Source organism: Podarcis erhardii (assembly GCF_964252035.2).
Source record: "Podarcis erhardii genome assembly, chromosome: 9".
In the NCBI taxonomy this organism is placed as follows: domain Eukaryota; kingdom Metazoa; phylum Chordata; class Lepidosauria; order Squamata; family Lacertidae; genus Podarcis; species Podarcis erhardii.
The window spans coordinates 39,898,517-40,042,695 of NC_138512.1; the positions used below are offsets into that span (position 1 = coordinate 39,898,517).

Below are 144,179 nucleotides of genomic sequence, written 5' to 3' on the forward strand. Positions count from 1 at the left end.
AGAATGGATCACACTTATTTTCAATTGTTCATGAAAATATGACAAGAGTTATGCAACACACAGCATGACTCACAATATTGACAATGGATTTTCACTACAGATGTTTGCATTTTAAATCTCTGCTGTACCAGGAACACTTTTCAATGACCACTTACCCCCTTGCCACCCAAACTTAAGCACATTCACTCAGCAGCAAGTCCTGCCCATGTTAACTGAATTTACTTCCCAGAAATGTGCAAAGGGCAGCAACTTTGACCTCAGTTTCCCATCTCTAAAATGGGACTACAACCTATACTAGCAAGGCTGAATGAACTAATTACTGTAATGAAGCCTCATTCACGCACTTAAGGACTACAGGGCTTGCAATGGCAGTCTAATATTACAGAACGCATAATTTTGCAATGGTGTGTTTGTACAAGTCAAGCAGAACCCTTCCCTAAAAAACCCCCTCTCCTTTTAAAGTATTGTAATTTCCCAGCTGGGGAACATATATTCTCTTTATGTGGTTTGGACTATTATTCGGTTAACTATACTGTTATATCACACTTACCTCAGTGTGCCGTTTCCGATGCTCAGCAGGAGTTTCTCTTTCTGGGGTTTTCATAAATAAACCATGCCAATACGGGCCACATTAATCACTTGAAGGAAGAGATCTTAACTATGGGAGGGAGCTGCAGTTTGAGTCTGCTAATGGCTCTGTACAATGATTTAATAAAATTTGTAAAGTGCTTTGGCTTCGATGTGGTTGAGAGGTTATATTAAAAATGCAAGATTCTTATCGTTATGGACATGCTTAGTCTGGAGGATTAGAAATCACAGACCAACTACATCTCAATGAAATTGAGGTACCGGGGGGGGGGGACGGGGGGGACGGACAGGACAGGACTCAGAGACGGTTAGAAACCTTCACATAACTAACATTGTGTGGCTTTTTCTCCAGCAGAATTAAGAGATGTGGGCTTAAAGCACAAATAGCCCAAACATTTAACCTACATCTTGGTTTGTTTGTTTTTTATGAACTGATATTTAAAGCCCTAAATGGCCTCGGTCCAGTATATCTGAAGGAGCGTCTCCACCTCCATCGTTCTACTTGGACACTGAGGTCCAGCGCCGATGGCCTTCTGGCGGTTCCCTCACTGCGAGAAGCCAAATTACAGGGAACCAGGCAGAGGGCCTTCTTGGTAGTGGCGCCCGCCCTGTGGAACACCCTCCCACCAGATGTCAAAGAGAACAACTACTACCAAACTTTTAGAAGACATCTGAAGGCAGCCCTGTTTAGGGAAGCTTTTAATGTTTGATGTATCACAGTATTTTAATATTTGGTTGGAAGCTGCCCAGAGTGGCTGGGGAAGCCCAGCCAGATGGGCCAGGTATAAATAAATTATTATTATTATTAGACATAATGGAAGTCTCTGGTTCAAATGTCGCCTCTGGCATTAACTCACTAGGTGGCCCTAGGTGAGCCACTCTGTGAGCCTCAGTCTCCACATCCACAATATGGGGAATAATACTGTAGGAAGCTGCTTTACACCATCAGATCACAGGGCCCTCTAATGCAGGATGGTCTACAATGACTGGCTGCAGTTATTCAGGGTTTCAGGCAGGAATATCCCCAACCCTACCTGGGGATGCTAGAGATTGAACTTGAAACCTTCTGCATGCAAAATAGATGCTCTACCACTAAGCAGTGATACAACTCCCAAGATGTAATAGGACTTTTCACATTCTTCACCAGCAAAAGCAGCTGAGAATAGTTCATTAATAGAAGCTGCTCAGAGCCAGTTTCTTACCTGGGGCATCACAATATTTCTTCCCACCACTGAATGGCATATTTTGAAAATCCCTTTTCTATGAATCCCATATATTCTCCCCAAGTCAACACTGCCATCTTGGCAACAGCTCATCCAGGTTTCAGGTCAGGTTGTCTTCTAGCCTTACCTGGAGGTGCCAGGGATTGGTCAACCTGGGGACCTTCTGCATAGAAGATGTTCTGTTGCTCCACAGCAGCCCATCCCAAGTATTAAATCTTATAAGAATGTAAGAAGAGCCTGCTGGATCAGGCCAATGGCCCACCTACTCCAGCATCCTGGCCTGCTCTCACAGTGGCCAACCAGATGCCTGTGGGAAGCGTGCAAGCAGGATCCAAGCACAAGAGCTCTCTTCCCTCTTTGTGGTTGCCAGCAGCTGGAATCCAGAATTGCAACTGTGGAGGCAAAGCATAGTCATCATGGCTAGTAGCCATTTATAGCCGAGACTTCTGGGTTAGCGCCTCCGGTAATGGCTGAATTCCTCTGATCAGGAGGAATTTGCCTCGTGGAAATCTGGGTCTGGCCACCATGGCGAAGGCGGAGACCCACTAGAAATCACAGGCGGCTGAAGCCTGTGAACGTGGGATTCGGCTGGCACCTTTTGCGTAGTCATCATGGCTAGTAGCCATTTATAGCCGAGACTTCTGGGTTAGCGCCTCCGGTAATGGCTGAATTCCTCTGATCAGGAGGAATTTGCCTCGTGGAAATCTGGGTCTGGCCACCATGGCGAAGGCGGAGACCCACTAGAAATCACAGGCGGCTGAAGCCTGTGAACGTGGGATTCGGCTGGCACCTTTTGCGCCTCCCCTACTCGCGGGGAGACCCAGTTTCGGGGATCCGGAGCGACGTGGGGTGAGCGGCATGGTGCTTCGAATTGACTGCTTCTTCCATGGAGTGAAGCCGCATAGCTGTTGCCGGAGAGCGCTGACTTTTTCCTGTGGACAATTTGATCTTAAAGCAACTACCCGTGAGTAGAGCTGAGAATTGAATTTTTAAACATCTTAATTTGGTCCCGAAATGGGGAGGTCTAAAACAGGAAGTCCACCTTCCCCTTTTGTAAATAGATTGAAGCAATGAGGTTGCAAGCTGAAGTCTCGGAAAGCCTATTGTAAAGGACTAAATTTCCATCAGTAAAAAATACTAAACCCCCCTTGGTGGCAGGAGAAGAGCGGGGAAAGTTTTGGACTGAGTATACCTGCAGGAGAGAGCGAACAGAGTTAATATACCACCGCTCCAATCCTGGAAACGGGCTGCCAACAGGACTGACCGTGATTAGAACGTTCACTGACAGTTAGTTAAATAAGAGGAATACATTGTTTCCATGGTCTCCGTCTGCGTTTAAAAAGGAGTAAAAGTAACAGAAAATTTAAACTAACTTTATTGTTTGAATTGAGTTTAAAAGGACTAATACAAATAGAAACTGTTTCCCTCTAGAGGAACTGTTTCCCTCTAGAGGAAGCTTTTGAAACTGTCACAAGAGTTGAGCTGGGGGAATTTCCAGCTGCAAGATAAAAACCTGTGAGATTCTGGGGACCTTGAATCGGTTAAGAATGTTGACAGAAGAGGCCTTAGTGGTTGTGTTATGTAATATAAGTGACTCACTGGAACAGCTTCACAAAAAGGTGGATGTGGTAACCACTAAAATTGACAATTTGGGACAAAAAGTGAACACCAATATAGAAAGTATTCAGAAACTGACACAGGAATCTACTTTGACATGGCAAACTGCGGAGAAGGCTAGGGAGAAAGTTATTGCCGTTGAACCTAAAGTAACACAATTGGAGAGAGAGAGAGTCCCAGCCTTACAGATGCAATTTGATGATCAAAAGTTGATGCCTGCTATGATTGAATTTAAAGAAAATCAGATTTCGAGGATCAGAGCCCTACCTGAACTGGAGAAGGAAAGTTTGATAGATTTCCTTACACAGGAATTTGATGACTTTTGGGACCGGGACTTGGGTCAAGAAGAGGTTAAAACTGTGAGGGCTCTCGGACTTGGAAGAGGAGGGAAAAAAGAGAAGAACAAAATAAGAGACTGTTGGAAATACCAGAGGAACTTAGAAGAACAACAGTCAAGAGTGGAAATTTTGAAAGACGTCCTGAAATACCTTTTGGATTTTAGATTTAACTATGGAGATTTGGTTGCCCTGTCGAGAAGGAATAAAATCATCTTTAGGTGGGAGTTTTCCCGAGATCTACTCTTTAGCCTCAAAGGAAGGAAAATGAAAATAAGATCAGTGGAAGACAAAGTAAAGTTCATGTATAAATATGAAGAAGACTCACAGAAGGGACTTGGAAAAGAGTTAAGAGCATCGGACAGAAGATCACCAGGTTGATGGACTATAGGGAATTGGCGGATATGACTGGCAGAATCCGGGACCAGGGAGAAGAGTCGGTGGAAGAAGATTGGAAAAAGTTTAAAGACTATTTATAAAAATATTGTAAAATTAATGAGTGTTAGAAAAATGTTGGAAAGGAGCTATATGGCTTTAGTAGAAATGTTACAAGGAATTAAGTACAAATAGATTATTAGAGTATTAAAGGGAAAATAAAGTTAAAATATGTTAAGACAATTATATATTAAAGGGAAAAATAAGGTTAGAATATGTTAAGATAAATTACAGGACAGAAAACAGAGGAAGATGGAAAGGAATTGCTGAAACAGTTAATTAAAGTGGAATACAAAAAGGGAGGTGTGAGGAGGTCGTTGAAACAAGTAAATGAAAGTTAAGATACTGAACTTATAAGATGTGTTTTAAATTGTGTTTGTTTGCTTTTGTTGATTTAATGTTTGGGGGTTGGTGTTGTGTGGTGTTTTTGTTTTTGTTTTTGCATTGTATTGTTTTGTTTTGTTTAATTCTTTGTCTTTCTTTTACAGTCTTTAAAATGTTAATAAATATTTTATTTTTTTTAAAAAAGTAGCCATTTATAGGCCTCTCCCCTCCTCTAAATGGGCTTACAGGGCTATTGTTAAGGCTAGTAACTAGCCAAGGCATCTAAAATGCTTTGAATCCTTGAAAGTGCTTTACAAATGTTAATAATGATGATTCAATAAACTGGTTGTGCACAGGAAATTCATGGAGTGTGTGTACAGTGTGTGCAGAGAGGGTACATTTCTCCAGCCAGTGCGATGTACCTTCACATGCCATCATTTCCTACCTAATCCATAAGTTCCTAATGGGCTCAGGAATGACTACAGACCTACCGCTGCTTTGTTAGTATTCCACACCATTGCTTCGCAGAGAGATCTTTCCAGGGGGGATCCGGCTCGCGTTTGCGTTGCTGTTATTATGAGCTGGGGTTTGCCTGCTCACCGGCTGGGCGCCTGCCCGCCCCCCCCCCCCCGGCGCGTCACGGTGCTCCCGGCTGGGTAATTAGGGACAGCCCCCTGCTGCAAAGTGGCTGTCGCCGTTTCTCCCAGGCGCGGAGTTTGCCCTTGCCTGCTGTCACATGGGGAGGGGGTGTGTTAGCAGCTCAGAGACGCGGAGAGGAGCAGCCGGAGCAAGGCTGCAGCAGCAGCAGCTAGCAGAAGCCAGCAGCAGCAGCAGCAGCAGCAGCAGCCGCCTGAGCAAAAAGGCAGGGAGCTGTCCTCTCTCCTGGCTGCCTCCGGCACTTGTTATTCCCAGCCTGAACTTTTATGGGTGTGCTGGAAAGGAGGGTGAGGAAGGAGGTTTCTTTCTAGAGGAGCAGAAGGGCTGCAGAGCACCTGATTGCAAACGATGAGGCCGGTCGAAGCTGCGCGAGGCATTATCAAAGCGGCCAGGGAGCAAAGGAGCGCCCGGCACCGGCTGTGGTCACTGTGACTTGGCTCAGCCACAGGCGCGCCTGCCTGCTGGGAAGAAGAGACTCTGCGCCCAAGAAGAAGCCGCCCCCCGGGACCCTGGCTGGGTTTGCTGGTGAGACGGGCGGCGTGAGAGGAGCATGGAGCCCCGGCCACCTGCCCCCGGGGGCAGAAGGGGGTGCCGGAGGAGGGCGCGGGAGTGGCTGATCCCCCTCTGGCTCTGCGTGTGCGCTGCGGGGAGCTGCAGGGGGCAGGTGTATAAGCTCAGCCTGGCGGTGGACGAAGGGCTGCCCGCGGACACGCTGGTGGGGGACATCAGCGCAGGGCTGCCCCCCGGCGAAGGGCACCCCGGCGGCTTCTTCCTCTCGGAAGGCAGCGGCGAGTCGGCCGTGTTGGCGGATTTCCACGTGCACACGGACACGGGCATCATCCGCACGGCGCGGCTGCTGGATCGAGAGCGCCGGGCGCGCTACAGCTTCGTGGCGGCCACGCTGCGGGGGGAGATGGTGCAGGTGGAGATCACCGTCAGCGACGTGAACGACCACGCGCCGCGCTTCCCGCGGGACTGGGTGCGCCTCAACATCTCCGAGCTCAGCCCGCCCGGCAGCGCCTTCCGCTTGCCCGCTGCGCGCGATCCCGACGCCGACAGCTTCGGCACGCAGGGCTACTCGCTGCTGCCGCTGGATCAGGACCCCGATCGGGAGAAAGGTCCGCTTTTCCAGCTGCGCTACGGGACCCCGCCGGATACCCTGGATCTGGTGCTGCTGCGCCGCCTGGACCGGGAGCGGGCGGAGACGCACCGCCTGCTGGTCGAGGCTTGGGACGGCGGAAGCCCCCGTCGGAGCGGCCGCCTGCGCGTGGAGATCCAGGTGGTGGACGAGAACGACAACGCGCCCGCCTTCGGGCAGAGCGAGTACCGCGCGCGCGTGCGGGAGGACGCGCCCGTGGGCAGCTCCGTGTGCCGCGTCTGGGCCAGCGACCCGGACCTGGGCGCCAACGGCGAGGTGCGCTACAGCCTGGCGCGCCGCCAGGGCGACCCCTCGGCCGCCTCCTTCTTCGAGGTGGACGAGCGCAGCGGGCTGCTGCGCCTGCTGCGCCCTCTGGACCGCGAGGCCCGCGCCCTCCACCGCCTGGCCGTGGAAGCCCGCGACGGCGGCGCCCAGCCCGAGCTGGCCACGGCCCTGGTGGCCGTCGAGGTCCTCGACGTGAACGACAACGCGCCCACCATCCAGCTGCTCTTCCTCACCGAGGGCGGCGCCAGCGTGTCCGAGGGCGCGCAGCCGGGGGACTACGTGGCCCGCGTGTCCGTCTCGGACCCCGACGGGGCGGGCGGCGTGGCGCTGAGCCTGCAGGGCGGCAGCGGCGCCTTCTCGCTGCGGCCTTCGGGTGGCGGCAGCGGCGGCGGCGGCGGCGGCGTCTACTTTCTGTGCGTCGAGGGGCCCCTGGACCGCGAGAGGCGCGACGCCTACGAGCTCCGCCTGGTGGCCGTCGACTCGGGCGCGCCGCCCCTCTCCTCGCAGCGGGCGCTGCTCCTCCGCGTGGCCGACCTCAACGACCAGGCGCCCGCCTTCGCGCAGCCGCGCTACCGGGCCGCCGTCTCCGAGGCCGCCTCGCCGGGCACCGTGCTGCTGCGCCTCAGCGCCGCCGACGCCGACCAGCCCGGCTCGCCCAACGCCCAGCTGCGCTACGCGCTGGGCCCCGACCAGGCGCCCGCCGGCGCGCTCTTCCAGCTCGACCCGCTCAGCGGCGCCCTCAGCGTCCGCGCGCCTCTGGACCACGAGCGCCAAGCGGCGCTGGAGCTGCTGGTGCTGGCCCGGGACCTGGGCGAGCCGCCGCTCTCCGCCTCGTGCGTCGTCAGCGTGGCCGTGGAGGATGCCAACGACAACGAGCCCGTCTTCCAGCACCAGGTCTACAACGCCAGCCTGGCCGAGCACGCCCCGGCCGGCCACTGCCTCCTGCAGGTAACGGGGAGAAAGGAAGGGCGGCCTTGGCTTCTGGGTTGTTTGGAGGGGCATGGGGGGGGGGGGTTGCAAGGCCCTGAAGCCTGACAAGGTGCACCTGCTGAAATTCCTTCCTCTGCAAAGGAAGAGGACCTGCTGGTATAGGGCGGTATGCAAATTTAATAAATGAATGAAATACTTAACGGCCCTAAGAGGCTGCTCAGATGATGTGGAGAGCCAAGGGATAGAAGCCCTTCTCTCCATTGCATCTGAGAGGCCTTTGCAGGATTGAACCCCACAAAGGAAATGGAGTTATTTGACAGCTTGGGAAGAAAATTCCTCAGGGGCCCTGGCAATACAAAAAAACACAATAAACAAATACAGTGGTACCTTGGGTTACATACACTTTAGGTTACATACGCTTCAGGTTACAGACTCTGCTAACCCAGAAATATTACCTCAGGTTAAGAACTTTGCTTCAGGATGAGAACAGAAATTCTGCTTCGGTGGCGTGGCGGCAGCAGGAGGCCCCATTAGCTAAAATCGTGCTTCAGGTTAAGAACAGTTTCAGGTTAAGAACGGACCTTCGGAACAAATTAAGTACTTAACCTGAGGTACCACTGTAACTGTTTCTGGCCCTTTCATTACACTCCAAATCAGCCTCCTGAGGTGACGTTCTGCCTCAATCTCCCACTTGGCAGGGCTGGCCCGCCCTCGCCATGTGCAGCAGCCATTGCAGAGCAGATTGCCCCTTTTGCATAGCAGCCCGAACTTACTTTGTCTGTGCAGGGATATGTGCAAAGTGTGATCCCGTGTGTAGCAGCAGAGAAGTACAGCTGACTGGCATTTGTGTTGTGGGCCTGTGCCCCTGAGGTACCTAGCAACACTCCTGGATGAATGGTTGCAGACAGTGATCGCAACAGTTTCAGCTGGATTCAAACAAAGAGGAGAAAAGGGTGACATCTCCAAGGGATGATTTGGTTTGGCATGATGACAGCCTCTTTGACACTGTATGTTTAAGTAAGTGAGATAGCAGTGACAATTTCCTGGAAAAAAGATTTTTCTCTCTAGGTAGTGATGATCTTGCTGTTGGACCATGGTCTGGCCAAATAGCTCTGCCTTTTAAGTCACACAGTGATTCCTTCACTACATCCTAGTTATTTGCGTAATTTAATATTGAGTCTTCAAATAAAAAGAACATTGCTAAGGAAGAATAGTTTCCTCCGGTTATAGCTTCTGTGCTGTTCCTTTCCTTTGTGATTCCTGAATACCCTTCTCTCTTGATAAACTGTCTGACTAAGCTTGGTTATGGAGTGAGAATTGGCATTCCTCCATTATCCAAAGAGCAGGTGACTTCATATTTGGGTAGGGTGGTAGCCACTTGCAGCTGATTTTATGTTATCAAAGTATCATGACTCCTTTTCCATCTTCAAACTTTTGTAAGCTCCTCAAGTGTTTCCATGCGCTGCTCTGGTTTGCCAGAAGCGGCTTAGTCATGCTGGCCACATGACCCAGAAGCTGTACACTGGCTCCCTCGGCCAATAAAGTGAGATGAGCGCTGCAACCCCAGAGTCGTCCACGACTGGACCTAATGGTCAGGGGTCCCTTTACCTTTACAAGCTGTGAGACCATCTTATTCTATTGACAAAACCAAAGTTTCAGGGCTAAATTCTCGCCTTGCTTGTAATGTGTGTTGTAGTGGACTTTTAAGTGTACAAAATGCTGAAACTGACTTAATTGTATATGAATAGCTCAGTCCCAGGGACTTGGACTGAATGAGTGAAGTTCAGTACTGTACTGGCGTTTACATTTCCCACCCCCTACAAGCTCAGGCAAACAATTTGCAAGAGATGCATGCAAGTGTTAATTGTTCACTTATGTGCTCTCAGACCATTCACTGAATCCTTAGTGCATCCCTGGGGAGTCCTGCGGCTGTCAAAATGGCCCAGTTTGTTCTGCTCATATGATGATTATGATGGTGACCTACTGTTGCCTCTCTTCATTCTCCTGTTATGCACTACAGTATCAGCACTTGTGGAAATGTCTGTTTATAAACGAAAAGTGTAGCCATCAGTTCAAACTCAGCCTAAACTCAAATTAGGCTTTAAATGCAGTTTACAAGCTGCATTTAAAAGCTCAGTGTTTAGTTCAGTGTTAAAATCTAGGGTGTGAACTTGAATAAGAGTGCATTGAGTCAGATCCTTGCAGTCGCAGAGATGCTCTGTGTAATTGCCATTCATTGTCCTCTGCTTTGATAAAAATCACTATCCCCACAGGACTCAGCTGACCTAAAGCCACCTTTAAATTTCCACTCACGGGTGTCAGCAGCTCAGTAGATCACACTCTTATTTTTAAATGAGGTCCTCTTAATCTAACTGGTGGTAAGCAGAGGTTGTGGGGAGGTATCCAGGGCTATAAAAGTAAGGCAAGCTTATGAGAGACCCTAGTTCACTGTGCTTAAGGGAAGCCGCAGCTGACAAAGTGTCAAGGCAAACAGTTTAGCAAATGGACAAGTTAAGGCCCTTTCCAAGAAGAGGTAACCCACCTTACAGACCCCAACTTTACACGTGAACAAGCCTAATAAACAAACAGTTGTGAAGGTAGAAAGCAAGCACTGGGCACGAAGGCTATCCAGTGTACCTGTCTGGTGGACAGAAATTACAGGTGAGGGCTTGGTACAATGAGCTCCTGGTTCTTGGGGGACAAATTTGTTCCCTTAGATGGCCAGGTTGTTGGCCTGGAAAAAGTTTGTGGTGTCAATCTGAGGATGAGGAGAATTATATCCCAGAAGGGGCCCATTCACTGAGGGACGTACTGTTACCCTGCTGCACAAAGGAGATGCCATTGGTTATCAGTGGCCACTAGGCATGTTATCTGAATGCTGTTTCCAGAATCAGAGGTAGCATGCCTCGGAATGTCAGTTGCTGGGGATCAAGAGAGGGCAATTGCCCCTTTGTCTTGCTTACGGGTTTCTCAGAAGCATCTCATTGACCACCGTGGGGAATAGGATGCTGAATTAAATAGGCTCTGTCACAATGCCAGCAGCAGTGTGATCCTAGCAGGTAAGGAACTTATTGGACAAGATCCATATTGCAGATGTGCATCGGCCAAGAATGTGACTTATGCTATCGATTTCATTTAAAATATTTTGTTGAAGTTTTAAATACAGAGAAACAACTTGGGGTTTGAAGAAGCTAAACACTTGTACAGGTGGTGTTGCGGAACTTATTCCCATTTGTTCTGCTATCAGTCTTCACTGCTTTGATGGTAATGATGCTGTTTGGTTGTGGAGGTCTTCCACAGGCATTCCTATTATTGGTCGTCCCTTTGCATTGTATGCAGGTCCTATTGACTTACTCCTTGGTAAGCATGTATAGGGTTGCTGACTTGGTCTCCCTTAATGTATGGCTGTCAGATTCTTCTTCGGAATTGCCCTTAAGCTTGTGGTTGGCAAGAGGTGTGCAGGGCACTGGATCAATAGAATGGAGTAGAAACTACATCAGTAACAGCATGAATGGAGCAGATATATGTGACTGGACAGGCTCCAAACCGAGTGGAGTTATTACCACAGCAGAAAGCCAGGCCAACAATGCACTCTAAAGGAAATATTTCATCAGTAGAAGAACACATTACTTGCACAGGGAAAGTTTGAGTAATTTCTATAAGCACAGCCACATGCTAGTTGTTCTTACGCATTTTGAAAGGGCCAGATATTTTCCTTGTCTGTAATTAATGAGCACCATTTGGCAGAAAGGTGGGGTGCAAACTTAACAAATAACTGATATAAACAAATACAGATGTAGTAATTGAATAATTAAGCTCTGGTGTGCTGTGAATTATGAAATAGTGTTCTCCTAATGTGTTAAGTTTGATAAGGTGGAGCACTGCTCTGAAGCAATCCAGACAAATGTGATAAGATTTTCAGATTTTGAAAGGTTTGTTGGGAGCCGCTGAATGTCGTTTGAGCCTCATTTCCATATCTTTTCAGGTGAACTGTATTGTTTGTTAGTGTGGATGTGGTGTCCTCCATGTATGGATTCACCTACCTTAATGTAGGTCTGACGATCTTTTTAGCCTTTCCCTGAAAATCTACATATTTAGTTGCTATTGTCAGGAACTTTCTTGACATTCAACCCATATCTACCTGGCTGTTAACTTCATTCTTGCTTCTTGTGCCATCAGTGAATCCAGCAATCAGTTGTTCTGTCTTGAACCTGAGGCCTGGAGGCCAAATGTGGCTTTGCAGGCATCTCTTGGGACTCTCTCTAGGCCAGTCCTGCTCCATGCCTTCCTTGAAAACTTTTGCCTGATTGTAATGTGCTTTTGAGCTGTAGTGATGCATCTTCCTTGCTTGGGTGGAGAGGTGTGTATGTATAAACCTCAGATTCATATTGTACAAAGGTAAGCGTTACATCCATCACTCCACCTACTTCTGCCTCTGGCTTCACCAACCAATGGCGTACGGTCCCTGGAAGGTTCCCCACAAAGGAATGTTGCCCTTGGATTGAAAGAACTTCCCTGCTGCTGCCATAAGCTGTTAGCAAATTGTTAAATATTTTCTGTGCTTAACCCCAGGCAGATCCCTCAGCTTTTTGCTTTCAGAATCGCTTTGTAGATCTTTCATGACCCATAAAACTCTCTCTATGATTTAATGTACCAAGCACTTTATCCTGCTTTGTGTGAGCTGATAGAATATTTTCTAAGTTCTGCAATGGATCCAGTGTGTTCTGTTGATGATATGTAGATAATCTTATGTTTGATTTTATGAAGTGTGTTGCCATATAGATTAATAGCGCAGTGGTGGGGAGCCCTTTTCAGCCTGAGGGCATCCTTCTATGATGGGCAACTTTCAAGGGGCTGCATGCCAGCTGTTGGAGCAGGGGGACAGCGGTAAAAGTGGATGAGGCCAGAGGCGAAAGATGGGAGGGGCAACAACTGTGAGTTTTTTTATACAAGCCGCATTCCAGCTGGACAAAAGCCAGAGGTCTCTCTACCCCCCCCCCATCTATCTGTGCTGTTGCACAAGGCACATTGTCACAGGTTGACACATTTCCAACCAGGCAAAAGCACTTGACGAAGATCTAAAACTGGACCAGTGAGGGGTTTAGCTTGAGGAGAGTCCTGAGGGCTAAAGGGAGGGAGGCCCAGAAACTGAGGTTCCTCTCCCCTGCTTATAGGGAAACTTAATTTACACCATCCCCAGGTCTCTAAATGCTGGATTTAGATCTACGTGTGGAAACAAAAGAATTGATGTAGATTCCAGAGATCAATATCAGTGTTGTAGATCTGAGGAGTATTGAAGCCAGTTGCTAATTTATGGTATAAGCCAGAGTTTCGGTGACTTCAGATGCTGCTGCCCACATTCATTGTCCAAAGCCGAAGTGTTGTATTTCCATGGGGAGATGTGTGTGCTACAGATGTGGAAATGCTATAAGCACAGTCCTTTATGGGGGGAGACGGTCTCAGCTTGGGATAGCCTTAATAAGCGTGCAGAAAGGACAGTTCGCTCCTGCTCACTTTCTCTTGTTTAGAACATCTGAAGCCACTCAGGCCAGCATTTCTTGTAAGCAGACCTTGGAATCTTGTTAAGATTCAGCTCTATAACTCTAGGAAAGGAGAAGCTGCTCTGACATCCACCCTTGTTCCTCCTATAAGAATAGAACATTTGCAGTCTACTGAAAAAGAAGGCATGTCTTTCAGCATGAAGATAGTGTGGGGTTTTTACCAATAGGCAGCGCTCAAAGCTTCCAGCAGCACCAATGGAAATAATTTTAAAAATAAAATAAAATAAAATAAAAACATGCAAATTATGCATAGTGCTTGCTGTTGGCGAAACCTCTGATCAGAAAAGATTCCATCTGCATGCAATTTTGATATAATCTATTTTCATTTGGGTTCCATGGTGTAAGAGATTTAAAGTACTTTTTTTTTTCTTTAAAAGCAACGGGACAAACTTTTATTGTTGAAAGGCTGCAAATGTTCCAGACGAGAAGGCAGGCAATTGTAGGTGGCTTTGCACTAAAGGTATTCCTAGTCTGTCAAAACCATTATGCCCAGGCACAGCAGTAAATGTATTTCATCACCCCTACTCCTAGTGATTGGACAACTGTCCAGAGCATCTTTGTGAGATGCATAAGAACCTGTTGAACCTCTATGACAGACAGCATAGATACTTGTGTTTATTGCTCCTGTCATTATGCATGTGTATGTATTGGAAAGGTTTCTGAATCTGGGAGACTCATGGAATATGAAATAGAGCCCTGGGTAATGGTTTTGTAGCCTCTTTGTGCCATGTCTTTGTGCAATAAGGTTTTAATTATACCTCTTGAACATTGCCATAGGCTTAAGTAGGGGTTTCTTTTTGTTTGCAGATTTTCATAATTAAAAATTGAGCATTTTCGCTTTTGTAGTTTTTATACTTTAAAAAAACCAGTCCTTTTGGATGAATGGCAAATTTATTAATTTCCCCCTGAGCATCTCAGAATTCCATTGAACTTGCTCCATGCTATTACTATTACATTAATAATGTTAATCGGATTAATAATGAAATATCTGGGTGGTGTTTTTTTGTTTTTTTTGCCAAACTAATGCAAATATTTAAACAGGGAGAAATCATTGATTCCAATGGGTGTGGGGCAATGCTCTGCTCATTGCTCATTCTATGCTGTGTCACTTGGTACCCTAATTTACATTTTACTGAATTCCCTGGTCCATGACTTGAATTAAGGTTCAATCAATTGGCTGCGGCAATATGACCTTCCCAAGGTCATTCTCTTTTCTGCTTACAAGCCAATCTTTTCTTGTCACCGTAGTCTTGATAAACACACATTTTGAAGTGGAATTAAAAGACAGCCAAATATATCTCATTAGCATTTTCCCCCTTGAAGTTAATGTGCCTTTTCAGATTTAAATAAATCTTCCACGTCTACATTAAATCTTTCTTGTGGTGCTTTTATACGGGTACAGTGACATTTGACCCATTGTTTCAGCCTGTTATTAGCGACCATGTACTGAGGAAAAAGTGCTGAAGCTAATTCATTTTGTTTCAGGCAGTGTTCTTTTAAAAAATACAAGAAATTTAATGGGAGTAGTTGTGGTATGATTTCAGGTTCATTGTTACAACTTCCAGAGGGGTAGTTTGTTGCAGTAAAAACAATAAAGTCTGGTTGTACTTTAAATATTAATTACATTGCCCAGGACCCAATTTCCTGTTGAGCTACCTGTTGATTGAAATCCTGCTACCTAAGTAGCAAGGAACCTTTCTCACTTTCAGAATGGCCTTCACACGAAGGCCCACCAAGCTCCCTCATTACTATCATTTAGATGCCAGGAGAACACATTTCTGTTTCCCCAGCTTTTTAAGTTTGGTTAATGTTTGCATTTTTAACTGAGAGCAGAATTGATCTTTTACTATCAGTTTGAATGGACTGTTGCTATATAGTGTGTTGTGTTAGTATGCATTATTTATTTAATTATTTGCTGTTTTTATGTTACGTCTGTTATATCTTACTACTTTGTTAGCTGTGCTGGAAACTTATGTTTATATATTCAAGATTACTGTATTATTATTATTATTTTGCACTATAGCTCTGCTTCATCAGATGTAACCATACCATGTTATGGTTAGTTTAGAGCAGGGCTTCGTGGTCTGCAAGCCTCAAGCTGGTGGTCTGTGGAGTGAAGAACGGGGGGAGCAGCAGCAGCCCCACCATTCTAAGGTTTTGCACTGTATGTTGTTGCAGGATAGAACTAGGTTTTCATCCTCCCCACTGCAGTTGGCAGGACGGCCTGCATGCCCCTTGTCTCATGCTGCTTTTTCTTTCTGAGTCTACTTCATTTTGGAGGCAGGGAAGATTTACTGGATGTGGAAAGTCCCTGAGAGGAGTGAAAATGGTAGCAGTGTCCTTTGCCATCTAACCCTAGAAGGCAGGTAGCTGGCCTTCAAGAAGGTTGTACTTACATGTTCTCTCCATGATTGGCATCTGTTCTGGTGGTTCTGGTGGCTCTTCCCACTCTCCCTTTCACTGTTGGTGCACGTGTTCCAGGAGCCTGTCAGTCAGTCATTCAGACAAGCAAGGGCTTGACAAACTGTGCTGTTAATTTCCAATTGCAACTGTGCTCGCTCCAATCTCCAAAGTGTCCTCCCTTTGTTTTGTAGCTTTAAGCTATTGTGGTTCTTGCCCTGCACTTCAAAGTGGAAATCTCCTTTCTTCCTCAAGAGTCTGGATGTTCTCAATGTGAATGATATTGTCTGCATCAAGGGACTAAGATAACAAGGGATAAAACTAATGAGAGGTTTCAGAGCTCCAAACCATGATGCTTGCAAGTAAGCACTATAGAACAACTATTAGGCTTCCTTTTGAGGAAAGGTGCATGGGATCAAGCTTCTAAGGCTGCAGTCCTATACACACCTACAACTGATCTTGGTGGAGCCTATTTCCAAGTAAATACTCATGGCATCAGTGTAACAGAATTCAGATTCTAATCCAACAAAATGCAATAGAAATAAAAGAAGCAATAAAAATTCAATTACACAGCATTCAGCACAGTGCATTGCAATTGCTACAATAGACAGAAAATTCATCAAGTGGTCTGCCAACAATTTTCAAGTGGTCCATGGGCGGTGAAGGAAATCACTGGTTTAGAGATATTACATCCTCGTCTCTAGTTTGGATTGGGGGGTAGTGAGGTCTGAGAGGCTTTAGGTTGGATTCTTGGCTGCTACAGCTGGGTGTTGGCAAAAGGTATGACAGTTTCATTTCTTGGGATGCTGTTTAAAGCAGTATTTTTTGGCAATTACTGACAACACAAGTTAGTCCAAATCTGCTTGTTTCCTGAAACTTCAGCTTTACACTTTGTAAGCTTTGCCATTATTGTCACTCCTACCGTGGCAACAAATTCACGTTAAACATTCTCTATTTCTAAGAGCAGTGATTTAAAAAATGCAGCTTAGGGGAATGGGAAAGCTGAATAGGATTCAGGATTGATCTTCAGTTTAGTTGATACTATTTTTTTACCTCTCTCTCTCTCTGTTTTTCATGGGCAGTAATTGCTACATGGATTTGCAACAGTATTATGCTATGCTTCTGTTGATAAGCTATACAGGGCAGGCATGGCCGGAACAAAGACCTGTTTTCTTCTTAAAACTCCAAGCCAACCTTCTTAAGTCAGGTACAAATGAACATGAGCAGATGAAAAATCATGGTTCAAGAGGCAGAGACAATTGTCCGCAGTACTCCATGAACCATAAACTAGGATGATCTGAAAACACATGTAATAATAATAATAATTATAATAAATAATTTACCATATTTGTACCCTGCCCATCTGACTGGGTTGGCCCAGCCACTCTGGGTGGCTTCCAACAGAAAAACATAATAGAACATTCAGTTAGCTGCTACTTGTGAAACCCGTCTTCTTCTAGGGCTGTTATGAAATCTGTCCTCCAGTTTCTTAGAAATTTTCTTCCTTGGCCAAAGGGGCTTCCATTTTCATACCTCATTCTTGTGGTACTGAGTTTTGAACTTGCCTTAATGGTGTGAGGTGGGTTTTATTTCTTTCTAGTAAATACTTCTCTAGTACTCTGCAGCTTTCTTGGCTGGCCAGACTTCCTGATCTGAAAAAAAAAAGCCCTGTGAGAGAAGTTAACTCATGATGTCTTCCCCTCTACTTTGATTGCCATGGGGGCACCTGTGAAGGCTACAGAGTAGTGGGATGAATTGTAAAATGAAAGAAAGGATCCCCACAAATTCTCCACTCATGAGAATTTCACTGAATTTCCCCCTCCTCTTTGATACTTTTAAAATGCAATTTATTTGTTTACTAACTGATGCAGAATGGTTGGTGGGGAGAATGCAGGATACATTTTTGGCAGAATGCTACCTTCATTAATCTCCAGTTATCTCTGTTTAATCTTTACTCCAGATTGGAGAGTTCACAGGCACACAGATGGTGGGCCTCTTTCCTCCCCTCAACTTTTTCTGAGTTGATTTCTGCCCCCAGTTGATGACAACCTCTGGCTTTGTCTGTCATAACCTGAGGAAAGAGAGAAGAGGCATGGGTAGATCTTTCTTTTTTTAAGTGTTTGTCGTCTGGACCATAGGTATTTGCTGGACTGGACTGATTAACAGTATGCTTCATTTAACAGAATCCAACCCTGGGTTCCTGAGCATCTTTTGTACACTGTTTATGTCCTCATTGCCTCAAGATTATTTACCTGATCCAAATCTGAGACAGGCATTCCACTTGAACATGTGTCCTTGCAACCTCTGCAAGCTTGTGTGTGTGAGAGAAGTGCTTCATTTTTTCTTCTTCATGTGCCTGAAATAAGCTATGATAAATCTCATCCCTGAGGAAAGGAACTAAGAACAAATTAAACCCAGCACTTTAGAAGGTAAACAAACAGAAATAAAAAAGAGGAATTGGAAAAACAGCAATGGCACCAAATAATAAACAGAAATTGATGGTCTCTTGAACATTTCATGGTATGCACAGAAACAACAAATAAGACTTTATTAACATTTCTAATAAAGGCAGCTGATGTTCATAATGCTAATGTCAGCCAGGTCAGCATGGGTAATAAGTTTGCCTTTTATCTTAGAAATTTGTTATAGATTGACAGCCTGAGCAGAAACCCAAAGCTGCTATTCTTTCTAAATGAGGGCTACAGAACATTTGCTGTAGCTGTTCTGCAGCTGTGGGACAGAGAGTGTATGATCAATAGGAAAACAATGTCCTTCTGCTGACTTGTTTGATGAGCACATAGTCACATTGACTCATTAAGTAAGTTTGACTGTGCATCTCACCTCTATTCCTAAAGCAGGAGTAGGGAAGTAGATCTGGTTGGTGTGCTGGATCCTTATCTTCCCCCATCTCCTGCAGGTCAAGTATGACGGGTGAGGGTGGCTAACTATCAATCATGTGATGACATAATGATGTCACAAGTCAAGCATGTTAAACCAGCAACAAAGCCACAAAATTATTTTGCTTCATTTCTAAAACAAATTTAGTAAAATAGCAAAAATCCTTTTTTTTCTTTTAAAAAATTTGAGAAAATAAATAAATTCTAAACTAAATAGCTCATGCTCACAGGTCCCCCACCCCCAATAAAAACCAGCACCTGGGAATCTTGTTCTTCATACTCCAAAATCCTGTATGGAGTAGTTTGGTAAAATGATGTTTACTATACATTTGTAAAGTAATTTATGTACAGGCTGTGATATACTTTCACTTCTGAATAGCCTTTGAAATGTTATGAGACACAGTAAAAAGTAACATGTTTTATCTTATGCCAATAACCACTCAGTCTAATGACGTATGTGGTGATGTGATAGCTTTTGTATGAAGGCAACCATAAAATGTATTGTATGACACATGGATTTTTAATACTGGTTTAGTTAATTTAAGGAATCATAAACTCTATGATAGAATAGACGTATTATATAGGATCCAGCCCACAAAACTGTTAAAGCTGAACTATTAGCACGTGAGATCAGGACTGGAGAAATTGCCTATGAGCTGGTATAAAAATGTGGATGGGGTCAGCTCTGCTCCAGAATCTGTTTTGGGGTTTTTTTTTAAAGGAAAATGTGTAGGCACCATCCCCGTCAAGAAAGCTTTATTTATTTATTTATTTATTTATTTATTTATACCACCTTTCTCCCAAGTTGGGATTCAAGGTGCCTTGCAATGTGTAAAATACAAAGCAATAAAAACAAACTAGCTGAAAACAATAATTAAAATACATCAAAACGCACTTAAAATTAGCATTGTCTGACCTTAATTGTCGAAGGCCTGTCTGAATAAGAAAGTCTTAGGCTGCTGGCAGAAGGATAACCAAGAGGGAGCCAGCCTAACCTCTCTTGGGAGGGAATTCCATAATACGGGATGAGCCACAGAAGAGGGCAGGGCATTGGATTGGATTGATCTTTATTACAGCCATTGGCCCATCACACAACAGTTTCCCATACCAACATAATATACTTAAACCTTAAAGAGGGCAGGGCAGTTATATGAGGATGAGGCTAGGAGAGCAGGGGGCAAAGAAAGCATTAGGCCAGGGCTGGGGAACCTATAGTCACCCAGTTGTTGTCTGCCAGCATTGCCAGTGGTCAGGAATGGCAGGAGTTGTGACCCTTCAGTTGCTATTGGACTCCCAAGTTTCCAACCCCTGTTCTAGGCCATGGAAGGATTGCTTTGCGCACAGTGAGGTTGTTGACATTAGCTGCTGTTTTGAGGGTCCAGAAGTCAAAAAGGCCGAAAACGGTCGGGATAAGTTAATGCATTTCTCTCACTGTTCACATAGTCCTGTTGGGTTGCCATGTTTTTCAGTTCATGGTATATGATTTATGACTTCTCTTATGTCTGCTCATGACATAAGCACAAGGTCACTGTGCAGCCCATGTAACATCATGTTTTGGTGATGATGTGTTACCATTACTGTTGGTGTGCTTCTCACAAAGTAGTTTTCACACTGTTTCCCCTCTAATGCATGGCAGGTAGGACACTGTTATTTATATAAATTTGCTGCAAATGTGTGCACTACCAGAATGGATTCAGCAAAGTTCAGTTATTCATGAAATTAGAATGTTTTTAGAGAATTCTCTTCCTGAAAACGTAGACCCAAACCCAATATTCTTTGTACTCTTCTTCCTTATCACTTCTGCTGTGCTTCTGAGAGTGCAAAGTGCTCTTTTTTTTTTTTTTAGCAATTAGACTCTTCAGACTTTTTGGAGATGAAGGAATTCTTGAACTCATCATCATTATTATTTTTCTGCCCGCAGAAGCAAAGGACCGATAAAGCCTGAATTTGCAAAGCATATTCGTTTGTATTCCTAAGATGAAAGTTTTCAGTGTCCATTAAATATTTTGCTGACTTAGTGAATCTAGATTAATGGCTAAAAATAGAGTTTTGAGAGAAGTGGGCAGGAAAGGCTTTGATTAGGTGAAGAAGAGGAAATACGATGGATGATGAGTCTTCCACAGTTAGCGCTTAAAAAAGACAAATCTCCCTGGAGAATTCCACATTCTTTTAGTGTGCCATAAATGTCAGGCGCAGTCGAGACCACAGAAAATGGATAGTATGGAACGTTCCTAGATTTGCCTTAAAGAAAGAAGGTTGAATTCTGTAACTGAGTAGCAGTGATAATATTCTTTCCCTATATTTATATTTTCCCCAAGAGGCATAATAGGCAGTCAAAAGCTGTTGGTTTGTTTTTTTTTACACATTTGTAATCTTTGAGCTCTTAGCAACATGTACCTTAGAAGAGTTCAGAGGTGGATGAGTTCAGAGATTGTAGCAAGTATTTTTTTTCTAGGAAAAAAAATGGGGGTATTCAAGCCCATCTGGAGGTGCCAGTAGACTTTGTTAGGAAAAATACAGGGCTCCTTACCTTAATGCTATGCTTTTAATTACCCTTCCCCCACCCATTTCCCATTAGCTCTGCAAATGTGGAGTTTGGATCATTTGCTCAGCCTTTAAAGTCACTCTGCTCCAGCTCAGGAATTATCCCCCTTTAATTGCCTCTCACATTTCATGGTCCGAGTCAGGTACTTGCTTTGATTTAGCAGAGAAGAGTATTGGATCTCTTAAGAATTCTAACAGCACTATTTCACACGCATTTGTGTTCAGGAGGTTGCTTCGGGATTTGGAATGAAGTGGTGCCATCAATATGCTGATTACATCCTATTTTGTTTCTCTTTTTTGCTGGATCCAGAGTTGAGAGCAATGGATATCCGATGCAGGGATCAGTGGGCCAGGAGGATGCTGTTTAACCTGTGTTGTGTGGTGGTTGTCTGTGATCCATTCTGAAAAATTAGAAATGTCTTCCAGGTGCAATTTAGCATGTTAAGTATTTACCAAAAGCTCTAAATGGCCAAGACCTCAGATTATTTGAAGGATTGTCTGTTCCCTTTCAACCTGCCTGATACTTAGGCCTTAAAAATCAACAAAGTAGTTCTGATCTTTTTACCTTTTACCACCAGTCTTTAGAAGCTAAGGCAGATGTTGACAGAAGAAACCTATAACTCACACACCCTAGGCATCTTGCCAAAGAATGTTTAATTAAGGAAATGCTGCTATTATTTAATTATTTTAAAGAGTTTTTAATTAATATTATTTGTTTAGATGTCAAGTTAATATGGTACAATTGCATCTTCATAAAAGGGATGTGGGATTGGACCTGTTTTGTTTCATTAAAAAAAGCTGTTTTAGAAATGCCATCTTATAGGTACAGTGGTACCTTGGGTTAAGAACTTAATTCATTTCGGAGGTGTATTCTTAACCTGAAACAGTTCCTAACCTGAGACACCACTTTAGCTAATGGGGCCTCCCACTGCTGCTGCACCGCCACCACGTGATTTCTGTTCTCATCCTGAAGCAAAGTTCTTAACCCGAGGTACTATTTCTGGGTTAGCAGAGTCTGTAAACTGAAGCGTCTGTAACCCGAGGTACCACTGTATTTTCCCTTGTAAAGATTATGGAATTATGAAATATGCTAACCAAAAATGATGACTAAAAGGTAAAGGTAAAGGTAAAGGTAAAGGACCCCTGGATGGCTAAGTCCAGTCAAAGGTGACTATGGGGTTGCAGCTCTCATCTCACTTTCAGGCCGAGGGAGTTGGCGTTTGTCCACAGACAGTTTTCCAGGTCACGTGGCCAGCATGACTAAACCACTTCTGGTGCAACAGAACACCGTGACAGAAACCAGAGTGCACGGAAACACCATTTACCTTCCTGCCACAGTGGTATCTATTTATCTATTTGTACTGGCATACTTTCAGACTGCTAGGTTGGCAGGAGCTTGGACAGAGCAACAGGAGCTCACTCTTCCGCAGGGATTCGAACCGCCAACCTTCCAATCGGCAAGCCCAAGAGGCTCAGTGGTTTAGACCACAGCACCACCCACTGCAATGATCAGTATAAAACAAAAGTATTTATATTCTACTGGTCTATGTACCCGGGACATATATGGTCCTTAGCACTGCAGTTTTGTCCTGGGAGATTTCTTTCCAACCTTACATTATCCTGCTATAGCAACCTTGGATTAGAACTCTCTTACCCGCTCCCCCTTTTTTTGTCCAGCCATGAAAATCCTTACAGTGTTTTTCTTACTTTTGTCTATTGGAAACTTTGCCATGTAAACACCGTTGCTGGTAGGAAACCCTTTACTTTCTTCATAGCTTTGAAGAACCATGGGTGCAACTAAATTAAGACCACTAGTTTTGAAAACTACTTCCTCTTAAGAAAAAAAGATGTTTTTGAAAAATTGTCCCTTATCAAAGTTTGAAAATGGCTGTGACCATTCATCTCTGGTTTTCTTGTCTCTTCCATTTCCTCTTTTGGGGCCAAACAAAACATTTAAAAAATGTAGACCAGACTTTGCTAATTCTTAAGATTTCTGTTGCTTACAATCCAAACTTTTCCATAAAGGTCAGAATATTTTTAGACCTGTGTACTTGAAATAGTCCCTTCACTTTGAAGTTTGGATTATTTTAAGCATGAAGCTGTTAATAGTATTGCAATTCCTTTTTTATATACAGAACAAGCAAATGTATGAATTTCCAGACCTGACACATGTCTTAGTCTCCTGCGGTGACCTTGGAAGGCTTTTCTATCATGTTTTTCTTCCCCCCTTATGTAGGGAATTGGATTGTCATGCTTGTGTCTGCTTCACTTCCAGTGACGGTACTTACATCTGGTACTTGGAAAAGGGTGATGGGAAGGGCAGTTATTTAAACCTCCTAGACATGCTTGAGACAAACAACTTGTGTATGCTTTATTGTTCTTACCAATAAAAACAAATGCATATGGTTCAATGTAATTTCCAAAGTACTGGATGTACATTTCCACGCACAGAAACTATTTAAAGCTGTTGCACATTGAGTTGTTTTTTCTGTACATTCCATTTGTCCTTTGCTTTGAAAGTACCGATAGACCTGAAAATAGCCGTCCAGAAATTATTCTAAATAGAATTGTCTGTAGCATTCACTATCATTATACCGAACTCGGAATCTGCAGTGATTTTGGATGATACAGTGCAAGACATAGAATGATGCAAAGAGCTCTAATTCTGTGTTGGTGCACTTTAAATCTGATGACAGGATTGGACCTGCTTTGCTGTCATGGCATGTTTCGGTAGGTAGTGGTGTTGAGACAGGGAGAACTATAAGCACCTGGGATTGTTGCTTAGCAACAATCTCTTGTGCTCTTTGCTGCTTGCAAGATATCTGCAAGCAATAGGAGAATGTGCAGGCCACGTTGTTAGGCAGTGGCCTCAAATAGCTGCATCAGGTGAGTACATGGTAAGAAAGGTAGATAAAAGTCTCACTTTTTTTCAAGGGCCAGATAGCTTTCAAGCACACATTTTGTTGGGAAGGTGTGAAAAGGGTGGATGGATGGCACACACCATTTGTGGCAAATGCAGTGACGGGGAGTTTCATAAATTATTTGGTCTATCAAGTCCCAGACCCCTGCTTTTTCATAATAGCCTGGATTCTGCTAGGCCTTATGGTATCTAAAAGACATTCTGCAAGGATAAACTCCCACCATCTCACTGCCCTTTCTACGTTTGAACACATGTCTTATAAATTCTCAATTAAATTTTTTTTGATACCTCTTTGGACAGATGGACTGCCTGTATTTATCTATACATTTAAATGTCTATATTTTCACAGGCATTGCTATTTTATGGCTATTCCCAAAGAAGAGTTTAGGGTTGACAGAGGCAGGTAATAATGTATTTAATCAGGAGCGGGCCTCAGATATCATTGCATAAGAAAAAGAATCATAAGGGTCCATTGCTGCAGTTCTGGTCTGAAACCTATAGAGGACTGATTTTCTCTAATTTTGGAGAATAATTGCTTGCTATTATCTTCATAGTGATGAATACAATATGTCCTATACAGTGGTCGCAGTTGGGGAGATGAGTTTCTTGCTTGAGGGGAGGCATGCACTAGGCATGGAACAAGATCACGTACCATTGATAATAGTTAAGGAACAAATATGCAAAATCAGGTCAATCTGAGGCTGAGTTATAGCACGGCAAAGTCAAACAAGTCAGAGTCCATTGAACAGGATCATACAAAGCAGAGGTTAGATTCTAATGAAGTCAATCAAACAAAAGCAGAGGTTAGGCCCAGATAAGCATAGCCAGGTGAAGAAGAGGTCAAAAATAAAAATAAAAAGGTGCATACATTTAAAGCATACAACTTGCACTTGGGAATCCTGTTAAGGGTGCTGGGAATTGTAGCTCTGTGAGGAGTGAACCATGGTTCCCAGGATTCTTGGGAGGAAGCAATGTGCTTTAAATGTGTGGCATGCAACCCAAGTTAGCACCCTGGAGAGCTCCAAGTGGTGTCTAAATTGGAAGTCTGACAAGGCAGGTTTGCATGTTGCTCCAACAGCCAGCAAACCAGACTGTGCCTTAAATAGGATAGCAGCCTCCTCTGATAAGCTAGCCCTGGCCCTACTAAGTGAAGCCTCTGTTCTTAAAGGAGCTCAGCTTGTTTTAGCAGTGATTGACTCTGGTGGCGCAGCAGAGACCACAGTTCTATTATGGCCTCTAAGCAGAAGTCCTTTAAGTCTGAGGAGGGCAATGCAAGCTCTTCCGGCCAGAGAAATGCTGGCAGCCTCTGATCCTAGAACTCCCAAAGAAGTGGAGATATCAAAGGTTGGTTCTGAGGACAAATCACCCGTCTAGTCCAAGATGTCCTTTGTATTCATTCACTCTTCCTCTAAGGACGAAGAATTATCATCCTGGATCATGATACTTTCCTCCCCAGAAATTTCTCTGGCTTTAAGGAGCCAGCGTGTTCTGCAACATTCCTAGATGGAAGGGGACATCAGTCTTATTGGGCTGCATGCCTCAGAAACAGGCTGCTTCTGCTTTAACTGACAGACCTCACCTGAACTCCACCAGTGAGGTAAGGCCTGGAAGATGTACCTCTCTGCTGCATTTCCCTCTAGACTTCTGGAAGCTGTAGAACAAAGCTGAAACAACATTCCTTATTACCTGATCTCTGTCCTATGCCCTGCAGGTGACTTTTAGCCTTGCCTCCAGCTCCCATAAGAAGCTGTCCTAGATCCTTATGTGGAAATAACACTGCATGCCCCTTGCTGTGTAACCTGCTGAACTCTGCAACCATGTAGGGGTTACTGAGTGGATTAACTTACATTGGTATGTAACTGGTAGGAAAGGCATCAATATTTCCCAGTTTGAGTAGTGTTAAGGCTATGTGCTGTTGGCATGAAACATGATGGTGAGGACTAATTTTGGGTTGGATGAGCATTATCTTGAGTCACTGCAGTATTCAGGAAACATTTATCTGATTACATTAGGTTTAAACCATAGTCCAATGGAGGCATGTCTGCAAGTCTGTAAGTGATGCACATTTGATTTCTAGTAGCATGGAAAGCAAAGTAGAAAAACGAAAAGGAATCTAACCTGCCCCCCCCCCAATATGTAGAAACACGATGTATGCATGGTAAAAAGGGCATGAGAGCGGAAAGAAGTTGTTTTCCTAAAAACTGCATAGGAGAACTAATTCATGCTGTGGTAACGTCTTTGGTCTCTTGGTTTGATTTTACACAGATAATTTCCTTCGAAGCTGTGTTTGAGCTTTTTTCGCAGTGGCTCAAAACCAAAACATTTATGCAAAACAAAAATATATTTGGTCAGTATTTTTGTTTGTTCCCTTTGATGACACTCGAGGCAAGGCTCCATTCTCCAGGATAACGTTTTTGTTTATTCATTTTCTTTTAAAAGATGCCTTTGAAGTTCCAGCCTGCAGTATTGTTTTTGCGTCACTATAGCTCCAATAATGGTTTTATGCTGCTACTAGGCTTCTTGAGCATTTTGTTTCCATTTAGCAAGTCAAAAACAAGAGAGTGCTATGGATTTTCTAAATTAAAAACCATAGTTTTAAATGTGCATGTCATTAATGTGGTGTTGCCAGTGATCTCCCAATTTACATTGGTAGTTAAAAAAATTGCATATGGGGCGTTTTCACGCTAAATGGCTGTGACATGGAACTAAGCAACACGTGCTTCAATCTGATAAGCGGAATGCTAGGTTGCTACTCCCGTTACCTTCATGTGCTGATTTCAATGAAAGCGCATTTTGTAAGGTCTTTTGCATGGTCAGCGAAAGCACCCAGGTAACTGGAGTCTACCTGGTGTGGGTCAGGCAGTGCCAAAAGTAACCTAGGCCAAATGTAGACCATCATCTCTGTGTTTACGTTCCATGTTCTGTACATTAACCCAGCCCCCAGCTCCTGCTGGCTTCCATCTGCACTTGATAAGCTGTTCTAGTTGTGTGAAAGCAATCTGTCAAATGTGGAGCTGTCTAAGCCTAGATTGGTTTCTTGAGTGCCTTTTCAGATGCTGGCGGATTTGAAACCAGGTCAAATTTTGTGGGGAGTTTTAATGATTCACCCTGGGACAAAAACTCTCCAGAACAGACCTAGAATTTGGAGAACTTCATAGGTTTGAAGCTTTTGTTGCTGTGTCCGGTCTTGCTTGCACAGTTCCAGGTGATAAAAATGTTGAGCACTTAAACGAAGTCTCTGCTACTCCTACAGCCAGCAAGTATACATAGAGTTTGTTACTGGAGCCAGGACATGGAAACTCCAAAATGGACTCTGGCATTCATTTCCAAGTTCAGCAGGATCTAGATGAGAAAATCCAGCTCTGCCAACTTAATTCCATATTTATTACACTTAGAGGTGCCAGTCCTGTCCATGCCATCACCACTGCAAAACTAACTAGGCAAAAACTTTCCTCTATAACCAGGACTTTGGCTTTTAGCAACCATCTTTAGATTGAGGCAGGATGTTTTTAATGTATTTCTTTCTCTCCTAGGTTTTAATGTATCTGTGTGAGGTTTTCTGTCTGTCTGATTGGATGTAATTCTTGGACAAGATAAAGCGACTAACAAATTCAGTTAACAACAACAACAACAACAACCAGACAGAGGCTTGGTACATAAGGAGGTAGACAGTAGGTTTAAGGTGATCATTTCATATGATATGATATGAACCTCTTGTGGCATGACTGAAAATTGATTACAGAAATGACTGGTACAGACTAAAACAGGGATTACCAACCTTTTTGGGGCCTGTTGGCTCATTTGCAAATCAGAGAAACTGTTCTGGGCAGCACACACAAAGCATCCAAGCACACACTGCAGGTGGTTCTGTGACCTGCAACATAATGTTTATTTCAAGCCTATTTTCAGTAGGGGAAGGGCATCCTCTGGATGCCAGAATAGGCCTCTGTGGGTACATGTGCAATGCCGGGGACCATAGTTTCTGCTTCTGGTCTACAAGGCAATTTTGACCAGACCATGGCCATCAAAATACTGTTATTGCTTTCTCCCATAAATAATTCAACCTGTAAGGAAAAGGAACCATGATCAACAATTGCCAAAATAATTTTATATATCTGAAGATTCGCTTACAGTAGCATTACTTTGCACTGTTTCTCAAAATCATGCCCACAGACATAGTGAATAATGAAGGCCTACATGAAACACTTATTGATCCTAGTTTACTGTAGCCTTTCTAAACACTAATAAGAGTTATTGATTGGATTCATGGAGCACACCATGCTTTCTCACAGAATCTGGCATTCCGCCTGGGTATCGGCATAAGTAGAAACTTTTAGAAACTGACAAGCTGGAAACCTCCAGATAGTGACAGGTAAAAAATTGAGGGAGAACAGCTCTGCTTCTACAACTGGGAAACTAAGTATTAATTTGGAGATCCAGAGAGTCTTGTGTATGAGTGTGTGAAAGAGTTCTCCCAATTCTTTAACAGGAGTCTTCTGAGCCGCTTGACAAGCATCTCAGAAGTGCCAAAAGAGGTTTCTGATGCAACATAAATGTGGGTTGTGGTGAGGTGGGTAGGGAGATATGTGATGCCTCACATGCACCCTCAGGTCTGTAAGTTTTTGTTGTCGAGCTTCTAAATGGGGGAATTAAATGAATGTTGTGGCCTAATCCCTTACCTTTCCACCCTTCCCCATCTGTTGCAAAATATAGTTGAATTAAGGGTAATGCCTAACATGTGAAATGCGTTGTGCTGCTGCTGCTGGGAACCAGAGCATGTTTCTCCTTGGCTGCTCTTTGTCTGGTCAGTCTCTTCCTGATTTGCTTTTTGCGAGTTTCCCCAGGTCATGCTGCAATTATAAACATCATAGGAGGTCATTTAAATCTGTAGGTAGGCAAGCTGTTCACTCCCTAACAAGCGAAAGGAATTGGAGCACTGGAAAAGCTTGCAGTGAAAATAATACATAAATGGATGCATTTGAATACATTATACCCAAACTGATAGTGACCATTCTTTAGAACAGATTTTTTAAAAAATAACCTGAATTAATTTATTTGCTTATTAATAGTATTTGATGAGGTTGCTATTATTAACATAGGCGATGAAGAGCCTTCTCAAGAAAGGTCTAAATTTGAATGTATATTGGTTCATTCAGCTGGGGTTTTTTTTGCTTCACTGAATATATAATTAAATACATGCTGACAGTATTTAATATTCATAGCTGTAAACATTTTAAACTAGTGGGATTAAAAGGGAACTTTTGTAGCTGCCAAAAAAGTGTGGCAGTTTCCTAGAACAAGAAGATCGTGTTTTCTTCTCCTTATGCAAATAATTTAGCATATAAGCAAACGAGAGCGAGAGAGAGAGAGAGAGCAACTATCTGGGAAGCATATGTTACAATGTAAGACTTTATTTTGTTTAAATCACAACAAAATTACTGATTTCAAAGAACCAGTCATGAAGAAAAACAACCATTTGTCATAAAAACAACCCAACCACTTGTGTTGATATAAAATATTGTTGTACACATGCTGCTATAACCTAAAGCGCTTTGAGTAGTACCTAAGATATTGGTTCCAAAACCTATATGAAAGATAGGAGGTGAGATGTGTAACATCTAAGAAGAAGCAAACAGGTGAGTTGATCTCACTTCTGATCTCGGAGCTTAATCTGGGATAAAAGTACTTCAAGAAATGAAGTGCTGTGAGGTAAGGTGGTGGGGATGCTTTCGCCCTCCTCATTTGTGTACTTATTTCATGTAAATTTGGTACTCCCTTTGTATATAAATAGTGGAAATGTGGACAAACAACAGCAGATGGAAAAATAGCAAAGGACAGGATCGGGAGGGGAATGAATAAAAGCAGGTGACCAGCTAATACTGTCAGTGTAGCAACGGATAAATAAACCTATGCAAAACAAAGCATACGTTTGCCAAAAGTCTAGCTAGAAAGTATATCTTAATCTGACAGTGGGGTGAACTTTGGGTTGGGGCCAGACAGGCATCCTGGGGCCACAGCCCTCCACACTGTAGGGGTGATTATTAGAAGGATGGCAACTGGGGTGGGGAAGTTTCAAAGACAGCCCCATGTCAGTATTAGAAATTAACCAGGCCCTGGGCACTTTTTGCAATGAGCACAGGTCCAGTTGTGGCCACATGGAGATCTCTGGATATCAGGTTGGCGACTGGGGAAAGCAAAATGTTGCTTAGAGAACGATCTGAAACATTTTCCTTGAAGCTTGAATTTGTTTTATTCTGGATTGTTTTATTTGATGTTTTCATGTGTTGTAAACCTCTTTGAGATTTGTTTTTTTAAAATATAAAGTGGTATAGAAACAACAACAACAAACTCTATTGCAAAAAAGGCGGGTGCTTAGACATTCCATTGTGGCAACTGTAACCTAGGTTTAAGGTGCTACTTGGCAATTATATATCTGAGGTTCTAGCACTGCTCCATGTGGAGTGGACCACACCACAGGTTGCCCAGCCTGGAGGAGGTTCCTAGTCAAGTAATGATTGTCACAATGTCAGCCTATTCCAGGAATGGCTGCAGTTTGGTAGAACCCCTAAACTCTGAGTCACTCTCTCCACCAGGAACAGCTCTGGGTCTGGTACCACATGAGTGAGTTCTCAGGATTTTAATGTACATATCTCTATGCCCACGTTTAGCAGACCCATAAGCTTTGGGGCAAAAAGGCTTTCCTGTCCCAGGACAGCTGGTGGGGATATGTGTGAATTAGAGAGGGATGGAGCAACTGTCACTGTGAGATTTTTCTGATAGTACAAAGTAAAACCTAGGCGACTGGAATATTCTGGTTTTTACTTCTAAGGAATGTGCTTTTAATAATGCAAATGGCCTCATCACTCACTTGAAATAAATATAATGGAATCATATGCAGAGGGAAAATAGAGGGTTTCTTTGGGCATAATGAATGTTAAAAAATAATAATGTTGAAAACAAAACAATGAAACCTGAAGATTTTTACCACACTAGAGAGATAATTTCAGTCGGTAATGGCTCAGTTGTTTATCTCCCAAAGATTTCTGTCTTCTCCTGTGTATGTTATTGAAAGCTTCGTGAAATTCGGAGAAAGCTCTGATTCATGTAGGTAGTTGTGCAGTAATATAGGATGATTTGAGATTTCTTTCACTTCTCAGTGAGGGATTGAGACACCATCTGAAGCCTCCATACTGAGTGCACTTTAAAGTCATGTCTTCTTAATACACATCAAGAAACTGGGGAGCCTTTCTCTTGATGGCAGCCAGCTGTGCCTCTCTACCAAGCATTTGCACCTCTCTCTTCCTGTGTGTGCAGCAGCATTGTTGAAAATCCTGCAGGATGCTGTGCAAGGGGACAAGTTCTTTCCCCACCCTCCCTATGGCACCACAGCGCATGTCTCCTGAGGTTGCTTTACTAAGCCACTTTGGGGGTGTAGGACAACTGGCAGTGGAAGGTGTTGGCACAAGGTTAGTAGCCTGATTGTGTTGCAGGAGACTAGGGACTTCTGAGTTGACATGCATAGGATTGCAGTGTCAGTCTATCTTCTTTGTGTCTGTGTGGTGGTTGTTGTTGTTGTTATACAAATTAAAGGTTAAATAAAGGTAAAGGTACCCCTGACTGTTAGGTCCAGTCGCAGACAACTCTGGGGTTGCGGTGCTTACCTTGCTCTATAGGCTTAGGGAGCTGGCGTTTGTCTGCAGACAGCTTCCAGGCAGTGGCGCAGCGTGGGTTGTCAGCACCCGGGGCAAGGCAAGTAATTTGCACCCCCTAACCCGTGGATGTGTGCCCCCTAACCCTAACCCCCAGATGTTGCGCCCGGTGCAGCCGGCCCCCCCTGCACCCCCCACGCTACGCCACTGCTTCCAGGTCATGTGGCCAGCATGACTAAGCCGCTTCTGGTGAATCAGAGCAGCGCATGGAAATGCCATTTACCTTCCTGCCAGAGCGGTACCTATTTATCTACTTGCACTTTTTGGCGTGCTTTTGAACTGCTAGGTGGGCAGGAGCTGGGACCGAGCAACGGGAGCTCACCCTATCGTGGGGATTTGAACCGCCAACCTTCTGATTGGCAAGCCCTAGGCTCTGTGGTTTAGACCACAGCGTCACCTGCATCCCAAAGGTTACATAAGCAATCTATAAATAAACAGTGAGTTGTCAGTTCTTATAACAGCACAAGCTATATACATTTTGAAATTTGTTTTATAAATTGTGAAAGATTAATCCAAAAAAATGACTAAATATTCAAAATTCCGTGCTTTTATAATGACAAATAAGACAATATATTTTTTTCCTGAATTTGCCCTGTCATTTTTGTCTTCATTTTGTGTCACCACAGCAGCTCATAGGACCAGAGCCATTTGAACACACTGTGTTATTACATTGAGTGGGACTGTCTAAAGTTCTATTCAGAATGAATAAACTTGCTTATGGAAACCCAGTCTTTATGTCTTCTAATAGCAGTCTTGATACTGGCACTTTTCAAATATATGAATTTCATATGCTTGCGTTACTTCAAACAAATTTTAAACATTTGTTTGTTACTTTAGAATATATATTTCCAACAGGATTGCCTTTGATTTGACCTTTAAATCATAGTTATAATTTTGTGAAATAAAACTACCATACCCACTGTTTTGTGCAGTGACAATGTGTGTGGCAGCATTCGTGCCATACATCTCAAAGCACACTGTAGTTTGTTAAAGGTGCTGGGAATTGTAGCTCTGGAACTACTGTTCCCAGGATTCTTGTGGGAAGTCATGTGCTTGAAACATGTGGCGGCTATGCAGTCTGTGTGTATCATAAACTGCCACCTTTTACCCAAAACCAAATTTTAACAGTGCAAGAAGCCAAATTTGGAGCTGTGTTGTTGTGTTTCTTTTTTAGGACTTGAAGCATTGTAAAAGTTTATTTTTGGCCCACAGTATAACTGCCACTCTTCTCTGCTTCCCATTCCTCTGTACAGTGCAGAAAGTGGTCAAAAGCCAACTGTGAAGGCTCAATGGGTAACACTTAAACGTAATGACTATGCAATCCCCCCAAATATAAAGTTGCACTTCAGACCCTTATGCCACCGAAGCAACCAAGGGCAGCATTTTATTGCAGCATTCCATTCCCTATCTTCTTGAGCGCTGCAGCTGTAGCGTGTCCAACTGCTTTCATCTGGGAAGCTCCAAAACAAACAGTTCAGGTTCTGCAGTGAAAGAGGAAACCACACAACCTCTTCCATCGTAAAACAGGATACCTCACTGTGAAATTGGGGCTTGGAAGAGTCTGAGAAATTCAGCAGCTGCTTTTCCGGCCCTAAGACATTTCCCATACCACCAGGGGACTTGCAGTCGTTGGTTTTGCATGCGGAGTGGCTCGGTCATAAGATCAAAATGCCATACTCTCTTGTTTTGGTCTCTCCATGAGACAACCAGTTACTGCATATTGTGGAAAATACAGCATAATAAGTGCTGTATTCATAAGCAATGTTATCTTTGTTGTCCACATTACAAAAGTGAACATTTTTCTTAATTCGTGGAAAGCCCGCCCCTGCTTTACTGTGCAAATAATTTTTTTTTGGTTCATTGTTGCGATTAGGAGCATGGCAGAAATAATTACAGTATATGACAGAATTCTGTATATATTGTTTTTTAAGCACAAAAGCCGTTAGTGTTGGCAAATTCTTGAGACAGTGTGTGTCTGACCTGCATATTGTAGCAAGTGCTTTCGTAGGATGAGCAAGCGTTGGTGCCAGTTTCTGGTTCAGACCATTCTGTTGTTTGCTTGGTGCTGCCCACATGATCCTTACAAAGAACCATTTCAACAGCAAAGTAATATTTTGCTGCATAAAGTACCAGGAAGAACATACATTATGAAGCTTCATTCACCAAACTTTCTTTTGTATGTATGTATTTGGGTGCTGGGCTAAAGGATTTCACCCAGCGATTTTTAGTATCTTCAGATGAAAATTCTCTCCAAAGATTTGTGCAGCCATCTCCATCCCTGTCCCCCAGAACACCTTGTTCTGTCCCAACTTCCAATGAGAATGTTGTGAACGGCAGCCAAGCCTCCACTTGAAGAAGTGAAGTTCTTGAACAATTTTTGGGAGGTGTGGGCATATCTTTAAATAAGAGGGAGAAACACACACACACACACACACACACACACACACACACACTTAAAGGTCTGCCTGCCTCTCCCAAGAATTCTTTATTTTCACATTCCCCCTGAAAAGTACCAGTATTCTCCATTATTTTTGTGGGTGATAAATGGTCTCCTAAAGGTGGTTGGTAAAAATATGTATTTGGACCAATTTGAACATATTTTTGTGATCCATCTTTAGGCTGTTTGAAGGGGGTGGGATGTCAGAGGTGCACAGCAGATTATTTATTTCCCACTTCTTAATATTAAAACTCTATTAAAACTGGGTCCAAACTAATCGAATGAAATTCAATACAGACAAATATAAGGCTCTGCACTTACACAGGAAGAACCAGCTGCACAAATATAAGATGGAGGACACATGGGGAAAGGATTTAGGGGGTCTTAGTAGACCGCAAGTTTAACAGAAGTCAACAGCGTGATGCAGCAGCAACACATCCCCATGCTATTCTAGGCTACATCAACAGAAGCATAGTGTCCTGATCAAGGAAAGTCATAGTCTTGCTTGATTCTGCCTTTGTCAGACTGCACCTGGAACAGACCAACAAACTGGAATGTGTGCAGATGAGGGCAACCAAGATGATAAAGTGTCTGGAAACCAGGGCTTATGAGGAACGGTTGAAGGAGCTGGATATGTTTAGCCTGCAAAAAAGGAGACTGAGAGGAGATATGATAGCCATCTTCAAATATCTTAAGGGCTGTCAGGCACATGAAAGATGGAGCAAGCTTGTTTTCTCCTGCTCTGGAGGAGTAGGACTCAAACCAAGGGATTCAAGTTACAAGAAAGGAGATTCTGACTAGACATCAGAAAGAACTTTCTGATGGTAAGAGCTGTTATAAACAGTGGAATGGACTCCCTTGGGAGGTGGTGGACTCTCTTTCATTAGTGGTTTTTAAGCAGAGGTTGGATGGCCATCTATCATGGATGCTTTAGCTGAGATTCCTGCACTGTAGGCGGTTGGACTCGCTGGCCCTCAGGGTCCCTTCCAAGGCTCAGTTCTATGAAATTGCCTTCTGCGCACTTTTTCAACTCTTTCTCATTTGATGCCTGCATTTCATCCTACTCCCCACCCCCTTTCCCTGCAATTTGGACTTTTTGAGGCACACAACTACTTTTCAAACTTTATAAGCCCCAAAATATCATTTAGATATTTCCACCCTATGCTAGAGCTGTTTCTCCAACTTCATCATGGGTCAATTTGTCACATTGTTCTTTGTTGATTCACTTAACTGCCCTTTCCATCATCAGATGTATTCATTTTCTGAAGACAAATACAAAGTCCCGTAGCAGCTGAATTCTCTGGATTGGAATCACATGTTTCGCTCATCACAGTGTTATTTGACACAGCTATTAAACAACCAGTGACACAATTTGTCATGCCGTATTTAAGATGCTGAGTGATTAGGAATAATTAAAGGCACAGATCAAAGTTTTATCTAGCCTGTTAATAAGAGCTAATTTTGTGGTCAGTTTGAAGACAATGAAATTCCTAAGAATAAAAGCTTAGACATATTAATTGCATTCAGTCATTTTCAATGAATGCACAGAGTCCTCAGTTTGTTAGTAATCTATAACATGGTGCACAAAAGCAGTTACAAGAAATGTTTTATAAACTTGGGGATTGGATTCCTCTTCTTACCCCTTGAACAGGGTGTTTAGATACATATTTGGTTTTTAAAGGATGAAATCCTTTTTAAAAATGTGACATAGGATTTGTAAAAGAGAAGTGACTCCTATTTCTATTTCTCCAGCATCTGATGAAATTTATGAAAGGGTATTTCACAGAGTAGACCCACTAATTTCAGTGGGCATGACTTAGTTAAATGCCACCTAATGATTTCAGCCAAAAAAAGATGCAGGAAACCGCCCCTGCCCCCTTAGATTGTTAGCAAACTGCTTTTCAACAATGTGTCAAGTAGCATGTAGAAAATTGTTGTAAGGTGTCTGTGGGATGTTCCTAAAGTTTTGCTGGTGAAGGATATGTCAGTTTGGGTGTCTCTCCATTTCATATGATTCAAAACTTAACTTCAGTCTGCCACATTTCCAGTTCTGGTTGGGATTTTTTTTTTTTTTTAATCCACACAAAAAATTCCCAGCATTTTAATGCACGTTTTCCCCTACACATCTGTATAAGTAATTAGAATAGATTTTTAAACTTTGTTTAAAGAATAGAATTAATAGAATGCATTTTTGTATGTTATTTTCATTAATTTCTGCATTTTAATGCACACTTTGACCTAATATACACTTTTTGGGGGTTGGACAGACGCGTCACAAAAATTCAGAGAAGAGCATATTTTGAAGAATACCTACACTATGTATTAGAATGTGAACTAAAGTATATTTCTCCCTAATTTTTACATGTTGAAACAATTATAATTTGGACAGAAGGATCTCTGCGACCCAAAGCAATTGATTCAGGAGTTGTTGGTGTAGTGCTAGGAGCAGATGTCAAGTAAATGAATTAAATAATCCATAGTAAAACACCAGCGGAAAAAAGGAAGGGGCAAAAGGCAGAGGCCCAAGGGAACCCCTCTGGAAATGTGGTAACAGAAGAGGAAAAGATATTGAAACAAAGAACAGCAGCTGGAGCTAGGAAAGCTTAAACACAACAATGTTGTATTGTTTGGCAGGCAATATATTCTGACTATGTTTTGTAGAACTTTTAAAACAATTTAGCAGTGGGTAAGTATCCCTGCCTGTCACGTGGGAGACTGGGGTTCGATTCCCCGACGGGGAGGCTCCAGATAATTTTCAGTGATGCGGGTGGCGCTGTGGGTTAAACCACAGAGCCTAGGACTTGCCGATCAGAAAGTCAGCGGTTCGAATCCCTGCAGCGGGGTGAGCTCCCGTTGTTTGGTCCCTGCTCCTGCCAACCTAGCAGCTCGAAAACACGTCAAAGTGCAAGTAGATAAATAGGTACCGCTCCGGCAGGAAGGTAAATGGCATTTCCGTGTACTGCTCTGGTTCGCCAGAAGTGGCTTAGTCATGCTGGCCACATGACCTGGAAGCTGTCTGCGGACAAATGCCGGTTCCCTCGGCCTATAGAGCGAGATAAGCGTGCAACCCCAGAGTCGGTCATGACTGGGCCTAATGGTCAGGGGTCCCTTTACCTTTACCTAAGGCTCAAACATCCATTTGCTATTTGTCCGTTTGCCACCCTTGCAGTCTTCAAGTTAGAAGTTCCCTCATCCATGTGGAATGGCTGACTTCCCACACAAACGCATTGGAGGTTGAGCATACATATTTCTTCTATGTTGCTGCAGAATGCCCACAGCAGCATAGGTTTATTGAGTAGGTGCCAGCTGCACGGCTGCTGGCAGAACGTCTTGTCTGCTTGCTGCTTCATAGCCAGCGAGGAGTTGCTGTGAATCTTCTGGGGAGCCCATTGCCACAGCTGGAGAGCTTTTAGAATGCAGCCCTGGCCTCTTCTGTGCTCTCTCATCTCACCAGTTCCTTAGGGCTGACAGCCGCTCTGGAGCCAATCCATTATACACTTAAGATGATTATGATGTCAATATGTGTTTTGCTCTTTGATCTTCTATTTGTTGCTTTCAGTTCAGGCAGGGGTGGGGAACCTACAGCCCACTTGCTGAATTAAGCCTGCCAAGCCTCCTTATTTGGCCTGTCAGGCCATTTCAGCCAAACCATATCCACCTGCCCTAGCCTTGATATCATCATAGGGGACCTAAGAGGTGGGTCAGATAAAGATCTGGCTCAGCTGAGTGGTGTTTGGAGGTACCCAAAGGCTTTTGCAAGAACCAGCGACCAGCTGATTGTCAGGTCTTTCAGAGCACTTGGCAAGGCCTGACAATGAGCTGATTAGTTGACTGCTACAGAACACTTTTTTGGGCGAGTTCCCCATTTCCACTGCAGCCCACTACTACCACCACCACATACACTATTTAGAAGGGCCCCAGACCCTCAGGTGGGGCTTCTCAGAGATGCAATAGACCTCTGTGGGCAGGAGGCCGCAGAGATACATAAGTTGTCTCCCGCTTTCTCAAGCTGAATCAAACCTATTTTATTACCCTTTAAAGTTAATTGATACTGAAATACTTTCCAGTATTGTCCCCCATCTTTGACTTTTCAGTCATGTTTATGGTTATGAATATTTTCTTTGTCTCTCTTTGTTAAATCTGCATTTTGTTTGGACCACTTCAGAGTGTAGGTTGGGATTTACAACCAGGAGTTGAAGAGAATTTGGAGATTTGTCCTCAGACAAATCATCTGAGGTATACCTCTCCACCAAAAAGAAAGGGTGTGGCGCCATTGGGTCTGGTTCAGAGGTTCCAGCTAGTGCAAAATGTTGTGGCTAGACTGCTAACGTGGACATATCATCACCAGCACATAACTCCCATGCTCAAAAGTCTGCAGTTTCTGCACATATGCTATTGGGACATGTTCAGGTTTCTTCCATTAATTTACAAGACCCTTAATTTGTGTCCAGCATACATCAAGGACTACATAATCCCTTTTATCCCTGCCCAATCACTGAGGACTTTTTTTTGGGGGGGGGGGGTCACTGTAGTAATTGCAGTAATTTCAAACTGTAATTGCAGTTTGACTTTGTAGTTTTAACTGATTTTTTAAAATATTTGTAAGCTGCTTTAGAAACTATTGAGCAGAAGGCTAGACTAGAGAGCATTTCTCCTCGATGTCAGGTTTTCCCTTTGCAGGGCTTTTATTAATGGGGAGGAGAATTCAGTCCTGGGAGTCCCGAAATAGTACAGTCAAGAAGATAATGCTGTGAAATGGAGCTCCCTCTTCATGCTTGGCTCCAATTAATGACTTTCTTTCTTTTTTTGTTTGGAACCTGTCTGGGCTTGAAGCAGGTCGCTGTGAGGTTAGGTTGAAATCGAGTTCTGCTGTCAGGCTGAGCTGCAATCATTTCTCGAAGCTTGCGCTTGAAATTTCCTAACGGGATATACCTTAGAGAACTGCCTGCAATACAGGTTTTGCAAATGTTAATGGGCTTCAAGTTACCGTATTTTTCGCTCTATAAGACGCACCAGATCATAAGGCGCATCTAGTTTTTGGAGGAAGAAAACAAGAAAAAAAAATATTCTGAATCCCAGAAGCCAGAATAGCAGGAGGGATCACTGCGCAGCGAAAGCAGCGATCCCTCTTGCTGTTCTGGCTTCTGGGATAGCTGCGCAGTCTGCATTCACTCCATAAGACACACACACATTTCCCCTTATTTTTTAGGAGGGAAAAAGTGAGTCTTATAGAGCAAAAAACACGGTAGTGATTGGGTTGTTAAGGGGATGAAACTTGCATCAATTCAGGAAAGTGAAAATGCATGCCAAAATAAAAGGTTTCTTGGTTTTAGTGTCTTTTTTTTTTGTAGTGTCATATATACAATTTTGTTAGTGGAATTTTAATTATTAACAGTGGCTGAAGGAAACTTTTGTGTCATTGCATTATCTTCATTAAAAATATATATCTTTAGACACTATGCTTCTCCCTCCCCCCCCCCAAAAAGGTTTAAAGTCACACAGGACTTACTAATTCAGATATTTAGTCACCTTTTAGACCATGGAGAAGTTTTCTTCTCCCCTCCTTCAGACAAGAGCAGTAAGGGCAGAAATATTGAATAAATACATACTGATAGTAAACTCTTTATACTTTGCTGATAAAGCTTTTTGAGCCTAGTAGTTTGAGCCATTGCATAATTACTGTAATCTACTATTTGGCACCAGTCCTTTGATGCTTGGCAGTGCTATTTATCTGAGCAACTGCCAAGGTGCAGTGGTTAATAAGCTGCTTTCTTCAGTAGATGCCTGCATTTGAGCCAGTACATGTGTTTTTCTATTGACGAATGAAGCATTTAGTTCTATGGACTTCCTTGCCATAAGCTTGCTTATTGACTTTCTTGTATGTGATGCCTAAAGGCACTCAGGGTTCATTTTTTATTTAACAAGAATTATATATTTATACACCGCTTAATAATAATAGTAATAACCCCTCAAAATGCTTTTTTTGTTGTGGTCTCAGGCTGTGCTCACTTTACTGGCTTAAAGGGCAGCAGGGCTGTTTTGCTGCATTTCAGATTGCATTTGCACGTTGCTGTGCACATCAGTATGTTCCCATGTTGCCTGCTGTCTGCCTACACTAGCAGGCAGAGAGTGAGCATGGATGTCTTCATATGGTGTATGTTTTGCAATCAGATCAAAGCCAGTTTGTGGGGAAACCCATTGAAACGCAGTATTTCAGAAGCTTTGGGATACAGGTGGCATCTGGCTAATGATGTGTGTACACAAGTTCGCAAACCAGCTGTGGGAATGTGCTGGATGGAGGCGGAGGGTATACAGGGTATATCGTGTACGCAGTGTTAATGGAAAAGGGACAGAGCTCAAATAACGCAATGTCAAACCCAAGACAAATGCAACAGATACCCCTTTCCCACCATGACAAATAATGGCAGTTTAAGAATGTGGAACAGCTGTGCAGCCTCTTATTTGTAAAGTACAGTAAGCAAAAGTATACAAATGGCTGAACTCTGTTCGCTTATGTTAACCCAAGAGCTACTAAAAAGCAACAGCTCACAGCTATATTGTAAGTGCACAGCGCTGTAAGTTTGCTGGCATTCAGTGTTCTAATTTCACTTCGCCACCAACAGTTGCTAGCATCAGCTTTTATATGCAGTAAAGCTGCCTTATATTTCAAGGTTTTTGAGAGCCTGACAAGCTAATGGATACAAAGTGCTTTTGAAGATTTGGTTTATCATAAATGGTGATTTGTAATGATATATATGAAGATTTAAAACAGTTTGACTTTTGTAAACAGTAAATCAATCTTTCATCACATCTATTATCTCTACTGGTCTCTCTCTCTCTCTCTCTCTCTCTCTCTCTCTCTCTCTTACTTCTATTGCCCTGTTTTCTGCCTCTCTCCTTATTTGAGGGCAGAGTCTTTCACATCTGTGCCACAATTGAGGCAGGTCCTGTGGACCACTTGTCCTCTTGACCCTTGCACATCTTGGCTTGTGAGATCCAGCAGGGAGGCATTGACCAGGTAACTCCAGATGGTGGTAAATACTCTGCCAGTATGTACTGGTCTGTGCTCTGAGATGAGGGAGGGAGGCCGTGTTTGTGGTTCCTTTGACAGATTTGACCCACATAATAGTGACATTTGGCAGAGCCTTCCTGGTGGTGGTGCCCCAGTTGTGAAATTACTGCCCTGTAGAGATCAGACACAATGCTATCATTCAGGTGACAACTTAAAACATACAAGTTTTTTTGGCCTTTGGGATATACTTGTAATAGAGCTCAGTGTCCCAAGTATCGCTTTCTGCTGTGTTGTATTTTATTGTTGATGTTGATTTTAATTATTGAATGAATATATTTTTATTCTTCTTGTTAACCACCCTGGTCTCTTATGGGATAAAGGGCAGCATAAAACACAATAAATAATAATAATGTAGAAGGAAAATAGAACATGGGGAGGGAAGCCCTTCTTGAAGGGATTGAATGATTGCAACTTTGAGCTCTTCTCAAAGAGGTTATAAAGGTAAAGGTAAAGGCACCCCTGCCCGTTCGGGCCAGCCTTGCCAGACTCTAGGGTTGTGCGCTCATCTCACTCTAGAGGCCGGGAGCCAGCGCTGTCCGCAGACACTTCCGGGTCACGTGGCCAGCGTGACAAGCTGCATCTGGCGAGCCAGCGCAGCACACGGAACGCCGTTTACCTTTCCGCTGGTAAGCGGTCCCTATTTATCTACTTGCACCCGGGGGTGCTTTCGAACTGCTAGGTTGGCAGGCCCTGGGACCGAACGATGGGAGCGCACCCCGCCGCGGGGATTCGACCATGCGATCGGCAAGTCCTAGGCGCTGAGGTTTTACCCACAGCGCCACCCGCGTCACAAAGAGAATATACTGCAATGTTAATTTCATCTCCCACTTTTATATACTAATAGCAACCTTAGGTAGTCAAAGAGAACTCAAAAATACTGTAATGGATTCTGAATACTCTGGGGGCTCCCTATCTATGCAGAAAAATGCTGAAAAAGCTATATTGCTGATATTAGAGATTGGGGGAAAACAGAGAAAATTTATAAGAACAATTCACTTGATTGCTGAACGTATGGTTTAGCAGCACATAGGCATACATCGTGGTCTTGTCTTAGTATTCAGAAGATGATCAGATACGAACTAATATTGGAAACCAAAATGATGCTTTTAATTATCCAAACATACCTAAAGTGTATTGAGTTATGATTTCTAATTTATTGCCTGCTGCTAAACTAGTAATAGTAATGCAGCCCTAAGACAGGCAGGGAATGAATAAGTCAAGTCTGGCAATCTGTGCAACTAAATAAACTAACAATGCACTCCTGTGTATGTCTACTCAGAAGTGAGCTCTGTTAAATTCTTTGGGGCTTATTCCCAGGTGATTGTGTATATAGGATTGCAACTAAGTGAACGTGATTCGTTACATGTTCCATTATACGCTGCATGTACGGCTCCTGGCAAAAGAATTGCAATAAGGTGCTTCCAGGCCAGAAAAGCCTCCTGCCATACCCTAATCTGTTTAACAATATAAGGGATGTATGAGCAGTTCATCTCAAGGGGCAAAATAAGCAGAGGGGAGCTTTGGGATTTCCCTTTCCCAAAACTCAGAATATCAAATTTTACAGAACCTTGTGAACTATCTTTAGAACACAAAAGTTCTTTTTGCTTTTCCCTCTGGACTCACAAACAAGGCCTTCACTCCTGTTCCAGTCTGGTTGGAGCCCTGAACATGAGCTCTTGGGGAGAAGAAATACCCTGCAACATTTTAGCGCAGCTCTAGTTGTAATTTGGGATTACTTTCCACAATCAGAAAGACAGTACAGAACATCTTGTTTGAAGTTTAAAAGATGAATTCCTGCTTTGCAAAGAGCATTGCATGTGTCTTCAGCCTCTGTGATTGATATTTATTATGATTATGATTATGATTATTTATTATTATTAATTGAATTTATATACCACCCTATACCCAGAGGTCTCAGGGCAGCTCATAGAATAAAATCAAAATATAAAACCACAAAATACATGATCAAAATAAAAACAACCACCCAACCCCCCCAAAAAACCCACATTTTAAAAGGGCATAGGATGTCAATCAAATCAACCAAAGGCCTGGTTAAAAAGTAACATTTTTGCCTCGCACCTAAAGGTGTATAATGAAGGTGCCAGGTGAATTTCCCTGGGGAGAGCACTCCACAGACAGGGAACCACTGCAGAGAAGGCTCATTCTTGTGTTGCCACCCTCCGGACCTCTTGAGGAGAAGGCATTCAAAGAAGGGCCTCAGAAGATGATCTCAGGGTCTGGGTAGGTTCATATGGAAAGAGGCGGTCTTCATCGTTATGGCTTGATGAGAAAAATAGCTATAGCAAGATCCTATCCCACCCCCAAGTCTTATTTGACCATGGCTATCCTATGTCTACAGCCACAGGTAAAGGTAAAGGTACCCTGACCATTAGGTCCAGTCACAGACAACTCTGGGGTTGTGTGCTCATCCTGCTCTATAGGCCAAGAGAGCCAGCATTTGTCTGCAGACAGCTTCCGGGTCATGTAGCCAGCATGACTAAGCCGCTTCTGGCGAACCAGAGCAGCGCACGGAAACACTGTTTATCTTCCCGCTGGAGTGGTACCTATTTATCTACTTTCACTTGACGTGCTTTTGAACTGCCAGGTGGGCAGGAGCTGGGACCGAGCAACGGGAGCTCACCCTATTGCGGGGATTTGAACCGCCGACCTTCTGATTGGCAAGCCCTAGGCTCTGTGGTTTAGACCAGTGTTTCCCAACCTTGGGTCTTCAACTGTTTTTGGACTACAATTCCCATCACCCCTGACCACTGATCTTGCTAGCTAGGGATGATGGGAGTTGGAGTCCAAAAATAGGTGGAGACCCAAGGTTGGGAAACACTGGTTTAGACCACAGCGCCACCCGCGTCCCTACAGCCACAGGTAAATTACAGCAAATGTCTTTTATTCTGCTGGTTGTCAGTAAAGGAGGTGCACATGGACCTTTTCCCATAGTCGCCTTCTTTTCAGGTTTTGCAGTTGTGTGTTTTCTCTTCTTGGACTTTTTTTTATATATAAGAGAATTGGGTTTTGACAGCTTGAGCCAGCAAGTCACATTCAGCTTCAGTTAATCTGAGTTCCTTTGAATAAACAATTTTTCATTTCTGCTAAAGAAGCACCACACTCATTCGTTTTATTGAAAGCATGCTCTTCTGAAGACTTCTGCTTCTAGTGGAAGCGTGAGAATCTGGGATCTGCCGCTTGCGTGCTACAGGAAGCTTCACAGAGATAAACTTTGGTTTAGAAGCAGAAGTGAAGGATGGCTTTGTGACACATCCAGAGCTTTCTTCGTTCCCTGCTTGATTATGAAGAACAGTCCCATCCAGAAAAAGAGGCTGACAGCTCCACATTCTTTGACAGAATGTGCGTGATGCTTGGTCAGGGCAAATGTAGGTAAAGTTTGTCATGGGGGGAAGGGGCAAGGAAAATGAATCTATATGATTACAAGATGTCTTGGAAGAAATATCATCTGTTGCCAACTGCATTATTATTTATGTTGAGAAAATGGGAGAGCTTTTTAAAAAGCAGTTTGCATAAATGAGACAAGCTGTGAGGTTGGCCATGTTTTAAATTTTCCATACACCCTGGCAAAAAAGATTAACCCAAACAGCCTGTGCTTTATGACACACTTGATTTCTTAGTGTAATTATGGCTGTGATTTACAGACTCTGTATTTTTTTACAACTCATCTGCTTCTATTGCAGGTACAAATGTGGTTCTCTTTTTCACTTTCAAATATTAAATCTTACTGCAAAAGACTGATAGTGGCAGGAGACTTAATAAAGCATTACGTGTTGTTTTTATAAATTATTGCTGTTTTCCTATACAAAAGTATCAATACATGCAGAAGGCCATATCTCTTAAGGCTCATCAAAGTAGCTATCCACCTCAAATCTTTTTAGAACTGCTAAATCATTCTGTATTTTCCTTTAATCTTTCTCTGCAATTTGGATCAATTTCTAATAAACAAATATGGATATTTCAGCAGATAGTTACAGAATCACATTTGAGAAGCACTTGGTCTAGCCTGAATGTCATGCTGAGCAAAACCATGGCTTCATATGAGTGTGCAGGCTCTTCCTTGTTGTTCAGATGCTGTGTTGAGCTAAAGTGTGCCATCCAAACCCAAGCTTGTGGTTTAGCTCTCCTGCACAAAACACAAACTGTAAACCATAGGAACAGACCTTGGTTCCATCTTGCATTTAGCCTGGAGAGAGCTAACACATGAGACCAGGCTTGGATGACACACTAAGCCTGGGGAAGTTGCTCCCAATACCAGTCACCATACGGAAGCTGAGAAAGGTTCAGATAGTTTACCGCTGCGGAAGATAAGGCTCAGTAAAACAGTTCTAGATGTAGATATATATAGCTTGTAGATTTTGGCAGATAGAGATATACAGATACATGCAAGTGCAAAGTATTTCTGTTGCTCTACACAAGTTCAGCAATTCAAGACATGACACCAGACAAGTAACACAGACAGACTAACAGCAGACTCACAGACTGACACACTGAGCTGACACGCATTAATCACGCATATAGTCAGGGCACTGGGCCATTACCATAGCAGCTGGCTTAGCTGACCTTGCACCTGCAATTTGCTCATCCATGGGGTGAGCTAATTTACACTCATGAAGGAAATTAACCCCTTATCATGTCCAGTTACTCCAACAAGCCAAACTCTGTTAATTCAGTGCAGCTGCAGAAAGCTGGGGAGGAGCAGAGCAGCCACTATCTCCTCGTGAGGAGCCTGCATGCTCATGCATTTGCACTAAGCCATGGCTTGGCTTCACATGACATGTGACCAAGCCTGTAAATATTAGTAATTAGTAAAGACAGGATGCATATAAATTCCATAAAGCTTGAGTATCACATATTACAGGAACAGCTCTACATTCCCCTCTCCTCAATTCGGGATTACACTTCAAGCATCTGATGAAACGGCTTGTGCTGTAAAAAATGCATTGGTCTTTACGGTAGAGAGTTGGAGTTTGAGCAAGGAGGTTTTGAGGGTGCCATTGTGGGGTTTGCAGGCTTTACCTATCGTGTTTCAAATATACTGGATTTCACTGAAACGTGCAGTGCTTTGGAAAGTAACCCCTGCGTAAATGGGAAGTTGCCTGTATTATGTTTCCCTCCCCACTTCGTACTAACATATATATGTAGACTTTTGCATGTGTTTTTGCAGCTAGAAAAGTACTAAAAGTATACTATATTGTATAATCTATTTTGGATCACAGGATCTGTGAATTCCTATGTGTTGTTAGAATACATAAACAGGGAGAAAGCACCCAATTGGCTATGGGTGAGCATGTCATTGTCAAGGCCTTCCAGTGATGGTACGAGACCATCATAGACCGATTCAACTAAATTCTCAGCATCTGCTTAAATATTGATCTTCCTGATGTTTGCACATGGGTTGTGTATTCCTTCAGGACTTATACTGAATCAATCAATGGATAATATGTTCCAACAGCTTCTGTCAGCGTAGCAGGAGTCACATCCTACTTGGTATTCAATACTAGGCAGACACATGCACTGCTTATAATTTACACATGATTAGCTATAGTGTATTGTGTATCACTCTCTAAATGCAATAATGGCTTCAGTTCTTTTAAGCAAAACATTCTAATTGTCCTAATTAACTTCAGCAGCCACACTGGTGTTTGTAAAAAACAAAAACCAGTTCTGACTTTTTTTTTTAAAAAAAAGGAATGCCAAGGAGGAAAATGTGATTAATGGGAGCCATATGTTGCTTTTACACGTTTGTCCTGCAGTGGTTTGTAAGTCTGTAGCACTTCTAAACTAAAGCAAGTGGTCATCATATTGGAAAAGTGTCAGCACTTACATTTGCTGATACTTAGCCATATTTCGAAGAACAATGCAGATGACTGCTTCACCACAATACAGATGTTGTGCTCTTACACTAGTACTGGACCCACTTCAAGGTATTGCTCTTAGCCCTAAAAAGTTTGCGACCCAAGTATCTGTTAGTGCATCTCTTCCAATACCAGTCTCCCCAGTCTTACGTTCTGCAGGAGGTGATCTGCTTGTGTGTGTGGGGGTGTACTTGAGAGAGAGAAAAAACACTTTCTGTGGTGCCACCCCACTTGTGAAATGCCCTCCCAGGAAACTTCCAGATGGTCAAATCATTTAAATGCCAACTGATGACTTGATTGTTTATCCATGCCTTTTGATGTGTATTGACAATAGAGTTTGTGTTAAGTCCCCTGTGGATACTTTCTATTTGACTTACTGCTCTTTTAAATATTTTTTTTTTTATGTGGGAAAACTAGTTTGTACCACATGTGAGATTCTTGTTTGTTAACTACTGATGGTTGCTACATCAGTTTTCTCTAATCAGAAGCAATAGAAAACTGCTATTTGTTCGAACCTGCAGTCAGTAGTGTTCAGTTTCCACTTCTCACGTGAGAAAAGGGAAGGGTGAATTGTGTGAGCTCTAGTCTTGCTGTAGCATGTTGTTTCAACACATATCCATGATTCAGTTTTGTATCTGAATGTTGTCAAAGGAGCACAAAACAGCCTGTCCAGCCATATAGCCAGGATATGGCCTTCTATGCAATGCAGCCCATATATAAAGCATGTGATACCATGACCTGCTTCCAGTCTCTTAAGAATGGTTAAGAGGATTATGTCTGCACTCACCCTGTTGCCTAAGACAATAAAGCAGTGACTCTGGAGTCATTACTGTAAAATATTATAGTTCAAAGGCTTCATGCATAATTGAAAACAGGCAAAATTATAATATATTTATGTAGCTATTTGAAGCATTGACATCTGGGAATATATAGGCTAGTGCGGTATAAGCATACAGAATATAATTCTATCCTTCCACCGAGCTATTGTCTGTCCAAATATATTATGCAAAATGTGGGACAAACTACGGTACTAAAAGTTAGCAGAATAAAGTTATTTTTCCAGCAGGCAACTTCTTGGTTCCGTTATTTTAAGGGTCGGACTTGGGGCAAACACTGGTGTGGCAAACTTAACTTAGAAATGTAACTTGAGTGCCTGTACTTTATATATTTCATTCTCATTCTCTTCCTCCCACCCCCTGCCCAGCTGAAAGGGAAACCTTGAGTTTAACCCCATTATATTCCTGCAATACAATACTTCCATCCTTGTCCAAACCGTTTAGATGAAAGGTATGTGATAGAATCCATCTTCCCCCCACGTCTCAAAGTGCAGTTGACTTTTCTGCTCTATTGCCCATACACCTGCAAGCCTGCCCTTCATTTCCTCTTGTGTTGACCACAGTACAGTAATTTATTATTGAGACCAAACTCAAGATCACTTAACATGGATTAGTTATCCTCTAACAGCCATGAACTTTCTGGTTGTATTCAACAAGACTCATGCCACTTTTAATACTTCCTCTCTTGCTCCAGGCTGAAGCCCCCAGTGGTGTAATAGCAAAACCTGCAAGAGTTCAGGGTAATAAGCATGTGGTGAGGTCTGCTGACAGCTCACAGTGTGGCTGGATGCAAGATAGTCAGAAGTAAGACCAGCTGTTAAGTAGAGAGCTTGGAGCGTTGCTTCAGCACTGGCCTGGAGCCAAAGGAGAAAACTGCTCAGAATTGAAGGGGCTGCATAGCCAGCCTGGAAAATATACTTACTATATGACAGCAGACAGTGCTCTCCCAAGCTGCAATTGATCTTTAAGGTCATTTGAAGCAGAGGATAAGGTCCAGGAAACCTCTTCAGGCACACAGAGGGTAGAGGTATTGTTCCTCTTGAAGGTCTTCTACCTCCTCCATGGAAGTCTCTAGCAAGGTGGTGACTTCAGAAGTTGTCTTCTGAACCAGTTCTTCCATGTTGTAGGAACCATTTTTGGGTTGGGGTGGCGGCAGCTAAGATTTGGGCTGGATGCTTATGGGTGTACTGAAGGATTCTAATCTGGTTCAGCTATTCTGAACTTGGAACCAGGGGTTTGCTAGTTCTGGTTAACCTAAAGTACATGGGGGGTAATCTTCTCAGTATTTCCTTAGTGGTGAACTCTTGCTTTTTCCACGCCCTTATTAAGCTAAGCTAAGGAAAAAGCTTAATAGCAGCATGAGGTCAGTTGCCATGGCAATCACAGAGGAGGGGAGATTTCTCTAGCTGAGGAATTACATGTGTGCAGGGGAATATGCACAATGGCCATTGGTTATGCACATTAACCACTCTACATTACCCTTAAGATACCTAAAAAGTAGTTTTTCCATTTTTGAGAAAACCGTATGCATATGGATTTGCTTATTCCTTTCAATGCATAATAAAACACTAATTTGTAACATGCAAAAGGTTGCATAACTATATTGATGTCCTCATCAATGGCATGCCTTTTGTAGTGTGCTTTAGAGACAATATTTCAAATGCAGTTAATTGGAAAGTAAGCTGATAAGCATACAGTAGTCTTACTGCGAGTTGCCATCTGTTATACTGCGGACAGAAAGTATCACAATATTTATTACAATATTTTTATATAATGTATAGAACTTCTTACTTCATTTATCTTCACAGCAGTTCTAGGAGGGAAATACTCCTTTCAGAAGATGGAGATTTCATGCCTTAAAAGAGTAGGAGATTCAGAATGAACCTCTGGAGAGTTGTACTAAGTTAAGCTTTGGACACTTTTGAAAGAGCTGCAATGGCTCTTGGGGGGATATTAGAAAGGGTTCATAATTTATCTCTATGGTTTTAAAAGTCAGAAAAAGTAGCTCAGGTCTAAAGTTTTACACATAGCTGCAAAAGCTTCCTGAGGAGTATTTCATTGACCATTTTGCTGTTTAGTAATTTCAGTTCTAAATCCTGGTATGTTGGTGGGACAGGTTACCCGCCACACATTCAGGGTCCCATGTATATTGGTGTCAACCTGAAGGACATGTGTACATTGGTGCGTGCAATTGCTGCTGTCAGGGAGTAGCACACTCTTGATTTTGGCAATTGCATGTAGCTAAATATCTCTTTAGATCTATACCATGGGTAGGCCAGATCCTGCTCAACTGCCTTCTAAATACGGCCCATGGATGATCCTGGAATCAGCATGTTTTTACATGAGTAGAATGTGTGCTTTTATTTAAAATGCATCTCTTGGTTATTTGTGGGGCATAGGAATTTGTTTATTCCTCCCTCCCCCCCAAAAAATATAGTCCAGCCCTCCACAAGGTCTGAGGGACAGTGGACTGGCCCCGTGCTGAAAAATTTGCTGATCCCTGATCTATACCATTTCTGAATTAATGTTCTCTTGTGTCAACCCCCCTCCCCCACGTGGTATACCAGGAATGTGCTGGGAAGAAGTCTCTTCCCTTCACCGTCTCCATAACTTGTTTTCTTCCATCAAACATGCAGTTCTTGTCTGCATTCGGAAGCAGTGTAGTGCTAATGCTGGTTGACTTTACCACATGCTTTTCTCCATGTGCTTTTCCTAACGGTGGCTATCAGCCCTTCCTAATGGAGAGGGATCTAGTAGAAGATTAGTTAATTGCATTTCAAGGACTGCAGTGAGGAATTAAGAGTAATCAATGGGCACACATATATCCATTATTTCCTACCTTGAGTTTGTATGCCAAAAAGTGCTATAGAAATTATCATTTATAATCTTAATTATTAAACGATATGCCATTAATGTGCCCGAGCTTTAGCATAGTTATTAACTGCTTCTGTGTAACTGCATGTGCCCCTAAGCTTCTTTTAGGTATTAATGATTTTAAGAGATAAAGATTACAGCACATAAGAATGGAGAGAGAGCATGGAAGAGTAACACAGCTGATGGTGTGCCTTGTGGAATAACTAAGCAGTATTCCTCTAGTTGCACTATTATAGTTATTAAGGTAAATCCTTCAGTTTTATGCCAACAACTTGAGGAAATCTCTCTCTCCCTTCCTTCCTGCCAGACACTTCCTTGTGTATTGTGGAGTGAAAGGGAAGCTGACTGTCTAGATTGCCTTACCCCAAGCAACATGCACTGCTCTGCTATGACCGCTCCCCTTCCCTGGGGGTGTGGCATTGCTGGCAGACATCCAGGACCCAGGAGTGGGTGGAGGGATGCTGCCCACGTCATTAGGGCTCCCGGTCATGTCATGGCACCCCCCCCCGTCTGACCAATTGGGTTAGCCGGGGGCGTTGCAGCTTGCTGTTTAATCCATGTAGGGGAGGTTGTTGCCCCTCTTCGTAAAGGGTATCCCATTAAAGGGATCCGGGGGTGTGGTTCCTGTCCGAAGCCTGGGCATGGGCTAGGGCTGTGCCACGACCCCATCGGTGACCCTGGGGGATTCTATTAATTGATGTATATCATAGGGCTCCCCCTATCGGTGGTTGACCCTTGAAAGACTTCCTGCAAACAGGCAGGAGAGTCAGGATATAGTCTGGCTTCACCTAAATGCCTAAGCCAAACCACTCACATCTGTAACCGATAAAGTGGTGGCCTAATTTATCCCATTAACCCAACATACTTGTGTCTGTGTGTTTATTTCTGAGGGGAACTGCGGGGTCCGGGGCCTCGCCAAGCAAGACTGTATACCATTCAGCCAGCCTAGCCCTGTAAATGGTAGTCTTTTCAGTCTCAGTACTAGAGCACTGTTCAAATTTTCATCATGATACTTTTGAAAATAAACAGCGTAATCCTAGACATACCTATTCAGGAAAGAAGTCCTATTGGGTTCAGCAAGACTTGGACCATAATAAGTATCTATAGGATTGCAGACTAAGTCATGATGGAAAAAATACATCTTATTTGAAAAACAATGAATTTGTTGGATCTATCAATAATAATGAAATAATTAATGGATTTTTATTCGTTGTGCTACTGCAGGTCAAGGCTACAGACAGAGATTCAGGGAATTTTGGGCATATTGAGTATTTTCTATATGATGGATTCCATAATTATGAAAAATCAAAAGCGTTCCAGATTGACCCGAGCAGCGGCCACATATGTGTCTCACAGGACATTGACAGGGAAGAAGACCCATCCACATATGATCTCCTGGTGAAAGCGGTAGATGGGGTAAGTTTCACACTTGGATAATTCCACGTTAGCAGCCATTTGTTGTTTGTCAGGTGTGAAGGTAATACTCACTGTTTGTCACTACATCTGGTAACCTAGATCAGTTGTATCAATGCAGTCATGCAACTTAAAATATAGTTTAGTAAGCCATTGTTTATAAACCATAGCTTAGGGTTACATGTGAACCAGGCCACTTTCTGTGACTACATCTGGCAACAGGGAGTTCCCTAGGTCAGCTGTATTATGTAAGGATTTACCTCAGTAGCAGTGAGTTCGTGGGACTTCTGCAGGGGATTTTGACAGGTGTGTGGGACAAACCTACTGTCATTTGTGTGGCACCATAGAGACATACATAATAACATCAAGCAATCAACAGGTGGGCAGCTCTGCACACCTGCCAAATTTGGCCCGCAACACTGATCTTGATAAGGATCAGACCTGTGGAGCCATTAAGGTTCACCACTTATTCCTTAGTGTGGAGCAGTGGACAATTCATATTTATGGTTTAAACCTATGGAGAAAGACATACTTTTTCACAGGGTTTCCTTTTAAAGTTTGTGAAACCTTGTTAGACCTTGCAAAAGGACTTAATCACCCCCTGAGTTCCATTTAAGTACATTTATTTAAGCATTTAGCGGAGAGATTTAAAAAAGGAAAGTTTCTTTTAAAAGAACATAAAACACATAATTAACTAGCTACATTTTCCTTATCAGGATAGCTAACATTTGGTTACTGACATTTCCAAGCAGCTTGCAATTGAGGGCAAATGGACACTTACCTTGTTTTTTGTAGGAACAGAGCCAGGCTTTGACTCTTCACCGTTGGCATAAAAGCCAAAGAGAATCTGGCAATCTAGATTCTGGCAAGGTGTTTCTAGGGAGCACAGTAGACTAATCAAGAGGAGGTGGGAATTCACATGCTGCAATCGGATAGTTTGAAGTGACCATGTGTCTTTAAGGTGTTTCCTACATTTTCTTTAATTAATAGTTTGCTGGGTCTTTGTGTGAGAGAAGTGGAGGGTAGTCCACAAACATTTGGATGTGGAATTGTGCAAGCTCTACTGGCTATCGGTTCCTAGGCTTGAGGTATTAAGGAAGGAGGAAGGAGGTCGCTTTTCATTGCATTCACCCATTCTCCTGAAAACACATTTCTTTCTTTGGCATCGTTTTTCATCCCATTCCCAACTCCAAAAATCATCTGGAAATGCAAACACCAAACACTTTGGACCAGCAGTGCAAAGCACTGCATCTGACTAGTGTTGATGGGAAAGGTTTACAACTCCCAAGAATTAGGCTTTTAGCAGTAGTAGTCACTTCTTTTTGGGGAAAAGAAATGACATTGTTTTCCTTCTTCCTTCACATGTGAAACAAACTTTTCTGTGAAGCCCAGCACCAAATATATTCATAGCATGCACAGACTCAAGTTGCCTTCATTGTACATTAATTCCCTTTATTTCTTCCCAGGCATTTCATGATGCTGTCTTGTAACTGCAGCATGACAATCTCGGTGCCAGCCTAAATAGACAATACAGCCATATGAGCTATTCTTGGGAGAAATGAAAGGCTCATTGAGAAATAATGTTGATGGATGCTTCAACTCCACAGCAATCACTGCTCAAGATGTGCAAACAATAAACAAAAGACCCAGTATAATTTTCTGGGTGATGTTGTTTTATACAGTAGATTTTGTATGAAGTCCTCTGCTTGAGTAGCAGGGCAGAGGTTCATGGTTGAGAGTAATGAGAAGCAGTTTCAGCTGTTGTAGTAGAACCCCGCTGCCAAGTTGTAGAAGAACTGTGTATCTGAGGATGGTAGAACTCTAGTCTCTTACAGCAGTTAGGCAGCAATCCTAAACACTCCTGCAAGGCTGTTTAACATAGTCAGTCTTACTTCCAAGTTTACATCTGTAGGAGAAATGACACTTTTGAGTCAAGAGTTCAAGAGTTTTGAAGCAGGAATGATGCAAGATTGTGGCAGAGTCAAAACATGATTGGCTGTCACTGTCCATGGCAGAGATGAAGTATCTACTGAATTGCGATAAGGGACATTTAATTTATTGATTTTATGAGTGGCTGGCCGCTTAGCTTTGCAAACTTACTGTTAATTGATATTGAACTGCAAGTGGGAGAATCTCTGTCCATTCCCCATGTGGCAGGAAAATTGATTGGTGTGTCCTCCAAGTTCCTGCATTATAAATGTGGGTTCTAGCTGTACTTGCTATGATCTTCTTATGGAGATGAGAGCTTTATGTCTGCTTGACACAGTGAAGGACTGAAGGAGACATATATATTTTCAGAATATATAATTATTTTTTTACTATAATGATGTTTTTTTCTGCTTTTATTGTTCTTTGCCTACTAATAAACTGTAAAAATGAACAAATTTAAATCTACCAGACATGATAAATTACTGGTTATCTAAGTTATACATAGTACTTGTTATGTTCCTAAAGTAACAAAGTGACCTTCAAACTGAAAGGGATGCAGAGAAATAATTTAAAAACGTATATTTTCAATTCTTCCTTCCTTTGAATTTTGCCCATGTGAAAACGAGCCTCAGCTCCAGCTTCAAGCTGAAGAAGAGGGTTGGTCTTTCCTTTGGCTCTGTGCTTCCAGAGAACTCCAAGTGCTTTGACATCACCAAGTCCCCCAGTACCCTTTTCTCCTCTACAGCTCTGGAGATGAGATGTGGGACTTCCTTTGACATAGCTGAAATAGCCCCCAGCCAGTTGATCTAGAAAGCACAGCATGATCAGAACTCAGAGTAACTTGAAATTAACAAGTGGTTATGATGGCTTCTTTAGTGACAAGATACATTAAAGTAGGCTCCAATACTTTGGCCACCTCATGAGAAGAGAAGACTCCCTGGAAAAGACCCTGATGTTGGGAAAGATTGAGGGCACAAGAAGAAGGGGTTGACAGAGGACGAGATGGTTGGACAGTGTTCTCGAAGCTGCAGGAGGCAGTGGAAGACAGGAGTGCCTGGCGTGCTCTGGTCCATGGGGTCACGAAGAGTCGGACACGACTAAATGACTAAACAACAACAACAACAACATTAAAGTAAACAGATGTATAATTTTTATACTGTTCAGTTACATTACATTGCTACTCAGAGGTCCTTTAAGTCTATACACTTTCCCTTCAGCTATCTTGGGATTGGCTGATCTCCATCAAGGTGAAACAGGTCTAATTGCATTCATGTCTTCTGTGCTTTGTTATGACTGATGATTTGACTTGGCATTTGTTGTGATTCATTCAATAGGGTGGCCTGAGTGCTCAAGCTTTCGTCCGCATAGAGATAGAAGACATTAATGACAATCACCCTGTCTTCGACCCAGCGGTTTACACGACAAGCATCAGCAGTCATACGCAGCCGGGAACAGAAATAATCAGTGTCGTTGCTACGGACAAGGATTCTGGAATATATGGAGTTGTGACTTACGAATTGCTGCCGGGTGACTTCTCTTCCCTGTTCACAGTGGATACATCTACAGGTATGATACAAGGTGCATGAGACCCACAATTTAAAATCATATTCTGCTGATACAGATCAGGATAACTCCCAGAACACTGTGCAGAGGGAGGAGAGGGCTGATGGTTTTGTTGGGCAATCTGAAATGCTGGCTCTGATGGGACCATCTGCTTATCGCTACATGGAATTCCACGCTTAGTGTTCGTATCCAATGATGTCTTTGGAATATATACTTTTTGTGAGAACAACCTACTCTGCACTACCCTTCCACTGAAGACAATGTCAGTATTTAACACTGCCTTAATTGACTATTTCAAATGCCATAGAATGTATTTCAGTAGAATGTCTTTCATGAAGAGGAACCTAGACCGTGAAAACCTGGGCTTTAATAAATCTTGTTACAGTGCTTACTCGTCTATTACTGCTGCATTCTGCAAGGCTTCCTTCCAGTTAAGTGTGCATAGGAGTGTGACTTTAGGCCTAAACCCAACGCAGAATTAGGTGTGCTTAATCTTGTCAGTTTCAGTGGGGTTAAGCAAGTTAAATTCTGTGTTGGATGAAGTCTGTCTTCAAGGTACTGTCTCTCCTCACCCACCCAGCCCCCACCATGTCCTATTGAACATTGTTTCTTCATCAAGTGAAAAATCATGTTCTCCCTATGCATTTATGCAGCATATAAATGGATTTTCCCTGGGTTTTGTGAGGAGACAGTTGGTCTGCTGAAATCGTAACATATGCTAAAGATGAGCTTGTGAAAGCACACACAGAATATGAAGAGTGCAGCCATGAATATGGCAAAGATATTTTGAGTGATTCCTTTGTTTATCTTTGAAGCTAATCTTCTCCAGTAAAGCATTTAACTTGCTTGGAAATTCCTGCATGTGGGTCATGACTGCTTCCATGTAACATGCAGCTTGTTGCTTGTTCCAGCTTGGATTTCTGAAATCATTTCAGAAGAGCTTGCTTCAGAACAGGTTTTGGTGTTTAAAGTGGTAAAACATTCTGGATATAAGGTATTATTTGTGGCCCATCATGGTTTACCTCAGTCGTAGTGGCTGGTATCATTGGCTCTTTTTAGAAAAGCAAACATTTGGTGTAGAAGACATATTCTGTCACAGGTTTTGACAAATGCAGCAGTGAAATAACATTGGATTGTGTATTTTCTTTTTTTTAATCCCAATTTGACTGCGAATGTGATTTCGTTTTACACTTTATTACAGGAAGAATTAATCCATTTTAATTTCTAAACTGCACATGGCATTTTTATATGGTGTGTAATAAAGCAAAATCAGTGCACACATGAAAGGGTTGACATGAGTAAAGACAGATTGTGAGATTGAAATCGTTTATTTTGGAACATTCTGAAACCACATCCTTTTGAAGAAAGCCTTCCTTAGTTTTTTGTCCAATCTGCATAAGTAATTGATAGCACATTGAGACCACTGAAAGTAAATGGGAGTAGGTTAATGCGTTTGGCTTTGACCTTTTGAGAACTAGTTGTTCAGTAACGGAAATCCTATTCGTGGTCTGAACTTAGCCACTAATGGATTCATGCCTCTGTTAAAAAGCACCACAGAATTTAACCTAAGTAAGATTGAGTGGAACTTTCAGGTATGGAGAATACTGGGAACAATTAGGGTTTAAAATGGCTCAGGGGGGAATTTGCAGTAGAGGTTTCTGGAACTAATCCAAAGCACTTTTGTGTATGAGAGTTATTCACTGAGTACTGGCTAGAACCTGAGCCAGTAACTGAGCACCTTGGAGGATGGGGACTTGTTCTGATGATCCAATAGCTCGCCTAACTGACTGAGCAAATCACAGCTCAAAACCCTTCAGAAAATGTGTACTGCTACCCTTCTTTCTCTAGCTTAGGATTCCTCAAGAATGATTTTGCGCTCTCTCTCTCTCTCTCTTGGTCCTTTCTCTAAGCATGGAGCAAATTATGGGACACTGCATTTGTATCCCCGAACAACAACATCATCATAATAATTTTCTAATTTGTACTCCATTCATCTGGCTGGGTTGGCCCAGCCACTCTGTGCAACTTCCAACATATATAAAAACATAATAAAACAATACACATTAAAACGAGGTTTGCATCATCCTTATGGCTTTGGTATCTGTGTGTTTCCTCCATTTTGTAGTTTTCCTGAATCCAAGCACAGTTATACTAATATTAAGTATGTTAATATCAAATGTTAAGCAGTAAGAACAAATGTCTGTAGTTTCCAGATTGGCATCTCCTTTTCAAAAACCAGTCTTCCTGTATAAATAGATGCCTTTGATGACTCTCTGGAAACTGCAGTTGCTTCAGAATACAGGTAGCCAAGTGAGACTGGTGATTAGGAACACATCTCACCAGTGTTCAAAGAATTTCACACAATTCAAACACAATTCAGAGTGCTGGTGCCTACCTTTAAAGCTTCACATGACTCAGGGCTCAGTTACCTGAAGACCAGCTGCTTCCACAACAGCCTACCTGTGCATTAGGATCACTGGTATATTCTTCAGAAGCTCTCTGGAGGGCTCCTTCTGTCTAAATTAAGTGGGTTATGATTGGAGGAGAGCCTTCTTGGTGGTGGCACCCTGTTTGTGGAATTCCTTCCCCAGGGAGGCTCTCTTCCTTTTGCCATCAGGTAAAACTTTTTTGATGCTTTTGGCCTTTAAAAATGTGATTATTTTAATTGCTGTTTAAGTTTTCAGTATTTTGTTTTCTATTATTTAATTGTTATGCAAACTGCCCTGGAATGACAGCATACATTATTTTAAATAAATAAGTGAATACATAAAGAAACCAATTCAAGGAACGTTTCACATAGAGGCCAGTGACTCCCGAGATAGGTGGAAGGAAAAGCATTTGACCTTTTGTATAGAAATTGCTGGAATTGATCAATACAGTGGTACCTTGAGTTACAAATGCCTCAGGTTACAAACGCTTCAGGTTACAAACTCTGCTAACCTGGAAGAGTTACCTCGAGTTGAGAACTTTGCTCCAGGATGAGAACAGAAATTGTGTGCCGGCAGCGCAGTGGCAGCAAGAGGCCCCATTAGCGAAAGCACACTTCTAGTTAAGAACAGTTTCAGGTTAAGATCGGACCTCCAGAACGAATTAAGTTCATAACTAAAGGTACCACTGTACAGTGGTACCTCGGGTTAAGAACTTAATTCATTCTGGAGGTCTGTTCTTAACCTGAAACTGATCTTAGCCTGAAGCACCACTTGAGCTAATGGGGCCTCCTGCTGCTGCCGCACCGCTACTGTGCAATTTCTGTTCTCATCCTGAAGCAAAGTTCTTAACCTGAGGTACTATTTCTGGGTTAGCGGAGTCTGTAACCTGAAGCGTCTGTAACCCGAGGTACCACTGTATATCAATTACTGCAAATGTGTGAGATTATTTAATATTTTGATGTACATATTCCATTCCTTTATCATTAAATTTGGACATCATGCCAAACCATGATACGAGCTTCCAACTATAGATGCTTAATGCCACTTGTCTACTTTCAATTTGTGTCTACACAGCACTCCAAGCACTTGACTCAGTGGCCTACAGAGTTGGAACATTGTCTGTATATAGGAATAACAAAAGCGTTTTTGTTGAATCTGACTATTGGTCCATCTATCTAGCCCAGTATTGTCTAGTCACGCAGCAGCTCCTCAGTGTCTCAGTTAGAGACATTTCCCATCACTTGTTACCTGCGCCTTTTAGTAGGAATGCCAGGGATTGAACCCAGTACCTTTGGTGTACAGTGGTACCTCGGGTTACAGACGCTTCAGGTTACAGATGCTTCAGATTACAGACTCCACTGCCCCAGAAATAGTACCTTGGGTTAAGAACTTTGCTTTAGGATGAGAACAGAAATTGTGTGGCAGTGACGCGGTGGCAGCAGCGGGAGGCCCCATTAGCTAAAGTGGTACCTCAGGTTAAGAACAGTTTCAGGTTAAGAATGAACCTCCAGAACAAATTAAGTTCTTAACCCAAGGTACCACTATACAAAGCATCTACATGATCGCTAATCTGTGGATCCCCTTGGTCTGCCAGTTCAGACATCAGTCAAACTATAGTTAACACAAACCATAATTTACCAACCGAGAACTCCTATTTATGGTGTGCAAACCAATATGCTAATATGTAGATGAGATTCCTTAACCATGAGTTTGGCTTGTTGTCTGAACGGAACTATCTTTCTGGGTTGTGTCTGCCATAAGAAAGAGAGGTAAAGCAGGATTTTCGTAACATTCAAGAACACAAAAAGCTTCTGTTCTGTATTCTTTGTCCAGCCTTTTTCTATGTGTTGCTGTGGTTACCACCAGGAAAAGCGGCCTTAGTCAATCCAGAGCATAAGGTCGTAAAGGTAACAGGCAGCAAAAATCCAGTAAACCAAGATAAGCTGCCCTTCCGGTGATGTACAACATAAAATATACAATCAGTAATTAAAGCATTAATAAATTGCAATGCTAAAAAACAGTACAGCAAACCAGCATAATAACAGAACTGGATTAAAGGCTTTGTGCACCGCTGACTCATGTTTCTCAAGAGACTGAAGTTTTTGTACTTAATTCTTAGTTCATAGATCAGAGAAATAGGCAGGTTGGAGAAAAATTCATTCTGAATAGGTCACTGGAACTGAGCATTGACCTGCCTGAGTGTTAAGTTGCTTCAGCTGCCAGATTTGAAGGTGAGTTTGGGTGACGAACTGTGCATACCTTTTTAGCCATCTGCCTGCTGTCTGAGTTGGCTGTCAAATCGTATTAGTTGGAAGCCATCTGGGTATAGTTAATCTATATTTTTCCTCTTAATAGCTTATTTTTTCAAAAACACACACACACACACCCCCAACAACACTCTCAGTGCAGGTTTGCTCTACTGCAGGTGATTACTAATTGAAAGAGCCTAGAAATCTGGAAAATTATACCTTTAAATGGTTAGAAGTAAACCAGTCCATTTGAATGATCTACTTCATTCTACCTGCTGCTGTTGACTACGAACAAATGCATACTTCACACATGCTTTAGTTACCTGTAGTTAAAGAGCTGTGTATCAGAAATGTTAAATAAATTGCCAGAACAAGCAAGTCAACCAATTAGAAGCTGCAGGCAGATGGCCACTGTTTTGCACCATGCAGCTGATTGAAAGCAAATCCCGAATGCCCAGAATGCAATGCTACATGATGCAGGGTGGTGGGCAGAGCAGGCACAGATGAATTTGAGGTTTGCAGTAAGTTTGGTTTCCAGCCAGCCACAGGGCTGCTGGCCAGAGGATGCTGTAAATTAGTTTCTTCTGGAACAGCAAGAATGGTAAAAATGAATCAAAGTTCTACACAAGGGGTGGGGATCTGGTGGGTGGGCTGGATAGCTAATCTGCCTTCCCTGTGAGCCAGCTGAGAGTCTCACCCACCAGTCAAGCACCTGAAGAATCTTCCCCAGTTATGGCTTGGGTGTACCTCATAGTTTATTCTTGGTTTCTGTACCAGGATGGGACTGATGAGTTGCCTGCTCAGAACTAAGGTGATCTGTGCCCTTCATTGTATTAATTGTTGGTGGCAAAGTAGAAGCCATCTGTCAGCTTGCCTCATGCTGGGAAATGTGGGCTGTGGTTTCTGCATTTACTCAAAGGTCAGGTTACCAGTACTTAACTTAGTATAGCAATCAGCATGTTACTTACCTGGAGGTAAGCGGATTTGTATCCAGGTAAATGCAAGCCTATGCCTAACAAAGGCTACAGGTAATTCTGTTGATTCGCTCTAATCCACCCTACAGTTTGAACCAGAAAGAAGCACACCGGGGGCTATGCATGTACCATAGGGTAAAATCTCATTTTCTGTGCAGCAGGTGCTGCAAAAATAATAATATGTGCACTGAGAGTAATCCTATCATTAGTATAGGGTTTCTTTGATTACTTGCAGCTGAATATGAAATATAAGTTTCCCATTCTGAGTGAAAGATCTATGTAGATCTTGTTTAACAGATCTAATTCCTTCAATATTATACGCTCAAGAAAACCCCTCACCTTCAAACATCCTCATGAACAAGACAGATGTGCTCAGTAGCACCAATGTGCAAATGGAGCTATTTATATGCCACAGCTTTCTCCTTACCTTCAGAATGGAAGTTGTTCTGCTACTGAAGTGAATGTGGAAGTCTCAGTAGAGCAGGGTGTGCCACGCTTTGGTTCATGGGCCACCAGTGGTCTGTGAGCTTCATTGAGGTGGTTCACTGTCTGTGGATTTGTAGTTGAAGATGGGAGACAGCACATCCATTGCATTCAATAGACTGATTTTAGTTGCTCATATTATCTATTTTATTGTATTGCTGTTTGAATTCCATGGAGTACAATGAAATGCAATATATAAGAAATAAAAGAAGCAATACAAATACAATAAAAAAACCATACAGCATCTTACGCAATGCGTTACTATTGTTGCTGCAACAGGCAGAAAAATAGTTAAGTGCTCCACCAAGATGCTCAGCAATTTTCAAGTGGTCGATGGGGTGGGGGAGAGGGGAACCTTAGGAACCAGGGCAGCAGAAGATCTCTGACATTCCCTTATAAAATGAGTGGCAGAAACAGCAAAGGCTGTAGGTGTTGAGGTCACATCTTGGCAGGAGCAAGAGAGCCATTGGGCACACCTGCACCTTAGCTGACATGCCTCTTCCATGGTTTAGTAGACTAGATGCAGAATGACACAAATACACTAGCAGTATGTGTACTGTAGTGTCCACTACAGTTTTGGATGGTGCACTAGGTGAAAGAATCAATTGAAGCCAAACTGGGTAGTATTACCTACTGGTTGGGGGTACCATATTGGGGGTGGGATGTTATCCTCAAAGTGCAAAGTCCCTCTTCAGCTTACCTTCCCTTTGTTGCACATGCCGCCCAGGGGTTTTCCTGCTACTCTCCAAGGCATGGAAAAGCAAAGGTAGCCGTGTTTTTTACTCCATCTCTGCTGAATTACTGCAGTGTTTTTTCACGCTGGGTAAACAATATTTGCTGTTTTCTGTGTTTGCTATAAAACACACACACACACACACACTTAAAGTGATCAAGAGGCAGTTTGTTTTTGTAGTGGTCTGGCAGTGTAAAATGGAAATTTTGTGAACTGCACCTTTTGGTTGTCTGTAAGTATTTATCTGCTTCATCTGTTTTCCATTCTCCTCCTTAACGCTTTATCCCAAATTAGTCATTCAGCTGATTAAACAATTCTACATTGTTAAGTCAGATCTTGTTATTCACCATTCTTCCTACTCCTGTCTGAAATACTGGAACTGCTGTCAGTCAGTATAGAAAATACTGATGGTCTGACTGCATGAGGCATATGAAGTGGTCTTGATCTCCAGCGAGTACATATAGGGTGGCTTCCTCCTCCTCCTCCTCCTCCTCTTCTTCATTACACCTGATCCTTCATGGAATTTCCATGCCTTCTATTGCCCTACATTCTCTGTTGAAAAGCTGTGCTTTGCTATTGGAGAGAAGCACTTGTGAGCATCTTGCCTCCTTGAGTTTCACTAAACTTTAATAAATGAAGTCATTGGTCCTGTGCCTCAGTCTATAACAGATGAGAATTAAAGGTAATAGGTTGGTTCCAGAAGTGCCCTTTCAGATGTTGAAGGCATCTCCCACTCATTGATGGGCTGCTTGCGCAAGTAGAGCCTAGCTGAAATATGTTCTTCCACTTGCACATTCCCTTGCACAGACAGAAGTGTGAGAACTTGCCTATTCTAGCACAGGATGAACTCTTAGGCAAGTGTTAGCAGAACAGCACTAACATGGTATCTTCTGCAATAATGCTCAAAACAGAAGAAATAGCGTATTAGTTTGAACCATATTAAGTGAAAAACACGCGCAAGAGCGTTTGGCTAGAAAACACACCACCTAGAATCAAGCATATGTGTATGATTACACTGCTCAACAATTTTTTACTTTTTGAATGTTGTCTAGATTTCTACAACTGATTTAGGGTATTTTTGCACTGCTGAATCAGGAAATGGCATCCGTTTCTCTCCATCAGGTCAGGTTTACTGTAAACTGAATGGTGGGCATTGATAAAGGTAAGTACACGTAAATTGCATGTTGCTTCACCATTTTTCAAACTTGAGGGCTTGAACTTCCGTTTCTTGGAACTCCAGGAATGCTCAGCGGTAGGGAGGTCTCTCTTCAGAGTCCAACAGTAGTCAGCCATCATGACTGCGTCCCAGCGACCCTGATACCTGGTCTCCATCTCTTTCATGTCCTGATGGAATCTCTCCCCCTGCTCGTCACTCATTGAACCCAGGTTCTCAGGAAACCGGTCCATATGTGAAAATAGGTAGTGCATCTTGATGCTCATGTTGCAGCCCAGGTTTCTGAAAGCAGTCAGCATGTTGTTGACAAGTTCTGCGTAGTTTCTGGCCTTATTGTTGCCAAGAAAGTTCTTCACTACCAGAACAAATGCCTTCCACGCTTCCAGTTCCACTTCGTTCATTGACGTTCTGAACTCTGGATCTCTGATGAGCTGACGGAACTGAGGACCATCAAAGATGCCAGCTTTCAACTTCTCCATGGTCAATCCTGGAAAAGCCTGGCATAAGTAAGTGAAGCAGTCACCATCCTTGTCCAGAGCCTTGGTGAACTGCTTGATTAAGCCAAGCTTGATGTGCAGCGGTGGGAAGAGTATTCTGTCTCTGTCCACCAGAGGGTCATTGATGATGTTCCTTTTTTTGCAAGGCACCAATTCCTCCCACACAGGCCAGTCCTTCTTCGTGTAATGCTGAGCACGGTCCCTACTATCCCACATGCACAGAAAACATGGGTACTTGGTGAAGCCAGACTGTTGTCCCAACAAAAAGTTCACCATCTTCAGGTCAACACAAATAAACCACTTATGCTGATCATAACCAATTTTCTCCAGCACATACTTCACTGCTTCATAGTTCTCCTTCAGTGTACTCGAGTGAGCCAGGGGTATAGAGGCAAACTGGTTGCCGTTGTGTAGCAGAACACATTTCAGTGATCTCTTGCTGCTGTCAATGAACAGTCTCCAATCTTTTGGTTCGTACTGTGGCACTCCAAGCTTGAGCAGAAGCTGCGCAATATCTGCACAGTACACCAAGTCCCTCTCTTCCGAGAAAAAACGGAGGTACTCTTGATGCCTGTTGCAGAAGAAGCTGATGCGAGCACTGTCAGAGAGGAGGTTTTTTTTCCTTCAAATTAGTCATAAGTTGGCGCATGCGTGGGTGGAGTTTCCTATACACTTTGTGGGGCGGCTGCCCCATTAACTTAGTTTTGATCCCCCAACTTTATGCTTTGCTGCACCAATTTATGGAAGATTTCGAGGTTTTATGACTTCAAACTGATCCCTTTTCGACATAATCACCCAGAACTATCGGACCTGAATATTTCTTGTCATTAAAATAATCATTTCCAATCAAAACAATTATTCGACATGGCATTTTACCTCCACCAACTTCTTCTAAAATGCTCCACACAAGTGTACATGTGAACAAAAACGTTAAAAAATGACATGTGGCCATAGCTCAAAAACTTGACCTGATTGAGCAAAACCAATGTGATTTTGGGATTCAGCGCATCAAATTCGTCCTAAATCAACTGAAAAAATGCAGACAACAAATTTGTTGTTGACCAGTGTTATGTTTTAAACAAAATGAGACAGATATTGGATATCCTGAAGAAAAAGTAAAGTGCTTTTTATATGCTTGTGGTCTTAAGTACATAGGAAGAGCCCACTGGATTGGGCCAGTGGCCCATCTAGTCCAACATCCTGTTCTCATAGTGGCCAATCAGATGCCTGTGGGAAACCCGCAAACAGGATTCAAGGACAAGAACACTCTGCCTTCCTGTGGTTTCCACCAACTTGGCATTAACCCCCCCCCCCGAAGTTTATTCCTTTTGGTATCTGTGTGAGTGGTATGATACTGAAGTGCAGTCGATAGTCCTGATTATGAAAATGGGTGAAATCTAGGTTTTTAATAACAACTTTATCCCTTAATGGACTGTAACGAAACAAACAAACTTGGATTCTCTAAAATTAATTTGTGTTTTTTTCCATCTGAGGGAATGCATGGAATGAAGGTCATTCATGTGACCCTGTGGATGGATAGAGTAAAAGGTAAAAAGGACCCCTGGACGGTTAAGTCCAGTCAAAGGCGACTATGGGGTTGCGGCATTCATCTTGCTTTCAGGTCAAGGAAGCTGGTGTTTGTCCACAGACAGCTTTCTGGGTCATGTGGCCAGCATGACTAAACCACTTCTGGTGCAACAGAACACCTTGATGGAATAAAAAAGGAATAAAAAGCTGTACCTATATATCTACTGGCATGTTTCCAACCGCTGGGTTGGCAGGAGCTGGGACAGAGCAACGGGAGCTCACCCCGTTGCGGGGATTCGAACCGCCAACCTTCTGATCGGCAAGCCCAAGAGGCTCAGTGGTTTAGACTACAGCACCACCCTTGTCCCATGGATAGGGTATTGGAAAATGGAGGAAGTGGATTTAAATCACTGCTCACGTATCCAAAATGGAAATAATGGCAAGGCTTCTTTGGAAGGGCAAAGAAGCTGAAGGCTGCATTGCAGATTCTTTTATGGTTAGGAGGCTTGGAAGAAACTGGACAATTGTTAAAGACATGAGCAAGTAGGCAGAGCTAGATTTGATTGCCTTCTTCTAGGCCAGGATGGAGAACCATTTTCAGTGGGTTGGGCAAGAGGCAAAAGTGTGCAGAACAGTGAATGTAAAATTTACTCCGTAGGCTTGTTTCTACATTCAAACACCCCACTCTATCCTGATGCTTGAACTCAGGAACCATTGTGCGAAATTTGGTCATACTATCCCAAGAGGTGTCCAAATCCACAGCAAACAGAAACTGTGTTCCAAAATATATAAATTATATAGGTGAACTTTCGTTTTTCTACTCTTGCAGTGGTGCTGTTGACACATTTTTATTTTTAAGTACACATCAGTTCTGTGGCTAACACTTCTGAACTTCAGAAATGACAGGGAGAGATAATTTTCTTGTCCCATTTGTTCACCTTTTCTTCTTCTTTACAGGAATTGTCTACCTGATAGCATCTCTCAGTAACGTGGAACATACCAGTGTGCTGTTGGCTGTTTCTGCCCGGGATGGAGGTGGCCTTGGTTCCACTGTTAATGCAATTGTGACTGTGAAGATCCTGCAGATGGCTGTGGCTCCTGCTGTTTTTGAGAGATCACGTTACACTTTTTCCATCCCCGAAGATGCCCCTGAAGGAAGTGCCGTCGGAACGGTGAAAGCAAGGGAGCCCTTGAGTAAGTGGCCTTGGAAGACATTCAGACAGATTCCAGCGCCCCCTGATTTGTTACAGGCTACAGACATATGCAGCCAATATTGTGTTAAATATTCTTTTTATTCTTTCAGTGGAGAAAAGCACACAACTAAATGTGAAACTAGGTTTTGAATTAGTGTAATAGTAAGAAACTAATGGGACACGAGTGGCTCTGTGGGTTAAACCACAGAGCCTAGGGCTTGCCGATCAGAAGGTCGGCGGTTTGAATCCCTGCGGTGGGGTGAGCTCCCATTGCTTGGTCCCTGCTCCTGCCAACCTAGCAGTTTGAAAGCACGTCAAAGTGCAAGTAGATAAATAGGTACCACTCTGCGGGAAGGTAAACAGCGTTTCTATGCGCTGCTCTGGTTCACCAGAAGCGGCTTAGTCATGCTGGCCACATGACCCGGAAGCTGTACGCCGGCTTCCTCGTCCGATAAAGCAAGATGAGCGCTGCAACCCCAGAGTTGGCCATGACTGCACCTAATGGTCAGGGGTCCCTTTACCTTTAAGAAATTAGTGCATTTTCCCACATTTGAGTGTTTCCTTGTGGTTTCTTGGGAGACGATATTAAAAGAGATATAAACAAACACGTATACATACATACATACATACATACATACAGTATGTTTAAAAAATAAGTACTCCCATTATAACAGTTAAACTTTACAAGGTACACTGGGCTCATTGATTGTTTCCTCACCTGCACGCATGGAGAGTCATGCAGCCATATCAAGGTAGGATATTGCTAGGTCGAGATGGGGAGGCTCACAGGCCCCCTTCCTCCATGCTTCCTAATGTGCTGTTATGCTGTATGTGTGCATGGTTTAGGAGGGGAGGGAAGGAGGCTTTATTGGAATCCTCAATGTGTGAGCTCTGTAACTAGCATGCAAAATGTGCCCTATATGTGTATTCCTTAATGGACTAGGAGAAATTGTGGTAGTGAAAAATGAGTACTGTTTATATGTAGGCAAAGTTGCTTGAAACAATTAGTGTTCAAATACTAGCGGTTGGCACTGTGGTCTAAAGCCTAGGGCTTGCCAATCAGAAGGTCGGCGGTTCGAATCCCTGTAACGGGATGAGCTCCTGTTGCTCACTCCCTGCTCCTGCCAACCTAGCAGTTCGAAAGCACGTCAAAGTGCAAGTAGATAAATAGGCACAGCTCCGGCAGGAAGGTAAACGGTGTTTCCGTGCACTGCTCTGGTTCACCAGAAGTGGCTTAGTCATGCTGGCCACATGACCCGGAAGCTGTATGCTGGCTCCCTCGGCCAATAAAGCAAGATGAGCACTGCTACCCCAGAGTCATTCTCAACTGGACCTAACAGTCAGGGGTCCCTTTACCTTTTATGGCATATATGAAAATTGTGGGAAATGAGTCTTAATGTTTAAAGGAATTTCTGTCACAAAACAGCTGCAGTCACACGTAACACTAAGCTGCAGTTCGTTCAGTAAACAATACGTTGCCTCACAGATGAGCACACAAAACCATGCCTTGCTTTTCCAAAACTCAGTTAGTTTTCTTTCTGTTCCTGCCTCATGTCTTTGTGGCTTGGCAATCAACTGGACAAGGGTGTCCAAACAAACCATGGTGAAGCAAGGCTGTTTTCCAACAAAACACGAAACTATAGTTAAAAAATTCCATGGTTGATAAGCCAAAAAACAAACCGTGGGTTTGTGCTATGGTTTAATGCCAGAAAACAAACCATGGTTAGTCTGCTGGGCTGGGTTAACACTTTCAAACAAACCTGGATCAGACTCCCCAATCTGGAACCTTCCAGATGCTTTGGACTATAACTACTATCATCACAGGCCAGCATGACTAGTGGTCAGGGTTGATGGGAGTTGTAGTCTAAAACACCAGGTTGGCAAAGACTGAGCTGCTAAACGGCGGCTTAGTGTTATGTTCAAACAAGCCTGTTAAAACTGAATTGAATAGTTGAGCTGAAATAGCAGCTTTTAGCAATAAATTTGTGGGTATTTAAGGTGCCATGGGACTCCTGTTCTTTTTTAAGCAGCTTGAACACTATATATATTGAGAAGCACAGTGAGAGACTAAAGATGCATCTGTGGCTTCACATATTCTGCCATTCTCCTCTACATAAGCAAACGCTTTAATTACTTAATACATTGCAACACTTACAGGATGTGGCCTGGCAGTGGCCTAGGAAGGTTTGATACTGACTCTCCATGGTTTCCTGGGAAAAGGCAATTTCCCTAGGCTTTGAGAGCCTCTCCTTCCCCCACTCCGTGTGTGCTCTCTATATGTTACAGCTTCCTGGTTTGTGCAGTGGGTTGAGGTTTTGACCCTTAGTTCTCACAACAGTTATACTAGAGTCTTAAAATTAGGCTATACAGGAATGTTTATGTGTCTGCTTAGAGTGGAATTCCTCTGTTCAACCTGACCTAGTTGGAAAGAGTTCCTGTATAATTTTAAATGTGAGAAATGATATTTATTTCTTCATAAAATTTAATCACACCTATGGGGTGAAAATACAGATCTCGTAAATGGGCTTACTGCGTGCCTTTAAGTTGGTCTGCACAGCATCCATTTTTTTCTACTACACCCTAGAGATTACAGCAAAAAAGAAAGAAAGAAAACGCAAAAACTTAGGAAACAAACATCCAGAGAGGCTTTTAAACTGTTCAACTCACTTAGCACTGCTGTGCCATACATTTCTCAAATGCTCTAGAGCATATTCAGCTAAGTGGATCTTCTAACAAATTGGATGCCTCTTCTTTGACACGGGGGTGTATTTTGTTTTTAATCTTCTTTACAGATTTATTGGAAACGGTTTCCTACAGAATTTCCTCCGGTGATCCCTACGGAAGGTTTTCCATTGACCCTCAGTATGGAATCATCCGCACTAAGAAGCAGCTCGACCATGAAGCCCATTATCACACCCTTCTCACAGTCCAGTCACAGTTGGGAAGCTCCCCTGTCTACAGCAGTGCCCAGGTCAACATAACCGTGATTGACGTCAATGACAACCCTCCAGTGTTTGTGTCGGAATCTGACCAGATTAATATATCGCGAAGCACGGTGCCTGGCGCAGCTCTTTACATCGCTCATGCGGAGGACAAAGACAGTGGGCTAAATGGCGCAGTCCGGTACGCCATTGTAAGCAATCGATCAAGTATTTTTACCATTGATCCCGTTCTTGGGGTACTGTACCTTGCCAGAACATTGGATAGTGATAAACAGCATGAACACACGGTGGTGCACATTGCAGCAGAAGATCAGGGAAGTCCTCCCTTGAGTTCTCTGTTGATCCTACGAGTAGTAATCGATGAGCATAAGGGATGCCCTACATTGACTTTTGAAAATTTGGTGTATCAGGTGGAAGTCAGTGAAGCAGCACCCATAGGTGTCAGAATTCTGCAAATCCAAGCCCGGAAGTTAGATCCCCAGCGTACCCCTGGGAATGTTGTGTACTCCTTGGAGCATAACATGGATTCTGCTTCATTTAGAATTGATCCAGAAGCAGGTGTGATCTACCTACGGAATCCTTTAGATTATGAACTTACACAAATGCATAGTTTTAGAGCCTTTGTTACTAGCACAGCAGATAAGTCAGGGCAGAATGCAAGTACATCAGTGATAGTTAACGTAATGGATGAAAATGACAATTCTCCCGTGTTTTTGCGTGATGCCTATTTTTTTGACGTGGAGGAGAGTTCGTTAGCCCAAGGTGTGGTTGGCACAATAGCCGCAGTTGACAAGGACTCTGGAAGAAATGCGCAGCTCTCCTATTTCCTCTTATCAGATGGAAAATATTTCAAAATCAATTCCAATACAGGTAATATGTTTTAATAATCTTCCCTGTTCTCCTTGCGGGATGTTAAGCTTTCTGTTAAACCAGAGTGTTTGTCCTCTCTCTCTCTCTCTCTCTCTCTCTCTCTCTCTCTCTCTGTGTGTGTGTGTGTGTGAATGAATATAATTTGCATGTCCAAATTCAGGGTGAAAACAGTGGGACATAACAGGCAGACAAAAGAGAGAACAACTGAATTCTCTCCACTGGTGGATCTAGCTTCTGCATACACTCAAAACTCATGATAGGCTTTGCAAAGTGAATTGTCAGTATATTAAAAAGTCAGAAATGTAAATAATATTACCTGCAGGTCACTTAGTAGTATTCTTTCTTTCTTTCTTTCTTTCTTTCTTTCTTTCTTTCTTTCTTTCTTTCTTTACCTTTGAGCTATTATTGAGCAGTGATCAGCAGCTGAAAGGAACGAGCATGGTACTGCTGATGCCATCACAAGTATCTGTGAAAACTGCTAGCAAAGATGGTTACAGATCACTGTCAGGGACAACACTCAAACCCCTGCAAAAGTGCAAAGTTGGATGGCAAGCAGTTCCACCATTCCACACATACATTACATATGGTCTGAGCAGATGACTTCCAGGACAGATGCTGGTCAGACTTACCAGTCTGATACCTCCATACTTTTTTCATGCCCATCTCTGAATCTTAAAACATTTTCTTAAAACGTTTGCAATCTTCCATTTGTATCTTCCCAGGCCTGCCCTGGGACCTGCCTACATCTTTCTCTTCCTAATACTATGCCATCCTTACCATACCTGACATCTCTTCTCCTTTAACTGATCCACTGGCTTTCAGTTTGTTGTGTTGCTATCAGCTGACTTTACATTATTCTTCCTGGTGAAGGATCTACCCTGATCTCAATTTATACCTACTGCTTGCTCCCTTCCACTGTACTATATCTGTAGCTGGAACTCTTGCGGCTTTGGACACAATTCAAGGACATTGGTGTGAAAATGTCTAATAATTTTGTATCACAACTCTATGTGAAATGTAGGATTAGCATTTGAGGAGGTGAAGGTCGCTGGATGAATCAAATGCCAAAACCCAGGATAAACAAAGACAGGTATTTTAACAAGATAAAATGAAACGTTGAAAATCAATCAGAAGGGATTGTGTAATAAAAAGCCAGGAACGAGTGACAGAGCTAGCTGGCGGGAGAGGCCTTGTACTACACAGATGTGGAATCTGAGACTACTCTCCACTGCTTGCCGTCTGGAAAATGAGGAAAGCAGAATGGCTAATATAGCAGGGTTTAGAGAGATAGTGTGGAGATCAAAGAAATACAGCACAGTTCCATAGGAATGGATTTCTTATGAAGCACCCAAAATCCTGCGATAAAGAAGGCCAGCTGGTCGTGGTAAGGGGCTGCAAGGCTGCAGAATATCCTTAGCCCCTACAGCAAAGTGAAGAAAATGCTTGCTGGTCCCCACAAAGGGTCTGTGATGAGAAGTCCCTGGTATATGATGTCTCGTCCAGCTGGCTAACAACTAAAATAATTTTCGCTCTTTTCTGCTGGCTGGAAGAAGGAAATATTTTGGCTTCTTTAGAGCAGCCATCTGGCTTTAAAGTTAGCTGTTTCTGTGTGAAGTGGAGTCACTTGGAGTCCAGCGAAGTTATAATGACCCCAGGGTACACAAATATATGCTGAGTGACAGGATCTCTCTTGGCTTTCTATAGTATGCAGTGTGCATATCAAGTGACTGACGTGGTTAAGGCAGAGTGTGCTGTAAAGTGTGCACAGCTTGTTAAAACCTGTTATATGCAGCCCATAATGCTCTTTTTTTATCACTGTTCCCCCCCCCCCCCGCAACCAGGTGAAATTATAAACTGGGTTGCATTAGACTATGAACAGCAGGCTCACCACTACCTGATTGCTCTAGTGACTGACCACGGGGTCCCGCAACATAATGCCACAATAACAGTCTATATCTCTGTTACCGATCTCAATGACAACCACCCATGCTTCCCGCAGCTTCTGTCTGGAGCAGAGCTACATGTCAAGGTTTGAACAGATTGAAATCCCTTTCTTTCTTGTCCATGTGTAACTTGAAGAAGCACCTTTGTGTCGCGTATGAATGCTATTAATGTGTGACAGAATGTGAAAGAGTTGTTTTTAAATGAAACGCATGTTCCAACCAGTGTAGGTGTTAAATTTGCGTTCTACAGACCAATGTAAGCAAAAAAGGCCTTTTAAACCTCACAGTGTCTTTACTGCAGCACACAATAATTTTTTAAAAATTTGTTTTGAGCACCATCTTGTGGTTAGAATATGGGGAAACAGCTGAAAGGCACAGTTGGCACATAATCAGGGCAAACATGATTCTAATATATCAAACTATTGAGGTAAAATCTGTTTAAACTTAATTTTCAGTTTACTGTAGCTTACATTTGCTGCATATGCTACTAGCCCATAGACATGTTGGTTCTATGCAGCTGCTTATCCCACAGAATGGGAATGCTTGATCAGGGTCTGGGGGACCCAGACTACTTAATTTACTTTTCACATTTTTATCAGTTAGTTCTTCACATTGCCTAACGTAATGCAACTTCTGCATGACTTGGAATTTTGAACTGCCCAAATGTTCTTTTTGAACTGCCCATTCTCCCACCCTCTAATAGCCCATTTAATGGGTCTGAATGCCCATTAAAAAGCCTTTCCATTTGCACTCTGCCAGTCCCTTTTAGTGCTTTAGTTTTGAACCTTTCTTTAATGTATATTAAGTTAGTTGGTCTTTCTTCTGTGGAAAGTCTAATTTTAATCCATCTGCTTGCTATTAGGTTTTGGAAGGGCAACCAGCAGGAACCCTGGTTGCCACCATGTTTGCCAAGGACCTTGATTCTGGGAACAGTGGGATCGTGTTATATTCATTGTCCTCAGGTAAAAAAATCCTTACTTCTCAAGTAGAGATAAGAAAGTGCACGATATCCAGATACATTGGGCAAAGTTGTAACCGTACTACATATACTGAGGGCAAAGATCTGTTCTTGGCTGCTCTTGGAAACTTCTCTTTTCTGAATCAAACGCTGATTCAAGTTTATTAAGTGGAATTCCCACATCTCTCCATCACATGTGGCATGGTGCCTGCTTATTATGAGGTATATTCAGTTTTAAATGTGAGAGTTGTAAAAAATGTCCGATTTTCAAACTTATTATTATTGACATTTCTCTCTTCATGCTTTCATGATTGTTGTAATATCGGGAGTATCTCTCTCTACCTTTTTATCCTTCCACGCTTGTTTTTGTTGCGTTTAGAATTCTTACTCGAAAGCACTCACTTAGCACACCCAGGATTAAGTTGGTAACACTAAGTAAAATATGTTCAGTGTAGTTTAGGATTTCATCTGTTATAGGCAGATGCTTTCACCGTCCCAGTGGGAAAATGACCTTTCCTTTCCCATGACTAACTGGAAATCTTCTTCCTATAGGAATTGACCATGACAGTCTGGGACAGGGATCAAAAGATAATGTGAGCAAACAATGGGGGCTTGTGTAGATCCTATTTCATCCTTTGTTGGGTTGAATGTTTGCTGGAGAGAATTCTGCAGCAAAACTGTGTTTGCAATCATGTCCTGCTCATTGGCTTCCCACAGTCTTCTGGTTGGTCACTTTGAGAACAGGACACTGGACTCAGAAAGCAGTATGCTGGTCTAATCCTGAAGTGTTCTTATCTTTCCTTTTACTAGGTCCTAGTTTTGGCTTATTTATAAAAAAAAAATTAAAAATTGCAGGTCTAAAATGACCCTCTGTAGTGCTAACGATCTGTGATCATGCACTGCACATGTATTCTGGAGTCATTGAACATAAAATAGTGACAGAGCCTCCAGCTTTTTACAGTCCTTATTAAAAAGAGCAAAAGGAGGAAACTTTAAAAAAAAAGTCCCATGGAAACCTAACAGACCAATATTTTATAGCTGTCTTATGAGTTAGGCTATAGCCTATTAAAATTCATGCCTAGATACCAGTGTTCGAAACTCTCATTGTTCTAGGTGCATTTTGCAGCAGGGAATTTCATTAGCGCGAGCAGTTTCTGATCTCTGAGTGCAGTAGTATGCATAAGAGTTTGGATTAAAACTGCAGAGTGGAAGGAAAGGAGGAGCTTTTTCTGCCTCTCCACTTCCAGCTACTCTCTGAAGACTGGAGAAGAGACACTCTGAATAATATTAGGGGGATGGGCAGGGAAAGGACCAGACCATGTGAAAAATGAACATAACATTTTAGCTGCAGTTCATTCATTTTCAGCTTTGTATTCTTGTTATAAAAAAGTGTGCCTAGACATTCCGTTGTTGTGCCTATAACTTAGGTTTGAGGTGCCATTTAGCTCCTAGCTTTCATATCTCAGTTTCTAACACTGCTTGATACATTTATTAGTCTTTGAAACATGACTCTTCACTTCTGCAACATAAAAGACATGGCTGAACTTCATTTTTGAAACAACCTTTTTTTCTTTTTTTTTTACACTATTCGCATTCAAATATTATTGTTATTTATCCTTAAATGTTGGCTTTTTTTTCTTAGCAAAGTTGTGATTATTAGCCCGTCTGAATCGAGAATAATTTGTGTCCCTGAATTTAAAACTGGTAGAGAATAATGCAATCTTAATACAGATGAATTTTACATTTCTCAACTGTTACGCTTCAACGTAGCTCCAATTTGCATCCCAGAGTCAGCTTATACTTGTCATAATTATTTGTTGGTGAATGAACTCAAACTAAAGTACCATGAAAACCAAATTACCTCTTTTCCTTAACAGAGAAAGAACAGTAACTACTTCCTAAAGTCCTCCCAGGAAGACTTGTAGCCTAACATACTTTCACATACTGCATGTGATATCTTGGGGGAAAGCAAGAAATCCAGACTTCACTAACCCCACAATGACTAGCTCATTCATTCCTAATTGTGAGAAACTGGATACGTGAAACCTGTTTTCTGGGCCTCTCCATGGAAGTAAACCATGGAAGTTGGAGATTGCCTTCCTGAACCACTAGGGTTAGGGTATGCTATAAAATAGCACCACTGTTCAGAAACTACAGCTGGTGCAGAGCATTATTGTTTGGCTCCTGATGGAATGGGCTGTCAGATACTGGTGCTGCGTCTTCCTGTTTTTATTCTTGGGTGCAGGCATCAAGAAATCCCTCTGGCCCTTAGGTTAAAAAAGGGAGAAATATCCATTGTTCTTCATAATAAACTTAACTCACTGACAATTACCATTCACTTTTCCTTCTGATTTGGACTCTGGGTTAGGCGAGTAAAATGGTTTTGACTTAGGCATGTGTTGCAGAGTCCTTGGGCAGTAGGATGTTATTATTATCGTTATTTATTAAATTTGTATACCGGCCTTCATCCATAGATCTCAGGGTGGTTCACAGCATAAAAATTCAAGATAAAAAACACAAAAATACATAGTAAAAACAAAAACAAATACCTCCCCACTCTCACAACGCATTTAAAAGAGTATCAGGTATTAATCAGCCAAAAGGTTGGCTGAAGAGGAATGTTTTTGCCTGGCACTTAAAGGTTTATAATGAAGGCCTCCCTCAGGCATCCTGTCTGCTCTTCAGGCCATGTCCCTTGATATTTGGTAAGGCCAACAAAGCTGTTACCACATCCTCTGTGTTTCCAGAGGGCCTAAAATCCATATGGATGCTACACAAGGATTTTGAAGTGGCTCTTACAGTGCCTTTGCAGGAGCAAATGCAAGCACACCTTGTTGCAGCTTCTCTGGATCATTTCTTCCTGTGTTCTACAGCTGTGATCCTTGCATCTTGTCCATTGAACTGTGCATGTACTTCCTATTAGGACAAGAGACAGAAGTACTGTACATCCATAAGGGGCTTGGCGGGAAGTTCAGTTCACTCTAGCTTTTGCAGCCAGGGACTTTCAGAACATGCTGCACTGGTTTACTGGCTCCCATCTCTTGTTTAGTGGAGGTTTTCTGACAATAATTGTTCTCTCGCAGACCGAAGAAAAGTTGTAGGTGTCAGTTGATGCCGAGAGCCTAAACTCAGCATTTAGCAGGAGATTATTTATGAAAATATTTAATAGAGCAGAATCAATATTTGGGAATTGTTGTAAAATGTAGTCAAGTGCAGAATGGTTGCATTAAATTATATTTTATCCCCGTTGTCAGGTTTTTGGTTCTGCTCTGGTTACCAGAAACTATTTTTATGCAGTTTTTGTGCCAATTTTTCACCAAAATTGTTTCTCGTCTTGTTTTATGGTCCGTAAGTATACACATGGGCATTTATATTGATAGTTATGCAGCGTAACCAATCTCTTCTATCTTCAGTATACACCCAGTGTTTATTGAAGGCATCTGTTGCAGCCACTCAGGGTTGTATTCGACAAAGTTCTGTTAGCACAAGGATTTTCGTTTCTGTGATAGAAGTTCTCCTGCAACTTTTCTCCCCCTCCCCAGATCTGCCCCCATAACACATTTAGGGGATGCATATGGAGGGGAATATGAGGGGCAGTTCTACTGTGCAGCCAAAAATCGAACTAACGGGACTACTTTGTTGATACCACCTCAGGACTTAGGTTTGTTCTGTGATGTACTGTTTCTATAGCACTTCTTAATGTGCAAGTATATTAATAGTTTTGTTATCTTTTTCAGGGGAAAGTTTAGGCCATTTTCAGATTGACAGCAGCAGTGGAGAGTTAAGGACCACTGAAGCTCTTTTGTACAATTGGCGTTCAAGCTACCAAATGGCAATCACTGCAGCTGATCAGGGAGTCCCTCCTCTTCAAGGACAAGTAGTCATCACTGTGGAGGTATTGATTTAAAACAGGCATGGTTTTCTTGAAGTATCTGGAGCACCCTCTCCCCCACAATCCATATATTTCTCTGCTGAGCCAATACTGGAAAGGGAAAATGTTTTACTCAATTTTAAATATAGGAACTGCAGATGTTGTGCCAAACATTTCTGCCTCATTAAGCGGAAGCCATCAGTGAAAGTGAGAAACTTTTTTTAAAAAGAGAAATTAGTGGGAAACTTGCAAACAGTCTGAAACAAACACACGTGTGTGTCTCTTGGTTGCAAACTAAGTTAGTTGTACTTAGGTCCCATTGGAAGCAATGTGAAATAAATTTCATTTTAATCAATTACAGCTTGTGATCAATGGGACCTAATTATGAATAATTTAGATGGGATCCAACTCTCTGTCTTTATCAGATTGTTCCTTTGCCTGACACTGTTGGCCTGGACTTTTTAAAGAGAACTTACTGTCCTCTGAACCAAACCTTGGGAACTTCCTGAGATTGCTTTTCTGAATACACTCACTTATCATCACTGTTGTTGGTTTGTACCATTATGACCAGACAAAAGTGGCAAATTGGAATTGTGCAAATGCAGGCAGTGTTGAACATGATTTAACCTGGTGCATTTCAAACCACAGTTGCTATTCTGTCAGGGGATATACTTACTGATTAGCTTCAGTAAAGGAGACTTGCTGGCCCCTGTGTAGAAAGACTATACCTTATGAAGTTTGAATAAATACCTTATTTAAGTTTTTTAGTAGGAGCACTGTAATACACACACACACACACACACACACACACACACACACACTGTGTTGAGATAACATTTGTGGTTTGCACAGTGAGTACTGTGCAAATTATGCACAAGATTGCATAGTATTAAGGAGATTTGCACCTTTTGTAGTTTGCCACTTTTTATTTGTTTTTGAAATGGTGCAGCCTCCTTTTTCCAATATTCCTTCCTCAATTATGGGCCTTCATCAAGACCTCTGTTGCCAGATAAATATAAGATTCATAGCACATTGCCAAAAAGAAGGTAACTTTAGTTAGTTTTAAAGAATCCTCTAGTAGTTTTTCCTGATTATGCGACTGTTGGGTTATGATTCTTGGAAGTGCTTGAGACGGTTAGAAAGATTTGCACCAAAGCAATTCCTGCTGTGATTTGATAATCTTTCTGAAAAATCAATTGATAGATTAAATCATTTATCGTGTTTTGTGTGGGCTGTATTCTTACAAGCACAGGAGCTCTTTCGGCTATTAGGAAATGATAAATTTGTGGCTGAGGAATGGGCATCGACAAGAAGCCTCTTCTAAGTGTAAACACTTGTGCTGCTTGTTGAATTCCTGAGGTATATTAGCATTAGCTGAAGTACATGTGCTCAGGCTGAGAACAATGAATGTCCTAGAAAAAGTAAAGTATATTTTCAATAAATAAGAGGAGTATTAGTGCTATTTGCTTGTTTCGCTTTTCAAACTTTGTTCTTTTGTTTCAGGTAATCCCACTTCCCCAAGGGAGATCTGTTCCCTCCCCAAACATCAGACATTTTGTCCTACCGGAAAATTTTAGGCCTGCGCAAATGCTGGGCTCTCTAAAATTACCTCATCAGCACCCATATTCCAACAGAAAACAGCATTTTAGCATATTTGAAGAAGATTCTGATGCTCCATTTGAAATCAGCAGTGCTACTGGGGATCTGTTTCTTTCCAAGGAACTTGATTATGAAACAGCATCTCACTACTTCCTTAGAGTTGTTGTGAACGAATACCTGAATAGTTCTCCACAGAATAATACTTTTTTCCTCAGTATTGATGTCAAAGATGAAAATGACCACTCACCATCTTTCCAGGATGACTTTGTTGTAATTGGGATAGAGGAGAATGTGCCCGTTGGCACCTTGGTGTACACGTTTAATGCAAAAGATGGAGATGGAAGTTTTTTAAACAGCAACCTTCAGTATTCTATACACGGGAATGACTTCTCTGAAAATCCCTTTCTCATTCACCCCTCTTACGGTAGCTTAATCACAGCAGTTCCCCTTGACCGAGAGATGACTCCATTTGTTGTCCTGACAGTATCAGCAACAGATCAGGCTGCAAACTTGACTGATCGCAGGCAGAGTTCATTGACAGCAAAAGTCATCATTTTAGATGTCAACGATAACCACCCTAGCTTCGTTTCATCTCCTCTTTCCTACGTTAGAGAAGACACAGAGGTAGGCTCATTAGTGCATCACATACTTGCACGGGATCTAGACCAAGGAAGGAATGGACAAGTCACATACCATCTTCTCTCGAATAATGAAGACCATCCATTTGTAATAGATAAAACTGCAGGTAAGGGTAAAAAGGGCTAAGTTAGCCCATAAAAGTCGCACTGGGAATTCTTTCCATCTCCTTTTTTTTTTTTTTTTTTTTTAAAATGAACTCTTGAAAGCAACTTTTTGATTGAACATAGAGCAAAAGTGTTGTGGAAACTTGTAAACATTCACCAGCTTCAACACAGAATTTAGCATATATTAAAGGACTGTAGAAATGCATGGTCCAATTGAGTGTCAGTCTCAGCCCCAGTGACAAAGTGTCAAGGAAAGAAGCAAACAGGCAAGTTAAGCACCTCTGTAAGGGAAAAGGCACATACTAGTAATTTATTTAGCAGCACTTGGCCCACAATCCAGAATCGGAAGCAATGGTTTGAAGCACATTTGCAAACTAGGCTTTGAGCTCTGATTTGTGCAAACAAGAAGCAGGTTACAAATGGAGAAGGTCAGCAGGGATATGGGAGCTATCTAGTGTATCACACAGGGTGTGTGAAAATAAGGCATAGGTGTTTGTTCCCTTGAGGCCAGCTTTTCCAGCTGACCTGGAGAAGTTGAGGCAGAAAGTCTTATGTAATATCTCTTCTGCTGCAGTGGAGAATGAGTGGCTCAAAGAAGGGGGGGTCTCATTTTGATGAAAATGGAAGTGATCCCTTAAAGGAGACTTTTTCCTTGTGGATATAGCAGGCAAAGGCAAATCTTCTTTATGGTAATGTTTTCTCTGTACTTTAGCAACTCAGACCTTGGTTTGGCATCTGAACTATAGTTTGCACAAACCATTGATTTGACATGAGAGCTGAACTGAGCCATAGAAAAGCTTTACTGAAACACCAACTGCATTGGGATAAATTTTATATCCTTATGACAATTTTCCCTCTCACAACAGGACTGCTAACTACCGCCTTTGCTTTGGATCATGAACACCAAGGATATTACAACCTGACCGTTGTGGCCCTCGATAATGGTACCCCAGCTCTGTCTGCAACTCAGAGTCTGACAATAATTGTTGTCGATGTGAATGACGAAGTTCCAGTGTTTACCAGATCTCTATATGAATCTTTCATCTGTGAAAATGAAGATCCAGGAGCAGTTGTCATTAAAGTTGAAGCCATAGATAAAGATTCAGGTAGTTTGCTTTCTACAAAAAATTGACAAATTCACAGTATTTTGACATCAACCTTTGAATAGATTTCCAAGCATAACTGAGTATTTAGTGTTTTGAGGAGCACTCTTCTTGGCCATTTATTTTTTTCTATCTCAAAAGCATTTTTTTAAATAAGTGACACGTTTAATAGAAATTGAAAACATGCATTAATATTATTTGGCCAGAGTGGGGCGCTGTAATCCCAGCATCTGTTTTTCTCTCCATTATAGCTAAAAAGAGAGTGTGACCTACAGGAACGAACCTTTTCTAAACATAAAAAGTAACAGCACAAACACTTCCTTTGCATTTTAATGTTCCCCAAATACTAACGTTAGAAGTAAAAGGAGAGGTTCAGCTCCTGTGGAATTTTCCCTAAGCAAAAATACTTCCAAAATTCAAGTTTACAGGATCGGTTGCATCTGTTAATGTCCCATGAATTTTAGTGGGATTTAAGTTTAAAGATTTAAATTTAAGTTGTGTGGTGATGCTATTACAAGAATCCAGGAAGGACCTAGGAATTTGCTCTTGGGGTTCCATGAAATAGCACTACCCGTGAAGAGTTCCAAAGTCATGCTTTGCAGAGTTCCAAAATATGCTTGCAGAGATAATAGAATAAAAACACTCCCCTGGAGGCAAATCACCACAATCGCCACAAATTTATACATAGACTTGGATCGTAAGTTATGTACAAGTAACCTTAAAGTGGAGCAGCTACCTGGTGGACCTGTGTGGTTCCAGATCATCATATTGCATTGTTTTTAATGTTGCTGTTAACTACAGCAGTATAAGCAAGGCTACTTAAAAGATGGAGGCTTGAGTACAAAGAGATGCACTGGCGGTGGTTTCATCAGGGCAACATTTTGGACTGGTCTCCAGGGTCTCACTTAAAAGAATAGGCAGGTCCCAGACACAGCATTGCTGACTTACCAGTTTTTGAGTGAGGCAATTCAAATTAACTTCCAAAGAGGAACCCCTACCATATCAGTAAGCTGCATTGAATCCAGAATCTAAAATGGCCTAATTGTGCCATTTTGTACTTTGCAAGAGGTGGGGTTTCTCAGTATCTCCCTTGGAAAACCTCCTCAAACCCCGTGTAGCGCTTAGCAAGCTTGTCCCCAAACTGAATCTGTCTGTCTGTCTGTATCTGTAATACAGACAAATATTTAACTTTTACCTAGCTGCAAGTCATATACAATAACCTGAGATGCATACTTGTTAGCCTCTCTGCAAAATGTAGGATTAAATCCATTATACTTAATAGCACCAGTTATTTTGCTGTATAACACGTTATGAAAATGGTGCCATGCTTTCCTCGGGAGAGCACTGAAACCACAAGAAATATGGGAACAATTTATTCTGAAGCAATAAAGGATGCGAATGGGAAACAGAGTTCCCACTACAGAAGGCATACAGCTATAGTAAGAAGCAAACAGCTGCTAAAATTCATAAACAACATTTTCTCCCGCAGCACTGAGGAGAGTGGTATTGATTTTGCATGGTAACGAAGTATTACGGAACGCCATATAAACTGTAGTTGCAGCTACCCCATTCTTAAGTAAAGTGCACAAATAACAATCAAGAAGGCAGGGTTCTCAAGTAGTGAAACACACCTCCTTTAGGTGGCTGGGCATTTGCTGGATGATGACAAGTGCATTCTAGATCAGAGTTATCAGTCTTTTCATGCTGAGGTCCATGTGTAGGGTGAAAGACTGAATCTATAGTGGAATTGAGGGGGCAAGATTAAATGAGGGGAGAACTACCTTGAGCTTCTTGGAGAAAAAGGTGGAACGTAAGTGCAATCAATCAATCAATCAATCAATCAAACAAACAAACAAACAAACAAACAAACAAACAAACAAACGGTATGTTTGGCTTGTGATTCTTATTGTAGTTGCCAACACCATGTGTCCCATAGCCAATTTTCAGTTGGTTTCACCACAAAGTAGTTAAAAATATCACCTCGTAATGTGATAAGAATAGTGTATTTAAACTACCCTATTTTTAGTATGAGGTTGTTTATTAAGGCTGCTTCTGCTGCTTGTGGGCAATGCAGAAATACAGGGGCTACATGTCCATAACGACTTGGAAAGCTGTTGTATACAGAGTCGGTCGCCTAGCCCAATATTGGTTGCCTACCCAATATTGGCTTCTCTGAGTGGCTGCAGCTGAATTTAGGCAGGGGTCATTCACCTCCTTATCTAGCAGGTGCTTTTTAAATAGAGGTCCTGGAATTCATGCAAAACATGTGCTCTATCTCAGAGCTACAGTTTCTCCCTTAAGAGATAAACGAGACTTGTATGAATTCCCTCTTACTCTCTTAAATTGGTTAGGGCATACATATAAATGTTCTCCTTACTGGGTACTTCTGACTTACTGAGATTTCCAGATTACTAGATCTTGTACACCAGTAACCCTGTGTTGTTTACTGTATTCTGGTTTGTATTGCATAAAACTACAACATTGGCTCTGCCTGATTAGGTAGGGGTTTCTTAGATGGTCACCTGAGGAGCTACATGGCAAGCACCTTTTAATATGTGGAGAATTAGGAATGATGTCTAATGCAGTATAACTTGGCAAGAAAAAAACTCGCACTAGACTCACACAAATTCTTGGGGCGAGCCAGCAAGAGTTCTCCAGATTTTTATAAATAGGTTTATAAATAGCATTACTAAAGCTGTGCTGAGCTTTTTTGTTTTATACAAGGGATTCTATACAAGTAATAATGAATTCAGTTACCTTTGTACCAAAATATTTCCATAGGAAAATAGCTAGTAAGTCAGCACCTGGACTATTAATACTGAGGTTTGATACACTTAGATGATTTATTGGTTTTCCCATTGTATTTTAAGGAATCAATTCTCTACTCCAGTATGAAATTTTACCGGGTCCTGGATATGAAACTTTTCAAATAAACCCAGATACTGGAGAGATTACAACAGTCACATCGCTTGACAGGGAGGCTCAAGATAAATTCACTATTAAAGGTAAGAATCTACTTCAGTTTAATGGGTGTTGCACAAAATTTGCAAGTAAATCAGTGGTGTTTTTTTAAAAAACCCCCTGAGATTTTAATAGAAGTTGTTACTTATTGTCTCTACGCCAGGGCAACAAAATTTAATGAAACAAAAGCAGTGCAATGTGTTCAGAAACATAAAGTTGTGTTGTGTCTTAGGAGGAACAGCATGCAAAGTTTGTTGTTCTCACGTTGTTGGTAGGCAGTCTACTGTACCTTGCTTTTGTATAAAAAGTAAAGGTAAAGGGACCCCTGACTAGCTTTCAAATGTGCTTTTCTATTTAGTTCTGGTTCAAGACAGTGGAACTCCCATTTTATCCAGTACAGCGACAGTAATCTTCAGAGTACTGGATGAAAATGACCACGCTCCCAAGTTCATCCTTCCAGTTTCTGAGATCCAAATTATGGAGAACCAAGAGCCTTCAACAGTATCAACTGTGTTGGCTGTAGACAAGGACGCTGGTGGTAATGGGACTGTGCAATATCACATCATTGGTAGGCTGAATTGCTTTATACTCTGAATATTAAAAATGTCGCAGTGTAATATTTTCTGATCTCTTTAGAGGTTTTAATTTATTTTATTATTTAAACATTTTCCCCACGTGGTATTTATCTTGCAGTGGCATGGTTGAACAAAATGGGAAATAGGCCTGCAATGAGGAGGGGTGGTGTTCTTCTTGTCTGGATAAGGAAAAATAACTATAAGGGTCCCTAGTAGCCAAAGTATAAACAGTAACAACCCAGAATATAAGAAACGATAGATATAGATATTACAACACTAAACATCTTTGCTTCCCATAGGTAAACTTTTGGTAGAGTAGCAAGTCAAAATAACTTCTTTTGTTAACAATTTTTGTAGATTCCGTTGTGTAACTGAAGTTGGCAAAAGAGTACTTTGCTCAGAAGCAATAGATCTTGCAAGTTTGATTTGAGGAGGACAGAGGGGAAGAGAATCCATTTGGCAGAATAGTTGCTATTTAAATTCAGGTGGTGCTTTGGATCTACTACCGTGACCTGATTTAAATGAAATGCAGGTATCAGGAAAGCATACCTGGGGCCCATAGTTGCAAAAATTTTACTATCAGGTGGATTGGAGTTGTTTTTTTTAAGTGGTCCTTTAAAGAGAATGCTCAACCAATGTGTTCTTTTTCTTTAATGTTTGCTCCATTTTAAAGGTGGAAATGTTAAAGGATACTTTGCATTACACAAAACGTCAGGAGACCTTTTCACCACTTGCAGCTTAGACAGAGAAACTGACAGTAACTTTACCCTGGTTATTGAGTGTTTCGACTTGGGCAGTCCACCAAAAAGCTCGGTGACCCAACTGCATATCAAAGTCCTGGATGAAAATGACAACAGTCCCTTGTTTACAAGAAACCAGTATCAAGTGTCAGTGAGAGAAGATATTGGAGAACGGTCAGCAGTTCTTGAACTTTTTGCAGCAGATGCAGATGAGGGTCCAAATGGTGAGGTCACATACTCTCTCACAGAGGACATCCTTGGAGCCTTCACCATTGACAGGATTACTGGTGTGATATTTACTACCAAACTGCTGGACCGGGAATTAAAATCTCAGTATGTATTTAAGGCTTTGGCAACAGACTCTGGCATCCTCGGACCAAGAAGCACGAGTGTTACTGTAATTGTGCATATTGAGGATCTCAATGACAATAGTCCCTTTTTCCTACAGAATCCTGTCATTGTTCATGTATCTTCTCACACACCTATAAATCAGACATTGGCTACTGTGAGAGCCAGCGATGTTGACCTAGGACTAAATGGAGTTGTGAATTTTAGGTTCCTGAAACCACAAACCATGTTTCAGATGGGCCCAAGCACGGGAGAAATTTTTCTTCGAGAACCTGTACCTTATGAAGGCCTCATTTCACACCTCCTGATAGTGGCTTCTGATCAAGGAGTCCCAGCTAGAACAGCGACTGCACTTTTGGCCATCTATTCAGAAGCACAGGCAGAGATTATTTCATTCAGCCGTACTGAATATGAAGCAGCAGTTCCTGAAAATAGTGAAATAGGTGGGTACCTAGTCATGATCTTTGTTTTTGTTCTACAGCCAAAAATGTGTCATTGTGGGAGTTTCTGTAAGGGACATGAAGAACCTTTAACATCATATGCAGTCATGAGTTAATTGTTAGTATTTGAATAGGAATTTTATGTTCTTGAGGACTGAGTCTGAATGGAATCATGCCTGAGTTGTTGCTCAGGTATCTTATCTTATTTCTCTGTTCTCTCTGTGTGTACTGTGCATTCTAGATGAAGAAAGGTGTCGCATCAGACACAGACTCCAATTTTAAGTACTGAACATGGGGGGAGTTGTGTTCATACAAACCAGGTTAGAAATAAATTAGGCTGCATAACTGCCTGAGATCATGCAATCGTGGTTTAATGTTACTGTGTAATCAGCAGGTGTACCTATGAACAAAAAAAGTGGGGGGATCTTGTATTATTTAAATAACCTAGTTGATAGGAGGTACAATTTTTATCATACCTTTTGCTGTGTAAGTTTTAGTACTTGGGGAAATTATTTGCTCAGTGTTTTTCCATTGACAGCCTGTCTAAGCTTTAATTGGAGCTAGTAGTGTTGGTCATCGGGGACGCAGGTGGCGCTGTGGGTTAAAGCCTCAGCGCCTAGGACTTGCTGATCGAAAGGTCGGCGGTTCGAATCCCTGTAGCAGGGTGCGCTCCCGCTGCTCGGTCCCAGCGCCTGCCAACCTAGCAGTTCGAAAGCACCTCCGGGTGCAAGTAGATAAATAGGGACCGCTTACCAGCGGGAAGGTAAACGGCGTTTCCGTGTGCAGCTCTGGCTCGCCAGAGCAGCGATGTCACGCTGGCCGCGTGACCCGGAAGTGTCTTTGGACAGCGCTGGCCCCTGGCCTCTTGAGTGAGATGGGCGCACAACCCCAGAGTCTGTCAAGACTGGCCCGTACGGGCAGGGGTACCTTTACCTTTACCTAGTGTTGGTCATCTAGAAAAGTGGTAGTCAGTGAAGGCCCTTCTTATGATTTCTAGTTTGCAAATATATTTCACTTTCTCTGTTAAATGCAGTAATTTTGTTTTGCATTTCTATACATCAGTTGAGCACAACATTTGCTTCATATTACCCTTACCTGCCTGAATCAGCAGATTGTCTGTGAGTTTGTTCATTTTGAAACAAGGTGCTATTAACTGGGATTTCCAACTTCTTGATTGCAGAGATCTGTGGTTCTTTAATCTCTGTGCATGTGTGTGGTGAAAATGTATGGTGCTTTCCTAAGCTCATTGCTAACAGCATTTTCTCACAAATGATTCCCCCCCCCATCTTTCATGGTTTTTTTTAAAACAAGGCTCTTAGTAAATATGCATGTGATTATTAGAATTCAATGAGATAATCTGTTATTGAAATGGTCTGTTACAAATATGGCTTTGTAAGGGGTGTAGTTTGACATTATGGAAATTCCCTAAGGCGTTGTGGTAAGAGAATAGAAACAGCCTGCTGCTAAATAGTAATAAACATAAATAAGAATAAATTTGGATAGTTTTGATTAAAGCACACTGAGGGAATATTTAGAGTGGAAATGTCTGCCTGCTTTAGCTTGGGAATTGGCTCTTGGAGAGAAACAGTTTGCAGGATAGGATCTAGAAGTTCTTCTGTAGAGATTTAGACATTTTATTTGCTCTCTAATATGGGAAACCAAAAGGGAGAAAGTCAGCACTTAGGAAAATAATTCTTTATACCTTTTCCCACACATGGCAAACTGTGTTCATGGGAATGTGTAGTGGGGTAGGCAGTATCATCCCAGCCCAACATGCATTCATTTATTTTTACCACCACTCCTTCTAATGCTGAGCTTGATCTCAAATGGGGCCACTGAGCAACAAGAAGGAAGTAGCCAGCATGCCTGAGGGAAACAAAGATACTTGCAGAAGAACAGGTTCAGAAATTGAACCTGAGAGGGTCAAACAAACAAACAAACAAACAATCAAACAGCCTCATAAGGGTTGAGCTGCTTAGTAGCTATGGAACACTGAGCATCTGCTGGAGGAGAAAGGAGAGATGAAATTGGGCAGTTGAATGGAAGTAGCTGAAGAACAAGATGTATAGTCTCAGCCTCCTGGTAATCTTCAAGATTACCTAGCTGAAAGAAAAAGCAAGAAGCACAAAGAAGAGAGTCGAAACAGCAAAAGAGGGTGGAGAAAGAGATGCATTAGATATTTTTAAAAAGCAAAGAGAACTATCTCATTATTTAGAGAAGTAATTTCTGGGTACACATATTTTAAAATTTCTCCAGGAACAGAAGTGAGGCCTGTCTATAAGAAATCAGTGGAGAAATGCAAGATTTTAAATGTAGCTTTGGAAGATGATGGATGATGGATTAGCTCAAGCAAGAGAGGAAAGACAAAGATACAAAAGGAGGGGAAGAAAAATAAAAAACCAAGAGCAGAGGTGGCGGGGAGGAAGCGTCTCCACCTGCATCATCCAGCCCGGACACTGAGGTCCAGCACCGAGGGCCTTCTGGCAGTTCCCTCACTGCGAGAAGTGAAGTTACAGGGAACCAGGCAGAGGGCCTTCTCGGTAGTGGCGCCTGCCCTGTGGAATGCCCTCCCAGCAGATGTCAAGGCAATAAACAACTATTCTACTTTTAAAAGACAACTGTTTAGGGAAGTTTTTAATGTCTGATGCTGTATTGTTTTTAATATTCAGTTGGAAGCTGCCCAGAGTGGCTGGGGAAACCCAGCCAGATGTGCGGGATATAAATAAATAATAATTATTATTATTATTATTATTATTATTATTATTAAAAAGATTGGGTGGGCAGCAGAGGAGATTTTTTTTGGGGGGAGAGACTATAGCTTTTCTGAGGAAACCAGAACCTTAGTCTCTCAAAAAGGCACACTTTAACCATGGAATGAGCCAGAAGAAGACGTACAAGATGCCATCCAACCATCTTAGGGACTCCACTCTGGATTTGTGTAGGGTTTACTCCTTAAGCTTTTCATCTCCCAAAGATGTTCAGCATGGAAATTATCAGGCAAGGTAACATTAGGGAAATTGCCTTACCATCAGCCTGACAAAGACCAGCATTCTGGGTGAGGGTGTCGCCAGCACTCCATGCGTCAGCATTAGTGGCCAGACACTTGCGACGGTAGGTGATTTTGTTTACCTGGGCTCCACCATAACCTGCGACATCTCCATTGATGCTGAGCTAGTAAAATGCATCGGCAAGGCAGCTGTGGCAATGGCTCGGCTCTCTAGAAGGGTATGGGAAAATGTGATGCTAATGTCCAATACCAAGATGAATGTCTCCCAGGCTTGTGTGTTGAGCTCACTGCTTTATGGAAGTGAGCCGTAGGCAACTTACAGCCATCAGGCATGGCACCTCAATGCCTTCCAAATTCCCTGTGGCAGGAGGATTTTGGGTATCACATGGCAGGGCAGAGTTTCAAACAAATATGTGCTTTTACAAGGCCGTATCGCCCAGCGTGTTCACACAACTGTCTCAACAACGTCTATTCAGGCTTGGTCATGTCTACAGAAGATGGCAGGATCCCCAAGGATGTGCTCTATGGGAAGCCAACTTCAGGCACCAGGCCCATTGGCAGACCAACTGTATCACAAAGATGTCTGCAAATGTGACAACATCTACCCTGCCATGTGTGAATCCCTTGCAGACAACAGCAGTGCCTGCAGACAGACAGTCAGGCCATGTAGCCATAGCAGTGACCAAAGGAGGAATGACTGCTGGGGGGCGTCCAGAGAGAAGAAACGCCTTGGTGCATCTGCAGTAGCACAACCAGATGCCTTCATCTGCCCCAGCTGCAACAAAACATGTCTAGAGCAACAGCAGGTCCTGCAACCTTCCAACAGTTGGACCTCACTCCCAACTCCTCCATTGTCTCCCAAGACAGACAGATGCCAACATGTGATCTTTCACACAACATAAAAGTCAATTCTGGAAAACTAGAAGAATCCAGCAGGTTATTTGCTTCCAGAAAAAAAACATTGCAACCCCATGAACCTGGAAAAAGTGCATGCACTGTAATTTCATGTGATGACATTTAAATTTAGTGTGACGTGGTGATATATTGATCAAAAAGCCACTGTTTTACAACACAACAGGTGATGCAGCTTAAAAGGAACATTTGAATCTGGGATAAAAGCACGAGTATTATCAGGAAAATGCATTAATCACCACATCTGAATGTACCCTATTTCATTTTTGTCTGAAAGTTTGTATTATGTGATAGTGCAAGACTCTAAGAATATAGTTGCAATGACTCTGACCGGCAATCAGAACTCCAGTTCCCATGATTAATTTCGGCTTTTGCATACCTGTCAGTCCCACCTTTTTACTTCTGTAGAACTTCAAATCATTCCTGCTTTGCTTGGAACTTCTCAGAAGCAGCTGAGCCCTTGCAGTAACATCATGTGTAGTTTCTACGTGGATATTGTTGCTTCTGTGGCCAGGTAGGCAGCAAATAACAAGGCAGTTAACATTTCCTTTGTTCCTGTTTTTAGAAATTACAGTGTAAAGTACAAACATGAGAATTTTGTACTAACATCAAGCCAAACTATAGAGATGGTATGTTCCTGACCCCTGGGTCTGTTTGTATTTACAGAATGTTTCCTGTAATATAATAAAATCTCATTTGGAAAAGGTCAATATACAGTAACCTGAATCCATCACAACTGATTAAAATCAATTGCCATGTTACAGAATTGGTTTCACAAGTGGCTAAAATTCTCATAGCTTTAATCTTGTTAGATCTTTAGGAAACCTTAACAACAAAAACCTATGTTGGTAACTGTTTTCTAAACTTAATCACAGTTAGATGTGATGTGTTTGGTTAGGATAATGCCTTGTGTTTTGTTTGTTCTTCCTACTTTTGCTACAAACAGAATGGTTGTTTATTTCATGCCTTTTGCTATGATAGATCAGTTCTCTTCTGGATTCGGGATCTCAATGAACAACGGTATACTCTCTTTGATGTTAATAACAAACTGTGCAAATCTTTGTGAAACATCTTGAGGCTAATTCTTGCAACACTAAAAAACGTGTAACCCACTGAAATGTTTGACTTTTTTCTTTGACCAGCTTGAACACCCCTTTCACCCAAAACGTATCACAAAATGACTTTGAAATACCTCATTTTCAAAAGGCATTTGCCATGTGGTATATGGTGGTGGGGGTCTTCTGTTTGGGAGAAACTTAAGTAAATGTGTTTAGTTTGGTTCTTTGAAACATGACTATATTTTGGGGTTTTTTTTAATTGTTTGTTTATTTGGGTTTTTCCTTTCTTTTCCTCAGTAGTGCTGTGAGAAACATTTTCTTTCTTTTAAGAAAGAAAGCATAGGGCTGCTTAAGAAATCAGGGGCCGCAAGCTTCCTTCAAAAGGACCAGTTAGTCTTAATGTTGTAGCAGACGTTATGCAAGGTACTTGTTGCACAAATTAGGTGACAGTGAGTAACTTTTTGAAATGAAGAACAAGCTGGATTTGAAGCAGACACCAGAAAAACAAGCAAGATCAGGTTGTTTAGAACATCATACAAATTTTGCTCTATATTTTTTATTCTAAATGACCTGGTCTTGCTTGTGGATCATCACTAATACATTGTGAAACTGCCATTCTTTCCTATTGATTTTGGAACATTCCCTCTACTCTACTGGTACATTCGCATGCATTGATTAAACATGGTACAAAATGGAAATCTTTGTCTGATCATTACCTTGTGCCCCCGTGTGTTCCTCTGTCCCTACAAGCATGTGTTTCAACATGCTGTCTTTCATCACAGGATGCTTGTACATACTCACAAAGAGAACGGAGGCAAGGACAAATGAAAGGAAATAAATCTGCAGCAAACTGGGGATGTGAATTAATTTTAGCACTTCCCTATTTTAAATTGGAAAGAAGGAAGATAAGCAGAATACAGGGCCAGATGAACTCACAGTTCAACAGAGGAATAGATCCAGGGAAATACACCCATTCCTCCTGCTTATGTACTGTAATTTGGAAAAATATATATGCTATTATGACATCCTTGTCCAAATTTCTGTCTAAAGTTTTGGCTGCTGCACCTCAAAAAGGGTATTGTAGAACTGGGAAAGGTTTAGGAACGAGCAGCCAAAATGATAAAGGGAACTAGAGCATCTCACGTATATGACAAAAGGTTACAAAGTTTGAGGTTTATGGAAAAGGTAAGGGGGAACATGATAGTGCTTTATAAAATTATGCATGGTGTGGAGAAAGTAGATAAAGAGGACTCCCCCCCATCTTTTTCTCATGATAAAAGAGTCAGTGGTCTTCCAATGAAACTTAACCTTGGGAGACCCAGGACAGACAAAGTGAAGTACTGATTCATGCAGCACACAGTTAAACTATGGGATGTTGGGATAGCCACCAACATGGGTGTCTTTAGACTTTTAATGGTTACTAGTCGTGGTGTCTATATTGTACGCAGTATCAGATGCCATATGTCTCTGAAGATCATGAGTAGGAGCATGCTGTTGTGCTAATGTCCTGCTTGTGGCCACTTGGCTGACCACTGTGAGAAGAGAGTGCTGAATGAGATAGGCCTCTGGGTCTCATTAAGTTCTTAAGCATAACTGTGTCCTGTGCTTAGAATAAATGAGTTCCACACCCCAATGCAATATTCGATGCTCTCCAATGCCTTCTGCAGTTTTAGACCACTTTCTTACATAGTCAAAATGTGGATGGGTAATGTTCATGAATTAGTGTGATGAATAGGTTTGACCGGTTGGTGAGGCTGACAAGAGCTGTTCTAGAGAACAGAATAATACCTGTCATTATATGACTATATAAACAACGTGCAAAAATTCTCCAGATAGGAGACGGATGGCTAAACTTTCATAGTTCAACCTCACATGGAATAAATTAATAACTGGTTAAGATAAAATCTTTCCAAGTTTTAGTCACTGCAACATATTCTTGTTTTTCTAGGCACCTCTGTTTTCACTGTGGCTGCATATGACCGTAGTCTGATGGGAAAGAATTTAAAACACACAATCATCGGTGAACATGGAGATATTTTCTACATCCATCCCATCATGGGTAAATCAGCCTATCTATCTGCATCTGTACTAAAACCATTTGAGGCTTTTGTAAAATATTTTCCACACTTGAATTATGATTGCTTTTGTATAAACATTATCTCAGTGGTTAGTGTTAGTTTATTTAAGTGCCAGTGGAAGCTGGCTTTTGGCCTTTAAATTTAACAAAGATGTGTTTGCTAAAATCAAACTTTCTTAGGATTGCTTTTCTACAAAACGAATTCAGGGCCTGATTCATTCTTCCATGGTAATATTAGCGGCGGAACTGAGATCTGAAGCATTATTTACTTGCCCTAGGTGAGAAAATGATCAGAATAGATTTTCACAAAGCTATCCTCTGAAACAAGGTTTATTTTTGCTAATAGTAACACACTTTGTTGTTTGGTCGTTTAGTCGTGTCCAACTCTTCGTGACCCCATGGACCAGAGCACACCAAGCACCCCTGCCCTCCACTGCCTCTCGCAGCTTGGTCAAACTCATGCTGGTAGCCTTGAGAACATCATCCAACCATCTGTCGTCCCCTTCTCCTTGTGCCCTCCATCTTTCCCAACATCAGGGTCTTTTCCAGGGAGTCTTCTCTTCTCATGAGGTGGCCAAAGTATTGGAGCCTCAGCTTCAGGATCTGTCCTTCCAGTGAGCACTCAGGGCTGATTTCCTTCAGAATGAATAGGTTTGATCTTCTTGCAGTCCATGGGACTCTCAAGAGTCTCCTCCATCACCATAATTCAAAAGCATCAATTCTTCGGCAATCAACCTTCTTTATGGTCCAGCTCTCACTTCCATACATCACTACTGGGAAAACCATAGCTTTAACTATACGGAGTAACAGCCAATTGTTAGCCTTCAGGTGTCATCCTTTCTATCACCTAGGCAAGGGGTAGGAAACCTCAGGCCCAGGGCAAATGCAGCCCTCCAGGATCCTCACTTGGTTATGTTCCCTCCCCAAGCTACATCCCCTCCTGGTCCTGCCTGCTCTGCAACTCCTCAGATGTTTTTGCCTGACTAGAATATGGCCTTGATCTGTGATAATACCAGCTGTTTTCCTGGGTGGAGGTTGCAGTTTAGGTTCAGTATGTTTCTCATCAGAAAGAAAATTCATCAAACATCAATTGTGATCAGGCAAAGTGATTGCAAACTTCACATCAATTTTAATTAGCCAGCTTTAATGTGACATTTTTCATATTTAACTTCAACAGTGTTGCAAATATGGATGTGAAAAGGGCTGTAAACATTTTTGTATATTTGTGGAAAATCCATTGAAACATAAAAGTATGTATTTTTAAAAGATTTTTACATAAACCATCCACTGGCTAGGTTTTATGAGTAAAGTCGCTTTGTGCTAAATGAATACCATCTGATAGCTGAAAAGAACTTCCTTCTGGCTGTGGAAAGAGATCTACTGCTTAGTTAAACCTCAAGTATGTTTTTAATAATCAATTATTTTATTAACATGACTGTCTCATTTAATCTCAATCAAGTACGCATTTGGGAACGTTTACATAAGATGTTTTCAACAACTGGATTGTTAATAGAGGAGAGTCAAGCTATATGTCTGTCTCTCTGTGTGTACACATATGTTTACTTGTGCTGGCAGAATAATCATAGCCAACCCAAGATCCATTTCCATTGGGATGATTCTGAGGCATGATTAGAGAGATGGAAGCTTATAGGTGCTCAGTGCCACTATTTACATGCTTATACAGCCTCATCCTGTACTTTGCTGTGCAGTAAAGCCTTGATTAGCATGTGGCACCAGGGTACCAGCATGTGTACTATAGGAACATAACTGAATTCTTCTTGACCAGGATACTGCTGTGCCTGCAATCCAGCACAGGGAAGCCCCTGTTGGAGATTCATTCCCAGTGTCTGCAGTCATAGGATTGTTGTCTACCACATGTCAGTGTATGTTTTCATTCCACAGTGTGGGAAGTGACAGACAGGATGTTTGTGTTACTGTGTTCCGTGAAGTGGGACTATTGTCCTTTGTTCTCTCTCTGAAGTCTGATAAGAACGAGCGAAGTCAGAATGCTCCGAGTGTATTATATGTAAATAAACGTAGATTAGCCAAAATGCTGTGCTATTGGTTCTGTTACGCAAACTGCAAATACTCTGCAGATCCGTAAGTGTGCATCAGTCGCTGTGATGTTCGGGTTGGAGAAAGCTTTTGAAGCTCCCAAATGACCGACCAGGAGGGAGAGATCATGCCAGTCGGGCGTGTGTCTCTACCAGGGTCCTACACAAGAGCATCCAAGTGGTTTTTCAGGGGAGGTGGGAGAGAAGAGGCACGGCCACAGAAATCCTAAGTCCATTCTTGCATTTCAGCTGGCAGAACTTAGTGGTAAGGTTTATCGGGGTTCTTTATAAGTACTCTGCCTTTTTAGGATGTTCCTTTAGGAAGCCTCTGCTTATTGGAGTAAGATCAAGCTATCCAGCCCCAGTTCTCCGTTTGATTGCTCCAGGAAGTAAACTTGTCAGCAAGTTGCAAACCAGATGCTGTGTAAGTTCCAACAATGCACAGTTTTTGATACTTTTATGAAAAGATAAAAAATTAATGTGGTTGAATCTAGACTTCACCTACTGCAGACAGAAAGAGTCATTCCGTCCATGGGAGGCATTTCATCCAGTGGAGGGAGTCCCACTAGTTGGAGGAGGGAAGTAACTCTTGCCAATTCTCCCATTCCTCGGCAGCTCCCAGTGTCATTTAGCCGAGGAGGAGAGAGGACTTCGGAAAAGTTGTTTCCCACCCCCCCTACCCATGCCAGCATACAAGCACCAGGAACATAACTGTGTTCAGGGGGTGCTGATAGAAGGGAACTGTGGACCCAACCATTGATACAAAGAAGAACAAAGTGTTAAGACTCCTCGTTGTTTTCACTGTGACAGACAAAGAGGGAGATGTAAAAATTCTTGTTATGATGCACAGTTCCCTATCAGTTCCGTTTCTTCTCTCACCTGTCGTCTGATGTGGCACAGCCCATAGTTTATTACCATGGTGAGAAGTAGGCCTAAAAGCCAGGTCACATACAAAATTCATGCTGCAGATGTTGGCTAGTGGAAACATATATCAGTAGCTGCAGAGTATGATACCTGGGTCCAAGGTTATAAAGGGTCCAAGGTCTAAAGCAGCCTCCCTCAACCTGTGGGTCCCCAGATGTTGTTGAACTACAACTCCCATCACCCCTAGCTAGCAAGGCCAGAGCTCAGGGATGATGGGAGTTGTAGTCCAACAACATCTGGGGACCCACAGGTTGAGAACCGCTGGAAGCATGACAGGTTTTGCAGAAGCTTAGCAGGACTGGGTTTGGTCCATTTCCCAGATGGGAGTCCTTTGTATACCACCTTGAATATCATGCTGGAATAAATGCAGTACATAAATAAGGAGTTTTCTTCAAATACCCATTATGCAATCTTGATGCAAGGGTAATATAGAAAAGAATGTGCAAATGATAAAATAAGACATCAGAAAAACTTGCAGTGGGTCATTAATTAGGCCTTTGAAACGCAGCCTCCTTCACAGAGAGAGCTCTAAACTGTACCCATTGCATTGGTAGTGGCATAGACAAATATTTGTGGCAGAAGGGTAGGATTGTCCTGCCTTGTAAATGTTGGCTTCTGGGGTAGTAAGAATTCACCAAGATAAGTGTGTGCCACCAGCCCTCATCTGGACCTCTTCCATTAGCCTTTCTTTGGCTGCTGTGGATCCTGAATTGGACTAATAAAAAGCAGATGCAGTCCCACTTTAATGTAGATTGCTTGGTTAGATTGCTTTTATTAAGATTCACTAAAAAATAAAAAATAAAAATTGCTTTTTGCCAAATTGCCATTATGGTTTTCATTTTTTCTGCACTTTTTAGAGAGTGATTGAAGTGAAGGAAGAAACTCTAGATCTACAATTTAAAGTGGTTAAAATAGATAATCAGGCATGCAGTTGTCTTCTCTTTCATTCACAAATTTCTTTACCTTTGTTTACCCATTTTTTTATGTAGAATGCACTGCTGTTTTAACTATGTATGTATATTCCTGAATATATAACAGTCATCTGTTTGTTTTCATCAAACAAAACAGGTGACATCACAGTAAAACGAGCTGAATTTCTTGACTATGAAGTGAGGAAAAAAGTACATTTTGCAGTCTTAGCTGGAAATGGCTTAACTTCAGCAGTGTGTGGGGTGACAGTATTTATACAGGATGTGAATGATAATGCACCTCAATTTGAACAAAACTATTTCAAAACATCAGTGTGGGAAGGTCAAGTCTACAACACATACATCATGCAGGTAACCTCAAACATGTTTAAACTATATTTGTCTGAAGTTTCCCTTCTTAATGTATTTTTTCGTCCACTTTTATCATCATTACAAACCAGTCATTACAAACCAGTTAATTCATCTAACCAAACTCTACAGATTGACAGGACCATTTGAAATACCTATTTTGGGTTACTCCTCTCAATTTTTTAATGCATCCTTTCTCGAAGGAGTCCCTGGTGGCTGAACATTCTGTCTCTTTTTGGGCAAGAGGAGAGAGGGAGAGCGCTCATCTTGGTGGGACAAAAAGAGGAAATGTAGATCTTGTAAAGAAAATGAATGTAAATTTCAGTTCTGAAGTATGCAGCACTGATCTGCAACAAGGAGCAATAAAAACAACTGTGGTCGCTACAAAATCAAGAAAGCCATATGATGAACATATATGAGAAAACAGGGGTCTTACTTGAATTCAAAACTGGAACCAGCATTTAGGAAGCCATGGGACTGCATGCACACACTCACTACCAACACTTGTAATTTCCCCTGCTGTTCTAAGTATTCAGATCCTTCCCCCTATGCAAGGCAAGCTACTGCATGTGACATTGCAGCAGCCTTAAGCATGAAGGGACATTGACCCATGTATGGATTATCCCACACTGAGAATAAGTTTCATTGGCTGTAATCCAACACCTTCTGAACTCTACATGCACCTATTGTCACATACGTGGGAAAATAATATGTTTGGCCAATAGAAGCAAAGTTGCAACACAAACAAACTGCAGCAAGCGCCACATGTGCATCCGAGATCCATTTCTACTCCAGCATGTAGAGCTAAGTGCCTTAGCATAAGGATGGGTTTTCTCTCCATACAGATCTACGCGACAGACGATGACGCTGGACTTAACGGAGAAATTGAATATTCCATTTTATCTGGCAACACAAATGAAGCATTTCTTATTGATTCAGCACAAGGAATTATATCAACAAATGCAATCCTAGACCGTGAAGACACTCCATCATATAGGTTTGTTTATAACAAATACAAGATCTATAGCTGGTGTGACTTTTGTTTGTGTGGGGTGGAAGGGAGGAAGGGGTTGTTGGGTCAAGTTAGCCATATCAATTCATATGCTGTCAGTGGGTTCTTGTTGTTATCTTGTTGGGCTGTTTATGTAATGAAGGGGAAGCACACAGGCGTGAAGGTGTCCTCCTTTAATTTGTCCTCCTTTAATTTAGTTTCAGTTTGTTGGTTAGGTTTTCTAGTAAGGCTGTGTCCTATACTGTTTGGTACCAGTGGTCCATGTTTACTCCTGACAAGTCCCTCCAGTTTCTAGCTATGATGCTCCTAGCTGCTGAGAGTAGGATGTTATAAGCTCTTTGTAGTGTGAGTGTGCATTATTGTCTTGGAAAATATTCAATAGGGCTATGAACTTTGCTTTTTCAAAGTTCAAATGATCTCCTCTTTGACCTACACAATAAACTTGGGTGGAAATGTTAAATGTTAAGAGCTTCAGAGGGAACTGCTGACAGAAGCTTAAATTTAAATGCCTTGAATATAACGTTGGGGTTTTTTTAATGAAAGTTGGGGTGTGTGTGTGTGTGTGTGTGTGTGTGTGTGTTTGCACACTGAAACTTAAGAAACCGATTATTTTAGTAAATATCTCCATGTGTACCTTCTTGATATATGTTCTAGACAAAATATGAAATTATGCATGTTTACAAACTTTGAATGCAAGTCTGTAATTCAAGTAATGTGTTCTGACAATTTTGAAGCCACAAAAACTCAAGAGCAGAACTGGTGTGGTGGATGAATGGCATTAGACTCCACATATCAAATTGCAGCTTTTTGTGTTCAGCGCCGTCATGTGAATAATGGGAAACAATGCTGTTTGTCACGTTTGAAAGGAAGTTATTGTGTCAGAGATGAAAGAGAAGATGAATTCTGCATATTTATTTAACAAATGTATATTCCGCCCTTTCCCAAGCTTTGAAGTGGATTATAATGACATTCACTACAAAATACATACTTCCAAAGGGAGATAGAGAAAAATACTGCTTACCAATTTAAACCTATTTACAATATGTAAAACACATGACATCCGTGAAGCATTAATGCCAGCCCTGAGTCCTGCTCCTTTTGTTCTAGTTCCCGTTTAACCCTCTGTCGTTCTTGAACTGAATCCCTTCCTCACATGTTAAAAAAGAAGTGTCATGTAAATGATAAAAATTAAAGTTACAAGGTTTCTCCCCCACCACATTTTCAGAAGGATAATTTTGGAAATAGTTTATCATTTTTGGTGTAACTTTTAATTAGATATAAAGTCGTGGTTTACAAATACGGAACATGTTTTTGACTCTCTCTTTTTATCAGGTTAGTTGTGCAAGCTGTTGACAGAGGAACCCCCAGGCTATCTGCTACAAGCACAATAGAGATACAAGTTGTGGATATCAATGACAATGCTCCAACTCTCCAGCCGTTCGGCGTCGTTGAACTCCCTGAAAGTAAGAATGGCAAACACCAAGCAAAGAGATTGTGCTGGTTTGGACCTAATCCTGCTAAACCATAGTTTACTGCAGCTTTCCCCAACCCAGTGCCCTTCAGATGTTTGGACTACAGGCAGCTGGGATGGTCAGGAATAATTTGAGTCATACTCCAAAACATCTGTAGGGCACCTAGTTAGAAAATGCTAGCTCATGCTTACATGAATAAACCACAGGGAGCTTTGTGCTCACACGTTTTCCCCTCCCCTCCCTCTCATACAAGGGCTTTCTCTTATGTTTTAAACTAACCACAGCATGTCACGTAGCTATGGTTTATTGAAAGTCAACTTCATGCCATAGTCTTAACAAACCATAGTTACAATTAACCACATGGTAAGGCTCAGAAGTATCACAAGATGTGGTCAACCAAAATTAGAATCAGAATTTGAACTTGTGGCCATGCCATAGAATGAGACGGGAGGGAGGAGCATTTGATCCTGGGGTACACTGCAATTTCTCATGTTAAACCATGGTTTAGAGTTCTGTGCAAATGGGTCCACTGTCTTTTTATGCCTTTGTAATAAATAGGGGAAAATTTCTCAGATGGGAATTTTTTTTTTATGAGTAGCACATATTCTGCGGCTTATTTCTGCTGGCTGGGAAGCTTATATTTGTGAGCAACTTAAAAACAGCATATAAAAGAATGCCGTCTGGTGCATTAAATCTCAAAACATTGGTAAAAGACCCTGCTGAGAGGTTCAGATGTCAAATTCCTAAGATTTATTTTCAATTTCTATTTCCCTTTTGGAGAAAGAAACACAGTTCTTCAGCCAGAGTTCCCAACAGTTAACTTTTCAATTCTATTGTTATTGACTAAAGTAGCACTTGTGTTATGAAAGTTAAGTAACTTCATCAACTGAAGTTGTTGGCTTGTGTTGGAATGTTCAGCAATTTTGTTCCAGTGCTTCGTCCTTCTTCTGATGTTACATTTTGTGGCACAGTAGCTATTCCAAGGGCCTCTTTTTCTACCACATGTTTGAGGTCACATGGAATGGCTCTTTCTTATGGCTGCCCATGCCACCATCTCCACTTTGGGGAACTGAAAGAAGGACAGTTTCCATGTGACTTGGAACTGCTGCCATTAAAGAGCAGCACAAGAAGGAGTTATGACACATCAGCCATTAAAAATAAAGTCCATTTTGAGATTTCTTCCTATGTTTTGATTTTTCACTCACAGCGGTGATGCATGTCACTCCCAGAAGTGGAAAACATTTATGCATTTGCCACCCACCAGCCAGACATGGGGTTGCCAATAATCCAGAAATAGCTTGGCTTATCCGTATCTGGTTTATGTAGCTATTCCTCCAGAATTATAGTTTCACTCAGGCGAATTGACCTTGAAGAACACACCTGGATGAAAATTGTCAATCGACTGGGAGATGAACTTTAGACCTTAAAATCTGCAATTTGCATGCCAGATATTCATTACTGTACTCAGGCGTCAAACAAGGACCAGTTTTGAAACATCTGGACAAAATTATATTCTTCCAAAATAACTCCTGACATAAGAAGAGAGTAGTTCCATCCAGTAAGCTATTAACTTCCTCTTCTTCTTCTTTTTGGCTTTTCATTCCTACTAGTTCCCCTTTCTTCCTTTTAATAGTGGTCTCATATGAACACCAAACATACATGGGAATATTTGTGTTGTCAGTATATTGTTAAAGGTCTGGCTTTTCATTTCCTGTGACCAAGATTGCAAAGGGAAGAGATGTGTGCCCTGCCCTGGAATAGCTTTGAGTAGTCTAAATACAAAAAGGCTGGGAAGAGCTAGCATGTATTATTATTATTTATTAAATTTGTATATCACTGTATATCCGTAGATCTCAGGGCAGTTCACAACCTAAACATTTAGGTAATAAGCCACCTTTTTAACTGTTATTTTATGAAGTCAAGGAAGATTATGCCAATATTTTTTTCTTGAGCAAATCTGTTTTCTTATTTGCAGTGTGGGGATGGGATTCTTGCAAAACTTTTCTAGAGGATTTAACAGCATGTACACAGTTTAGTACTGTCATCCGCATTATCTATAACCTTACCCTTAAAATATTCCTAAGATTTCTGGCAACTATGGTTTTTTGGGGGTTATACATATAGTTTGTTGATAAAAATTTCTGGAGGGCTTCCAAGAACAACAGTGATAAATAAGTCTTACTCTTAAATATGATGGTTGTAGATGCTCCACTTGGCTCCCTGGTGATGCAAGTATTGGCAGATGATGCGGACCTAGGACCACCCCTTCACTACAGTTTTGCTGAGAATGGAAATCCTGGAATGAAATTTGCAATTGACCAATGCCATGGAACAATCACATTGGTGAAAGCATTAGATTTTGAAGAAATCACTCAGCTTGAACTGTTGGTCAGAGTTTCCGATTCTGTGCACGCAACTACAGAACAACTTCTAATATTTATATCTGATATTAATGACAACCCACCAGTATTTACTCAGGATTCATATCAGGTAAGAAAAGAAACTTTAAGTAATTTAAAGCTTTTGTTGTGAATACATCTCTTCATGTGACCTTGAGATGCTGTGGACTTTCCCCACCTCCCTTCAGGTGATGATACCCGAACGTAGGCCTGTAGCTACTGCTCTTTTGACTGTCTATGCCACAGACAGAGATTCAGAGTACAATGGAAAGCTAACCTACAGAATTCTTCCCCCCTCTGATGAATTTTCTGTTGATCCACAAAATGGTGAGTTCGTTGTATGTTTAATAATTTGCAGTGTGGAACATACAATATGATGTGCTTTGTCTGGAATGCCTATTGAAGCTTCTTGTTATCCACACATCAAACACAGCCAAAATTGTCATTCATATCTGCAATACAATTGCACTGACAGCACTGAGAGAGCGGGTAATTGGAAGATTTAAGTGATGAACAGAGGGCATGTAAAGAGCATCTAGCAGTCTGTTTATTTACCTGTTTGTTGAACATGCCATGCTATTACTTACTTCAAGAGTTCAAACGAGAAAAACATTAAATTACAGCATACCTTTAGGCATTCAAGTAGAAACAGGATTTTCCAGAAATATAAAGAATAAAGAGATCTGCCACATTTAATAATTTTGCAAAAGAATTTACAGACACTTTCTGGGAAGCCCACTAGAGCAGGGTTTCCCAAACTCTGGTCCCTGGATTTGTAATTAAAGATGGCAGACAGCACATCCATCGTGTTAAATGTTCATATTGATTTTGAAATCTAGTTTTATTGTTTCTCTTATTTCTTATATTGTATTTTATTGTATTACAACTTGAATTTCTATGAAATTAAAATTGTAATACAATAAAAAAGTATAAGAAATAAAAGAAACAATAAAAGTACAGTTCAGATTCATACAGTACTTAGCACAGTGGATTACAATTGCTACAGTGAGCAGGAAAAATATTAAATGGCCTGCCAAGACCCTCAGTATTTTTGAAGTGATCCACGGGGAAGAAAGTTTGGGAACAACTACGCTATAGCCTAGGTATGCTCCAACTGGAAAAGAAAATGTTCAGCCTTGCAGAATTAGGTGACATGTTGCTATTGTTTTAAACTCTTGTGGTTTACTCCCAGTTGGGTATAGAATTGTTGCCTTAAAATCATTTCAAATGATGACTGTTTCTTTTAGGAAATGCTGGAGGGGGGATTTTAACTGAACCATTATGCTTCTATTACTGAAAGTTTGTTTTGAAATGTGTTTTTCTAAAACTTTATTTTAGGCTCACTATATCTGGTTAAGACAGTGACATACCAGGAAAAGAATCCAGTTATTCAACTCCATGTAGAAGCCAGTGACAGTGGGAATCCTGCTTTGACTGCTGTTGCTTCAGTGCTCATACAGATCCAGGATGTGAATAATTACATCCCTCAATTTACTGTGCCATCGTATAATCTCAGTATCAGTGAAAATGTCTCTATTGGAGAGATACTGCTAACATTCTCAGCTATTGACAATGACAGGACACATGACAGTACCTATGTTGAATATGCCATTATTGGTGGTAATGGTGGTAATAAGTTCCAGGTGGAAAAATGCATCGTTGGGCCAGAATCTCCAAGTAAACTGACTGGAAATCTTGTGTTGAGGAGCATTCTAGATCGCGAGAGCAGTTCATCTTACCAGTTGTTAATTCTTGTATCTGACCGTGGGACTCCTCCTTTAAACGCCACAGCTACAGTGTCAATCACTGTTTTGGATATTAATGATAACCCACCTATATTTACCAGTTTGGAGTATAAAGTTCATGTCAGGGAAAATTTCCCTGTAGGCAGTCATGTTACTGCTGTCTCAGCTAGTGATTGCGATGCTGGACCTAATGGAGACATCACGTACAGTATCACCTCTGGAAATGACAAGGGGCACTTCCGTTTAGATGGGAAAACCGGTTCCCTTGACCTCATCAGAGCTTTGGATTATGAAGAAACAATGAATTTCAGTCTGACCATTCAAGCTTCTGATGGAGGAGTTGGCATAAAAAATGTGGCCTTCGCTGTAGTTTTTATCAGCATCCTTGATGCTAACGATTACGTCCCAATATTTGTATTTCTCACCCAGGACTGCGGAATCCATGAAAATCTGCCTGCTTTTTCTTTCGTCTGCAGAATTTCTGCACTGGATTTTGATACCGGCCCCTACGGTCACCTTTCGTATTCTATCCAGTCATCATGTTTGTCTGGTCATGGAACTCCTGGAGATCATGACATGTTTTTCATAGATCCTCTGACAGGAGAGATCCGCACCAAGCAGGTGCTTGATTTTGAAGACCAGGACAAGTATTGCTTCATAGCTCAGGCCAAAGACAGAAGCGACTCAACAGCCACTATCACCGTTCAAGTGGCGGTCGAGGGGGCAGATGAATTTGACCCTGTCTTTAACCAAGACCAATATTTTTTTGATTTCCCTGAAAGGAATGAAGCAGGGCAGTTGATTGGCAAAGTCACAGCATCAGATTATGATGGAGGATTGGATGGTGTTGTTCACTACACTTTGCTAAAACAGTCGCCCTTCTTTTCTGTGAACCACAGCAGTGGGGCCCTCTACTTGACCAGACCTTTCCACAGGAAGAGAATCGGCATGAAGAGAGCAGGCGATACTCTTGAACTGCTTGTAAAAGCTCATAGCCCAAAGCTGGACTCGAAGTCTAGCACGTGCACAATTCTGGTGAACGTCTCTAAAGCTCCAGAGACTTATTCCATGTTGCCAGTGGAAACAGTGTCCATTAGCATCACTGCTTCTACTGTAGCATTCCTGTTTCTGGCCATCAGTCTTGCTGTGCTTATTGTTAGATTCAGGCGAAAAGACACTGCAAACTCCAACATGAAGAAAAAGATGCCATGTCCCTCAGCTGCTGATTTGAAATTAGACTATGAGAATAGTGCTCCTAAAGACGTCCGGAAATCCCAAATCCATGCAACCGGTAACCTTCCAGTAGGCACCATAGCGGAGTGGCTAAGTTTGGTAGGCATCAGAGAGAGAAGGGACATGGGCAACCATTGTAGGCATTCAGACTCCAGCGGACATGGCTCTGCAGAAGGAGAAACTGCAGAAGATGAGGAAATAAAGAGGATCAATGAGCATCCCTGCAGGAAGGGTTCCGGATCAGCTTTAAGTGACCGAGGCTCACGTATACCCGACTCAGGAATTCCTAGAGACTCTGACCAGCTTTCGTGTCAGTCTGAGGAGACTGATGTCGTGGCCATTTCTCAAAGCATAGAGGCAGCCCACCCTTTCCAAGATGGAAGTGGAGGAGAGGGAAGAGAATGTGATGCAAAGTATGCTTGCAATCAAATGCTGTCCGAAACACTTCACAACCTGGGGATGAAGGAAAAAGACATCATGACAGACATCACAAGAGAATACATCTTCATACCTGACGATCAGAACTCCCATTATGGATCTCTTGCTACCCTAGTTGACTCTGATGAGGATCTCAGAGGCAGCTATAACTGGGATTACTTGCTTAATTGGGAACCCAGATTTAAGCCTCTCGCATCTGTGTTCAGTGATATTGCAGAACTGGAGGATGAAAGCTTAAAAATGCATAGCTTTCCTAAGGAGAAGAAATCTTTCATCTTTCCTCCTCCTCCTCTAATTACTTCTGTAGCTCAGCCTGGTTTAAAGACAGTCCCCCCGCGAATTCCAAATCTGTTGCCTGGTCAGGCATTTAAGAAATACCCCCGCTCACCCCTCATCCATCACCTGAGGTATCCTCCATCTGCTATGACTCCCAGTTTTTCACCTTCTCTGTCTCTGCTTACCACGCAGACCCCTACAGCATCTCCAGTGGCCTCCCATCCTAACCTGAAGGGGATATGCCCTGGTGGGGCAAAGTGTGAACTTTCAGCAGATGAAGAAGTTCAAGTATAGATTATTTATCATTGACTTAAAGTGTTACATGAACGTTTGGCTAAATGTTTTTGCCATATTCCTTAACGAGCATTGCATGTCATGTCTATATCTGTAAGAGGGAGAAAAAATATTTTTTACAAGTTAAACATTTTACCTGCCTAATTAATTCACTGCAGGATGTACTCCAGATCTGTTAGGGACTTCCTTGATCATTCATTATGAACTTACCTACATTAGCTGTTTGTGTTCTGTATGTTCTAGACATCTAGGGGGAAATCACTGGTGGAACAGAACTTTCACGCAATGCTTACTCTTAAACTCAGGTGAATAGTTGAGGATGTGTAGAACTTGCTGGATGTCCATGCAGCATACAGAGTTGCTATTTTAGCTGGTCTAACATGTTCTCTGGTGCTGCTAGTAAGGCACAACAGGCATTGCCATTTTTGTCCCTTCCCCCAAACTACTCTTGATACCTGAGCCAAGCACACTTCAGCTGCAGTAAAGAAAAGAAAAAAGTTGGTGCTACGTAATATTCAGTGCATGTAGAAGTATATTTACAGACACGCACACATTTCGGAGTGTGCATATTTGTTGTATCAAATCAGCATATAGTTACCAATATTTTTACAGCTTTCTTTTGCTTCAGTATATAAGTAAATGTTTTTGCACCTTCGTTTACATTACCTCGAATGAAACCAGGATAAGTTAGAATTGGCCTTTTGTGAATACGAAAAGGCCCTACAAAGGTTTAGTTCCCTGCCCCCAGTCTCATCTAGAACAAGCAATGGATAAATGTGAGCCTCTGGGCTCACATTTAATGATTGCTTATTCTGAATGACTGTGCTAAAGGTTCAAAATATCTTGGTCCTCTTTACTTCTGTGTAGAAGTGACACCACTAAAAGCTGGAGGAATAAAAAAGTGGAATTAACATTGTTTCCAGATAACACTGGAAGTAAATGGTAGAATCACAGAGATTCGGAATGGAAAAACAAATCAAAGATACATTCCTAGTGGATGTAGAATGACTACTGCATCTGGTATTTTTGCCTTTGATTTCAGTGAATCTCCAGTGCAGTTTACACTGAGATTGTCTGAAAGAAGTATTTGGTGTCACTGGAGTGCCTTCTTTCAGGCCCCTGACCTGTGCAATTCTACATTCCCTTGGACCTCTTTGAAAAGTGACAGAGTGACATTTATCTGATATCTGAGTGCAGCCAGGATTTTCTGGCTTTTAGGGATACACTGGCTTGTACTCATGGTTCTTTGCTTTCCATACCCACAGTAGGATCCATCTACTTGTGTGGTTTTTTGGATTATAGCCAGGACCTTTTTCTCTAACTTCTGACTTGCTATAGGAAGCCTGAAAACTTATCAAGATCTGCCACACTAGTTCCCTCACATAGCAGAGTTGTTTTCCCATGATATGAAAGCATACCAAACAAAAGAAAGGAAATGGGCGATGTTAATTTATGAATTCTGTATTTGCAAAATACATACATGTATATAACAAAGTATAACCAAAAATGTAAAGTCACGGCAGTGACTTGTATAATTGCATAACTAAATAATGTAACAGTATTTTAAATATAATTTTTATATTTTTTCTACTGTGAAAACTTAGTTTTTCTTCTTCTTGGTTTTAATGTGCAAAAGATACTAAACCGTAAGGATGTCCAGGGCTTTGGATTTCTGGGCATTTCCTGACCCAGCCCTACTAAAGGAAGCAGTTGAAGAAGAAGACTGTGGTAAGAAAGGAAGATGGTCCTGAATTCTCCTGATTGGAAACTGATTTTAGAGAATTGACACATTTTGCATTTCTAAGCAGGGCCTGGTTCCAGTCGCAGCTTATCCCCAGACCTACTCTTTTTAATACATACATATATATATATATGTGTGTGTGTGTGTGTGTGTTTTAGGTCACCTAGTGTGTGTATTTTAGGTCACCTAGTAGCTACCATTGGAAGACCTCTGCACAGCTGGAATGTGCCATACTGAAATAATCACCCTCTGTAGATTATTTAGCAATTTGATTTCTAGAGACATGTTCTAACCACCACCCCCAAAAAAGAGAAGGGGAAGGAAACCTACGTGGATTTATTTATTTTTTAAAATGCAACCATTTTATAGATGCCTGATGCATTTTGATCATTTCTTCTAGTCCTCATTACTTCTAAGGCTTGCTGAAGACCTTTTCGTTTTATTTTTTATTTTTTAATATTTTTAATTATTTTTTCATTAATAACAATCCAATGGAGGTCACATTAATACAACACCAAATCAAACCAAATCATAATACAATCAAAAGAGCCAATTAATCGGTTCCAAATTCAACATTTTTGGATGACTTCCCGTGTTCCGGCTATCAGGAGTTGATGTTATTCCTTTGTCCTGCACCATTTCTCTTAATTATGTAGTCCAAATACAACAATTCCGCTCTTGATCCTTTATTTTAACAGCCACTGGTGTGATGACTTTCGTTTGTATTTAGCAAATCCATATCCATTAACTTGCAAAGGGAATTTATTTCCTGTAGTTTTCTGTGTGAAATATTTGTTTACATTCTTCTTTTCCTTCATGTTGTAATCAATCAATCCTCTTCAACATCGCCCCTCTCTCGAGGACTTAATTCTCATTACGCCACAGCTTCCATTTTGCCTTTCCTAAACCCAAAGTTTTCCAGCATCCGGCCGTGGCTCCTGGCTTACTTCCAGCATTTATCTCCTTTAGTCCTTTCCAATCTATTAACAAGCTGGTGTCTCACCAAAATCGTAAATAAATCAGAGCCCTCTTTAGTAGGCAATGTCATAAATCATCACAGTATTTCACACATTTTATTCTTTCCAGTATTGCGTAAAGAAAATTATAGTTCTTGTTGAATCCCTCTTGCATTCTATATATAGTTGTAATTCATTAGTAATTTTATTCCATTATTAATTAATTAATTAATTCTTCAGTGAAGGCTTGCCAAATCATAGCAAAGCAAATATAATGTAAAAAGAGAACAATGACCACTCCCCGCCTAAAACGGGGGGCACCCTTTGCGTGGACGCACGCAGCCCTAGATCTGGAGCGGCTCCAACAGCATAGGCTTGGCTTTGCCTTCCCTCAGGTGGGATACCTGGAGGTCTCCGCCTACCTCAGTCAGTTGTCCAATCCCACCTGGGGGAAGCGTTGCCAAGGAGACCAGGCCAGGTAGGGGAGGGATTACCTGCCCACACAATAGAGGGAGGATCTTACCTGGGAATCCTCACTTGGCTCCAGAGTGTCCAATTCATTTAGCAGGTTATCTTTCTCTTTCAGAGCATGTCTGTTTCTTAAGTCCAAATTCAAATCCATCTTAAAAGAAACAGAAGTTGGCGACCGCGTTGGGGGTTTCCAATACATGCAGTGCTGTGCCCTCTGCATCCCTGCCCCTGCATTCCATTGGACGATCTGCTAGTGAAAGCTCTCTCTCCACCCCCCAACCCGGGGGGGGGGGGGCTTGCAAAGATAATTACTCCCAGATTATCCTTAATTAACTGCACGGCTGGCATCCGCTATCATGGGATCTGCAGTTCGCCATGGTGGCAGCGCCAGGTGTCCTAAGACCTTTTCATTTTAGCAGTCATTTTCAGTAAGGTCCTCTGATTTTTATGGTTATTTTCAGCATATATATATATATATTCATTTTTTTAAAATCTTTTGTTACTTGATAGTACACTGCTTAGAGATTGCACAGCTGTTCAGCTGTACGTACATTGTTGAAATAAATAATATAATATAATAAACCTTGCATCTGCAAACAGTCAGTGGTGACAAGTGCTAGAAACTCACTAGACACCTAAGATTTTGTTGGAACTTTTAAATGAACAAATCTTATCCCACCACCTTGGGTTTTGCACCTCTCTTTTCCACTATCATCGTCTCCCTTTTTGCATTCTGAATACCAGTGTGGATGCACAGCGATCTGTCCCCGAGATCTTCTGTATCGTGTGAACACATGAGGATGAAACCAGCAGTTCTTGTATACAGAAGATGTCAATAGAACATCGTATGCCATTGTCATATCCAGGCACGTTTGTCAGGAATCAGTGAGTGATTTCACCCATGCTCTTTTTGTTTCCCAGAATTACCATGCTGTGATCATCAAAAATCTGATTTATAGAATACGGTGGAAAACTGATACGACAAGGCTAAAGGTTCGTTGTTCTCCCTTTCAGGTAGATGTTCTAGATTAGTATTTGCAGGTGATAGTACACTAAACAATGGACTTATCCAGTCATCTTCATCACAAAATGGCCATTTTCTGTATCGGGCAACAAGGCCATTGGTGCCCCTTGCAGTCTGCCTCCTGACTTTGAATCTAGTTGTCATTGTTGCATTCCTTTTTTAAAACATTAGCTGTAAGCCGATTCCCCCCCTTTTTAGCAAATATATGCCACACTCTGCATGGGATAATCAGACTTAAGAAACTTTGTTCCGTCAAGGTTTTTTTTTATTTCATTTTTCTTTTTAATATATATATTTACTAATTCTGTGTCCAAAACTGTGAACTACATTAAGCAGATGTATTTCTGTCTCATGTGTGGCTGGACTGAAAAATGTGAATATACAAGGAAAGAGTCTGCAGTAAATCATATGTCAGCTCTTTTCACCTCACTTTTTTATTCTCTGTGTAAACAATGTAATTTGTTTAAGTTATTGTGAGTTTAGTTTTCACTTGCCTGAAAAAGTCTATTGTCTGATCAGTGGAGAGGGAGAGAAAAGATCAGTATATACTAGTGATGGAGGAGCAGGATTTGTTAGTGGAAAAATATATTAAGCCCAAAGTGCAAAAACTATAAAATAAGATGGTTTGCTGGGGTTTTTGGCGGGTTGCCACTCTGAATTGACTTGCTTAACAGCCAGTGAATTATAGTTGTGTAATTCAGGGCCAAATGAATAGAAAATGTGATCTATTGGTCATAATATTCTTTTTGCACAAAGAAAAACATATCGCTGATCTAGAGAAAGTTGGTTATGTCTAAGGCAGTGAAGTGAGCCTGTGAGTATGCCAAACTTTAATTCATAGTTAGCCTATGTAGGCTTGTGCAGCACATTTCGTTAATTCCTAAAGGACATGGGTAGGGTAAACCTTTTCTAGAGCACTGCCAATAACCACAGGGATTTCCCTATATATATATAGCCTATATAGGATAAATTCTAATCCTAAATAACTTGTGTTCTGCTTCAAATAAAGAACTTAGCTGCATTTATTGCATTTCAGATTTAAATGCACTGTCATTTCCAAAGAGTTGCTTGCAGTATAATGTACATGTGGCACTTAGAGACTCAGTAATTTATTGCAGCAAAGGCTTTTGTGGGCCAGAACCCACTTCATCCGATATGCAAATTGGTTTCCAAACTGAATGAGTATTTCACAGTGCTCTGCTTAGTACAGTGGCATACATACAGCTTTTCTTTTATTTATTTTACACTGCTTATAATAATAATAATAATAATTTATTATTTGTACCCCGCCCATCTGGCTGGGTTTCCCCAGCCACTCTGGGCGGCTTCCAACAGAGATGAAAATACACTAAAATGTCACATATTAAAAATTTCCCTGAACAGGGCTGCCTTCAGATGTCTTCTGAATGTCAGGTAGTTGTTTATCGCTTTGACATCTGATGGGAGGGCATTCCACAGGGCGGGCGCCACTACCGAGAAGGCCCTCTGCCTGGTTCCCTGTAACTTAGCCTCTCGCAGTGAGGGAACCGCCAGAAGGCCCTCGGAGCTGGACCTCAGTGTCCGGGCAGAACGATGGGGGAGGAGACGCTCCTTCAGATATACTGGACCGAGGCCATTTAGGGCTTTAAAGGTCAGCACCAACACTTTGTTTTTTATAAATATTTATTAAGATTTTTGAATAGAAATGCACAAATAATAAACAATCTTACTTCTAACACAACATAGTTTCATCATTTCTTTGGACTCCCTCACGTCTCCCGCTCCCATTTACATCATTAAAAGGTTTTTCCAAGCAAATTATCAACTTGTTTACGATCTTATATCCACTCATTTAAATATAATCTAGCAATTCTCCCAAAAAATTTATGTTTTCTTTAATCTCACTTATCATCAAATTCAAGTCTAATTTAGTGGTGGCCAATTTTTTTTATAATCTAGCATCCTTCTTAACATTCAACCAAATTACAATATTTTTGTAAATACATCTTAAATTTCTTCCAATCTTCCTCAATCCTCTCTTCTCCCAGGTCTCGGATTCTGCCAGTCATCTCGGCCAGTTGCATATAGTCCATCAGCTGCATCTGCCACTCTTCCAGTGTGGGTAGATCTTGAGTTTTCCAGTTTTTAGCAATGAGTATCCTTGCTGCCGTTGTTGCATACATAAAAAATGTTCGATCCTTCTTTAGCACCTTCTGGCCGACAATACCCAGAAGGAAGGCCTCTGGTTTCTTAGTGAAGGTATATTTAAATACCTTTTTCAGTTCATTATATATCATTTCCCAGAAGACCTTCACCTTAGGGCATGTCCACCAGAGGTGAAAGAATGTTCCTTCATTTTCTTTACATTTCCAGCATTTATTATCAGACGAATGGTATATTTTGGCAAGTTTAACTGGGGTCATGTACCATCTATATATCATTTTCATAACATTTTCCTTCAGAGCATTACATGCGGTGAAGTTCAGCCCAGTGGTCCACAACCTTTCCCAGTCCTCAAACATAATGTTATGCCCAATGTCCTGTGCCCACTTTATCATAGCCGATTTAACCATTTCGTCTTGTGTATTCCATTTTAACAGCAAGTTATACATTCTAGATAGTACCTTAGTCTTTGGTTCTAACAATTCCAGCACCAACACTTTGAATTGTGCTCGGAAACGTACTGGGAGCCAATGTAGGTCTTTCAAGACCGGTGTTATATGGTCTCGGCGGCCGCTCCCAGTCACCAGTCTAGCTGCCGCATTCTGGATTAGTTGTAGTTTCCGGGTCACCTTCAAAGGTAGCCCCACGTAGAGCGCATTGCAGTAGTCCAAGCGGGAGATAACCAGAGCATGTACCACTCTGGCGAGACAGTCTGCAGGCAGATAGGGTCTCAGCCTACGTACCAGATGGAGCTGGTAAACAGCTGCCCTGGATACAGATTTGACCTGTGCCTCCATGGACAGCTGTGAGTCCAAAATGACTCCCAGGCTGCGCACCTGGTCCTTCAGGGGCACAGTTACCCCATTCAGGACCAGGGAATCCTCCACACCTGCCCGCCTCCTGTCCCCCCAAAACAGTACTTCTGTCTTGTCAGGATTCAACCTCAATCTGTTAGCCGCCATCCATCCTCCAACCGCTTCCAGACACTCACACAGGACCTTCACCGCCTTCACTGGTTCTGATTTAAAAGAGAGGTAAAGCTGGGTATCATCTGCATACTGATGAACACCCAGCCCAAACCTCCTGATGATCCCTCCCAGCGGCTGCATGTAGATGTTGAAAAGCATGGGGGAGAGGACAGAACCCTGAGGCACCCCAAAGTGAGCGGCCAGGGGTCTGAACACTCATCCCCCACCACCACTTTCTGAACACGGCCCAGGAGGAAGGAGCGGAACCACTGTATGACAGTGCCCCCAGCTCCCAGCCCCTCAAGACGGTCCAGAAGGATGTCATGGTCGATGGTATCAAACGCCACTGAGAGATCCAGCAGAACTAGGAAACAGCTCTCACCTTTGTCCCTAGCCCGCCGGAGATCATCAACCAGTGCGACCAAGGCAGTTTCAGTCCCACGATGAGGCCTGAATCCCGACTGGAAGGGATCCAAATGGTCCGCTTCTTCCAGGCGTGCCTGGAGTTGTTCAGCAACCACTCGCTCAATCACCTTGCCCAAGAATGGAAGGTTTGAGACTGGGCGATAATTGGCCATCGTGGCCGCATCTAAAGATGGTTTTTTAAGAAGCGGTTTAATAACCGCCTCTTTCAGCGGGTCTGGGAAGGCTCCCTCACGGAGGGAAGCATTCACCACCCCAAGAAGCCCATCGCCCAGTCCTTCCCGGCTAGCTTTTATAAGCCAGGATGGGCAAGGATCCAGGAGACAGGTGGTTGGCTTCACTCGTCCAAGCAGCCTGTCCACATCCTCGGAGGTAACAGATTGGAATTGATCCCACACAACTTGACCAGACAGGGCTCTAGCACTCTCCCGCCCCGGCCCTGCTCCCACGGTGGAGTCTACTTCTTCCCGAATCTGAGCGATTTTATCTGCAAAAAAATTTGCAAAATCATTGCAGGAGAACATGTGGCCCGTACTGGGCCCCGATGTTACAGGTGGTTCCGCTAAATTGTGAACCACCTGAAAGAGTCTCCTGCTGTTTTCTGCAGATGCAATAGAGGCGGTGAAGAAAGTCTTCTTCGCCGTCGCTATCGCCACTTGGTAGGCTCGACATTGAGCTCTAACCTGTGTCCGGTCAGATTCAGAATGAGTTATCCGCCACCGGTGCTCTAGCCGTCTCAACAATTGTTTCATTGCCCTCAGATCCGTGGAAAACCACGGGGCTCTCCGGGCTCCATGCAATCGGAGAGGGCGCTTCGGAGCCAAACAGTCAATAGCCCTGGTTAACTCCACATTCCAGCGGGCCACCAGGGAATCGGCTGAAAGGCCATCAACATGGGATAAAGCATCCCCTACCACTCTCTGGAAACCATTTGGATCCATTAAGTGGCGGGAGCGGACCTTATCCTTTTGGCCTCAATTAAAAATATACATTTTTCATTTTCTTCTTTCTAACATATTAACCTAATTCAAGTGATATTTTATGCATCTAATACATGAGCTCTGCCTCACAAAAATATACACCATAAAAATTAATCTGTTGGGTGGTGTTTCAACTAAAATTTACTCACAGTGGAGCCATTGAAATTAATGGACCTACTTAGTCATTAATTTTAATGCATCTACTCTGAGCAAAACTTAGTTGAATTTCGCCTGTTAAGGATAAGATAGGAAAACAAGGTTTCAGACTCATTTTTGACACATGAATTGTTAGCAGCATTTTGTGCTGGTCTTACACCAAGAGTGCAAACCCTCTAGGTGATGGCTGTAGAATCAACTGTTAGTGCAATAGCCACTCACTGATTACTTATTCCTGTGCATATCTTATTGACCATAAACATTTAGGTTTTGTTTGGTAGGGGTTTGTTTAGTAAGTTCATGTGCTGCAAAACGTGTGTATTGCATCCTTCTTCTCCCCTTGCAAAAGTTTGGGTAACAGAATGTTCATAGTAATTATCTCTTCCCTTGTCAGAATGCTCTGAACCGGGCCGGGCTTCCTTACTCCAGGTTTAGGGGGTTCTGCCTGTTCAGAGTAAAGAATCTGTCTTTTGTTTTGAAGAAATGTCTTCACTGATTTTTTAAAAAAGTAATATAGAAAAATATGTTTTACATAAACTTTCTTAAACCTAAACTTGCTGCATCTTTAAAGGCTAAATAGCCACATTTCTCCAGAATCTTCTCTCAAAGAAACTTGAAGATTGATTCAAATCAAAGAACAGAATAGTGTTGTGGCTTGAACCAACTCTGCCAGGACAAACAGGCTGCAGGAGGACTTGGATTCAGCCCATACACAGCACCTGGAAGAAACAGAGTACCAATGATGTAATTGGCAACACTGAAATGATTCCCTTCAGTGTAGTGGATATAAAACAGCAGGGAATGTGTTTCAGAAGAAGAGACATCAAGAACCTGGAATCTAACACAGAAAAATGTGAGTGTATGTGCACATTTGTATGCCAAGATTGGAGTGGATTTCCTTATGATTTAGCAAGAATCTCTTGCAGGACAAGGCATCAGACTTCCCATACCCTAACCCATATAAATAAGAGACCAATCAGACTGGGTTTTGGATAAAAACAGGCCACAGCTTTATTGAATACAGATGAAAAAGGTTTGGCTTGGGCATGGGGCAATCTAAATACTTCCGGCCCACCTGCCAGAAGTGATGCAGGGGTTCCTAAAACTTAAACAAAATAGGGTGACCCCCGCAGGGGCAGTTGTCTGGGGGAGTGCCTTTGGCCCTGGGCCCCCTAGGCATGCAGACATGGCCACTCCCCCAGGATCCCTTTAATGGGATACCCCAGTGTTTGGAGGGGCAGGCGGGGGGCTACAACCTTCCTTCCATCAGAAACAAGGGATTGCCCCAATGCTCAACCAGTTGTGACAAATTGCTATGAGGTAGGCAGAGCCACCGGGTCGGTGCCAATTAGCTTGGTGGGCAAATTCTTACCCGGGCCCGTAAGAACGACCACCGTGGCCACAGCAAAGTCATTGCCTATTGGTGTAAACTGTGGGTGGGTGGGACGGTGGGAGGACCCAGCGCAGGAACACACAGGCCATGCCCCAGGTGTGGGCTGCTTAAATGGGCAGGGGGTGGATCTGAGGGAAGCCCACCATCTGCTCCATTGGCTCTGCCCTGGCTCCGCCTACGTCGCAGCCTGCATCCCCATTCGCCAATGCAGGGTGCAAGCTAAGATCCAGCTCCTGATAGGCGGTGGGGGCATATGCCCCCTCCACCTATCAGGAGGGGCACTGCCCAGTGAAGCCTCTTCCGTCCAGCAACGGTGCAGCACCAAGAGAGGTGAGCAGACTTGGTTCATTTTTCAAATGCAAGCAGACATTCAGAGGGAAAGAACTGTAGTTTCGATCTAATTTTTAATACACCAGAGTCCTTTAATATTTATGTCCCTGTTTACTATTGTAGTGATGGGGAACCTCTGACCCTCCAGATGTTGAACTACAGCTCCCATCATCCTTGACTATTGGCCAGGCTGGCTGGGGCTGATGGGAATCCAGCAACATTGGGAAGGCTGCAGGTTCCACATGCTACACTCTCCAGGTCGCATCAGTGCCATATATTTTGAACACCCGTTAACAGTCATGGCTCCCCCAAAGAATCATGGGAAAGGTGGTTAAAAGTGTTGAGAGTTGTTAGAAGACCCCTTACAGAGCTACTACAGTGGTACCTCGGGTTAAGTACTTAATTCGTTCTGGAGGCCCGTTCTTAACCTGAAATTGTTCTTAACCTGAAGACCACTTTAGCTAATGGGGCCTCCTGCCGCCGCTGCACCGCCACTGCATGATATCTGTTCTCATCCTGAAGCAAAGTTCTTAACCCGAGGTACTATTTCTGGGTTAGAGGAGTCTGTAACCTGAAGCGTATGTAACCTGAAGTGTATGTAACCAGTATTTCAAGCACCTTTGACAAAACTGCAGGTCCCTCCAAGATTCTTTGGAGGAAGCCACGATTGTTAAAGTGGTATAAGAGTCCTTTGAATTTATAGCATGGATGTGACCTCTGTATGTATACAGATACAGAAAGTGCCCGACTGGGAGTCATCTAGAATAGCGTCTCCACTAATAATAACAACCCACCTTTGCCCCCCAAATAAAATTGCATATGGTAGCCATGTGCACTTTTATCATGCCACCTTGCTTCAAAATAGGTTTCAAACACAACATTAAAAGGTTTTTCCTCAGTACAGTGAGAACAGAAATGCAGTTGGTGCAGGGGTCTTTCCATAGATTTATTGGCCTTTGGATGAGACTTCTAACAATAAAGCATATTCTATAGAAATCAGAATAAGTGCCATAGAGACAACTTCATTGTAATTCAGTTTGGAGTGGGCTTTTTTTTTGCTGGATTTGTTATCCCCCTATGACTATGCAGAAAAGTCTTGCTTCATATATAATTGGAAAATTGCATTCTTTTCTTAATTCCAGTAACTTGATCCTCTTCTTTTTGGTCTTCAGACCTTGCTTATTTAGCTTCCAACTCCTTCATTTCCTTTTCTGTCTCTTCTAATCTGTCATTCAGCTGTCCTTTTTAGCTGATGCCACAGAGGTAATTTGCTTCTTATTATAGTCTTTAAATGAGTCCCATACATTCAAAGCTTGAACTATGATTGCTATTCTTTTCTGAAAGGCCCACCAGTCCTGAATCAGGTATATATTTCTTGCTTGAATTCCAGTGTTCAGCATCTTCTTGACTGAGTTAATAACTGATTGCTGGAGTGTGGTCACACATGGGAGATATATGATAAAGTAAATAAATAACATAAATTGCCTGCTTTGCCATTTCTAACATTTGCATTCCATGCTTTGAAATATCTTAAGACTCTGAATATAAGAGTTTGAAAGTTCTGTGCTAGTATTTAAAGCTGCAGTCCTAAATGCACTTACAAGGAGTACCCCCCATTGAGCATTGTTTTGGGAATAGTATATTTCTTTTACTTCATAAATAAATATGTTACTCACCTTTCACTGATCACAAACTGGGACACAATGGTAGTAAAGCTCAATAAAATTATACTACCAATTGATAAGCAGTAAATCAAGCAAGAGTACATACTCAAATAACTATTTACAAAGTTCAAACAATTTACAAAGATTACATTCATTGTTTATTAAGTTCATATTCAATGTGAGTCTGAAGAGTCCATCCCATACTATAGAAATCAGTTTTTGTTATTGGCTTCCTCATTACATCAGGAATTTCATCACCATCATATATGATGATTAAATATCATTTAAGTTTGATTTCTTGGCATATACAAATGCCAAAATTTGGGTCAGGCATGCTTCGATTGGTCATAGAGGACAACCTCAGTGACACTGGAATTACTCGAATTGAAAACCTTGCGACTTTGGGGGGAGGTCATCCTCCCCCGCTTTGCAATTCCTCTTTACCCAACCAAATTCAAACTGTAATTCAGTTGGATCTAGAGATCTGAATATGTTCACAAACACCCAAGTTATTAGAAAGACTTCGCTAAGTGGAGAATGCTAAAATATGTTAGCATCATTTCCCAAGATGAGACTGTGATATGAGACCAATAATCTTTCTATCTCCTAAAAAACTTACTGGGATCTGTCTCTTCCTCATAGGATGGCAGGATAGTCCGCTGGATCTTGGCCAGCAAGCATTTGAGAGGAGAGAGATAGGCAGAAGAGAGAAGTACTGCTCAGGTTATACAGGCATACATTTGTTGAGACTGGGATGCAGGAGCAGTACTGCTGAGCAGTAGAAGTTTATAAAGAGTTCAAAAAAATGTCACTGTCCATAAAACTACAAAACTGTTCTATGATGATATGGCAGCAAATGTTTTCCTGGTGGAAGTAAAGATTATTAAATTGTTTAAGAAAATAGTATTTTTTATTTAAAAATGTAATTCAAACTGACTTAGATGGGGAATGATAGCTAAAATAGCTTCAATGGAAAATAGTCAATGTGTTGACCTGGTGGTTTCTGGTAGGGAAAACCCATGATGGACAGGCAAACTATACTCCTGGGATTCATGGCTTGCCAATTCTGGGCTCTGTCCACAAAACTGTCTAGGTCCATCAGCACAGCTTCAGGACATGTAAGTATGATGCTTGTTTTATTCCAAAACTTTCATTTTGAGAAATATACTCCCAGGGATAATTCATTTTGCAAAACAGATTTCCATATGTGCCCACACTGGAGTAATCAACCTCTGGGACACTTCTTCCGAATGGTAAAAAAATGGTAGTAGTGTCAACTGCCAGAAAATTCAGAAAGACTATTCTGTAAATTAAAGATAGCTGGAAATAAGTGTTAAGCACAGACCTTAAGCATAGGGTTTAATGACTGCCAAAGCCAAGTGTTGAATTAGGCAGGCTACAAAGAAGGAGTTGTCAGCATGGCTAGTGGTCGGGGATTATGGGAGCTGTAGTTCAAGAACATCCAGAGACCCAAGGTTGAGAAAGGCTGGTTTGGCATAGCAAAACCAGTTCCCAGTGCCCAGAAATAATTCAGCTCCAAAACTTTGCTAAGGTGGTCAGATGTTCCAAAGGGCTACACAAACGAAAGAGAGAGGTTCCACAGAAGCAAGTTCCTCATCTATTTGCTATAACTGGAAAAAGTGTAATCTATTCATCTCTGTTTCACTGAGCTGACAAAGGCCAATGATCTCTGCTTAAGATGGTGTCTGGAAATGGACATGGAAGATACTTGGAATTTGGAAAGGACCTAGGCAGTCATGTAGTCCAACCTTGGACAGGATCTGCAATAGAGGATGTAGTTTTACTGTTTTTATACTACTTAATTAGTCTTTAAACAATGCACAAAAACACATACTGCTGCTCAGCATTTGCTTAAAACAGCTCCAGCAAGGGAGAGCGTAATGCTTGCCATGGTAGCCCTTACAATATCTGATGAGCTATCGTATCTGCCCTTTATCATCTTCTGTCAAACTGCTCAACCCTGGTTCTTCTCCTTTGGATGTTCTGGTTTGTCAGTGTCTTCCTTAAAACAACGTGCCTGGAACTGGACACAGTACTCCATATGTGACCTGTCCAGTGAAGAATAGAGTGGAAGTATTATTTTTCATGGTCTGGACACTATGCTTTTGCTCATGCAGCCAAATATTGCATTAGCCTTTCCAGCAGCTGCATTGCAATGCTGGCTCCCAATCTCTTCTGGCTTGTAATCAACTAAGATATCTAGACCATTTTCACATTTACTGCTGCCAAGCCATGTCTCCACGGAGCATTTGCATACATGCCCTATAAATATTTGGTAGCACCATAGAAATATGCATGCCAGTGGGACATTTGTTGCCACAGGAAGCTGTGTGTACACAGCAAAGTTCCACAACTTCTAGGAAATAACCATATTGGGAGGCCCTTTCTATTAGACAGGAATGGAGAAGCTATTATTACTATCTTAGGGATCTGTGTGGCTCTAAATATTGGGCTAATATAAAATTCATGTTTTCAGACATTCACACCATGAGTTCTTGTCTTTCTTTTCTACTTTAACAATACCCCAAGACCTTTTAAAGTCAGGTTTTGGGTTGTTTGTACAGATGGTTAAAACATCCTGAAGAAGAAAAACTGCCAAGAATCTGTAACTACATGGAGTTTGATGACAGGCTTCAGTTTAGTTCAAATCCTACTGATATCTTCAAGGCTGGGGCCTATGTAAAGAGATGAGGGTAGCCACAGAGGCATTTTCTTTTCCAAGCTAGGCTGATAGGCTCTTTGCAGTAAATTTGACGAATAGAACTAAGAGGCAAGGACAGTAAGAGGAGACTCTGTATCCTGTTTCTCTTTCATCAGCAGCTTCCCAAGACTACTTGCCAAGGGCAAGCAATTGATAGAAAAATGTGAATTTGATCTTGGTGCGGAAAAGCATTTTGCATACCTTCTGTAACCATCTCCAATATTAACAAAATTGCTTCTTATGCCATAGGAAGCCCATTTAGTAGCAAGATGGTCTGCTACTTTTTCTTGGGAACTCGTCTCAGATGGCGAACATGAATAGGTTCTGAGTGTTATTGAAAATAAACTTGGGTTTCTTTGAGGCAAGCAAAAGTATTTTATCCACCAAATTAAAACACCATGTCAATTCTCTGTTTCTAATATATGGTGTCTGTGAAACTGATACATTGTATTATCTTGATTTTCATGCTTATTGTCCCCTTTGCAAAATAATCGGCATCAATAGCACTTTATTTGCTCACATTGTTTATATGATTTCACATTTAGCAGGCCCATTGAATCTTTGTCAAGAAACACATAGTCAGATCTTCCTTTCTGGCAAAGGCTTCTTGTTTGCAGCAAACACTGACATACAGACGCCAGTATTTCTCTTGTTGCATCAAATGCTATGCATACTTCAACCTCCCCTAAAAAAGTAGTTTTGGCATAAAGTTGTGCTCAGAGAAAAATCTTCAAACATTTTCTCTTTTTCTCTCCATCCTTCTTTGTAATGGTAGCTTTCTCACTTGGAAGAAGCCTAACCATGTATTCTAATGACTTTTATATGAAATGCTCAGCAGCTGATAAGAAAGTATTCACTTCATAATGCCCTGTTCTAAAGACCAGATCCTAACAACCAACATCAACATAGGTTACAGTGCCAGGGTAGTTGACATCTCTTGTAGCTTTGACCTGGAATCAGTCCTGATTCACTTCCACTTCCCTCAAGGGTTGACCACAGGCAGAAGAAACTCCTCCACATATATCTAAAGATACAAAACAAATTAAAAATACTTCCATAGGTGGTAGGGATATTCAAAATTACTGTGGAGGAACTGAATTATGGAACCATTCATATTCAATCTCAAAGTCAAACATGCAACCAAAAAGGAGTATCTTTCAAGATAGATTGAGGCTGCAATCCTAACTCCTCCTAAAGCCCAATTGAATTCTGAGTAGACAGGATTTGACTTGCAGCCAGAGTGACTTAAATCAAGTGCAGAGAAGACTGACAGCAGTTCTCTTGTATAGTATCTTCAAGTAGTATCTTATTTAAGAGGCTCTGTTCAGTGACAGATTTACTAACCTCTGAGGTATAGTCCAAAAGCTGAAGTGACTTCTTTGCTGCAACAAAACTAACAGACAAAACCAGAATAACCCCTGAGTGGGTTTCATTTGGAGCATGGAAAGGCACAAAAATATTTACATAAGCTGGCATGGACTCGTGAAGAGAAGAGTCCTCTGATAAAGAGAAGGAGCTCGTGTTGGCCTGTTGTAGTTATAAACAGCTCCTAAAACAGAAGAAGATGGCATTCATCAAGTAATTGTAGAAGAACTAGAAATGGCAGCCAAATTGCATGATTTAACCAAATTCTGGCATATAAGATCCAGAATGGATCCTCGATTTATGACATAGATATAGGAAGAACATTTTGGACAAAAGTTTAGTTTGAACTAGACACAGCATCTAAATTTAATGTCCCTATTTTCCCTATTGGCCTTAAAAGACCCAGAAATATGACTCTCACTTGTTCCATCTGAGATCTCAGAGGTTGCTGTACTAAATCCATAGAAATAAAGCAGAGTTATGTTATGAAATACCTGAGACATGAGTATCTTAAAGTTGGCAAGGAACATTTCTGTGCAGCATCGACAATCTTTGATAGGTTAAACTGGCATTGCCAGAAAAGAAAAAAATACTATGTTGCAAAAGGACATAAATATGCATAATGTTTGCATATGCTAATTTATATAAGAGAAAATTTAGGAATCGTTGGTATTATTTAAAGAGAAATACAGTGCAGATCCCCACCCTCACCCCCATGGGCCAACGTTAACAGGTGGATGGAGCCACAGTTTTCTCTCTTTAACACCCCTGCTTGTCTCTTCCATGCCATTTATAGGGCAGCCACTGTAGCTTGGACATGCAGCTCATCCCTGGTGTTTTGACCACACCCGTTTTTAAATTGCTGGGATCACATACTGGTGGAGCAACACTGAGACCAAGAACAACAGTGCCACTATCCCCACTCAAACCCTTGCAAGCACATTCAGGAAAAACAAAAGAAAATGTTTCTTCATGTGATGCATAGTCTACTTATGGAATTCACTGCCATAAGATATGGTGATGGCTACCAGCTTATAAATGGCTTTAAGAGGAGATGAGACAAATTCATGAGAAGATAGATCGTGTCCATTAGCTGTGATGGCTGTACAGAACTTCCAGTTTCAAAGGCAATGAACCTCCGAGCAACAGTTGCTGGGGTGCAAACAGTAGGGAAGGGGCTGTGGTCTTCCTAGAACATCTGTCTGACCACTCTTGAAAAGTGGATCTTGAACTATAGGGAGCCAGATCCATCAGGGTGGTCCTCATAGCCTCTCAGCTCCATCTTATTTGGCAGGTAAATCCCACAGCTGCAGAGCTTCCTTGAAGGTTCTTTTTCTTGGTGAGAAGATCCTGAAAAGCCAGAGGACAACTCTGACAAATGAACTGTCTTTCTGAACAACTATGTGAGGGTTGCAGTATGCAAGACACATGTTTGCTTAGCTCCCTGCATTTCTTTGTCTCTAAATAAAGAAATATGTCACTTAATGTTTTATGAAGCAATGCACACATAGACTCTGGCAGAACTCCGCCTTCTCTCACTCAGGTGGGAGCCGTGCCGCAACCCCAACACAAACAAACACAAAAGCTGACAGGGGCTCGTTTCTTAGCACATCAGCATTGGCTGGGGGAGGGGTGTGTGCCCTGGGCTTAATACAGAACTGAGCTCTGCCCCTTCCCCCCATACAAGAAGCTGAAAGGTAAGCTGATTTCTCTTTTCATTATTTTCATCTGAGGATGGTCTACCACCATGTGTACCATTACAGAATAATTTGATCACATTTAATTGTGAATATATGAAAAACGGTGGGGCTGTAAAGGCTGGCTTACAGATCCCAAAACCTCTTCAAATAAGCTGCTGCAATTTCCCATTATGTTAGTGAACATCTCAGCATGCCAAAACCTTGATCCATAAAAAGCAGCAAATTAAATGTGGCTCCAGTGGTTTTGGAGTTGGACCAACAAGTTTATCTTATTAATGGATTCAAGAGAAAAGGTACCATTTTTATTACAATATTTTCTTAATGATAAAGGCAGTAATGGAATCTCAGCAGAGCACACCAAAGGAATCCAAGTTTCTGGCAGTCAACTCAAATTTGCGTGCGTTTGGTACTGGGTTAAGGAGACTTGGCACTTGCCAACTTCTGTCTTCTGCCTTTTTCCCTTGTTTGAAAAAACAACAACACACACAGCCCTTTTGCTGTTTCACTATACTTACCAGTTGACATTTTCTTGGCTTTAACTGAAATTTTGACACATAAATCCCACATGTCAAACGATATTGTAAAACAAGCATCCAAGTGTCAGCACATAGTCCAATAGTCTGGGGACCAAAGAATAGAATAAGGAACACCTTTATAGAGTCTTTCATCTATCTCCAGCCATCTGCAAGTAATTTGAAACCAGTTTCAAAGGGAGCAAAGTTGCTCAGCCTGCTAATGTAGATGAAGATAAAGCATAAAGTTGGTTTCATCTTAGCTATATAGACTTACTAATGAGTAGATAAGATTTTCTTTTATAGTCCAACTGTTTATTTTCTGATGCAAGAGTATTTTGACATCCCAAATATTTTGGCAGAAATATATGTAATTTCAAAATTTGACTAGTCTTTGTGAGATTTTATGATAATCTCTCAATGTGTGGGAAATGGCGTTCAGGTTTGCTGTCCCATTCAATGTTTACATATAAGAGAGTATGTGAAATACAGTCTTGGTAAACAAATTGCACCTGATGTGCTACAGAAGCTAACACAGATCAGACTTTATATCCACTGTGACTTCTGGACAAAGTCTGAGCAAGGTAAATGATTATTTTTGGGAACAGCCATATTACAAACCCTTGCCCTTCAAGAAATTTGAAGTTATTCAATGAAACAATGTTAGGAGATTCAGGAGAGCTGAAAGGAAGTTCTTCACACAGCACATAGTTCAACTGCGGTAATTTGTTACCACGGGATACAGTGATGACCACCAACTTGGACAATTAAAATGGGAATTATATAAATTCATGGATGATAAGGCAATCGATGGCTATGGCAGCTTTACATTTCCCTCAGTATTAGTGGCAATATGGCCCTGAATTCCAGTTGCTGTGAACCACAAATGGATGTTGGTATGGTGTTCATGTCCTTCTTGTTGTTTCTCATGGGCATTTGGTTGGCCAATGTAAGAAGACAATACTAGATGAGATAGGTGTTTGGTATGACCCAGTAGGGCTACTCTTATGGTCTTAAATATAGACAAGTTTTAAAGTTTTATACCTTAGAACCTGAAGTGCATTGTTTTGAACAAGAGCTCAGAATTCTTTAACAGCTTCATCATATAAAATGAACAAGAAATGTGAGTCACTTATGCTTTCAGTTCTTTGCACTTCACTGGAACAATCCAAGTGGAACTTTCATCTTGGAGAAATAAACTCCCCAAGTATAACGACAGCTTGGGCATCTCCTTTCTTGCTGCAGAGGTGAAAAAATGTGTGTAAGACGGAAAAAGTAAAGACTCCTATTCGAATGTTTGTCAGAACTACGAAGAACAGATTGATTGTTACACATGCTGCCCTTGCATTACCAGTATTTCATATCAAAACACACACTCTTGGTGCTGTCACAGAAGTACGGCATTGTAGTTTACACTCTTGACCAGTGATTCAAGAATACTGGGACCACTGGAAATTCACAAAAGAATGTCTTCCATCTCTTACTAGTGAATTTAACACAACAGTAGTCACTTACAGTCAGCACAGTTAACAATTCTGATCACAAAGCCTAACTTCGTCTGTATTTAGGATTTTGATAATCTCAATTTAAAAAGGCCAATAATAATATTGAATAACATTCCCAAAGCAAGTGGGGAAGTAAACTTCAGTTTGTAAATATTTTTTTCTACTTAAAATGGACTAAGGATGTGCGTGTGTGTGAACGTAAATGCATGTTCCCCAGGCGATACTAAGCATGACACACTGGTTGCTATTTCTTATTCTTTAATTGTGCAATTTAATGTAGTTAAGTGGGCATTCCAGTGAAAGTTCATTTGCTATACAATCTGTTTTTATTGAGTTAGTTTATTTAGCACCTAGTGCCTATTAATTCAAAATGCAAGTATAATTGGGCATATTCATGGTTCACATAACTCCACTGATTTAAAGCTCTTACAGGAAGGATAGTTATAATTCACCTTACTTATTCCATGGACACACATTTTTTCATAAATTATGGTGCTGTAACTTACATTTATGGCATATTTTAAGCAGTCCAATTATGCAACGTAACAGAGATTACATGGCATGGTAGCAGAAACAACATCCTGGGTCAATCATTTACTAGTACAAGTTGCTGCAATAAAATGGCATTTTACCTGCATTACTCAAGGAAGAATTTAGCTCATCGGTATATGGAATGCTTGTAGAGCAACGGACATGTTGACAGTTTTGTTTGGCCTCATAAAAGTTCTTTTTGATCACTCTAAAATGAAAATAATACATATAGTACATGCACTGCATATTGTTCTTTCAGTCCGTTAAAAGTATGATAAAAACCAGACACCTCACTGGCTTTGAGCATAAAGATGAGCTAACAGAATAACACATCATCAGTTAATATGGCAAATCTAGTACTCTTCATGTGCATATCTACAAAATTCAATTGGCTTCTTTTGTGACAAGACCTTTGATACAGAAAAAGTTAGGATCGTGTTTGGGCATTATTATTATCATTGCAGCTGCTGCTGTTGATAAGAAATTTATTACCCACCCTTCACCAGCGGATCCTAGGGCAATACTGCCTATGCACCCACACAGCCCCACACAGGTAAGCAGTAATGTCATTGGCCTTGGAAAGGTGGGTCCCTCCCCTATGTGCCAGTACATCATGTGGACTATGTGTTTTTCATCTTGAGGTCAACTGCTGAAGCTGGTGTTAGTGTGGGAGGCAGCTGAAAGACCCAACTACTCATTATGCGAAAAATATGGGATTGCATCTCCCAGCATTTCTCAAAACTTCAGTACAATGTGCTGGAGGCTCAGAATCTGATTAGAGCAGTGATGCTGAGGGGAGGTGGTAGCTTATCTCTGCCTCATTCAATCAATCCTCGGAAGCTACTATTAGATCTAATGGGCGGAGGGCAATAAAGGAACACTGACCTGGGCCTTGCATTCTGCAGCTGAGATCCATCGCAGGGTCCCACCAACAGGTATATAAGGCCTTCTCTGTAATGGTCCCCCATTTGTGGAATTCCCTTCTCTTGGAGGTGTTTCTTTCTCCCATGATGGTGGCCTTCCAGCATCATCTTAAGATTCACCTTTTCATACAAACATTTGAGGAGAGTAGGAGAATGCTATTCTGGTTATTTTTTGTGTTTATGCATCTAGTTTTAATTTCATTTTAACTTTATTATAGGTTTTATCGGTTGGACACAACCTTGAAATTCTTCTGAAATAACAGGCATTCTAAAAATATAGTAAGCAAACACATGGTTTATCCTGCTATTTACTGAGGAGGATTTTACTGTTCCCCTGCTTCCCCAGATTTCTGTGTGGCAAACTTTTCTTCAAAGGAAAATTGTCAAAGGACCCCAACAAGCAGGTTGCCATGCCCGACATTATTTATAAATATATATATATTTAAAAATAGTCCGCCTAGCCACTAAAAAGGCTCAGCATAAAAATAAGCTAATAAGTATAGTCAGAATATAACATTTCTAACCAATACAAAAGCAGGAGAAGAACACAGCTGAGAATAATATACCAGGGATGTTTTAAAAATGAGCATGTTAAATGCCTATCAAAAAAGAAAAGTCTTTGCACAGCTGCTAAAAGCCATCAAATGGGGAGTGGGTGAAGCCAGCCTATCTAGGAAGAAGTACTAAAGTGTAAGCACTAAGAAGGCCCTGTCAAAAAAGTTAAGCGAGCCTCTGCAGATTATCTCAGTGAAGGAATATCATGTGTTTCATTAACTGAATTTGTAGGTCACCATTATACAGAAAAGCTGTGCCGACAGGAATTTGCAGTAATACTTCTTCTACTATTGGGGTGGGGGTAGGGGGGAGAAGAACAAAGGAAACAAAAAGTACACAAAATGTAAAGTGTATAATTTGCTACTTACCCAGCATTTTGTAAAGAGTTGTCTGCATTCACCCCATTTGTGGACAACAGTTTGCCTAAAAACCTTTAAAGGAAGAAAATTAGTGAACTAAAGTTACACAGGCGAGGGTTTTGACTGCCAGAAAAGATAGTTTTTCTTTGCCTCCCAATCTGTCTTTCATTATTTTGCCTTGAAAGGCTCATTGGACCTTAGCCACAATTTCTAACCCACATTTTAACAGCAACAGCAGCACGGCTACCTTTGAGAAGATGTATGGCTGCTTTGTGAACTACTTCACTGGACATAAACAGATCTGAATGTTTTTGATCTATTTGTTAAAAATCAATCACACAAGTTAATAAAGGAAATTACTGCCATCTTCTTGGACAAAGTTACCTAGTGCACAAAAGTACAACATTCTTTAAATTAGGGTTGAAACGAACTTACTCCCCAAAGTTCTCCTCACAAATCTCCTTAGTGAATGTTGTTGTTTAACATGCACTATATATTTTATTGATGTTCAAATTCATGCTTCATGTTCAGCATTAAACCTCTGGGTATTACATTGAATTACACTGCTTAATATTTGATGACATTTTTAATTTATTTGTAATGTATTCTGCTATTAGACACTACTCCATAGATGGCATGCAACAGAATGTAATGACTTACAGTGTTAAATTATTGCATTACATAAGTCCTAATCAGATGTTCAAAAGAATCTGTGAGGGTCAAGTCTGTATGGAGCATGGAGCCTTGCGCACTGGCCCTTCTCACTGTGTCTACTTCACCCCAATCTTTCCACATTTATGAAAGTCTGAAGGGTAATTTTAAGCACTCCTGCCTTTTCTCTAAACTAGACATTCCCAGATGCTGCAACCTTTCCTCATAGAAAAGTTGCTCCACCTCCTTCATAATTTTGGTTGTCCTTTTCTGAACATTTTCCAACAGCTTTGAAACCGTTTTTTTTAAAAAAAAAACAACCAGCCAGGGCCCAACAAAAAGATGTTCTAGCTTTTCTTTTTAAAGAATTAATTTTTGAGAACTTCATTATGAAGTTAAAATAACAATCCAGGAAGAAATGTAAAATAAAGAGAGGGAAAGTACAAAATGAAAAAAACAAACAAACAGGCTTCATAGGCATTATCTCATAAAACAAAGTACATTCTCAAGAAACTACACAGTGAATTAGATGTTCTGGATTTTCTCAACACTGGATTGCAAAATGTCTAGCAGGGCTGCCCCACGCATGAGGCGTGGTGAGGCAGTCGCCTCAGGCAGCAGATACAGCCTCTGAGGAGCACACCACATGCTGCCTCCTGTGCTTGTTGGCCATTGCCTGCTTCCAACCACTGCCTGCTTCTCTCTGGTCTCCTTTTACTCCCCATCACCTACAAAGTGCAGGGACTGCAGAAGAGGAGGAGGTGGTGATGGGGGTCCACAGAGGTGGAAGAACACCAGCACTTTCTGTTTTGCCTCAGGCAGCAAAATGTCCTGGGCCAGCCCTGGTGTCTAGACATTAGCACATGTGAGCTTACAGCTTCCTGGGGTTTCCTGGTTAGAGCAGGATGGCTATGCAAAAATCTCTTTTTTTCTTTTTCGAATTAACCACATGTCCTCGCAAGATGAACTCTGGTAACTGCTTGCTGCCACATAGCACAAGACAGTTTACAGTTAGCCTAGTCACACTTGTTCCATTGCTCAGTGTCCAAAAAATTTCATGCTATCCCTGTTGCAAAATGCAGGCTTGTTTTTGTGATTTTCTTAGCCAAACCCATCTGTAGTGCAATCCCCAGCCCCAGGTAACTGATCAAAGGGTCAAGGAGCTCAAAAGCGAAGTTGTTCAGTCCTGGAAACTGCATGCTTAACCCTACTCATCGCTGCAAAACTGGTCCAGCCAGGATCATTAGCAGGTAATCTTGTTCTTATTTTCAAATGTGTCAACAAAAATGGCAAGAACATCCTCAACAGTGGTACACAAGCTGTAAATCAACGTCGTCCACAAAAGTCTGCTACAGATGTATTGGAGACGTTAGCCAGATAGTATTTACATCTATTGTTTCTCCCTGTCATCAAATGTATACTGTTATATAGTGTACCTTTTATTGTGTCTAGACAGGGTTAATGTTATTCCATCAGTTCTAATATCTGTTTCCTGATTCAGTTTCACATAAAAATGTGCAATGAAATATGATGTGAATTCTGCTTTTTATGTCTGAGGTTCCTGCATGGTGGCAACAGCATATCACATTCTCTGTCCATATGATCCACACTGGGGAAGAACAGGCAAACTGCAGATAACAATCTGGCACCATGTTAAAGTTTCACCCAGAATCTGAACTGAACTGAACTTAACCTCTAGAAATTTAATAGAGGTCAGTCAACTTTGTTCCCTGCAATTATTTTAATTTCAGCTTTGGGTCACATCACCTTCTTTCGGAGAGAAGTAGGCTATGAAGATGCATGAAATAGTGGATTATATAAAAATATAAAAAGTATTGTTTGAAAGGAAATCCCTGAACGTTCACTGGAATCTCCTAAGAACAGGATTAGGATCAGGGTACACATACAATATTGAGTTCATGCCAGATTCCTGACCTTGCTGTTTTCGAATGTATTCTAAGGGGTGATTCAGATGTGCAGAAGGAAATGGTTCTGTTCTCATGCAGGGATGATATTGCATGTTTTATGGCTCAGACTTAACCTGTTGACGTGGAACCACTTTCTAACAAAACCATCCCATACAAAACCTCAGTAATGTAGTCCCAGCATGTGGTCAAATACTAAGTAAGAAAGTGCTCCTGTATCAACAGTCTGATACTGTTCAACAACTTTTTTGGGCTCACAGGCACATTTGCCAATCAGAGAAACTGTATATGCTGATCCCCACACACCCGCCATAAGATCTTCTATTGGCTGCAACAGAATGCTTCTTTCAAGCCTAATTTCAGCAGGGGGAGGCACCCCGTGGCACTTATTCAGCCCCACCAGTGAGTGAGGAGCAGTGTAATCTAGGCCGCCTTTGGAGTGGCATCCCAACTACAGAATTCCCTCCCTCATTGGTGACCTTCCACTGCCAGTTGAATGCACTTTTATCCATTCAGGCTTCTGGGGGATAATTCAGTGTGTGTCCCAGATATGTATTTCAGAGTACTGTAGAGTAATGGCCATTTTCTGCTGTTGTTATGTTGTTTTAAGGATGTTATTTTAAGGATAGTTGCAAATGTTATTGTTACATTTATAGGGGTGTTTGTATTTTATGAGATTCTGTATTATAAACCACTCTGAGGGCTTCATAGATGCAAATGCGGAGGGGGGGTTAAATATAAAACATATTTTCTAGTTTTATATTTACTTCACATTTGCATCTGCGAAGCCCCCATTGATTTTACCAGAACTCCTACACTTCATGTGTAGCAGAGGTCTGAATTTAAAAATATAGATGATAGGCCAAACCTAGAAATCATACCTCTAGCCCTAGAAGTGATTTCCCTAGCCTCAGCTGGTTATGGTTAGCCTTTCTTCTGTACATCAGCCATGTTTAAGACTTAACATTGGAAAGAGACTCTTAGATTAAACCCGCTTGATGGCTGGCCAAGGATAAATAAATACGCCCAGCTAAGAACATGGGGGCTGTTTTCATATTTTATGGACAGTAACTTTGTTACTAGTTCTGGGAAAAATTTAAATAATGGAGCAGAATGACCGATCGTGGATGATATCAAGGGGAGTAAACTTAAGAGAATTAAAATGCTTGAAGTCAAGTTAAAAACATGTTTGTCCAGTAAAAGTGAGAAGGGCGTATGTAATGTATTGTGGAAAGCAGGTCTAGCGAATATATAAACACACTTCCTTTCATTTTAAACATTTAAAAGGTCATTAAACCACTGCCATTTAAAAGCACTAAATGACCTAACATGTTTTGTTACCAAGTGTTCTGGTTCTGCCATTTCAAAGTTCTAAAGTAAATGGATTACAATTTGTTGGCAAGGAAGCCACAATTTATTTCAAAAGCACAAGGCGTTTCTGCCACATATCTCCAGGACCGTTTAGTAACATACCCTGCTGGCCTTTGCATTTTCATTGCTTCTGTTTCTGTGTGGAAACAAAAACCCCTTCCTCCCCACTGAAGGCTGTAGAAATTCGGCAGGAAGCAAGTTGGAGAGTCAGCTGTAAAGTGGTACCTCAGGTTAAGTACTTAATTTGTTCTGGAGGTCCGTACTTAACCTGAAACTGTTCTTAACCTGAAGCACCACTTTAGCTAATGGGGCCTCCTCCTCCTGCTGCGCCGCCAGAGCACGATTTCTGTTCTCATCCTGAAGGCAAAGTTCTTAACCTGAAGCACTATTTCTGGGTTAGCGGAGTCTGTAACCTGAAGCGTATGTAACCTAAAGCGTATGTAACCCGAGGTACCACTGTATACACTTCAGATTTTATGCATTTTGCTTGAATAAGTTGTGGTTGCTCAGAGTGGCTTCGAGGAAAGGGCTAAATTGCAATGCACCTGAATGTCATTCTAGGCAGGAGCCAGGTGCTCCTCTCCTAAGTGATGCTGCTGTTAGCTGGTGATAATTTATGGGACATCGTATATCAGTGGTCTATAACTTTATCCATTAGTGTTGTGCAGAGTTTACAAGTCACAATGAGTGAGTCACTGTGCTAAGGAAAGCCCCTGTGATGTTAGTTGTTGTTGTTGTTGTTTAGTTGTGTCTGACTCTTCGTGATGTTAGTACTGGGTACTCCTGGCATACCAGGAGGTAGCACTCTATCGCACCTGACTCCCATATCCAATACTGTAGCTAATGCAAGCCATGTAATGATACTCAAGTCCAAGCCCAGACCCTTTGCAAAAGAGGCCTGTCAAATTCAGGGCGAAGTTGTATATTGACCTTTTTCATATAACTGGATGCGCATTGCATGCCCATGGTGTCCAACTTTTGGGGATGCTGCCAGAAAGATGCTCCATGCCACTCCTTTTTCAGTCACCTGATGGCTTGCCTCTCCAGCCTTTGTTTACTTGCCTCTGAACCATGTTTTTTTATTCAGATTTGGCACTGGTCAGGACCCTGCTATGGGGACACATGTGAGTGACTTCTAAACAGTTAATTTCTTTCTTTCTTTCTTTCTTTCTTTCTTTCTTTCTTTCTTTATTTCTACCAAATATTTGTGGCTACACAAGGAACCTAGGAACCATCAGCTATCAAAACAACCTGGGATCAGATAGTTGGCCACCCCACAAAAACCACCATTTTGATGGGTGAAACGATTATTCTAACCCCCTTTTAAGCTGCCCTAGCCATCCCTAGACAAGGAGTTCTATGTTTAGGGGGTTCACCAAAATAGGTGAAAAGACAGAAGAGGTCTACTCTGCGACAGCACCCGCTTACAGAATTTCTTTCCTAGAAAGTTAGTCTGGCCCCAGCCTTTCTAACTTTTAGGCAGATGGTGGTAAACATTTGTACTCCACTTGGCTTTTAATTGTTATCAGTCCTAATTAAGGACTCAGCTAGATTGGTAGAGAAAATGTGTTTTATATGCGTTGTATATGCAATATAACACTGTGACACCAGATGGCGCTGTGGTGTCTCGTCTTTCCCTGCCCTATTTCCCTGTATGAGTTTACAACACGTTTAACTGAATCACTTCTTTGACGTGTGTAGATCCAGCCTAACTCTGCCTTTCTTAGTTTTTAATGCTCTGTATTAATTAAATGTTTTAATGACCTGTTTTATTTTTCATTCATCTTTGTTATTTGATTTTGTTGTAAATCACTTAGAGGCTCCTTGTTACTGCTGAAAGTTGGTGTGAGGTTTAAATAAATAAATAATCAGGCTGGCTAGCTAGCTTAGGCAGTTAAACTCACAAACTATTTCTTCTTCATCTGTTTTATCTTGCAAAATGGCTTTTCGGATTTAAGATGAGTTTTATAAAACAGATGGAAAAGGATAATGGGTTTGTAAGGGTTCTTCAGGTTTTTTTTATAGACGTGTAAGACTATAATCATGAAGACTTGCAACATGAACCTGCAGTAGTTTTTCATCAGAGGAATTTTCAACCTACGCATCCAACTTCTCAGCATCACATCAATCAGGTGTTTTTTTCTAAATTGGACTGAATGCTGAAGACCACCATGCCAACGATCAACAACGATCCGTTTTGCTAAGCTCTGCACTAATTAGCATGAAAAAGGCAATAGTTGCCCAGAACTCATGTTTTTTACATTCTCAAGCACTTACTTGGAAGGGTGAACATGGAAAATTATGTCTATTTCCATTTACAACAAAATCAGATCGTTGGATGCACATTACATAGCTAGACATTAAGATATGGAGTTGGTATGCATAAAAGTACTGATGGTGGGGGCGGAACACATCACAAGCACAAATTTTGGGGTATTTTCGCCTTGAGTCATTGAGATTGAAAGATACATAAAGGTCTCAAGCTCTTGAAAGTCCATGGCAACAGGAATTGGTGTTGTGTGTCTTCCAGAGGAGAAATGGTCCAGGAAGCCCTTAGTGAAGGCTCTTTTGCTCCCATTAGTCCATTCAGTGTGTGCATACCTAGAAGCACAAATGCACCCCTTAATGAAAGAATGTATTGTATGATGTGTGCGTGTGTGCATATATATATATATATATATAAAATCCCACCTTTCTTCCTTTGTGGTACTCAAGGCAGTGTCTCCTATCCAAGCCCTGACTAGGCCTAGATGTGCTTTTTTATTAAAATTTGTTGTTACAGTATTTTATTAGGTTAATGAATTGCCTTCCACATATGTCTCAAGGCGATTTACAAACACACCAGGGAAACAAAACAAAATTAAACAGTACAAAACCTCCAACGAAAGATAAGTTTAAAAACAATGCAAAGTATGCACCTAATGCAGAGACCATTTTACACCCAGCTGGGAAAACTTGCAGAAACAAAAATGCATTCAGTTCTCTTCAACGGTTACTGGAAAGTACAAATAGTGGGCACCTACTGAGTCTCAACTCAACTGGAATGCTACTCCATAGAACAGGGAGAGCAATACAGAAAGTTCTTCATCACTAGGTGTTTTGGTGACTCCCCTGAATAACACAGTAGCCTACTGATTTATATAGTGGGATGAGGTGGTCTCTTCGCTTGAGCAAGGCAACTGCAAAATGTGATCTCAGACCATGTCTTGCCACTATAGTTGTATATTACTATCTAGACTTCACTGTTTCACATATTAAAAAAGGTAAAGGACCCCTGACAGTTAAGTCCAGTCACGAACAACTCTGGGGTTGCGGCGCTCATCTCATTTTACTGGCCGAGGGAGCCGACGTTTGTCCGCAGACAGGTTTTCTGGGTCATGTGACCAGCATGACTAAGCCACTTCTGGCGAAACCAGAGCAGCACACAGAAACACCATTTACCTTCCCGCCGGCGTGGTACCTATTTATCTACTTGCACTTTGACATGCTTTTGAACTGCTAGGTTGGCAGGAGCTGGGACTGAGCAACGGGAGCTCAGCCTGTCGCAGGGATTTGAACCACTGACCTTCTGATCGGCAAGCCCAAGGCTCAGTGGTTTACACCACAGCGCCACCCACGTCCCCATTTCACAGATATTATTGCTTAAAACTGGGTGCACCGACTACTTAATCAGCATAACAACATGACAGACATCGCTGCCCAAGATAGCCCATAAACAGAGTGGTGAGACATGACAGATGATGGTCCATACATGGCATTAGAAAGCTGGCATGGAGTTATTTCATTGGTACCTTGTATTGGTAGTGAGCATGATCTTTAATATTGGGATTGTTTTGAACAGACACTGTAGTTTTGCACCATTCATTTTCACAGTGACCCACAGTGACTATCACTTTCCTTTTACCGATGGAAGAAATTAAGTTGTGTGACTGATTTTTATTTCATCCACCGAATGCACATCTCAATTGGCTAGTGAACCTAGATACAGAGGAGAGTGCTATCTCAGCAGCCAAACTTTCCTAGTTTTCAAGATGCCAGAGGGCTCTTGGCCATTTTTGCTACAGGAGACTGACATGGCTACCCTTTCGGAATCTGACCACTGCCCCACCATTTTTATTGCTAGGGGGATTTTTGTGTTACGGTGCCTAAAATGTGCTCTTTTGTAACTTCATCCACTTGCTTATTGACTGCCTCTGGGGTGGTCCTGGCAAATGACTGTTCTCCTTCACCTTTATGGAAGCCAATTGTCTGTACTTTCTTCTCATTCCTCCCCTCTGCCCCCCCCCTCAGCTGAATTCCTCTGCCCAGTTGAGGTCCATGGACTTCCTTCCATGCCACTTTCTGCAGGATTGCTGAGTAAATGTCTTCTTCCTGTGGGTTAGACATTTTTTTTGAAAATGTTAACCTTTTGAGATTTTGGCATGCAGAATGAGTGCCAGGCTGACAAAATGAATGAGGGAGAAGATAGTCACACCATGGAACTCTGCTGTAGGTAATAAATCTATTGTAGCTAAGGAATTTGTGCAGATTTTTTATAAAAAATATCAGGTGATAACAAGAAGTAAAACCAGCTGTGTAATCTTTTAAAAACCCCTTGTCTGGGTGAAGATTAATTCAAACAAAATCCATTATTTAAATTGTGCATTTTAATATTTTACATGAAAGCGGATGCCCTGGCTTTCTACTGGTTATTGCCATCTTAACACGGAAGGTATAGGTTTTTCATCAAGAGTCAATCTTTGGTTGTATCAGAGACTCCTGATTAAGTGGAGTCAGCAGGTTCTGGTTTGCTTCTGCTGCCTCAGCAGTCTGTAAATAATGCGAACAGATATATGTTGTGACAACAGTATCCCAAGTAAAAGCTCAAGTGTGTACAATTGTGCCCTAAGTAAGAAAAGTCTGCATTTTTTTTTAATACTGCCAAGTGTAGGTTTGTTTACATTTTTTTAAAGTCAAAAGTAGAGATGGGGGAGAAATGCAATTCACAGCTCCCAAAACAATATGCCAAGTGAAAAAGCAGTTATCCTTCAAAATTCTCAATTTTCTGAATTTTTGAGGTGCAGTTCCCCAACCAAAACACATGGACACAAATGTGTGCATTAGGGGGATGTGTGTATATGCTATCTTCCCATTGACTCTCCCAATGTTGTTGGACTACATCTCCCAACAGCCCCAGCATTCAGGCAATAAACATTACGTATCCTTGGGTTGTTAACTGCTACACAACGCCTATGAAAACTAATGGATGGCACCACAGATACTGGATTCTGAATGAGGGTTAGTTCCCCTTCCCCTGCCCACCATAGTCTTTTCCGCTGCTAAAGAGCAGACTCACTTAGAGTTAGGATAAAATTTATAAATAGCTTTAAACCAAACAATCCAACTATGGTTGCACTATGTAATAAGAATGGTAGGGAGGGATTCTCTCTGCTCTTCAAGTTACACAGTGAGCAATGAGACTTTCAATTCTTCCAATTAAACACTGCAAATGCATAGCTTCGTCTCCAACTTCTAGAAGTTAAGATTCCAAACCTGTTTCGGATGCAATGTCCTCTAGGTGGCAAAAGCACTTAAGTTATTCTTCCGAAATCAACCTAATAGCCATTGTTCTTTCTATGCAGTTGCTAGCAGCATCTGACTTAAAATATATAGATAATGGTATGTGCACTGTCTTAGAAGAAATATTCATCTACAATTCTGTTTGCAAATGTGCCTGCTAACATCACATTATCAATTTCCTCACCTCCATACAGAGTGATTTACACTGGGATTGGGTTCAGCACCTGGGTGGTTGTGTTTGTGTTTTCTGGCTCAAGTCCCTATTCAAGAAAAACTTGGAGCCCCAATTTGGATGTCTGGATAGCAACATTTGCCCCACCCAAGCCCCACATACCCTGATAAATAACATGAGTACAACAGTATTTATTCAAGTCAACAAGAAGCATTGAGTTTGATGATACGGGGTAGGGGGGGACTCACAAAGCTATACCACATTCAAAGCTGCTCCCTTAGTCCCAAATTCTAGGTGCCAGTGGAAGTCTGTGACCTTTAAGCTTTTATTCCCTTAATTCAAGGAAGCAGCTGATGATATTTTGATGATATTTTAGAAAATGTGACAATAGGTAAAAATGTAACTGGGTACAATATCGCAGACAAGACAATTATAATACTATTATATGGCAGGATGTGTTGTTAAAACTGGTGTTGAAATGGTTGTAAATTTATTGGCGGCAGCAGAAATGTCATAGTCTCAATGCCATGTGTGTTGCTTTAGAGGATCTGGAGCACAGCTGCAATGCATAAATTGACATACTACATCCAGGCACATGAAAATTCTGTGTGAGAAATAGTCAATATTCATTAACTTTTGGAATGCCAAATTTGATGATGATATGTGACCATATCCTCAGCTTACATTGGTTTGTGACCATATACTCTGCATAAGATGTGTGGCCATATACTCTGTTTACTCTTGACTGGACTACTGCAATGGGGCTTGGTTTGGAGAGTGCAGTTAGTGCAGAATGTTGTTGTTGTTTAGTTGTGTCCGACTCTTCGTCACCCCATGGACCAGAGCACGCCAGGCACTTCTGTCTTCCACTGCCTCCTGCAGTTTGGTCAAACTCATGCTGGTAGCTTCGAGAACACTGTCCAGCCATCTCGTCCTCTGTCATCCCCTTCTCTTTGTGCCCTCCATCTTTCCCAACATCAAGGTCTTTTCCAGGGAGTCTTCTCTTCTCATGAGGTGGCCAAAGTGTTGGAGCCTCAGCTTCACGATCTGTCCTTCCAGAATTCTTCAGCACAATTGCTTACAGGAATGAGGGTCTGTACTCCTGGCCTGTTTTCATAAACTCTTACAAAGCTATTTCTACAATTAATTGTATGAACTGGACTTCTAGGATATTCTTTCAGAACAATGATTGATTGGTTGATTTAAAAGAACACAAGTGATCTGGTAGAATGATTCATATACACTGAGATAATGTAAAGAATGCCTTGATTTCATTCCCATCTCATTTTTTAAAAAAACTATCTGCTTTTCCCGGAAAAGTGGTTGTCAACAGAATAACAGTCCTAACGGAGGAGGCAAATGCCTTTATGTCTCCACCATATTCTATATGGTCTCCGAGGGAAGGCACTTTCACCACAGCTGTGCAATGCAGAATTTGTTCCAGTGCTAACTGAAAATATTTTGTGTGCTTTCTTCATTTTAGCCAATGAAAACCCCAAAGTATTCTTAGCTGGCTGAACATTTCCATTTTGCAGGGTCACAGGCTTGTTGTAGGTCACAGGCTTGTTGCCAAGACCTAGTTAGCTAGTGGCACGGGACCAAAGATCGCTTTTCCATAGGCTGAACCTGTATTGATTTCTAAGATTCAGCACATTGAATATCCCCTATCTGTTGGCACTTTCAGAGTAGCTCAATGTGGGACTTTGAGGCCTATTTTCTATCTGCGCATGGGTTGGTTGAACTGTGCTCGGTCAGAGAACATATACCGTATTTTTCCATCTATAAGACGCCCCCATGTATAAGACACCCCCTATTTTTGAGGACTCAGGTTTAAGAAAATAGGGGAAAGATATATCTGTGCATAAGATGCCCCCCCCCTTCTTAAAGGGGAAAACCTAGTCTTATACATGGGAAAATACGGTATATGTTCTTGCAGCAGGTCTGTGTGTCTTTTAAACCTCTGAACCCTGTGATCTTGTAGAACTACACCATGAAACAACACTGACTCTAGTCACAACCTCAGTGAAACACGGAAACCGCCATCTAAGATCCACAACAAACATCACAATGACGCAAAGCAGAAATTAAGCGTATTGATATTGTGTACAAAAATGCAAAGGTTCAAAAAGTGATTAATCATATAGTGAGAGTGAAGTATATATTCAACTGTCTGATGGAATACAGAAAGCAACGGTTTGAAGTTCAGAGACTGAATTTCTAGGCCATCCCAACACACGCTCAGTAGATGATGGATGAAAGTTCCCTCCCTTGACACACAGGTTAAGCCAGTGAATAAGAGAAACCAGATGAAAGATTTTTTTAAAGAAAAAGAAAGAAAAGCAGTTGCTGCGGTAATGGTACTTCTGACTTTTCTTTTTCCATGGCTATGACTAATCGAATCCCTGAAATACTCCATATGTATGTAAATTATCATAAAACGCTGACAATTTTCGGACATGCTGATGAGTACAAATTCAGCTAAATATACAATACCTCTGATACATGTGGTGTCTTGATTTTCTCAGTTGCCTGAGAAGTCATACATGACACTGAGCTCCATGAGGATAATCATGTGGTGCAGCTCAGGCTCAAGTTCAGACTCCAAATGGAAGATCACCAAATTGAATGCTCCCCCATAAAAATGGCTCCTTCTGTTAATAAAACTGTCATGTCAGTAGAAATAATTCTAGCCTAACCTTCTACCTGACAGAGTATTCTTACATGTAATCTGATTCCTATGTGGTGCATGAAACCATAGCTCAGTCGGTATAGCATGAGACTCTTAATTTCAGGGTCGTGGGTTTGAGCCCCACATTGGGCAAAAAATCCTCATTGGGCTAGATGGGCCTCTTGGTCCCTTCTGATTCAATGGTACAGCATTGAAATATGCAATGCAGTGTAAAGAAGGTGTTTTGTTATTTGCTATATGAAACAAAAATGCAAATACAAAAAATAAAACTTTCAGGAGGAATAAAGGAGGGACAGCGCTCCATTATCCCATATTTTAACCTTTTCCAACAGAAAACAAAAACCCCAAACAAGCAGATTTTTGGAACATTTAGTACCCCAAGTAAAATTCCAATGAATCTTGGATTAGGTAAAATGTCTCACAACAAGCCAAATGTGTGTTGTGTGTCAGAAGAAGAGAACTTAATTCTGCTTCCTCTGGTCGGTTCCCCTCCAAAACAAAAAAACACAAGCACCCCATGGGGCATTCAGGATCTCAGTACTTTCCATCGGCTTAGGTAAAAAAAGTAACCCAGATACAGGAATCTGTGTGGAGTTTCTTGGTGTGTGTGTGTGTGTGTGTGTTTTGTTTGTCCTAGGCTCTTTTTAGTTTTCAGAAAGTGAACTATGGACACTTAAACTCTATGTGCTAAGTTGAGATAATGGAGCCTTCCATTGTCCCTCATTGGCAGTGTGTTTGGAGCCAATTCACACATTTTTTAAAAAAAAAATAAGCTGGTCAAGATGATCATGAAGAACTCCTGATCAACACTCTTAGCACTCAACCTACTCCTGTAAGGTTTAGAAGAGTGTACGGAGCCACAATCACAGAGAACTACTTCACCACGAGCACCTTGACTTTCTGAAACACCCAAAAGGCTCTTTTCAATCACATTGAAATTGTCAAGCACATAGGAGCCACCTCCTAGGAGCCAGGGGTCTTCACTCCCCCCAAAAATATTTGAGGGTGCCACCCCCTCCCAAGTTGATGGCCAATGTCATTCAAATGGTGTGTGTGCACCATGTCATGTAATCAATTATGTGGGGCGGGCTTACCTCGGCCTCTCCAATATTTTATTCAAGTTGGCATCCCTGATCAAATATCTGAGATTAAAGCTCCTTGCTTACTTTCATGACTAATGTGATTTGGACAAAACTAGCCTTTTATGTTTGCTGGGCTTATGACCCATGAAGTAAGTTCTATTTTCTATTGGTGTATAAAAGTAAGTTCTCTTTTCTATTGGTGTATAAAAGGGACACTATCCTCTCCCTAGAGAGTTCAAGAAATGAGATCCAATGAGGTGGTTTAATGGAACCTTGTACTCCTAACTTCCATGATTATTATTTTTTTTGAAAAACATAGTTGTTAGCCTGAAAAATAGAAATCAGATGTTTCCGTTTATAAACCTTTTATTGAAAATGCATTATGAGAACCTTTTTAAGCGTCTCATTCATACAGCAAAGTGGAACCCTCTCTTATTCCTGCTTTTGTAGAACCTCAGATGTTTATCGTTTTAATATTTTTTAAAGTAACGTATAGAAATTCAGTTGCGGTTTATGATATATAAACTTAAGAGCATCACTGAAAACCGGTTTATGGAGTAAAATATTTCCCTTGACTATGGTAATTATAAGTGGAAATGGGACCCCAGTCTTAAAAGATCTCTAAAAAGTGTTCAAAACCTATGTTTGGCCTCTGCATAGGGCTCTGGAGATATGCAGTATCCAGCAGGTAATTCTCATAGAAGTCAAGACTCTGCTTCATATAGTAGTTAATTGGTAAAAATAAGCTTTGGTGAACATGTGAACGTCTCTGTCAGCTTCCAATGGCTTGTTCCCCTAATGACATTGAAGGCAGAACAGCTTCTTGACAGGAAATCCTTCATTATCTCAGATCTCATCTTCACCTTACTTCAGAAGGCTTGATTCAGAAACTTCTCACCCATTGGCTGCTCCCTAAAATTCCTTAAACGTGTCCTACACTAACTGCACATTTTAATACAAATGGACGGTGATCTTGAGCAGCTCTAAATGGAATTTCTCACTGTGATATATAGGTAAATATGCAATCTGTCCATACCAGTGGGATAGGGATTAATGAAGAGGAGGAAGCGAATATCAAGTCATTTTGCGAGTCCTCTTTAAGAGCAGACTTTAAGACAGCTTTCTGTGGTTAGCAATCAAGCCAAGGATCATAAACACATGTGTCATTGTGACAAGGGCAACTTCTGGAAAACCACTTGCAGCAGCCAGATAAGTCCGCCTAACCTAAGTGGCAAATGAGACATTTTTGTTCTGGATCTTCAGCATTTGCAATCCAGTTAATAGAGGAGGGGATAGAAGTCAGAGAGAAGAGCAGTTTCCAATGAGGCAAATCCAGCACACCTGTGGACTAGGTAAGCATCATGAAACTGAAAAACAATTCAGTGTTGGTGAAAGATATTCTTCAGCCTGGTGGTAGTAGAACAGAAATACCCTCTCTCAGTGGATTACATTGGCTATTATTTCAGTGTCTATATTTGCAATAATTATAATAGCAAAATAATAATAATAATAATAATAATGTCCTCATTGTTTCAGCTGCAGTTGAGTAATTGGGAACAGTCTCCCCCCTCATCAATTCATAGATTTCCAACTAGGAATCTCATGAAGTTGCTCAATCAGTGTTTGTGCAGATGGCTTCCAGGAAAGGCTGCTTTGTCTGTTAACCCCCCTTGCAGATGGCTGGATACCAATCATATCATGTAAGCCATCCATAACATGTACATTTTAACATGAACAGTTGTTTGGCATTGTAATGGCCTAATGTTTTTTCTCCTTTTAAAAATATATATTGAACTACAGAAGAGTTAGTGAGGGATAGTATTTGAGTTAAAACATTTCGTCTTCTCCATTCACCAATTCCCCATATCTGAGCCTGAAATTTACTATTGGGTGAGACATACAAAAAAAAAGGGCGGGGGGAGGAAAAAAAGTAGCGTTGGCATTTTTAGCAGAGCAAGGAGTGGACAAGAACATTTTCATTCCTTAAAATGCTTTAATGGGAAATCAATAATAGAATTTTCAGATCACAAGATCCTACAGAGCAATTATTAATCCAACCCATTCAAATTCAGTTTTTTAACAACATTACAACAAATTAGTTTCATCTAATTTATTGAGGGGGAAATGAACTTAGATAATACCAGTGTTCTTTCTGATCATATTCTTCCCCTTACACGTTTAACATGAAAATTATTTTTAATTTGTTTTCTTGAGAAG

General features: G+C 41.7%; 1 protein-coding gene across 1 annotated transcript; it reads left to right on the top strand.

The window, feature by feature from the left end:
- The first annotated feature begins 4,753 nt into the window (after positions 1-4,753).
- On the top strand, positions 4,754-106,858 carry DCHS2 (dachsous cadherin-related 2). The gene is made up of 20 exons (XM_081875162.1): positions 4,754-7,550; positions 51,883-52,074; positions 55,335-55,566; positions 66,587-66,823; positions 69,615-70,634; positions 72,476-72,663; positions 73,440-73,539; positions 77,273-77,430; positions 78,910-79,750; positions 80,615-80,854; positions 83,722-83,856; positions 84,171-84,380; positions 85,061-85,918; positions 92,841-92,951; positions 97,016-97,227; positions 98,070-98,221; positions 99,569-99,699; positions 101,912-102,198; positions 102,296-102,434; positions 103,446-106,858. Exons 1-20 carry the CDS (start codon positions 5,730-5,732, stop codon positions 106,091-106,093), a joined length of 9,912 nt encoding a protein of 3,303 aa, XP_081731288.1. The 5' UTR covers positions 4,754-5,729; the 3' UTR covers positions 106,094-106,858.
- Positions 106,859-144,179: the final 37,321 nt, after the last annotated feature.

Excerpts from the sequence above, each read along its gene's own strand:
- DCHS2 (XM_081875162.1), top strand. The coding sequence starts at position 5,730 with ATGGAGCCCCGGCCACCTGCCCCCGGGGGCAGAAGGGGGTGCCGGAGG. Across the intron at positions 55,567-66,586 it reads CACAGTGGATACATCTACAG|GAATTGTCTACCTGATAGCA; the intron begins GTATGATACAAG and ends TCTTCTTTACAG. Across the intron at positions 99,700-101,911 it reads CGTCGTTGAACTCCCTGAAA|ATGCTCCACTTGGCTCCCTG; the intron begins GTAAGAATGGCA and ends TGATGGTTGTAG.